We start from the raw sequence: 123,965 nt of genomic DNA, 5'->3' as shown, positions 1-123,965 counted from the left end.
CGCAACTGGAGGGGCCACAGCAGTGAGAGGCCCGCGTACCGCAAAAAAAAAAAAAAAAAAAATAGAGGTGGGTGGTGGTGATGGTTGAACAACACTGTGAAGGTACTTAATGCCACTGAGCTGTACACTTAAAAACGGTTAAAATGGTCCATTTTATGTACATTTTACCACAATTAAAAATGCACATATTTACTTCAATGCAGCTCACCATAGTATCTTAAAGGATGATAATTAACCTTAGTGATAGCAAAGTTATCCTTGTAAGTAGCTGGAAAACCACCTCTCTGCTTGGAGAATTTGCCTTGGCTCTATGTTCATCTTTCCAAATTGCTTCCTTCCCGAGGAGTATAATCTCAAGTAGAAAATGGGGTGATATCTGTGAGTGTGGCTCCTGTCCGGGCCTCCTCGTGACCCTGACCCGACCCCACCCTCATACTCTCCCCTGCACGCATGAACTTCCAGGGTTGGGGAAGCTGAACAAAGGCCTCGGGTTCAAGGGGAGGGCAGGGTACAGAGCAGGGCGAAGAGGCAAGGGAGAAGCCCGCCAGTATCTCTGCTGTCTTTATATCTCTGGCTTCCCCTCACCTCTCCTCCCCCAGCCCGAGGCAAGAGTACAACTGTAGACTTTTAGATGGGAAAGAGACCCTAGGTCATCAAGTTCCACCTCCTTATTTTTATTCATTTTATTTTAATTTTTAATGAGACAAAGCACAGAGAGGTGAATCGGCTTCTCTAAGGTCACACAGCAGGTTGGAGGCTGCGCCAGGACTAAAGTTGAGGCCCTCTGGTGCCCATTGCTGTACTAGAACTGCGCCTCGAATGCAGTTCTCTCTCTCTGCTGCTCGGGAGCCCCTCTATCCCTTCTTCCTCCTCTACCTCGCCTTCCCGCCAAGGCTTTTTTTTTTTTTTTTTTTTTTTTGCAGTACGCGGGCCTCTGGCCTCTCCCGTTGCGGAGCACAGGCTCCGGACGCGCAGGCTCAGCGGCCATGGCTCACGGGCCCAGCCGCTCCGCGGCATGTGGGATCTTCCCGGACCGGGGCACGAACCCATGTCCCCTGCATCGGCAGGCGGACTCTCAACCACTGTGCCACCAGGGAAGCCCCCGCCAAGGATTTTTTTTTTTTTGCGGTACACGGGCCTCTCTCTGCTGTGGCCTCTCCCGTTGCAGAGCACAGGCTCCGGACGCGCAGGCTCAGCAGCCATGGCTCACGGGCCCAGCCGCTCCGCGGCATGTGGGATCCTCCCAGACCGGGGCACGAACCCGTGTCCCTTGCACCAGCAGGCAGACTCTCAACAACTGTGCCACCAGGGAAGCCCAAGGCATTTTTTAAATAACAATTTTATTGAGCTATAATTCACATATCAAAACATTTGCCCATTTAAAGTATAGAACGTTTTTGGTATACTGAGTTGTGCAGCTACAGCAATTTGAAAACAATTTCATCACCCCAAAAAGAAACCCTGTACCCAGTAGCAGCCATTCCCCATTTCCCCCCAATCCCCCAGCCCTAGGAAACCATCAGCCTAGATCTGCTTTTTCTGCATATTTCATATAAATGGAATCATACAATAGGTGGTCCTTTGTGACTGGCTTCTTTCACTTAGCATAATGTTTTCAAGGCCCATCCATGTTCTAGCCCTAGAGATCACTGAGCTGTTCTGGTCACAGTAGGTGGAAAAAAGAGGCAGAAGGAAGGATGGGAAAGAGAATTGGGAGGGTCACAGCACAGCAGCACAACGAAATGAAGGTGAGAATCCCTCCCATGTACCACACACCCAGGCAGGCTGCATCTACTCATTACTTCATCTCATTTTAGCCTGGGAGCATCACTATCCCCAGTTCAGATGTGAAAACTGAAGAGGATATCAGTAGCTTTTCCAAGGGAATGCAAGTCATAAGGGGCAGAACCAGACCATTGTCTTTCATTCCACCAGATTCCATCTGGAGCTGTCATATTCTGAAGGTGGGGATTTTATAACCATTGTGGTGGGTGGCTTCTGGCCAATCTTTAAAAGGTTGTGGTCACTTTCTAAAGTCATTTAAAAAGTGCTCTTGGGCTTCCCTGGTGGCGCAGTGGTTGAGAGTCTGCCTGCCGATGCAGGGGACACGGGTTCGTGCCCCGGTCTGGGAAGATCCCACATGCCGCGGAGCGGCTGGGCCCGTGAGCCATGGCTGCTGAACCTGCGCGTCCGGAGCCTGTGCTCCGCAACGGGAGAGGCCACAACAGGGGGAGGCCCGCGTACCGCAGAAAAAAAAAAAAAAAAAAAAAGTGCTCTTAAATCATTTCACTTCCTTATCCCCGAGCTTCCTCATTCAACACCCACACATTCCTCACTGCTGTGCTACCTGTAAGAGCAAAGGAAGAAAAAGACCTACATGTCCAGTAGAGGGGACTGGATAAAGTGTGGCACGTCGATGCCTTGGCTATGGCTGGAAAATAAACTATCACGGGATAATTTCAAGATACATGCAGTGAACAAAAACCATGTACAGGAGAGTGTGTATGCTATGCTACCATTTGTCTGAAAAGTAGGTGTGTGGGGAGGGAGTGGAGAATAAACACACACACACACACACACACACACACACACGTATTTGCCAGAAATCTCAAAAAATCATAAAACCTGGTTGCCTGTGTGGAGGGGAACTGCGTGACTGAGGCCAGTCGTGGGAAGAAACTTCCTTCTTCAGCTTTTTGAATCTTTTAACTTCTGAACCATGTAACCGTATTACCTATTCAAACACACATAAATATCTTAAAACCCACTCCTGCATTCAACAAGTATTAATGAGCCACTAGAGCATAGCACGTGGTAGTCTAGGTGCTGGAAATACAGCTATGAACAAGACCAAACAAAAAAATGGAAAAGGCTCTTGTAGATTCACACCCCCTTGTTTCTGAGTGTCTCAAGGACCAGTGCAAAGGCCAGCTTCTCTGACACCAGTCATAACTCCTTTGTGAGCAGGAATCTTCCTCTCCTCTGCTCTGATTATTTTCAGCATTTATAGTCTGCATCACACTTAACAATGAATTACCTGCCCCTTTGTTTTGCTTGCTGTTGCTTCAGGAGTGCTCAACGTAGATCACCCTAATTCAGTTGCTATCAACATTCACATAATTATCCAAGATAGTCCCGGAACCCGAGAAATATCCCACCTCTCCATTCCCATCACCCACTTGTTCCCACTGCCACTATCTGGGGGACAAGAGAAGAGCAACCCCACCTGTCTTAGCATGGTTAAGAAAATGAGCCTGGGTCTACCTCCTGCTGTTCTTTTTTTTTTTTTCCAGATTGGGCAAATCACTTAACCTGGGTGTGTACCTCAAATTTCTCATCTATAAAGTGGGGAAATGACAGGACTATGTCAAGGGCAGTTGTGATAATTAAATGAATTAGTATAGAAAGCACTTCTAACAGTGTTAGGCACATAGAAAGCTCTGCGTGAATTTTGTTAAATGTTGCTATTATCTTGAGTCATTCCTTCCCCACCTGCCATCCCCTGCCCCTCAGGTTCAGCCAAACTTAACTCCTTCATTTCTGGAATACGTCATATACTCGCAAGCATCTGTACCTTTATCCTCAGGCTGGTCTGAAGTACATGCTCTTGCCTTTCCTGCCTGCTTGGTAAGGCTGGGCTGTCCACATAACTCTCCTCTCCTCCCCAGGCTTAATACACTTCCAGCAAAACACTTTATTTACATAGCTGTCTCCCCTGGTAATCATGAGCTCTGCCAAGAGAGGGCCTATGTCACCTTCATTCTTTAACCCATCAGCCAGAGGGAGGGGGAGTCTGAAGGGGAAAGACAGGACCACCATTTAATTTATTTTTTTAATTAATTAATTAATTAATTAATTATATTTTGGCTCTGTTGGGTCTTTGTTGCTGCGCATGGGCTTTCTCTAGCTGTGGTGAGTGGGGGCTACCTTCGTTGCAGTGTGCGGGCTTCTCATTGCACGGGCTCTAGGCATGCAGGCTTCAGTAGTTGCAGCATGTGGGCTCAGTAGTTGTGGCTCACGGGCTCTAGAGTGCAGGCTCAGTTGTGGTGCAGGGGCTTAGTTGCTCCGAGGCATGTGGGATCTTCCTGGAACAGGGCTCATACCCATGTGCCCTGCATTGGTAGGCGGATTCTTAACCACTGCACCACCAGGGGAGTCGGGACCACCATTTTAGAACAAGCCTGCCATTCACAAATGACCTTGGACATACCTCCAAGTGCATTATCCCATTCTGACATATTTTTGTTTTAAAAAAAATAAATACTGGGGGCCTCAAAAAAATGGAAGTCTACAGCAGGGATCCACATACTTTTTTTTAAAAATTGAAGTATAGTTGCTTTATAATATTGTGTTAGTTTCAGATGTACAGTAAAGTGAGTCAGCTGTACATACATATATTTTTTCAGATTCTTTTCCACTAGAGTTTATCACAAGATATTATTTCCCTGTGCTATACAGAAAATCCTTGTGGTTTATTTTATATATAGTGGTGTGTATCTGTTAATCCCATACTCCTAATTTATTCCTCCTCCCCCCCTTCCCCTTTGGTAACCATAAGTTTGTTTTCTACATAGTTTTTAGGTAAAGGACCATATAGTAACTATTTTAGGCTGTGTGGGCCTTATGGCCTCTGTTGCAGCTCCTGAACTCTGCCCTTGTATCTCCAATGCAGCTACAAACAGTGCATAAAGGACTGGTGTCTCCAGCCAAAGCGGCCAGGTAGGAATCAGGGGACTGTGAAGTCACAAACGGCGACCGAGCCAATTGTAGAAGATCAAACCCCTCGGGTTATTGCACTCAGTACACTCCGATTAATCACACACAATACTAAAGGGAAGAAAGGACTTCACGAACAGCTCCGAGGAGAGACGCAGGAAGGTAGGTGTCCTCCAGGCAGGCGGCAGGCACTGGTTCTGGACCTTGGATTCAGCAAGGATCGTGGGGCCGGCTCTCTCAGCAATCACATTCTGCTCTGCCAGCCCCCAGGGAAGCTTCCGACACCAGCAGAGTCTGGAGCACAGGGTGCGCTCCGAAGAGACCCCTCTCGAGCAAGTGCGCTCTGACCCCATCTCTGATGAGGTACAGTCCCTAGGGGGTAGCGGTTACACCCCAAGAACGTGCCTCACTGGCCAGGTGCACCGTCTGAATCCTAAGTCTTTCCACGGACCTTTCAAACCAACTTACCTACCTAATTTCACACTCAATATCTTAAATTACAGATTCCAAGTCTTACATCAGACATTTAGAAACAATCAAGATGGGCGCCACGTTGGCCACTGTGACTCCGTCTTGCCTTTCCTATTTCTAACAAATCATACGTTCTATTCTAAACTCTATGAGCACGAATCATAATATCACATCACAACAAGTGGGGGTAGATGTGCTCCAATAAAACTTCATTTATGGACACCGAAATTTGCATTTCATGAAAATTTCATATGTCACAAAAATTCTGCTTTTGACTTTTGATTCACTTTCAATCATGTAAAACCCATTCTTAGCTCACAGGCCATACAAAAACATATGGTCGGCTGAGTTTGACCTACAGGCCTGTAGCTGAAGGACTTCTGGTGCAAAGGGTTCCTCCTGCTTCTAAGAGGACTTGGGGAAATGGTGTTTCCAAGGACCCATAAAATTAGGGTAACCCTTTTTAGCAAGTAAAAGTACAAAACACCTAGTTAAATTTGAATTTCAGATAAACAAGGAATAATCTTTTTTTTTTTTTTTTTTTTTTTTTTTGCGGTACGCGGGCCTCTCACCGCTGTGGCCTCTCCCGCTGTGGAGCACAGGCTCTGGACGCGCAGGCTCAGCGGCCATGGCTCACGGGCCCAGCCGCTCCGCGGCACGTGGGATCCTCCCGGACCAGGACACGAACCCGTGTCCCCTGCATCGGCAGGCGGACTCCCAACCACTGTGCCACCAGGGAAGCCCAGGAATAATCTTTTTAAATGAATGTTCTATGTGTATTTTATCTGGCATTCCTACTTCAAAGAGCATAGTACAGTTGTCCCCGGGTATCCCCAGGGAACTGGTTCCAGGAGCCCCCGTGGATACCGACATCCCAGGATGCTCAAGTTCCTTACATAAAATGGTGCAGTCCAGTGAATACAGAGAGCCCTCCGAATACCTGGATGCCAAACCCACAGGTACAGGGGCCCGACTATACTTTCTAGGTGTAAGAATACCAATCTCACCCTCTACCCCCGCCCCCTCCAGCCTACGGAAGCCAGCCATAAGAGTACGCATATTCCCACCTGGCGATCCCTTTGAGCTCGCTGAATGCATGGGAGAGCGCAGACACTGCGTCAATCACTGAGGAAGGGGGCGGGTTTTCTGGGTAGGAAATGGGGCTTGAAAGGGGGAAGGGAGGACTCCTTGCCCGGCCCAGGGCCCCTCCCACCGGTGCAAAAGGTCAGGATGGCGCCAGTCACGTGGGGCAAAACTACTGGCTGGCCGGGAAGGGGAGGCGCTGCGTAAGGATGGCGTCTACGGTGGTGGGGCAAGCCTGTCTGTGGGATGGGTGGGCCCCAGGCAAGCGCCGTTCTCCCTGAGGTATCTAGGAAGAGCAATAGGTGATTACACTTTGTAAGCCAGGGCGTGTAGATTCGTGGCACTCTGATTATTTCCTTGTTAGTTTCCCCAGCTTTTATTAGTGTTTGTAAATAATAATAAAAATACCCCAGCCTTGTCTCATTAAGGTTCCTGGAGGCAAAGAAGGGCTTCGTATTCCTCCTGAGCCCATGAAAGCAGGAGGAACGCTTCCACTAAGGACAGTGTAGGGCAGCAAGCAATGATGGGGATGGAGGAAATGGGCACCCCAGGGATGAACATTTAAGGACAGAATCAAGGCTGCATTAGTGTCCCCATAATGAGACAGTTCCAGTCCCCCCTTGGGAGATTTAATTCTAGTTTGTATCAGTTTATCACCCCTTCGTGATTTGGTTCATTATTCTGAAAGCTTGCTTCTTCCAGGAAGCTTCCCTCCCCACTCTCTTCTAAACTCTTGATGTCACTTTTTTTTTTTTTTTTTGAAGTACGCGGGCCTCTCACTGTTGTGGCCTCTCCCGCTGCGGAGCACAGGCTCCGGACACGCAGGCTCAGCGGCCATGGCTCACGGGTCCAGCCGCTCCGCGGCACATGGGATCTTCCCGGACTGGGGCACGAACCCGCGTCCCCTGCATCGGCAGGTGGACTCTCAACCACTGCGCCACCAGGGAAGCCCAATCATTGCATCTTTACAACACTTCTCAGGTTATTTACAATTTCCAGATGAAGAAAGGGAGGCACAGAGAGGGTAAGTGACTTGCCCAGGGCACACAGCTGGTTAGTGACCAAGCTAGGACTCTATACAGGCAGCCTGACTGCAAGGCCTGCATTCCTTTATACCACACTTTCCAGGATTCTGACTGCCTTTGTGCGTCTGTGTGGATGTTGGTGGGAACTGGAATGCGTAGAGGAAGGCAGTCTTGTAATGAGGTTTCACTGCCGCAGCCTCAGGCACAGCCATCTTCCTGAACAACTAGGTCCCTGCCAGCATTATCTGCTTTCGGATTTCTCCCTCTCTGCGTATCCAAACTGTAGTTAGAATCAGCTACGAACAATGATCCAGTATTTTCTGTGTGGCAGGCCTGGTTCTAGGCCTCTTACAAACAGCTCTGATGCCTATGATATTGTCATCTCACAAAGACGGAAGGCTCAGAGACGTTAAGCAGCTTGTTCAAATCCCACAGTGAATGGCACGCCTGCCACTTTCATTCTTCCAACACCTCAAGGACAAAAGCCTCCATCGTTCTCCATTTGCCTGTAGGATAGAAGCCAAATTCCTCACTGGCAGGCAAGGTGCCATGCTATCTTTCCAACCTTATCTCCCACTGGGCTCCAGCTTGACTCCTCTGTTCCAGACAGGCATGTCTGTGCCCTCTCCCCCAACTCACAACCTCACTCCCTGTACCCCCGCCATCCATCCTTTGTTCCCACGACTTAGAATGTCTTATTTTCTCTTTGTGCCTACTCAAGTCCTGTTCGGTCTTCCCTCTCACTGAGGGTCCTCCTATCATGAAATGCTTCAGGCCCTACGAGTCTCACTTCTCCCTGATTCCTGCGGTTCAGACCAGCCCCCGGGGGCCCAGATCGTTCATTCAGGCCAGCTGACTCTTGGCTGCACACTTGGCAGGCACCTGAGCTAAATATTTTGACTCTATAGTGTCTCGCTTCGTATATATAGTTAGAAGCCCCATAGGGAATTTTCCCCGTGACCTGTTGTACCAAGAACTGGGGCAAAAACTGCTTTGCATGGACAAAATGCAAACTAGATGAAATTTTTTTTTTTTTTTTTTTTTTTTTTTTTTGCGGTAAGCAAGCCTCTCACTGTTGTGGCCTCTCCCGTTGCGGAGCACAGGCTCTGGACGCACAGGCTCAGTGGCCATGGCTCACGGGCCTAGCCGCTCCGCGGCATGTGGGATCTTCCCAGACCGGGGTACGAACCTGTGTCCCCTGCATCGGCAGGCGGACTCTCAACCACTGCACCACCAGGGAAGCCCAAGATGAAATTTATCATTAGTGTTTTCTAGTATAGGTTCCCCTCCCTGTAAGTTATTCTAGTAGGTGGAAGGTTATATGTATATGTACCCTGCTTTCTCACTACTCTTAAAATTCCAAATATGTAAATAATAAAAATGACATACATATTACTGTGTGCTAGATACTTTTCTAAGCACATCATGAGTATTAACTAAGTTAGTTTTCCTAACAATCCTTTGAGGTGGTTATTATTATTACCCTCCTTTTACAGATGAACTGAGTCACAGAGAGGTTAAGAAACTTGCCTAAGATCATGTGGCTGGCATTCAAAGCCAGGCATTTAATTATGGTGCTATACTGCCTCACCAAGAAAATAATGTATTATTTATTTCTGGTGACAGTAATGCCTAAGTGTTTTTAAAAACTCAGATAATAAAGTATATATGCACCACAGAGCTATGGTAACTGGAAAGCAAAATACATAATAATTTGTTGTGAAACCAGCTTGGGTTCCAATTCTAATGCTAAGAATGCTGGTGATCTGGGGTTGATCACAGGGCTGACACTGAGTCTGCTAGGCCCAAACTCAGATGTCATTTCTTACTACCCGGCTACAGGGGACGAAACAGGAGGGAGGACACCAGAACATGGGCCTGCTCCCAAACACACATACACACAAAGTATAAGGAGAAGGGCTTCCCTGGTGGCACAGTGGTTGAGAGTCCGCCTGCCGATGCAGAGGATGTGGGTTCGTGCCCCTGTCTGGGAAGATCCCACATGCCGCGGAGCAGCTGGGCCCGTGAGCCATGGCCGCTGAGCCTGCGCGTCCGGAGCCTGTGCTCCGCAACGGGAGAGGCCACAACAGTGAGAGGCCCGTGTACCACACACACACACACAAAAAGTATAAGGAGAAGATCACCCATAATCCTATAACTCATAGAGAATTAAATAACCTACTCAAGCAGATATTAATGCACATTAGTTCCTATTTCAGAAGTGGAACCACGTTGTACATCCTGAGTTTTTTTTCTCTTTTAGTTCAAAATTTCAAATAGCTTCATTGAGGTATAATATATAAACTATAAAATTCTCTTGTTTTAATCATACAAATAATTTTAGTAAATTTACAGAGTTTTGCAACCATTACCATGATCCAATTTTAGACCATTGCATCACCCCTCCCAAAGGTCCCTTAAACACATTTGTACTTACTCTGTATTCCCACCCCAACCCTGGCAACTGCTGTTTTCTCTCTATATTAATTTGCCTATTCTGAACATTTCATATAAATGGGAACATAGAAAAGAATCTGGCTTCTTTTACTTAGTATAATGTTTTCAAGTTTCATCCTTACTGTAGCATGTGTCAGTACATCATCCCTTTAATGACTGAATAATATTCCATTTTATGAATATACCATTTTTGTTTATTCATTCAACGATCGCTTGTGCTTTTGGTGTCATATCAAAGAAGTCTTTGCCTAACCTTGCTGTGTTCTAGAACTGAACTCCCTTCCTCCTCCCTTATCAGTATGCCCTGAACATCTTTCTACCTCAGTAAATACAGATCTGCATCATCATCCTTCATGGCTTTGTTTTGGAAAGAAGGGAGGGAAGAAAGGAGACAACAGAGCCAAACTACTCAAAATATCCGGGACCACTCTGTTCACCCTGGAGGTCTTCCCACTTTCCTTTTGGATTGTCTCGTGTCTGGTACTTCCTCTGTGGTTTGTGAATAAAAACTTGGTTAGGCTATTAACTTCATTACAACATTTTATGTTTTAATATCTTGGTCACACAGTTTCCTAGCCTCAAATTTTCTGTAGGCTTAAGTCCCTCCATCACAGATTCTAGTGAGGGGATGCTCATAAGAAACATGTGTTCCCCTGTAATTTGGGATTTGACAGCTGCTGCTTCTGGCATTGACTTCATTCTCTGAAACTGGACTTGGCTTTGGGAATGATGCAGATTTAGTTAATGTATTAAAATGTAAATATGGAAAAAGAAAAGTAAATAGTAGATAACAGCAATTGGTATGTGTGTTTTAATGAAAGTCTTATGGATATTCCTGAACAAAATAGTGGTTATCATTTAACAAGCTCCAGATTGAGATGAATCGTTGCATCCTGGCCTCTGTCCTAAGTAAAGCTTCGCTGGCTTGATGGGTAGGATATGAGGTACCGTGAAAAGCTAGAAGCTTCTTTAAGAAATAATTTTCAGACTGAGAACACTAATGGAGAAAATCCAGGCTGAGGGAAGAGCCTGTGAGAGGGGCCTCAGAATAAGAATGGGAGAGGCAGGTTAGAGGATTTTCAGTGCTGAAAATGCTAATCTGCTGAAAGAGAGGGTCAACGGGCAACCATTTTGTTGAGAAGCCGAGTGGGGTGGCCAGGATCCTTTGGGGATCTAACCCCTAGGATTGGGGCCAAGAATTTGGAACCAGAGTACACTGGGGAAAAGCAAGGAGAGTGAGGGAGAGATGTGAGGGCAGCCCCCTTGGCTGGACAATGGCCATTGCAAGGTTAGGGACGTGGCACCGAGCAAAGAGGTTATGTAAAAGGTCAACAAAGAGGTCCTCCAAGCTGGTAAGTAACTATATGAGGCTGAGAAATGCAGAGGGAGATCATTCAAAGTCCTTTTAAGATGCAGCCTCGGGTCTTTAACTTTTGTTTTTCACAACAAAAACAACATGGAATGGAAAGTATGTATGGAAAAGATACCATTCCACTGCAGGGGGCCAGCTGCTTTGTGCGTGGAATATGGAATATACTGGAAGACTAAGAGTCAGTGAGACCAGCTGGACGCTACTGCAGAGATTCAGATGTGAGAAGGGTTGGCCTTAGAGGCACACTTGGGTGTGTAGGAAGAAATGATCAGCAGGCCTTAGGGCTGGATTGGCCGTGCAAGTGCAAAGAGAGAAGACAAACATGGTTGGGGGTGGAGGTGCAGGGAAGGCTGTAAGAGGATTTGGGTTTTTGGAGGAATAATTAAAATGCACAGATCTGAAGTATGGAATGAATTCTGATAAATGTCTACATCCCACCCCCACCCCCACCCCCACCCGAGGTTTTTAGAAGACCGAGTTTCCAGTGCCTGCAGGTCCTAAGCGAAGTTGCCTCAAAGGCAAGAAGCCGCATGCCCCTGAAGTAAGAAGCAAGAAGGACTGGAACTCCAGATTTGAAAGTTATCTGGAGCCAGCGGGTGGAAATCTTGTGAGCAAACGAGCACAGGTGCAGGAAGAGGTAACTGGAGAACAGAAAGGCCCAGTGTGGGGCGCGCTTAACCCCGCACACTGAGGAGCTTATTTGCTGATATAAGCGCAGAGACTATTCTCAGGCCTTCCACCTCATACTTAATTCTCTTAAATGAGAAAGAAACCACTTTCTGGTGGGCTTCTTTCAAAGTCTGCCCTATCGAGCTTGGAAAATGGCGTCACTGGGGGGAAGGGAGCTGGAGGATCCCACAGGGTGGTCTGCCCCTCCTCCAAGCAGCCCTCACGACTACGATGCACAGCAACCTTCTTGAGCTGGGAAGCCCAGCTTCTTCCGTGCAGCGTGCTAGGGCGGCCCGGCCTGGACACCTCTGAGCGTACAGGGATCACACAATCCCCGAGCACCTCTGCTCCGGGTGTGCGCTTGCAGCGGCTCTGCAGCAGTGCCCTCGGTGTTTGCAGCCCGTGCAAGCTTGCACGCAGCGGGAGCTCGGTGCCTAGAATTGGGGGTTGGTGGGCGTGGCCGCGCTCCCTCGCGCCTTCTCCCGCCCAGGCAATCCCGGGAACTTTCTGAAAAGTATCCAAAAGTTCTGCGCCGCGCGCGCGCAAAAAGGGAAAGAAAAAAAAACGGGCACAACCCCCCACCACTCTGGGCGTTGCGAGTCCCGACCTCGCCACTCCAGCTGCACCTCCGGCTACAGCGCGTACGCCTCCTGCGCCTCCTGCTCGGGAGCCTTGCCGTCGGCTGGGTGCTCCCCTTGCAGCCACTAGAGAGTCCCTGCGCATCTCCTTGGGGCACCATGCCCAACAACGACGCACACAGCAAGCCTTCGCCACCGTCGGAGGCCCCGCACGCCCCTGGGGCACCACCGCAGGGCAAGACCGGGGGCTTCAGCAAAGTGGTCGGGGCGCTGCTCGGGACCGCGGGCGGCGGGGGCAGCGGCGGCTCAGGCTCGGGGGCGTCGGGCGTGGGCGCCGCCGCGAGCAATAAGTCCCCGCGGCTGCCCAAGTGCGCGCGGTGCAGGAACCACGGCTACGCGTCGCCGCTCAAGGGCCACAAACGCTTCTGCATGTGGCGGGACTGCGAGTGCAGGAAATGCAACCTGATCGCAGAGAGACAGCGCGTGATGGCCGCGCAGGTGAGTGCGGGCGCCCTGGAACCGGGGTTCAGCCCGAACTTTTTGGGTAAAGCCCCTCGGACCAGGCGGACGCCACGCGGGGCGCGGGTTCGGGAAGAAGGCGGGGGTGCTTCCCGACAGCCGCGGCGCGCTCGGGGCCCGGGCTCCCAGCCACGTGCGGACGCCGCTCTCGGAGGGCCGGACTCCTCTCCGATCCCGCAGATGGAGCAGGGAGGTGCGGGTTTACTCTGCTCCGGCGGCTCCGGATCCTTGACCCCTCCCTCCAGGAGGAGTTGTGGGGTTCGCCTCCTCGTGGGTCTCGGCGGTCCCGAGGGTCCCGAGGATCCTCAGGATGTCTGATTTCCCTTTAAGAGCTGAGAGTTGCGGGGTTCGCACTGCTGGGGAAGGCTCCCCGGGATCTTCGACCCCGCTTCTGGCAGAGAGTTTCGCGGTTTGCGCCTTCGGGGGTCCCCGGGATCTCTGACCTCGCTCTCTGATCAGAGTTGGGGGGGTTGCCCCCTCGTGGTTCAGTGGGATCCCTGACTCCGCCTCGAGCAGGGAGGTGCGCTTATATTAGGGAGGGTGCCCGCCCTGGCTACTGGTTAGGGCGAAGCGGAGACCCAGCTGGCTGCTGCTTATCCGCAAAACGCGTCGAGAGGCTTTGTTTTTCTGGAAAAGGCGCTGTAACGGACGCAAGCGTGGCGTGGTCCTCGTTGTGCTCTTGACGCACTTTTCGTATTCGCCCCGGTGGATCCAGGTTGAGTGTCTCAGCCATTTTGAGCACTACGGAAATTTCATTAGCCTTTTAAAATTTGCTGTCTCCACCGAAGTTATTAAAGTACAAATTACTTTGAGTGTGTTTTAAAACACACCTAAGAATTTTTAAAAATCTACGCAGAGGAGTAGATGCAAGAGTTTGAGGTTTTGTCTACCGTTCATGGAGTGTGTTAGTTTTTTAAAGCGTCCTAAGCTGGGCAGTAATTTAGCACCTTCACGGAAATAGTTAGCGTCGTTGGTATCCTAAAATGATTTTAAGAAGAGAATAATATACATTCTTCCCCGTTAAAGGTTGTTTCATCCTTTTAAAACAGGTTATTTAAAATGAAAAGTTACCAAAGAAATGTTTACTGGGTGCTACTTTCGGTTAGGAATGGGTAAATACCCCCCATTGAAAATGATTTAGGTAAGATCCTTGAACAGGAGTGCACAAATGCTTAGAGATTATACTTTTTATGTACATCCAATTTTGAAATGGTTTAAACTAGATATATTTTGGCGTCACAGATTGCGAGTGCACTCATGGAAATATAGGTTGTTTTACTGAGTTTCTTTATAGACTTTTATCTTAATCTGTAATGGATGAAAAGAATACACTGAGTGTAGCATTAAAATGCATCACAATGAGTTTACTGAAAAAAAACTTACGGACATTTAAATTGTATTTGTAGGTAGAAAAGTTTTCTGAACATTTAGCTGTTGGCTTTAATATTTAGTATGGAGAGTATGCTTGGGAGGGGAATTGTCCTCAAAATGTAATAAAAATATATATCCAAGTACGGCCATTAATTTTGAATAAGCTGTATTAGTAGGCATAGTAACTTGGAAGGAGGATGTTTGCTTTGTTAAAAACAAAAGCAACTCAAGATTACTTTTATAGTATGAAACTTCACTATTTTCCACACCAGAAGGCTTGTGCTGTGCTGAATGAAATCCTTTAACATTCATGTAACAGGCATTTTTAGTCATTCTAAAATAGTTTGAAATTGATCTTAGATCTGACTCTAAAACAATTGCATTTTAAATCAATTGCCCCACCTTCCCCATTTAAATAACATTTCCTAAGAACGCTTGAAAGGTCTTTGTAAAAGTGTTTTAAGTTTATGGACTATGTACTACCCTGTATGTTTTGTGCATGCATGGGATTCGTGTAAACCAGGGTATAAGTTTGCATTGACATACTTCACAAGTTCATGGGTATTCTTTTAAAAAATTTGTGGTCAAATCTTTAATATTCTGTTCCTAAACTTCTTGGTTAATAAGAGAAAATTCAAGAATTAAGCTTAATTATTTAATCTTAATTGATCATTCAAGGACATTTTTAAAGTTGAAGACTCCTCTTGTTATGAGTAAAATTACTTCCAAATTAATCATTTTTCTAAATTTGGACTACGGTATTCCTAAGACAATGTGTAAATTGTAGTTGTGTTTCTGGTTTACCATTTTGACGTCAACTTTTGGCTTGTATTTGGGCCTCTGAGGTACAGGTGCTTCCCTTTCTCATTTTATTATTACCAATGGTCAGTTTCAACAGAAAGTCTCCATTTTTGTTATTTGTAGTAAGCCACAATACAATTTATTTTCTTGACACCTCTTTTTTTCAACCTTAAACAATGTTATTTAAAAGAAGAGGGACCATGAGGAGTGTCTTAGGTATGCTGCGTCCTTTCCAGCCCCCACTTGCATCTCCTTCCCTCCTGCCTGAAATATGGTACGTGTCCTCTCCCTTTCTCTCCACCTCCAGCCTCTCTCTCCTGAGACTTCAGCGCCGTATTCCAGCCCCCTTTTCCCCATCACTTCTGTATGTGCTCCCTCCCCCACAGAGAACAGGATCCGTGTATGCCTGTCCTGTGGTGTTTACCACGTTTTGTCTTGAGTTGCAGTTGCATGTTTGCCTGTTTCCTGCTTCTCCTTTTAAGCAGTGAGTGCCTTGGGATCTAATCTAACCTTACTGTATCTTGCTGGTCGCTGTTCCCAGTACAGCAGCCTTGGACACATCTGTGGAAGGAAAGAGTGAGTGACCCCATTCTCCTTCCTTCCTAGTCTCTCAGTGCTGGCTTCTCCTCACGTTGAATGCCTCTGCTGACTCCGCAGCGTCTCCTCATCCAGCCTTTCCCACTGCTCTACATACTCACTTGTTTAAGGGACATTTTTGGAGTGCTTTTACTGTGGGCCAGGGACTCTGGATGGAAACCATTTCTCAGCTTTGGCTGCATCTCAGAGTTACCTGGGTAGCTTTAAAAAGCAAGGAGGGATTCTCAGGCCTCACCCTGGGGTGGGTGGGGCTTCTGTGGCTTTGGCAAAGCTGCACTGAGTGACTCTGGAGTGCTGGAGGGTGACCCACTGCCCTGTGCTTCCAGGTGGCCCTGAGACGGCAGCAGGCCCAGGAGGAGGAATTGGGCATCAGCTACCCCATCCCGCTGCCCAGAGCGGCCGAGCTGCTCGTCAAGAGGGAGAATGACGGCAGCACCCCATGCCTGATGACTGAGGGCAGCAGCCTCTCGCAGCCCCTGCCGGCCAGCACCCCGACCGCGACCGCGGCAGCGGCAGGTAAGCCTGTGGCTGGGATGGAGGGATGAAAGGCGTGGCCACAGAAACAGAGTCTCGGGAAGGTCCTGCGCCCCAGAGCACATTCAGAGCTTAGAGGTTTCTTAAAAGATCCTCCCTTCTGAAGGTCTGTTTTTGACGGCCTCACAAAGGAGGTGGGCCTGAATTCTAAAACCAGAAGTTTGACGGCTTCACTTTTGTGTTGGTTATTTGTCAAGGCTGAATCTGGGCAGAGTCAGAATCCCAGAATCCCAGAGAAGTGAGAGTCCAGATTTCATCTCAGTCAGCCCCTTCCATTTGTGGGTCCTCTTGGTGGGAACTAAAGATCCTTGTTTCCTAGAATGAAAGTCCATTTCTCTGGAAGGGACTGAAGTCCATTTGGGGAGAGTGTCTAAAAAAGCCAAATCCTATGTGTCACCTATCAGTGGATACTGGAATTGAGGCAAGGCGTGTCCACTGGCTTAAATTCTCTCCCAGGTACTAAGATTATACCAGGGGCTGCATGTATGCTGATTCATTTCATTTCATTCTTAGAAGAAGGAAGTACTAATCCTATTTTATACCATGGGAAAATTGAGGTATAAAAATTTTCAGTGACTGGCTACATCTGAAGAACTAGAAAGTATCTGAATTGGTTCATCTGTCTTCAAAACTCACTATGCTTACTGCACTGGGTCTCCAAATTACCTCAAGAATTATGGTATTCTAGAGCTGCACTTTCCAGTATGGAAATCCTCAGCCACATTTGGCTATTTAAGTTGATTACAGTGAAATAAAATTAAAATATTAATCGAAAGAAGATATACAAATGGTCAAAAGCCCAAGGAAAGATGCTTGATATCATTAGTCATTAGAGAAATGCAAATCAAAACTATAATGAGATATCACCTCACACCCATTAGGATGACTACTATCAAAAAAAACAGACAATAACAATATTGGTGAGGGTGTGGAGAAATTGGTGAGGGTGTGGAGAAATTGGAACTTTTGTGCATGGTTGGTGGGAATGTAAAATGGTACAGCTGCTATGGAAAACAGTATGGTGGTTTCTCAAAAATTGAAAATAGAATTATCACATGATCCAGCCATTCCACTTCTGAGTACATACCCCAAAGAATTGAAAACAGCGTCTTAAAGAGATATTTGTATATCCATGTTCATAGCAGCATTATTCACAATGGCTAAAATGTGGAAGCAACTCAAGTGTCCACTGACAGATGAATGGTAAGCAAAATGTGGTAAAAAATTACTTAGCCTTGAAAAGGAGGGAAATTTTGACACATGCTACAGTGTGGATGAACCATGAGGACATTATGCTAAGTGAAACAAGCCAGTCACAGAAACACAAATACTGTATGATTCCACTCATACTTAGAGTAGTCAAAATCAGAGAGACAGAAGGTAGAATGGTGATTGTCAGGGCCTGGGGGCAGGGGGGAATAGAGAGTTATTGTTTAATGAGTATAGGGTTTCAGTTTTACAAGAGGGAAAGTGCTATGGAGATGGATGGTGGTGATGGTTGCACAACATTACGAATGTAGTTCATGCCACTGAGCTGTGTACTTAAAGATGGTTAAGATGGTAAATTTCATGTTGTGTGTATTTTAAACACAATAAAACATAAAATTAAAAAATTTAGGGCTTCCCTGGTGGCTCAGTGGTTGAAAGTCCGCCTGCCGATGCAGGAGACACGGGTTCGTGCCCCGGTCCGGGAAGATCCCACATGCCGCGGAGCAGCTGGGCCCGTGAGCCGTGGCCGCTGAGCCTGCGCGTCCGGAGCCTGTGCTCCACAACGGGAGAGGCCACAGCGGTGAAAGGCCCGTGTACCGAAAAAAAAAATTTAAACATTTAATTCCTCAGTTGCACTAACCGTATTTCAGGTGCTCAACAGGCACATATATAGCTAAGGCCTGTGCGCATTTTCATTTCTCACAAAGTTCTATTTAACGGCACTGGTCTAGAATGCAGGGGCTCTAAGAAATCCACCAGACAAAGATCTGTGACATCCTGTTGGCAAATGAAGACATATATTTCATATTAAACACATGTGCCGAGGTTCACAGAATCTTTTGAGCCTTCTAAGCCTCCATGAAATGGAGCCTTGCAGTGCGGTTCCTCTTAAGTAAGCTTTTCATGAGTTACTCAGTTTGCTGGGCTTAACCACCAGGCTAAAGTTGTCAGCTGCCTAGCTGTCATTTAACTAGCTGTGCAACTTTAGACAAGTCACTTTAGCTCTCTGGTCCTGTTGTTTCCTCTTCTCAAAAATGAGGGATAAGGTCTTTGAGGCTTTTGAAGATTCTAGGAGCCTTGACCATTATAAAGAAGAAGGTTAGCGGGCACCAAAGAAGGCAGGTGAGAGATAGGCTTGTAATCTCTGCTGCAGGTCGGTGTGTCTGTGTATCTGTCCCTGTGTGTGTTACTGGGGCTACAGATTCTGTAGCTAACAAAGGGAATGGTATTATTTTCTTTTTTTTTTTTAGCTCAGTTGCTCATAATATATATTTACAGCAGTTTCTAAACTTTCCTTTTCTTAAGAAGGAAGGAGTATATCTGTCAGAAGCTGTGTGTAAGGTTAATTACCAAATACTACCAGGTCAGGGCAGACCTGGTGGATTCAGCTGGAGGGACTGATAGGGGATGTTCCAGAGGAGTAAAGAGGGGAGTAACTCATTTGATGTTCACACACATCTTATAAAGTAGGAATTATTATTCCTGTTTACAGATAAGGAAGCCAGTGGTAAGGAAACTGCCCCAGAATAAAGCTGAATTAAGCTGGGATTCAGCCTAGGTCTGTCTGGTCCCAAAGCCCATGAATTTCTTCACCTGCCTGTGAAGTGAGGCTGTGGGAATAGTTGCCGTGTTTCCTTGGAAAATGGACAGTTACAATTAGAGGTTATGGTTTAATCCTCAGAAGGGATTTAGGGCTGATGGGCAAATAGGAACACTGTTAGGGGCAGCGCCATTCTTGGCTGGCATGGAAGGTTGCAGCCACTGGTCTTCACGGGGAGAAATGCAGGGACAGGCCCGTGATGGATAAATGTCAATGCTGGTCATTTGGTAGGGAACCGCAGGTGAACTTGGTGTAGCCTGCTGTCCCGCATTGCACCTCAGTGGAAGGGGTGTCAGAGTTTGATAGCAGACCCCAAGATAGCGAAGCCTTAGAGAAGGATATCAGGCTAGATGGAGTTAAGAATGACAAAGAAGTTCTCACAGGGCATTTCGGAGTGGTGATAGGGAAAGTTACAAAGGGAAGCATGATAGAAAGTTCAGGGTCAAGGAGGATGTGACCAGATTCCCTTCTTTGCTTCTGGAGCTGATAGACCTTGGAGTCATTTTGGAGTCTTGAACCAACACTCCAAGGGAGCGGAGTGTGGAAGCCAGCAGTATGTGTCGCTCCTGTGCTCACGTATGGGCGGGGAGGCTACACCTGCCCAAGAAAGATGGGCCAGCTCATCTTGGTGGGGCAGGAGCCTCATCCATCATCATTACTCAGGACTTCCACCAAAGCTCTTGAGTTGGGATCATTAACTTCCGGAGTGGGCTGGGACTTGAACACGAGAAAAACAGAAATGCCAGTAGAATTAAACTGTGTAATGTAAAGAGGGAGAAAAACAGAAAGGGCAGTGAAAGGGAGGGAGGGAGGGGGGAAGAGAAGGGGAGAGAGAGAGAAGCAGTGACAAGACAGATTGACTAAGGAGTGTTCCTCAGGGGCTTCCCAGGTGGCTCAGTGGTTGAGAGTCCGCCTGCCGATGCAGGGGACACGGGTTCGTGCCCCGGTCCGGGAAGATCCCATGTGCCGCGGAGCGGCTGGACCCGTGAGCCATGGCCGCCGCGCCTGCGCGTCTGGAGCCGCCCGTGAGCCATGGCCGCCGCGCCTGCGCGTCCGGAGCCGCCCGTGAGCCATGGCCGCCGCGCCTGCGCGTCCGGAGCCGCCCGTGAGCCATGGCCGCTGCGCCTGCGCGTCCGGAGCCGCCCGTGAGCCATGACCGCTGCGCCTGCGCGTCCGGAGCCTGTGCGCCACAACAGTGAGAGGCCCGTGTACCGCAAAAAAAAAAAAAAAAAAAAAAAGAGTATTGCTCACATTTTATGCAGCACAGTGGACCCAACTTCCTGCATAGTATGCTGCTAACAAATATGTAGCTTGTATTAAATTTCCAGAGATAAGGATTTCTTTAAAATAAAATTGAACTTTATGCAGGTAAACGGTAAACATTTATAGAGTACAAAACATATTCAACGAATATATTCCAATCCCAACCTGTAGGGTCTTCTCTTTGTTATCCCAGGATTGATTACAAGCTGCATGTGCAAGCTTGTGTGTCTGTTCTATCGTTTTCATACGTGTGTCTGTGTATATATAATTTATATATTTAACATAATGGGAGTGTATTATTCCCACTCGTGTGTAGTTTTTAATTTTTTCATTTAAAACTGAAATTTTTTAATGGCCTAGTGTTCCATTATATCGATATGGAAGGCTTGGATTTGCAGTTACCTCGTGAGAGGTGAACGTTGTAGCAGTTGTCATGGGATCGTGCAGCCCACCCACCTGGCTTCCACGGGGGGCGGGTTGCTCACCTTCTCTTTCACATACCTGATGTGGAGTGTCTGCAAGGGCAGTGGTTTAGTGAAATCCAGCAGATGTTTATGGCCTTGAGGCTTCTTCGTTATCTCCTTTTGGCTCCTGAAAGTGCCAGAAGTGAGAGTGAGAAATGCCTGGGAATTATTGCTGAGCTCACTGGCTGAGTTCTAAGGCCACTGTGAAGGAACTTAGGTTTACCAAGCTGTTGTCTGATCTCTTGGAGAGCTGGTCCCTCTGAGTAGGATAACACCTTAGAAGAAAGTCTCTACGATCCTTAGCCAAAGATTGGCCAAGATGGATCGAAACACTGCCTGACGATTCCTCCCACCATGGGTATAAAATATTTTTGTTGTTATTTTCATCTCGGATTGAGGGTGTTACTGTGAAGGAACAACCTTTTGAAGAAATGCCCTATTCATTGCTGTCTCTTATACTGGCAGGATCAGATATGCTAACAGGTGCTCTATCGATTAGCAAATGGTTTCTTCCCAGCCATTTTGGGTCACCTCGAAAAAAGGGTGAGCACTTTCGGTTATAAATGACAGTGAATTAATAGCAACTTCAGCATTACTTCTGTGGTTTTACTTTTTAAATTTTAGCTTCCTAGATATATATTTTTTATTTTGAAAGTTATCAACTGACTTAAAAAATCTCACAGGCATTCCTCTTTGAAATTTGGGCTCCTCGTTTTATTTTTATATTCTGCTTTTCCTTCAGCCTCCTATGCAGCAAGTAGAATGCCATTTTATCCAGTGCTTGCGCTGAGATCCGCATAGTTCTCTGCCTCTCCTTTTCTGTGCAGGGCTGTCAGATGAAGGGCTGCATTGTAGAGAATTCGGTTCTGCATACGTGTCCTTTGTAAGTAAGGACCTGAATGTTCTCCTGGGGCCTCCCTTCTGGAGCACCCTGGGCTTCCACACACAGTCACGTTCTCACTCCTCCACATCAAGCCGCCTCCTGCCATCTCAGGCCTCCCCCCAGCGCCCACGGCCTGCTTTCACTCACCTTTCCCCCGTTGGAAGGGTCAGCCAGGTCTGCATCTGATAATGGCGGGACCCCCTCCTTCACTTCTCTTCTTTAGCAGTAATTCCACTTCAGCACAGAGAGAGAGCTCATGCCGGTAGGGCACACACGCCGTCCTGGTTATATGCCTTCGAAGGGCTTAAGTGCTTTACAAACATGCAGTGTGGTAGTTTGAAAATGGAATAATGTCCCCATGCAGTTTTTACCAGTAAGAAATGTGACTGAGGAGCTAACAATTGAATATGTTGAATTAAGTTTCTTAAAAATAAACTTTATTCATTGGAGAAGTTACAGATTTACAGCAAAATTGAGAGGAAGGTATGGAGATTTCCCATATACCCCTGCTCGCACACATGCACACCTCCCCCATTATCAGCATCCCCCACCAGAGGTACATTTGTTACAATTGATGACCCACATGGACACAGCGTAATCACCCAGAGTCCATAGTTTACATTAGGGTTCACTGTTAGCGTTGTACATTCTGTGAGTTTAGAGAAATTAATGATGACGTGTGTCCATCATTATAGTAGCACACAGAGTAGTTTTGCTGCCCTAGCATCTTCTGTGGAGTTATTTAAATTTGAAATATTTCAATTTTTATCTTTTCAGTTTTCCATGTTATACAGAAAGAAACGTTTTAAATGAAACACCAAAACATTTTATCCAGGTTAGTTTGAGAATTGATATTTGGAGGATTCTGGCTACTTACATGAGATGAGCTCCATTTGATTTTAGACAGAGCTCTCAATTTCAAGTAGAATAGAGGATGTGGAGATTAGGTTTAAAAAGGCCTTCAGATAAAAACATTCCCCAATTTTACGTTCAGAGTCAAAGAAATTTCCAGGATGTTTAACAAAACAAATCTCCTTAAACTGAAGCAAGAGTTGGAGGCTTGAATGAAAGGAAACGCTTAAGATTAATAGTACTGACCATTTTGATAGCTTAGTGTTTTAAATAGTGTCTCAGTCAATTTTATTTATTCCAAGGGAAGTCTCTGCTTATGTTTCAAATATAGCAGTTAACCGACCTGATAGAAATTCTCTGTAGACAGTATTTCTGTAAAGAAGTTAAAATGACAAAGTACATAGGAAGTAGCCTACTGGTCTACCTTGGCTAGAAAGGAAATTTGGAAAACATCCAGAGCCACCAAAAAAGGTAAATACAGGGTTTAAAGTCACAAATTAGTTTTTTTAAATTGAAGTATAGTTGACTTACAATATATGTATGTATGTATGTATGTATTTTGGCTGCTTTGGGCCTTCGTTGCTGTGCATGGGCTTTCTCTACTTGTGGCGAGCAGGGGCTACTCTTCGTTGTGGTGCGCGGGCTTCTCATTGCAGTGGCTTCTCTTGTTGTGGAGCACGGGCTCTAGGCGCATGGGCTTCAGTAGTTGTGGCTCACAGGCTCCATAGCACAGGCTCAGTAGTTGTGGCGCATGGGCCCAGTTGCTCCGCGGCATGTGGGATCTTCCAGACCAGGACTTGAACCTGTGTCCCCTGCATTGGCAGGCGGTTTCCTAAGCACTGCACCACCAGGGAAGCCCTTGGCTTACAATATTATTAATTTCAGGTGTACAACATGTTTTTATAGATTATACTCCATATAAAGTTATTACAAAATAATGGCTATATTTTCCTGTGCTGTACAATAACAAGTTAGTTTTATAACAGCATATGTAAAAGACAAAGAAACATTTGATTGGTTTACACTGCTGTCTGCTTTGTGAAAGTGTAATCTTAAGGGCAGGGTTTGCATTTTTTATTCATCATGTACTCATGTGCATAGTACAGTACCTGGCTTTGTAGCATGTGGTCAGTAAACCTTTGCTGAATAAATGAATAGTGATGGTTAAATTTGAAGTTGTGTTTTAAAACACTTGTTAGTGATCATGAACCCACTTGCAGATATCAGAGTAAAATCATTGATGTTCAATATGCATTTTTTGTGATATTTTTTAAAATGTATCTGAATTTTTTAAATGACTAAAAATTCAAACGTAGTTTAACAGCCTAGGCTGAAATTCATATACTATACACTTCATCTACTTAAAGTGTGCAATTCAGTGTTTTCTGGTAAATTCACAGAGCTGTGCCACCGTCCCTGGAATCTAGTTGTGGAACATTTTTATCTCCTCCTAAAAGAAACTCTGTATCATTAGTAGTCACCCTCCATCTGCTCCCACACTGGGGTCATAGGCGACCTCTTTAACTTAGCCTCAGGTTTGCAAGGTTTACCCCTGTTGTAGTATGTATTTATTATTCCTTTCTTAAAACTAAATAATATTCCATTATATGGATAAATGATATTTTGGTTTTTTTCAGATGATGGACTTTTGGGTTACTTATGCTTTTTGGCTATTATGAGTAATGCTTCCATCACATTTTTGTACCAGTTTTTATATCAATATATGTTTTATTCTCTTGGGTATATATTAAAGAGTGGAATTGCTGAGTCATACAGTAACACTATGTTTAACCCTTTGAGGAACTGTCACAGTATTTTCCAAAGAGGCTGCGCTATTTTACTACATTCCCACCAGCAGTGTGTGAGGGCTCCAGAAGATTCCTACTGAAATTTTTTAGAATTGAAAGGTAAGGTGCCTTCATGCTGTGAAGTTTTTTAAAATTGAACAATAAGATGCCTTCATCCTGGCAAACACTAAAGATATAAAACCCAATCAGTGTCTCTTTGATGACCAGAAGTTTAGATCATGGAGGATTTTCTAGGTTTGCATTTTATTATCACTAGAAATATGATAATATTCAGTCTTTTAAAAATTTCCTCTTTTCCCTCATTATCACCTATACTTTGTAGTGAAAGGAATAGTGTTTGAGGAATTAAACCATAGAGGGACCTGGTGACAGATTTTCTTTGTTGTGTTTTTGGCCCATAGAAACATTGGTTTGTTTCTCAAGGGCTTAAGCAACTTTTTAGACCTTGGGTGACAAGCATTTCCTCAGAACAAGGGAGAAAGAATTCTCTTGCCCTAGAAACTTGGCAAGAATAATTTTTATCTTTGGATTTCTGAAAATGGAAAACTGCCGTCACTCCCGTGGAAAGTAGAAGAGAACACCCGCGAGCTGATGAGAATAGACAGCTGTTCTTCACGTTGCCAGTTGGAAGAGGGTAGTTCATAGACTGTCTCAGAATTTACTGCCATAGTTATTCATAGCATTGGAAAACTTTTTTTTTTTTTTTTTTTTTTTTTTTGCAGTACGCGGGCCTCTCACTGTTGTGGCCTCTCCTGTTGCGGAGCACAGGCTCCGGATGCGCAGGCTCAGAGGCCATGGCTCACGGGCCCAGCCGCTCTGTGGCATGTGGGATCTTCCTGGACCGAGGCACGAACCCATGTCCCCCGCATCGGCAGGTGGACTCTCAACCACTGCGCCACCAGGGAAGCCCTGGAAAACTTTTATAGGTGGTGGGTGACACTAGGTGTCATTGTAGTGCTGTACAGCCTTGTGTTTGCTGCCGCTGGAGACTTTTGCAATGTCAGAAGGCTCATGTGTGTCACCAGTTTCTCTTGCCTGCTGCACTGTGTGCCCCTGGAGTCCTTGACCCTTGGGTTCCTGGTTATCTGCTGGTTCAGGGATCCTGTCCATCGACGACCCCCTCAGCCACCCACTACTCTTTGAATCTCGTGGATGCCCTTCTGTCCTATCTGTTGTTTTATTAACTATCTTATTTTTAAAAGATTTTATTGTGGTAAAATATACCTAACATCAAATGGACCATTTTCACCGTTTTTCAGTGTACAGCTCAGTGGCATTAAGTACCTTCACAGTGTTGTGCAGCCATCACCACCATCCATCTCCGGGACTTGTTTCATCTTCCCAAACTGAAACACTGAACCCACTGAGTGAGAACTCCCCACTCTCTCCCTCTCATTAACTTTTGGCTAAGGACAGCCTCTTCTGCTAACCCGCCTTTCTTGGCCTTCGGAATCACCTGTAGACTCACACGAGATGATTCCTTTTACCTCGTCAACATCTGTTTTTTTCCTCTTACTTCTTCCCCCAGGCCCGCAATTTTTGCTTCATTGCTGACTTCTCTCTTTGTTCTATAGGCTAGTCGAATGTGTGCCTCTAGGGTAATGAGGACTCTGAAGTTGCTTAAAGGGCTGAGGTTAGTAGGGAAGGGGGCCCAGGGTAAGGCCAGCTGCCACCTGATGTGGGATACTGTGAATTCTGTACCTCTGCCAGGTGACCTGGACTCCGAGCCTAGGAGTGCTCTGTGTTGTGCCGTGAAGCCAAGGGAGCGGCTTGAGGGTACCTCTGGGCCCCCTGGGGCTCTGGCTGCTGTCTCACTGGTTCTTGACTTGTCAGCGTTCTTTTTGTTTATGCCTTGGTCACAAGCCACTCTGTAAGTGCAGGTCTGAATTTCTGTCTCAGCCTCAAGGTGTCTTACTCTTCAACTTATAAAAAAACTCCCCTAAGAAAATTCACATAAATATTGTGCCCTGTTGCTGAACCAGATTACATTGCAAACCCAGTTTCCTCTGGTCTCTTATGTCTGTTCGTAGACTTCACAATCACTAACCCAGTCTTAGCGTACGGTACCACTGAGCATGCATTTCAGAAAAAATGCACAAGAAACTCTTAAAGTAGACTATAAACAGCTGGTTTGTAGTCAGAAGAAGGTACTGATTCAGTATTCTAGTAATAGCACATTTTCTGATGTTTATTGCCAGTGAGAGTTCTCGGGTATTGCTTCAGCCACCCAGTGTCAGCTCCGTCCAGTGTATACTAACAGCTGAGTCTTCGGTATTGATCTCAGCACTTATAAAACTACTCCCTATTTTTACATCACCCTTTATCTCTGATCCTGAGGTTGGGGAGTTTATCTGAAATACAGTATATACATTAATTCAGGGAAGCAGATTGGATTCATCAAACACTAATAACTGTTTGCTGAACTGAGTTGAATTCATCTTTGCTGGTGAGTCTGCTGTCTGGGCCAGAGTCCCTCCCTCCCTTTTTCCCTTTCTTCTATCTGTGTTTCTATTTTATTTTTCATGTATTCAACAAATATTCGTTGTGTGACTGCATTGGGTCAGACCCTTTTCCAGGCATGAGGTGTACAGCAGTGCCTAAAACATCTGTCTCGTGGATCTTACATGTCCAACAGGGGAGGCAGTGGATAATCAGGTACACCAGTGAGTGAGCAAGATGCTTTCAGAAAGTGATGAGCACTGTGGAGACAGAATGATAAGATACATGTTCTGGAGGGGTCGCAGCTGTTGACATGGTGGTTAGGGAAAGAGGGCCTCTCTAAGGAGATTAAATCCGAGCTAGTTCCAAGGGACAATGAACCATTTTAGTCAAGGTCTGGGGGAAGAGCCTTCCAGGCAGGAGGTGCAGCAAGGTGAGACAGTGCTTAGAGCAGGAAGCAGACCAGTGTGATCGGTGCTGTGAGCAAGGGTGACATCACTGGGGGCTGCGACTTGCTGCCTTGCAGGCCAGGGAAGGAGTTGGAATTTTATGGTGAGGGCGACGGGAAGTCATTGGAGTGTTGAAGCAGTGAATACTGTGATCTGATTTACTCTCTTCCAATGTCTCTGCTGCTGTGTGGAGTGTAGTTTCAAGGGGGAGCAAAGCAAAGACCATGCAGTTGCCCAGGCAGAGGGGTGCTGCTTGCACTGGGGTGGTGACAGTAGAGACGGAAAGAAATGGTAGGACAGGAGGTCTATTTTAAGGTAATTTTGGTAGATGGTGTCCACGGCACTTCCTTCAGAGAGCTGCTGCCAGGGCATTGCCAGTGCTAGGTTACCATGGGGGCTTTACCAGTCTGAAAGGTAAAGCGCTGTACGTGGGTGCGGTCAGCAGAACAATGGCCCCCAGAGAGGGCTACACCCTGGCTCCTGGGGCCTGTGAAGGTGTTACCTTCGTGGCAAAAGGGACTTTGCAGATGTGATGAAGTCAGGGATCTGGAGGTGGGGAGGTGATCCTGGATTCCATGTGGGCCCATTCTAATGACCTGAATCCTTGGACATGGAGAACCTTCCCCAGAGATGTCACAACAGAAGATGCTGGGAAGTTTCAAAGCTGGAAAAAGACTTGAGCGCTGTTGCTGGCTTCGAAGATGGAGGAAGGGGGTGCTGAGGCAAAGATTTCAGGAGTTCTCTAGAAGCTTGGAACAGCCCTCTGCCCAGTTAGCACCTTGATTTTAGCCTGGAGAGACCTGGGTCAGACGATGGGCCAACAAAACTGTAAGATAATAAATTTGCATTGTTTCAAGCTGCTAGATTTATGGCAGTTTGTCATACAGCAATAGAAAACAAATATGGTTGATACAGTTTGTAATCCCCTTTTCCTTTGTTAGTGAGACAGAAATCTTTTAATACGTTAAAGGACCATTTATGTTTTTTCTGTGAGCCATCTGTGTGTGTCCTTTGCTCATTTTTTTTATTGAATCCCCTCCCCCTATCTTGAAGTCCCTTATTTACTGTGGAGATTGGCCCTTTGTGATATGATCTGCAGTTTCCCCCCACTATTTGGTATTTCAAGCCAGGAGTCTAGCTGAGACTAGCTGGGGACAGACTGCAGAGGCCAGGAGCCCGAGGACTGGCCCTGGTCACTGTCCTCTGTGGACAGGCGGAGGAGCCTGTGGCTTGTCTGGTCCCCCATCAGCAGACCAGAGCCAAGTGGACCTGACATGTTCTTCACACTCTTCCAACCTCTGTCCTCATTCCAGTATAACCGTGGGCAGAGCTCAGGTTAAGCTAATGGCCTCAGTGATTGAACCATTTCACACTCATGTCTGGTGCTGTGGTCTAGAGGTTCCAGTATTACTGTTTGGTGTATGATAAGCCAGCTGAGGAATGGGATACACTCTCCATTCAGATATTCTGGTTACCAGAGACTAACCTTATTCTCACCAGTGTTACATGAAATTATCGATAGAATGCACGTTACCCGTCAACCCTTTCACAATGATTTTACTGCTTCTTTGGTTGATGTTGAACACGTTTGGGGTTGTGCTTCCGCCAGGGTGAGGGTTAGTTGTTAGCGATTTCCAGATTGGTGCCAGATTAGCTAACAGATCAGCCAGTCTTATTAGTGCCAAATTTCCCCCTGAGAGAATGGTATGTGACAGTAGAAGCTTGATCAAAGGTCTTGAAGATCGAAGACACCTGGAAACAGTTTTTCTTTTATCTGGTTAACTTCGTGCCCGGGGAGGAAGCTCCATGTCACTGAAAGAACCTAAGATCTAGAGTCCAAAGACCTGCCTGTTACTCATCACCTCTCCGATTTTGAGCAGTTCACTTAATTTCTGTGTGTCTGTTTCCTCATTTGTGAAATGGATAAAATAATATTGCCTGCTCAGTTTATCTTACAGAATCAGTGTGGTGCTCAACTAAGATTTTAACGTGAAAATTCTTTGTAAACCATGACGAAGTACAGAAACGTGCCATCAAACTCAAGTGTCAGATACTAAAATGAGGAACAGAGGAATGAGTCTGGATATGATCTACCCTATAGCCATAAACTAGGTTTTTTTTGTTTCTTTCCTTTTTTTTTTTTTTCACCTCAAAAATCAAGCTACCTGACATAAGAATTGTGTCTCTGGGTAAGGAGTACATAACCCATCACAGTTCCCCTACCCCAGGCCACACTCCAGCAGCCAGGAATCTCCAAGACGCATCTTAACACTCACACATCAGAGTATGAGTAAGCTTTCCCCTTCTTTTCTTGGCCTTGCTTTTCTTTTTGCTTTATTAATTGTACTGACATGTGTCTTTAGTGTTAGCCATCTCTTATCCTTTCTAAAGGGAGTAAGGAGTGTTGGATAACCACACAGATACCCAGGACTCCGAGATGAGGAAGTTACCTTCAGCAAAACAGGTAACACACTGTCTGTATCTTGTTGCCCCTCACAGTTCGGACAGAAGGCACACGATTTAGAGACCTTGGGCCCGGCGTGTTGGATGAAGAAGCAGGCGCGTCAGCCCAGACCTGGTCCGGGAGGGGAGGTGAGTCACAAGGACACAGTTCGAATACCTTCATATCGAATGCAGTGGATGGGGAAGGAATTAACGAGCAGGAGCAATGTGCATGGTGCAGAATTCCTCATTAGCGAGTTGGAGCGTGTCAGTGGCTGTCCCATGTCATCCTACCCCAGAAGCTGCTGCCTCGTGGAGCCCCGGCCTCCACTGGGAGAGGCTGGTGGTCACCTCCCTTATCCCTCTCTCCCTCGGTTTTATCTGAGAGATGGAATTATTGAGTTACAGGGGAAGAGGAGGAAGAAGCAACATCAAAGAATTTCCTGGTGGCTTTTGAATAAGGGGCCTTATTGGCTTAGGGCTGTTAGCTTTGGGTGTGGTGTTTTCATCATGAAGCACCTGGGGTTTGTTCTTCTCCAAAAGACGTAGATAAACTAGAGAGAATCTAGGGGAAGGGCAACAAAAATGATGTATGGCCTGGAGAGAAGGAGAATAACAGTCTATAAATATGTGAAAGGTAATATACAAAGAGGGAGAGAGATTATTTACAGCAATGGAGCAGAGTTTGACAGGGAACAAAAGCTTGCATCTAGGAGCAGGGAGAATTGGGAAGAATTGAAGAAACAGAGCATATAGTAAGGGTGATGAAGCAAAGAAATGTAATTCTCACATTAGTTGGCGTTGCCAGGAGCTAGTGTGGCAGGAATAAGGGGTGCTTCTCAAACTGAGGATCCATGCACGATTGTGAATAATGTTCTCTAATTCCCGTGTGTGAAGGGAGAGAGTGGGCAGTGCTTTCTCCTTTGCCATCTGTGTGTGTAGTTTGTTTAATTCCCAGTTCGTTGGCATTCTGTTTTCTCATTTACTGAGCGTCTGCCTCATGCCAGGTATTGCCTTAGCTGTTTTGTTATTTATATTCTCATTTAATCTCTACAACAACTCTGTAAAATAGGAACTATTTTCCCACTTATAAGGAAGCAGGTTTAATAACATGCTTAAGATCACACGTATTTTAAGTGGCAGAGTTGGGATTCCAACCCGAGTCTGTGACTCACAGCCCACGCTCATGCCCTGTATTGGGCTCCATTACTCTGGTCATGATAGTAAGTTGGGACCCACTAGGTAGCCAGGTTACTAAGCTAGGTGAGCAGTTTGTATCCAGTTACAGAGGTAAGTAAAATAGTTGATGTCCAGAGTTCCTCTTTTGTTTCTTTCCTTGAGATAGATTTTCTCAGTATCAGTAAGTGCTATGTTATTGATATACTACATTTTGTCATTCTGTATTTTCAGTTATACCGTAGGCTTTAACCACCTTCACAGTTACATAGTGATCTGTTGAATCTCTTGTAAGAAAGAAAATTTGGTAAGTCAGGCATTACCCTTGATCTTAAATGCTAGTTGTAGCGGGGTTTCCTTGGCAGGGTTGTGCCCTTCCCTTGGCCTTCTGACTCTGATATTTTATAGCATCCAATGTATTGATGATGACTAAAAAACAAAACAAAATACACAGAATTAGCTACTCAGAGTCTAGGTGAAGAACTAGGTGTCTGGGTTCTTCCTGTCATTGCAAGAAGACACCAGACGTGGACTGAGAAGACCTGGGTTTACTCGGGACTCCAGCTCCTACCGTGTTCCTCTGTGTTCAGGGCACCTTTCTAAGCCACAGCCAGCTCCCCCTTCTGGGTCTCAGCCTCGTAGAGTTATTATTGGTAGCCACTGAAAAGTCTATGTAAACTGCAGAATAAATGAGATATTACAGTGAAAAGTGAGCATCATTTGCAGTCACAGCTCTTTTCTTGGCTCCACTCCCCTTGGTTAAAATCTGGGACAGTTAGTGACAGTTAGGACTTTTCAGGAGGTTGACCTTATGCAAAGGGGGCAGTCTCAGATTGTTTTGGAGGGTGAAACAGAAAGTGTCAAGTGAGTTTCTACTAATTCCACAACTGTTGCCTCTCCCTTTTGCCCACGGTGCCATGGAATGGAGACCACACTGAGGTTCCTAGCCAGAGGTGGACAGTGTGGGATCCAAAATGTGGCTCAAGCCACTAGCATGTTTCGTTTGCACTCTTTGCCTCACCCATCCTAGTCCTTGTTCTCTGCAGCAAGCACCTTCCCTCCAGAGTTGTGTGCCTTCTGGAAATAAAGAGCTTTTTGCTCTCTGTGCCCGTGCTGTTCTCCCAGGAGTGGTCCCTAGTGAATTTCTCTCTGGAGTCATCCCTAGATTACTTTCACTGTAAACTGTAATGATTTTACCCTGGTCATATTTCTCTCAAGGTCTCCTATCTCGCTTACTTGTAAGGCTACTCCTCCCCTCTCTTGTTCTCTTTGATCTTTTATAATTGGCTTAAAACTCTCCATATTTAATCTGCAGTGACTTTGTTTCTCCTCCCTATTTTTGTGTTTTCAGTCCCTGAGAATTTAATAATCTGTTGCTTATTATTTTCTTAGTTTTTCTTAGGGTGTCATATTTCCAGTTGCACCATTTAATTGTCTTTTCCCCGTGTCTACATATTTGTTTGATTTTAGCTAGTAATGCAAGTCTGCATGCTGTCTGTATGTTGACTTGCAGTAAATAAAGTCCTACACATTCTGGGGCGTTGGTTGGCTTCCTAGTTTCCGACTCAGCTAAACCTGAAGGCACCTCTGTATGGTAATGTCATGAAAAAATGACTGTTCCTACCTTGGAATTAAACAGTTGAGCACCCAGTTAATATAGAATGAATGAATGAATGAATGAACATGTCGAGTTTTTGAGAGCTTTCCCTCACAAGTTGGCCTCCTAGGACAAATGGCTGTGACTGCTCAGCACGTATGAAAGAACAGCTCTGTCGCCTGCTCCGTGGTTGACTCTTTGGTGAGTCCTTCCTGTGAGAGCATCCGCAGTTCTCTTTCCAGTAAGCTCGGTTCTTCAGCTCTGAAATCCGTTTCGTCACAGCACTGTAGTCTCTGCTCAGAAGGTCAACTTTACTACCACTTCTGGGCTGGGTCTAGTCCGGAGATGGCAGAGGACCCCCAGGTGAGTCTCCAGGCTCTGCCTATGTTGTTGTTTCCTTTCTGCGTGTGCGGAGTGGGGACAGACAACTTCATCTTAAAACTTGTGCGTTCGTGGGAGTGTATGCTTTTTTGTTGGTGGTGTTCCGATAATTACTCTTTTTTTTTTTTCTTTTTTTTTGTGGTACGCGGGCCTCTCACTGTTGTGGCCTCTCCCGTTGTGGAGCACAGGCTCCGGACGCGCAGGCTCAGCGGCCATGGCTCACGGGCCCAGCCGCTCTGCGGCATGTGGGATCTGCGCCACCAGGGAAGCCCCCAGATAATTACTCTTGCTTTATTGTTGATTTAAAAAAAAATCTTTATTCCCTGACTTGTCAGTCCAGTATTGTTTCTGTGATGGAAGAAACCTAGAGAAGCACGGGTGAGGCTGGCGGTTGATGCAGCCACAGATGATACCCAGTGCTGCCCACAGAGTTGGCCGGCTCCTTTGTCACAGATACAGGCCCCGTGTTTTAGAGTTTATGTAGTCCCCCCTCTGTGCCACAGGCTGTACCCACGCAGGAATTTCCTAGGTTCTGTGTTTACTTGGAGAATTGCCAAACAGTTCTTAATACCGGTGACCTTTCTGTGAAATGGAGTTTCTGAGAGCATGTTAGATTTCCAGAGACCCGATGGACAAAATCTTCATGACACAGGCCACTGGATGAGGAAAATAAAGATGCACACAATGCAGCTGTGATTGTAGTTGTAAGAAGTTGGCCACTCATATAGCTTCTGTCATGCTGTTTCTTAGTCACCATGATAACATTTTGGTCGACAGGCCCAGACTGACTCTTGGTAATCATTTCTTTCAGTTAAGATACAGCTTTCTTTGTGGTTAGGGTGTTGATTGATATGTAGATACAGATATATCTGTGTGTGTGTGTATGTATGTATATGCATGTGCGTCTTCATGTACATGTGTGTATCCCAAGTTGTCAGAGCCTTCAGGGCCTTGCACCTGTTGCTTCTGCCACTATCAAAAGCCACAGGTTTCTTGGGACTTCCCTGGTGGTCCAGTGGGTAAGACTCTGCACATCCAGTGCAGGGGGCCTGGGTTCGATCCCTGGTCAGGGAACTAGATCCTGCAAGCATGCCACAACTAAGAAGAAGTCTGCATGCTGCAACCAAAAGATCCCATATGCTGCAACGAAGATCCTGTGTGCTGCAACTAAGACCCGGCGCAGCCAAAATAAATAAATAATCAATCAATCAATCCATCCATCCATCTTTTTTTTTAAAAAGCCACAGGTTTCTGGCTCTAGCCCCCACCAGAAAGAAAGGGCATTGTTGCAGTTGAAGTCTAACTTGGGAGACCTTATGGGCAGCACTTTTTTCACATGCCTAGGCCTTGACTGCACAGAGGCTGGGAATTCGGGTTCTGGCCCTACATTGGGAGGCAGGAATCACCACAAGTGTGACATTTTTTGCTCTGCCTTCCTGTCCCTGCGGTTAGTGACATGTTTGGTGGAGCAGTTAGCTGTGAAGAGAAAACCAAGCTTGGAGGCGATCACCTCACCTGGTATGTAGTGAGTTGTGTACACACTTTGAGAACAGCACAACACGGTTGTTTTGGCAGCAGCTGGCAACGAGGCCACAGTTGCAGAGCTAAACCAGGACCCAGGGTTGGAGCGAGCTGCTTCAAGGATGAGTCAGAAGAGCCACAAGTTAGGGGCTGTGGGACAGTATGGTGTGCCTTTGGACCAAATCACAACTCACAGCCCCTGCCCTGCCTGACATCTCCCAATGGAAATGTCATCTCCTGTTCTGGTCTCTGTCGTTGGAGTCTGAGAACTGTCTTGACCTTGGTGTTTGATTCATCTCCACGCCAGCATGTGCATAGTTAGTAGTCATTTATATTCTTCTCCAGGAAATCATCAGTAGGAACAGATGTCTTTTAACTTAAGCTGTTCATTGGCCACATTTAAGCAGCTTCCTTTACCCTTAATGACACAGCTTGGTGGTGAAATATGAGGTCTCAGACGGGGTTCTGCTGCCAGTTGCACACACATCCTTAGATTTACCACCTGAACTTCTCCAGGTATCGAAACAAGGGATAACATTACTTCCTAGGCCTTCCCTGTTGTCGGATTTGGTGAAAACTGCTAGGTTTAATTCTCTGTCATTTCCCCTACCTGACTTTGGTAAAAATGATGATTGAAAGGTTGGACAAGTGATTATTTTTAGAATCGCCTTCTTTTCATTTCAGAGGAGCTTTACTCAGAAGGAAGGAAGGCAGAAGGGAAATCCAGATGGCACACGTGAAGGGTGTTACCCATTGAGGAGATTCTGGTGGGCGGTCTTGGGTGCAGTGGTAGTTAGTGACTACACAAAAGTGGGTTGGTTTCATTCCCAGCTTTTTGTGTGTGGACATTATAACAGCTTCGAGGCACATCTCCCACTCTCACACCTGGGTGGTGCAGCAGAGAAGACACAGAAATGCCAGAGGATGGCTAAGCATTTCGGCAATCTGTGTGTATAGCTAGCAATCCTCGGCCCCTCTCCTCTTTCCCTGCTAATGTTGAAAAGTGAGGTAAATGTAAGGGGACACTTTGGCCTATGTCACTCAATGTCAGTTCTAGAATTAGTACTTCCAATGCACCTGGAATCCCGAAATCTCATCTTAATAACTGATTTGAACACAGTTCCTCCTCCCACTCAAAAAACACTAAAAGTGGGAGCATATATATTGAATTTAAAACTTTTAAATTTTTGTAAGTTTTACTCTTTCTCTCTCTTCCCTCTCCTATCTCCACCTTCTCCCAGTAGCAGTCTTTAAAAAGCATGATGTAGTTAAACAGCCAGATCCAAGAAAAGGGAGGATAAAGGGCTCCAGATAATTCCCAGTTTGGGTTATCAGCCCTCACATAATGGAGAGTTGATTGTGCTTTATTTTCTTGTTATTTGAGGGGAGGGAAAACTCCATAGAGATGGGAAAGGTACATCTGGAGGAGATCTGAAATATTCCAGATTCGAGATAAGTTTGCCTGTAAACCGTTCCAATGTCGGCTTTGGAATATACCGTGCAAAGTACTAAAGGTCAGTAAAGCTTCCATCACAGATTTGGTAAGAGGGGGCAGTTAGCTGTAACAGTGTGCAGCCCTGGAGATCATAGACCAAGCTAGGAGAAATAATTATGCATGGTAATGGGCAATTACAGATAATGGCCTTTTGGGGGTGGCAGAAAATACATAGCCCCACAGTCTTGCCTGGAATGAACACTGAAGAACACATTAACTTTATAGCGAGCTAAAAGTGCAGCCCTGGAACTGCAGCACTCCCCCCGCCCCATATAAATAAAATCCCTGTCTCACTTAAGGGAAGCACTGTAGTAGCTACACTTATCAAAAGCCGAATTGAATACACGAGGAGGCGGGGATTTGCGGTTGGAAAGGAAGGTCAGCCCTTTTCCACCTGCTGGTTTTGTCTCACAAGTAGAGATGGCTCAGGGCTCAAGGCAGGTACACAAGCGAAGGGGTTGTTTGCTTTCCTGGCGCCAGGTTTGTGTTTGACGTTTAAAATAGCCTGTCACGATTGCCTTGTGGGAGAAACAGATTGTTCCCGCATTTCCTGATTATGACTGTGGGGAGTGATACCACACCGACTGCATTCAAGGCTACTGTCTGACCTCAGAGAAGGCCAGGAGCGGAGGATTCTGCTCCTTTCCAAGTTCAGTTGTACTCAGGAAGCCCTGCCAGGTGCAGCCCAGGCCTCCTGCGGTCCCTCAAAGATGAGCATTGGGAGCAAGGATACCTTTTTTTGGGCAGATAATTTGGTGGCTCTCTTGCTTGATGGCAGAGAACGCTCTCACTGTGTTGTGACTGTGATGACAACAACGGCTAACATTTATCGAACACTGACACCGTCAGAGCCTTTTTCGCCCTCTGTGGTGTAAGTAGCAGTATTAACCCCATGTCATATATAGACTCTGGGGCAACGGAGACTTAAGTATTAACGGATCCAAGGTCCCAGGGCTGTAGATTCCAGATCTGATCAAGAATTTGACCTGGGAGCCTGGGTTGGTGCTCTCAACCCGAGGCTCTGCTGCCTGGCCGCATTGTGTAGTGGTGAATGCCTGTTTTACTGAAAGAAATGTCCCTGGCTTAGGGGTAAACCAGGAGGCGTCCCGTTGGGCCTTTCCTGCTGACTGCTAACTAAGCAGCTCAGTGTGCCAGCTCAGGATGAGACACTGACTCCAATCGCTCTGAAATCCATCCTCCTGGAAAGAGAAGAGCCTGCGATACGGAGGTTCTCAAATTTCTGACACTCTTAAAAAAAATTCTTGAGGACCTCAAAGAGCTTTTGTTTATGTGAATTACATATCAGTATTTATTGAATTAGAAACTAAAACTGAGAAATTAAGAATACATTTGTTGGGACTTCCCTGGCGGTCCAGTGGTTAAAACTCCATGCTCCCAATGCGGGGGCACGGGTTCCATCCCTGGTCAGGGAACTAAGATCCCACATGCCGCGCGGTGCGGCCAAAAAAAAAAAGAATACATTTGTTAATTCCTTGAAAATAGTAAATCTATTATTTGTTAACCTAAGTAACATATTTTAATGAAAAATAACGATACTTTCCAAAACAAATTAGTGAGGGAGGGTGGCATTGTTTCACATTTTTACAAATATCTTTTATATGTCTGGCTTATTAATAGAACACAGCTGAGTTCCCATATGTACTTCATTCAGTCTGTTTTTTTTTTTAAGTCTTTATTGAATCTGTTACAATATTGCTTCTGTTCTGTGTTTTGTTTTTTTTGTCATGAGGCATGTGGGATCCTTCTTAGCGCCCCGAACAGGGATCGAACCTGCACCCCCTGCATTGGAAGGCAGAGTCTTAACCACGGGACCGCCAGGGAAGTCCCCAGTCTGTTGTTCTGATTGAAATACATGAAAGACAGTTCAGCTTCACATAGATAAATAGTTGGAAAAGGAAGAGAAATGCTTGAAGAGTCTTTTGAGATCACTGTGACTATTCTTTGATACTAGACCAAAACTTGACAAGTGATAATTTCTTAAAGATTAGTTGCAGTGTGGATCTGAAGCCATGCTAATGAGTTTTTGGTACTCAGTTAAATTAAAATCCATCTTGCACTTTAAATGGATCTGTCAACCATGCATTATTTTGTAATGTCATGCATTGGTCATTTGGAAAATATTTGTTCACTGAATTGTGCAGATTTTCCAAATGTTGACATTTCATTATGAAATATCAGAGAATCCCACTCCTTAATGTCACTGCTGATATTGTCAGAATGCTCTTTGAGTTTGGAAAGCTGTCAAGGTCATGATGGTGGATGTAAGTTTTCCAGAATTCTGGGTTTTACTCTAAAGCTCAACGTTTTGGCAATAAATACTTTCAGTTGTTTTCCTTGAAGTGATAGGCTCACTTTTTTCATTTTAAAGAAAATGTCTGCCAAATACCCAAGTCTCAGTAACTGTAGTTTGTCATCAGTCATTCTTTCAAGTAAATGGTGTTCCATTTAAAAAAAAAAAAAAAGCAATGAGCCTGGCTCTTCATTCAAACATTTACACAAGCGCCTCCTCCAAGGAAAACACCAGCACAAAGCAGCAGAAGTGCTTTGTGAGTCCTTCCCACTTGGACACCATGATAATAAAATGCAGTCAAAGGTAGAGATTTAATCAATTTTTTTCCTGCTTTATCAAGGGCATCTTAAGCAAAATTGACATAAAAATTTAAAACTATTTTACTTCATAGCAGTAGGGAATACAGTGACTCTCAGTGCAGTTTGGTTGGACTGCCTTGATTCCTGCTAAGGAACCACGTTTTCCCCACCATTGCTTCTGCATCATCAGTGCAAGTGTCAACACAGAGAGAAAGGCCAATAGCAGCTTTACGTTATTGTGGAAATACTTTTGACCTCATGGACCCTTGAAGAGGCGGTGTGGGCATGGGGCCTCAACCACATTTTCGGAGCTGCTGCCATAGGGTATAGGAGTGGGAGTTCCTGGTGCTAAAACACCAACCTCTGGTGGGTTTAAAGCAGTTGTCGCCCTGCTGGTGGAGTCACCCTGGCGGCTCTGAAGACTTCTGATGCCTGGGTCCCCAGCCAGAGGCTCTAATGTAAAGGGTCTGGGGGGTGGCCTGGTCCTGAGGGATTTTACCCTCCACGCTACCCCGTGCAGCCCAGGGTGAGAGCTGCTGTTTTGGAGGCAGGTTCTGTTCCTGGGGGACCCAGTCCTTCTCAGCAGTTGGTTAAGGTACTGTTCTTAATGACTTGAAACATTTTATAGGACAAATACCCAACTGAAAACCAGGGGTATTAAATTGATCTGGGTATATAATCTTGGGTTGAACAAAAGCCATGTGAAATAATACCAGACATAATGTGGCTTTTTATCTCTTCACATTTACTTAACGGTCTAGTCCTTCTCTGCAGATCACCATTGGGGACATGCAGAAGCAAAGACAAACATCGACAATCTTATTTTTCTTTTCTTCTCTTTTATTTATTTATTTATTTATTTATTTATTTATTTATTTATTTATTTATTTATTTAAACATCTTTATTGGAGTATAATTGCTTTACAATGGTGTTAGTTTCTGCTTTATAACAAAGTGAATCAGTTATACATATACATATATCCCCGTATCCCCTCCCTCTTGCGTCTCCCTCCCTCCCTCCCTATCCCACCCCTCTAGGTGGTCACAAAGCACTGAGCTGATCTTCCTGTGCTATGTGGCTGCTTCCCACTAGCTATCTATTTTACGTTTGGTAGTGTATATATGTCCATGCCTCTCTCACGCTTTGTCACAGCTTACCATTCCCCGGCCCGTGTCCTCTAGTCCATTCTCTACGTGTCTGCATCTTTATTCCTGTCCTGCCCCTAGGTTCTTCAGAACAATTTTTTTTTTTTAGATTCCATATATATGTGTTAGCATATGGTATTTGTTTTTCTCTTTCGGACTTACTTCACTTTGTAGGACAGGCTCTAGGTCCATCCACCTCACTACAAATAACTCAATTTCATTTCTTTTTATGGCTGAGTAATATTCCATTGTATGTATGTGCCATATCTTCTTTATCCATTCATCTGTTGATGGACACTTAGGTTGCTTCCATGTCCTGGCTATTGTAAATAGAACTGCAGTGAACATTGTGGTACATGACTCTTTTTGAACTATGGTTTTCTCAGGGTATATGCCCAGTAGTGGAATTGCTGGGTCATATGGTAGTTCTATTTTTAGTTTTTTAAGGCTGTATCAGTTTTACATTCCCACCAACAGTGCAACAGGGTTCCTTTTTCTCCACACCCTCTCCAGCATTTATTGTTTGTAGATTAAAAAAAAATGTTTTAACATGTTTATTGGAGTATAATTTCTTTACAATGTGTTTGTAGATGTTTTGATGATGGCCATTCGAATTGGTGTGAGATGATATCTCATTGTAGTTTTGATTTGCATGTCTCTAATGATTAATGATGCTGAGCATTCTTGCATGTGTTTGTTGGTAATCTGTGTATCTTCTTTGGAGAAATGTCTATTTAGGTTTTCTGCCCATTTTTGGATTGGGTTGTTTGTTTTTTTTGATATTGAGCTGAATGAGCTGCTTGTAAGTTTTGGAGATTAATCCTTTGTCAGTTGCTTCATTTGCAAACATTTTCTCCCATTCTGAGGGTTGTCTTTTTGTCTTGTTTATGGTTTCCTTTTCTTTGCTAAAGCTTTTAAGTTTCATTAGGTCCCATTTGTTTATTTTTGCTTTGATTTCCATTTCTCTAAGAGGTGGGTCAAAAAGGATCTTGCTGTGATTAATGTCATAGAGTGTTCTGCCTATGTTTCCTTCTAAGAGTTTGATAGTGTCTGGCCTTACAGTAGGGTCTTTAATCCATTTGGAGTTTATTTTTGTATATGGTCTTAGGGAGTGTTTTAATTTCATTCTTTTACATGTAGCTGTCCAGTTTTCCCAGCACCACTTATTGAAGAGGCTGTCTTTTCTCCACTGTATATTCTTGCCTCCTTTATCAAAGATAAGGTGACCATATGTACGTGGGTTTATCTCTGGGCTTCCTATCCTGTTCCATTTATCTATATTTCTGTTTTTGTGCCAGTACTATACTGTCTTTGATTACTATAGCTTTGTAGTATAGTCTGAACTCAGGGAGCCTGATTCCTCCAGCTCCTTTTTTCTTTCTCAAGATTGCTTTGGCTATTCGGGGTCTTTTGTGTTTCCATACAAATTGTGAAATTTTTTGTCCTAGTTCTGTGAAAAATGCCAGTGGTAGTTTGATAGGGATTGCATTGAATCTGTAGATTGCTTTGGGTAGTAGAGTAATTTTCACAATGTTGATTCTTCCAATCCAAGAACATGGTATTATCTCTCCATCTATTTGTATCATCTTTAATTTCTTTCATCAGTGTCTTATAATTTTCTGCATACAGGTCTTTTGTCTCCTTAGATAGTTTTATTCCTAGATATTTTATTCTTTTGTTGCAGTGGTAAATGGGAGTGTTTTCTTAATTTCACTTTCAGATTTTTCATCATTAGTGTATACGAATGCAAGAGATTTCTGTGCATTAATTTGATATCCTGCTACTTTACCAAATTCATTGATTAGCTCTAGTAGTTTTCTGGTAGCATCTTTAGGATTCTCTATGTATAGTAGTATCATGTCATCTGTAAACAGTGACAGCTTTACTTCTTCTTTTCCAAATTGGATTCCTTTTATTTCTTTTTATTCTCTGATTGCTGTGGCTAAAACTTCCAAAACTAGGTTGAATAATAGTGGTGAGAGTGGGCAACCTTGTCTTATTCCTGATCTTAGTGGAAATGGTTTCAGTTTTTCACCATTGAGAACAATGTTGGCTGGGGGTTTGTCATATATGACCTGTATTATGTTGAGGAAAGTTCCCTCTATGCCTACTTTCTGGAGGTTTTTTATCATAAATGGGTGTTGAATTTTGTTGAAAGCTTTCTCTGCATCTATTGAGATGATCATATGGTTTTTCTCCTTCAATTTGTTAATATGGTGTGTCACATTGATTGATTTGCATATATTGAAGAATCCTTGCATTCCTGGGCTAAAGCCCACTTGATCATGGTGTATGATCCTTTTAATGTGCTGTTGGATTCTGTTTGCTAGTATTTTGTGGAGGATTTTTGCATCTATGTTCATCAGTGATATTGGCCTGCAGTTTTCTTTGTGACATCTTTGTCTGGTTTTGATATCTGGGTGATGGTGGCCTCATAGAATGAGTTTGGGAGTGTTCCTCCCTCTGCTATATTTTGGAAGAGTTTGAGAAGCATAGGTGTTAGCACTTCTCTAAATGTTTGATAGAATTTGCCTGTGGGGCTTCCCTGGTGGCGCAGTGGTTGAGAGTCCACCTGCCAATGCAGGGTACACGGGCTCGTGCCCCAGTCCGGGAAGATCCCACATGCCGCGGAGCTCCTGGGCCCCTGAGCCATGGCCGCTGAGCCCGCGCGTCCGGAGCCTGCTCCGCAACGAGAGAGGCCACAACAGTGAGAGGCCTGCGTACCACGAAAAAAAAAAAAAAGAATTTGCCTGTGAAGCCATCTGGTCCTGGGCTTTTGTTTGCTGGAAGATTTTTAATCACAGTTTCAATTTCAGTGCTTGTGATTGGTCTGTTCATATTTTCTATTCCTTCCTGGGTCAGTCTCGGAAGGTTGTGCATTTTTAAGGATTTGTTCATTTCTTTCAAGTTGTCCATTTTTATTGGCATATAGTTGCTTGTAATAATCTCTCATGATCCTTTGTATTTCTGCAGTGTCAGTTGTTACTCCTCCTTTTTCATTTCTAATTCTATTGATTTGAGTCTTCTCCCTTTTTTTCTTGATGAGTCTGGCTAATGGTTTATCAATTTTGTTTATCTTCTCAAAGAACCAGCTTTTAGTTTTATTGATCTTTGCTATCGTTTCCTTCATTTCTTTTTCATTTATTTCTGATCTGATCTTTATGATTTCTTTCCTTCTAACTTTGGGATTTTTTTGTTCTTCATTCTCTAATTGCTTTGGGTGTAAATTTAGGTTGTTTATTTGAGATATTTCTTGTTTCTTAAGGTAGGATTGTATTGCTATAAACTTCCCTCTTAGAACTGCTTTTGCTGCATCCCATAGGTTTTGGGTCATCATGTTTTCATTGTCATTTGTTTCTAGGTACTTTTTGATTTCCTCTGTGATTTCTTCAGTGACCTCTTGGTTATTAAGTAGTGTATTGTTTAGCTTCCATGCGTTTGTATTTTTTACAGATTTTTTCCTGTAATTGATATCTAGTCTCATAGCGTTGTGGTCAGAAAAGATACTTGATACGATTTCAGTTTTCTTAAATTTACCAAGGCTTGATTTGTGACCCAAGATACGATCTATCCTGGAGAATGTTGCGTGAGCACTTGAGGAGAATGTGTATTCTGTTTTTTTTTTGGATGGAATGTCCTATAAATATCAATTAAGTCCATCTTGTTTAATGTATCATTTAAAGCTTGTGTTTCCTTATTTATTTTCCTTTTGGATGATCTGTCCATTGGTGAGAGTGGGGTGTTAAAGTCCCCTACTGCGATTGTATTACTTTCGATTTCCCCTTTTATGGCTGTTGGTATTTGCCTTATGTATTGAGGTGCTCCTGTGTTGCATAAATATTTACAATTGTTGTATCTTCTTCTTGGATTGATCCCTTGATCATTAAGTAATGTCCTTCTTTGTCTCTTGTAATAGTCTTTGTTTTAAAGTCTATTTTGTCAGATATGAGAATTGCCACTCCAGCTTTGTCTTTTTTTTTTTTTTTTTGTGGTACGTGGGCCTCTCACTGTTGTGGCCTCTCCCGTTGTGGAGCACAGGCTCCAGACGCGCAGGCTCAGCGGCCATGGCTCACGGGCCCAGCCACTCCGCAGCATGTGGGATCTTCCCAGACCGGGGCACGAACCCGCATTCCTGCATCGGAAGGCGGACTCTCAACCACTGCGCCACCGGGGAAGCCCTTTCTCCTCCTTTGTTTAAAAGTCTTCTACCAGGAAAACCTTCTCTGATCCCTTAAATTCTCCCTTGCTCTTCATCAACACAGAGAGAAAGCTCCTTTAGGGCAGGGTTAGGCTTTTGCTTATATTCTGGGCATTCCCTGCCCAGCACTTTGGGAGCTGCTGCACACAATAGATGTGCTTGTTACTCACTGAGCTTCTCAGTGGCCGCGGGGCAGCATGTTTCAAATCTCGGCAGCTCCTTTGGGAGGCCTGAATTGCTTTATTTTCTCCATCGTCCTCCATATCTCTTGCTTGTTTTCTTTGATCTGGTCATGCTCATCTCTCTCTCTTTCTCTCTGTTTCTCTCCCTCCCTCCCCCCACCTTTTGGTCTCCCCCAGATCTCTTTGCATCCCACACTGACTTTCACACACCTTTGAAACAAGCCACTCTGGGTTTTAAAGGCCAACCTCAGGTTCACTTTGTTATGCAAAGCCTTCACCCTACAAAGAAAAGTGACCTTGACGCATTCCTCCAGGATCAAATTACATTAAAAAAAATTCCTTGGGAAAGAGGAGAAATGGGCTGTAACATATTCTCTGCCTTGTGGTTGAGAGTGGAGAGTGATGTTAATGAGCCAGCATCAGCAGAACTTGTGCTTTGAAGGCTGGACTTAATTTCGCCCTCCTGGCCACACAATTTTTGTGTTTTCCCATAGCCTTAGTCAGTCTCTCCTTCTGTGTGTGTGTTTCAGAATCCCCCCTTACTGCTGGGCCTTGCAGCGTCAAGGAGTAGGTCTTTGTCCCCCACAGTGCGGCAGGTTGCCTCGCACACATAGGCGCTCAGTAAGTTTAGTGCTCAGTGCTCTGAACATGAGTTGTTTCTCCGGAATCAGGGGAAGGTGGCAGCTGTGATGATGCCCCTCGTCCACCATCACGGTCGACACTTAGTGGTGTGAACAGTAGGCACGCTGTTGCCTCAGTCATCAGGCCTCTCCTGCGCTAGCTCTGTTTTAGCTCGGAAAACCCACCCAATCCCTTGGTCAGGATGGTGAGCTTTTCTTCTTGGAGTTGGACGAGTGCTCCAAGGGGCCAGCATCAGCTCACAGACCGACTTTTCTCCCCATGTATCAGCGTCTCCCTTTGGGTTCTTTCCCTTGTAGGGGAAGAGTCCTGAGGCTGATTGCTCAGTTTTCCCTAAATCTAGGAAATATCAGGAGCTGATTAGTCTGGACATAGGGTTGCCCTGCAGTGAAGACTGCTTAAAAGCAGGGAGCTGAGGGCTTCCCTGGTGGCGCAGTGGTTGAGAGTCCGCCTGCCAATGCAGGGGACAAGCGTTCGTGCCCTGGTCCGGGAAGATCCCGCATGCCGCGGAGCGGCTGGGCCCGTGAGCCGTGGCCGCTGAGCCTGCGCGTCCGGAGCCTGTGCTCCACAACGGGAGAGGCCACAACAGTGAGAGGCCCGCGTACCGCAAAAAAAAAACAAAAAAACAGGTAGCTGAGGAAGCCACCTTGTTCCAACTTGTTCCAGCGAGCAGCACCCCACTGTCTCCTCCAGATTCCATGACATGTCATCAAACAACATTGTCTTTTCTTAAGTCCTTAATTTTCCTTAAAAAAAAAAAAGAATGGGGACAATGACTTGTACTTTTGCTGTACCTTCCTACCACTCAGCAAAACATGTTAGTAGCTGGTGGGTAATTTTGAGATCTTGGACGTAGCAGTGCACAATTCTGCCTGCTTAACACTTAAAACTAGAAGCTAAGTAGGACAGGCACCATGCAAGGGATGGGGTTATGAAGAAAAATAAAACCCAGTACACATAAATCTACCACTTACTTGAGATCTCTGTGAATCATAAATTTTGGTTTCCTATGTGATCTTTCATATAGAAAACTGGGGGGTTTGGTTTTGTCGTTGAAAAGGGAGTATGGCTTCAGGTTTGCACATAAAGGACACAAAGTGCAACAACTCTGGGGATCTTGACACCAGACAAGAGTGGGAGAAAAAACCTTCGCATACCTTAAAATGAATGACTGGTTAACCACTATTAATATGCCATGGGCCCAGAGACCAGCATATAACACTGCAGGATCAATAAGGGTATTTATCATGTGTGGGTATTGATCTCTCAGGAAGGAGTGAATCATATTTCACGCTGCATATGTTAGTGCAAAAAAAAAAGTAGCAGAGGGATTGGGAAGCCTTATCAAAGAATGGGACGTGTTGAAGGTAAATAAATGTACAGAGCCGCAAATCAGACCATTGCAATAAGAAGACATCGATTCTATAGGCAACGTCTCTGCAAACGTCTCTGTTGGATGATTGCTGCTGGTCATTTTTCCAGATAACATACTTCTCTGGGCACTGCTTCCTTTCTTAGCTGTTGAATCCAAACCTGCTGATCTTTCTTCCTTACAGCAGACATTAGGACTATTCCAGTCATAAGTAACAACACTTAAAACAGCTGGCTTCGTGCTTTCATTTGCATCTTGGCAGAGGACTTAGGGGTTGATAATTCCTGTTAAGGAGCAACCCCATTTTCCTGGAACAGTGCCACTGTACTTTCTCTTATTATAAATATCATTGTTAAGTCACCTTGACCAGTTTTTATTCTAGAAAAATAAAGAGTGAGACCCAGCTTAAGAATTTTCAGCAGACTCATTAAGGTGTTTGCTTTTCAGTATACTGCTCTGGTCTTTGTAGTTAGTCATACTGGCCTTGTGGTTTAAAGTACACACACACACACACACATCCTATTTCAAATTTTGTATGCTTTATATATTTTGTGGCTTGTGAGTTGGAAATCTTTCAGGTTTATAGTCAGTTTATAGTGACACTTAGCGTGACTTACAAGCTCAGTGGTGAAGAGACTGTCTCCAGTTACTCTTTGGGGAATTCTGCTGTAGCAGAGGTTAGAGAGATGGCACATCCTGCTTGTATTCTTACTCTGGGTGAGAGCTACATGTTCCTTCTCAAACTGGAGTGAGTAAAGCATGATCACTCAGCAGTGGAGCAAGGCCCTGAAAGGGGAGCTGGGCGGCCTCCCTGGTCCCTGGATGACAGGTGTTAGTAGTGTAACGTGGTTGTTTGAAGGGGGATTCCCAGAAAACCAGGCATGCCAGTAATTTTCATGCCGTTCCTTTTTTCCCTTTACTGCAGGCTCCCTGTGCGAGCTTATAGTTACCTCTTCTGGCCTGGAGAATTTAAAGAGCCTCTCCATTCTAGTCTATAGACCACGTACATATCTAGAAGAGACTGTTCTAGCCTAGTCTGTTCTTCTGCATCCTTATTCTAGATCCTTCTTTTGTGCTTGCATCAGACTGATTTTCCTAAAACATTTTTATGTTACTCCCTTGCTTTGAAAACTCATCGACTCCCTAGAGCTTGAGGGGCAACCAGAAGCCCTTGGCTGGGATTCACATGCAAGGCCTTGCACAGTTTGTCCCAAAAGTAAGTTTCCAGTCTCAGCATCTGCTGTCCCCTGACGTGACCTCTACACTCCAGCCAGGCTCATCTGGTCACTGTCCCTGGAACACATCTTGTCCTTTTCCTCCTGCATTATCCTGTTGATATTATTCTCCTCTCTCGATTGCCTCGCCACCCTCCTGACCATCTCTGAATCACCTCCATCCTGACTCACGTCTCCACTGCCTTTGCTGATGGTGACATCTGCCTATACTGTCATCGTGGCCATTGGATCATTACTTGTAGGAGTCTCGGTCTACACCTAATTTTCCCAAATAGATGGGACCCTCTTAAGAAGAAATGAAACATTTTGAATATTTCTTTCTGCCTTTTACAATGTCTAGAGCAAAGCTTTGGACAGTTGTTATATGATAAATAATGAAGTAATCAAATATAAGTACCAAAATACACCTTAAGGGGATTTCCCTGGCGGTCCAGGCCTTCCAATGCAGGGGGTGCGGGTTCGATCCCTGGTTGGGGAGCTAAGATCCCACATGCCTCGAGGCCAAAAAAAACCAAAACATTTAAAACAGGAGCAATACTGTAACAAATTCAATAAAGACTTAAAAAAAATGGTCCACATAAACAAAAAATTTTTTCTTAAATCGGCCACACTAAACAAAAAAAACACCTTATGATCAAGAGTAAATGATTTCTGCATTACCTGCTCCTCTTGATAGTCCAGAAGCCTTATGAGGAATAGTATAGTTTGTCACTATACTAGCACTTGAAAGGGTGAATTAAGCTTTTGTGGTTAGAATAAATGAAGAAAGCCTGGGTGTGAGCCATGAAAATCAGAACCATCTGGCAGCAGTATACACACAGTACCCACAGCTTGTGATCCAAGCTCTGCAGAGATTTCTGTAGAAGCCCAACGTCTTTATTCAGTGGAATTCATTTGTATGCTCTTACTTGGTAGCCAGTCAGGGCTGTCACAATAATGCAGTCAGGAGTCACATATTTTTAGGGATAATTTATAGAGCAGTTGCTTTGAATCTTTAAACTAGTGGTTCTCCATCTTTTGAGCACATCAGAACCTACTGAAGGCTTTGTTGTAACTCAGGTTGCTGGGCCAGCCCTCAGAGTTTCTGATTCAGTGGGTCTGGGGTGGGTCCGAGAATATCCATTTCTACAAATTCCCAGGTGATGCCAATGCCACTGATTCAAGGACCACACTCTGAGCACCACTGGATTAGACACATAATTTGATGGATGTTTATTTCAGCCTTGGGAAATTTCCACTTACTGGTAGCACGCACATAAAGGCTGGGAGGCATAAAGATGTTTTGAACATTGACCAGGAATTTTAATTTGGAGCTTTAAAATACGGTTTGGTGGTTTATAAAATAAGCATTTGGTAGTTCCACATGTCCCTGGAATGGGTGCCCTCTCCTAGTGCTTTTTAAAATGTCACTTTTTGAGAGTGCTTAAACATTTAAAGAGTCTAAAATATTTAGGCATTTACTCATAAAGCTCAAATGATTTTTATTGTTTATTTAAATGCTAGTATGAATCGAAACTTTTCCAACATATATCTTAATTTATTCTTAAAGGTCATTATAATTTGAAAGAGGGAATAAAATATGGGTAAGTAGAAAAGTGATCGCATTTTAATTAATTACAGTCATCTGTAGCAAAACAAATCCTTGCTTTGACCTGATGTAGCATTTTATTTGAGGTTTACTCTGAAATTTATTGAAGCCATGCTCTTGGTACTTTGAGGATTCTGACTGACAACATTTTGTTTCTGGGTAAACTGAGGCCTGATTAATGGTCCTGACTAAAGTTATGATGTAGAAATTCATGAACCTGTGTCCTGATCTGAGAATGCTCGTGTCTTTGGGTTTCTGTTTCATTCTTTGCCTCCTACTGTATTTTGTTTTCTTTATCAAGAAGCTTGCTTTTGAAGGGCAGGCCCTAGGGCTATCCAGTGTTTTTCAACTGCAGGGATGGGGATGAACGTCTACAATGCCTTCCTAAATGCCTATGAGATTGTATACGGATGTCCCACTAATGCTTATGACTGGGTGGTAAGAGTATGTCACTCATTCCTTTTCTGATTTAAATAACTATATAACTTATTATTTTTTGTGAAACTTGTATTGCTTTTGTAATCAGGTTAACATAAAGACATGACATTGAAAACAAAAGAGTTAGATACAGAAAACCATCTATTTTGCCACTACCTTGGTGTTTAAAATAAGAGATAGACCAGTGGGAAAGTTCAGGAGGAAAGAATTGCAGGTGCCTTCTCCTGACACAGGTAGAGGGATGGAATTGGAACTTTTCATCTTGTTAGCTGGGAAGAGGAGGAGAGAAGAAAGGAAAGAGATGTATAAAGAGAGTGGCCCTGACAGTGCATCGCCAGGAGCCTGAGGTGGACGGACTTGCTACCCCGTCAGAGAAAAGAGACTTCAGTGCAGACTATAAAATGAGGCTGTAGAAACACATTTTGTTGTAGATCTCTCCCAAACCTTCCAGAGCATGCACGTGTAGTCATGCCTTCCCCACATTCAGTCAGAGGACACTTTCTGAGCACCTGCTCTGGGCCACGTGTTGCTAGTCCTGGGAATTTCTCTCCACAGGCTTCTCCCTGCCTATGTGTGTTCAGCCCTTCTCTGTGTTTTAAAAATGAAATAACAATATCTTATTACTCCCTGGAGCTTCTAGTTTTTCCTCGTATTTATTTTGATGACAGGCTACTTGAAAAAACACTGTTCATTGATCCCTTCTGCAAATATTTACCCCCAGGTGTCCCGCAGTGTGCTCAGCACGGGGGATGCACGGCAGCGCTGCTCACTGGGTCGTCCCTTCCGACCAGACAGAAGGCTGTTCACCATCAGAGAGAAGGCTCCTCACCGTATTCATCTGCTTCCTCATTGCTCACTTGCTCCTTTTTCTCTCGAAGGCTTCTGCTTCTCCAACACTGTGCTAAAACCACAGGGCCCTAAAGACCCAGCCCTCTATGGGTCTTTTCCAGAACTAATTTTGCTTGATCTCTTAGCCGGGTCGACACTTCAGCCTGCCCCTCTGCCTTCCCTGTCGAATTTGTCCTCTGTGGCCTTGCGTTCTCTCCTCCATTCTCCAGGGTTCTGGCCTTGGCGCTCTTTTCTCCTTTCAGAACATACGCTTCCGTAACAGCTCCCTCCTCTTCCCGGATGCAGCCAGCATCTCCCGGTGGTGACTCCTGGATCTCAGCTTCTAACCTCAGCCTCTCTCATGAGCGCAGGTTTCGAGTTTCTCGGCCTGGCTCCTCTCCCCCATGTCCGTGCCCCTCTGGCCCCTTGGCATGATGAAGCAGACTTACCACCTGCATCTCTGCTGCCACCCCAGGCCTCCTGCTCTTCCTCTTTGGCTTTTCCTGCGTCTCGCGTCCTGATGCCCCTCAGTCCTGCAGTTCTCTTGAGCTCATCTCCCCCCCGTGTCTGGTATTTGCAGTCTGCTGAGTCTCTCCCTGACTGCTTCAGTGGCTGCCTGGTGGCTCTCCCTGCCTCTGGGTTCTCTTCCCTTTGCTTGTCTTAAGAATTGCCATCAGTTGAACCACTCCAAAGCACAGCTCTGATCCTCTGTGCTCCTTGCTCAGATATCCTCAGTGGTTCCCACCACAGCCTGGAAAGAGTTCAGAGAGCTGGCCTGAGGCTTCCCCTCGCCTGGCTGCAGCCCGCCTGTCAGACTGGCCCTCTTTTGCCCTTTTCACAATTCTTAACGCGACAGCCCTGTCCATCACTCCCAAGTTCCCCTCCCACTTTCCTGCTTCCATCCCTTTGTCTTTGCTGCCCTGTTCTCAGTACTCTCTTTTTCTCATTTTCACCTATTTCCTGCTCCTCTTTTAAAGTACAACGCAGGTGCAGTTTTTTTCTATGACGGTCTCTGTAATTCCTTTCTAGGTTGCATGTCATCTTTCCAGCCTTTGAGTTTCCATAAAAGTTTATGGGTATTCCTGTATGAGCGTCCTTGTTATAATTTGTAATCCCGTCGTCCATCCTATACTGTAGACTCCCAGTGGGCAGGGGCAACCTGATACCTTGCAGCCATTTTAGGCACTTGGCCAACTCTTAGAACATTGTTTAATAAATGTCTATTGGAGAGATGACTTAGGAGTCCATTCAGTTGTTTATTGGAATTGACAGCTTAACATCTAGACCCTGGGTCGGCAAACTTCAGCCTGCGGATCACTTTGGCCCACTGCCTGTGTTTGTGAATAAAGTTTTATTGCAACACAACCACGCAGCAGCCTGTACATTCTGCAGAGGAATGGCCACAAAGCCTAAAATAGTTACTAACTGACCTTTTACAGAAGTTTGTCTCCCAGGGTCTATACCATTGTCCAGACTTCAGGATTCAGTATCAACGGTTAGAAGGAAGTGAAGGAAGCAGTGTTTTCTTAAACTCTTAGCCTCTTGCTTTGGCTCTCGGATATATCTGTGTGGACATACACATAGAAAGGGCACTAGGATTTTTTATTACTTTATTTAAAGTGAAATACAGTTAATTTTGTTGTAAGACTGTTGCAGACAGCCAAGTTAACTAGATTTGATCTCTAATTTCTTGACATTAGGATAGGAATGTCTAGGTAGAAGTTAGACCTGGTCAGGCTTTATGTGATTAAAATGACCCCTGCCTAAAATGTTTTTGGTATTCTCAGTAAAAATAATCACCAAGGGTCTGCCAGCTGTGCCGCCAGAGTTACGCCAGCCTTAGGAACCCTGCTGTATTCCGATCGCAGGAGCTGCAGCATGCCCAGGTGCCTTGGTCTAAAGCTCTGCGGATCTTGAGGAGGAAGGCCATACGTTGGCAAGGTTTAGAGGTGAAGTTCTGTAGGCCCCCATATTAATACCATGTTGTTTTTTTCTTTCTTTCTGTTTTTTCTTAGTAGAGGGCCGGGTGGTCATCCAGGATATTCCTGCTGTCACCAGCAGAGGGCATGTGGAGAACACACCTGACTTCGTTTCCGACTCCACCTACTACAGCAGCTTCTACCAGCCGTCTCTGTTCCCTTACTACAACAACCTGTACAACTACCCGCAGTACTCCATGGCCTTAGCCGCTGACTCCCCCTCCGGGGACATGGGAAACCCTCTCGGGGGCTCCCTTGTGAAGAACAGCCTTCGGAGCCTCCCAGCCCCTTATATGCCCGGTCAGACAGGAAACCAGTGGCAGGTAAGATGTTAGCAGGGAGTGAACTGGGTATGTGAAAACCACACACGTAAGCACACATGCACAGACGCGCACGCCCAACTCAGCACACATGGGTGCCATTATGCAAAACGTGTAGAAAGTTTTCACTCTACCCATAACATCATTTAACCCCAGAGGTTGACTGCAAGGAGTTGTAAAGAAATATGGCTGTATTTGTTTCTGTTTTCAAATTTTACCTTTCTCATCCTTCGATGTCATTTTGCATAAATACCCAGTTGGCCAGAATCAGCTTCACAAGTGGCTTATGTAAGAGGCCCCGTTTCCTCTAGCCTTATCCCCACTCTTTAGAGCAGCTTAGAAAATGCTAGTTGTGGCCTTCTGGGTGGCAGTAATCCCAGTGATGAATTTTGACCCTGGAAGGGAGATGTGTTCTGATCTGTATGTTTGCATGGAAGGAAGGTGAGAGAAGAACTAGGTCACTGCTGTGCTGGGCCAACTTGAGAGCATTTTCAGCTAGGAATGGAGGTCAGTCTTTCATGTGCTAAGTATGTGCTTCTGAAATAGTGTGCCATCAAGAGCTTTTAATATTTGGGATAAAACAAAGCATTTTGCATTATCAGGGAATGTTTATTCAGCACTGTTCTGCTTCCTCAGTTTTCACCATTTCTATCATGCCAATGTATCAGCAGCAGATTCAAGGCCTGGAAAGCATTCACAGGCTGGATTACCATGTTGTGGGAATGTGCATGCATGAGCACTTAGACTCTGCTCCTCCAAGCCCCCCTCCAACTGTAAGATACCAATTTTGAGAGAACTGTTCTCATTTTGGATGCATTTACTGTGCTTGGGCTTTCCCAGCTAGGCTTTGATTCCAGCACAATGCAATGCATGTATGTGGGAGTTTAGGGTAATTGACCTTCTTATACTCACTTTTAAAAAATGTGCATTGACGTTTTCCTCAGAGCAGTTCTATTCCATTTTGCATTTGTAGATGTGGGGAAGTTGTTGATATTCACATCACCCCATTTTTGGGGCTCTCACACTAGCCTTAGGGATCTGACCTCCTAGGCATGTTAATGTGTCAGCTTTAATTCCCCGAGCTAATCATCTTCATAAGTTTTCTATGCATTTTAATTTTAGAATCAGACTTTTTAAAAAGGCGTTGGAACTGAGAGGTGATATGAGTGTAAAGGAAATGCGATGATTTATGGATCTTCCAGCTGGACCCCTACAGACCTTTCAGAGTGCCAGTTGGATTTTATGATTTGGGGCAGGTTTTAGGTTGATTTCTGTTAGAGACTCTCCTCTAAGAAAGGAGAAAGAAGTATCTTATGGTTCTTAAAAACCAGCTCATCCTACAGACTCCCATGAGCCAGGGACTACTACTGGAGCATCCTGGTTTTCTGGCTACTTCCAGCCTTTAAGGAGAAATTAGGGAAGGTCTCTGAACCTGTTGGCTTATGAGGAAAAGGATGAGAAAGAAAATTCTTAAGTGTCTTATGAAAGAAAGAGAGCTCACGATCAGCTGCATCAGAAATCTTCTAAGTTAATTTACCCTCCCACTCTGTCAGGATCTTTCCAATGGTGTAAGATGGCTGACACACTAATGTTTGTTCTTAACTCCACCTGGAAGACCTGGGGAGGGTGTAGCAGAAGACTTGGATTTCCTTGGAGGTCTCTTGCCAAGGTCCACCCTCTGGGGGACCAGGGACAGCCAAGAGGAGACATTCTCTTGGGCAGCAGCGTTGCCTGGTTTTGGAGCGCTGCCTCAGCCGCTGTGTACAAGGAGAGATGCCCCTAAGGGCAAGTTCTTATACCCCTGCTGCCAAGGGTGAGAGGAAAAATGTTACCCAAACTTTCTTAGTCATGTGGGGGGCCTGCAGTTTTGATGCTGTTGGTGCCTTCTCTAGAACCACCGCTTACTAGACTGGAGAAAGGGGCCCCTGGTTAGAGGCCCAGGAGAGAAGCCGAGGCCTCATTTAACATAAGAGTTTGTTTTCAAGGAGGTCTGGGCTCAATCTATTTCCTAGCCAGTTTTCACCACTGGTAATATATGCCCATCTAACGGATTATTTTGCAGAAGTAGGTCCTTCTCTGCTACTGTGGTTGATGCCTGTTCCTCTTCGTCAGTAATAACACCCACCCTGATAGTTACCATTTGTGGAGCAGTGAATCCTCCCCACAGCCCTGGGAGGCAGATGGTATTGTCCCCTTTTTACAGGTGAGGACATGGAGACTCAGAGGGCCACCACAGTCACACAGTCACCAAATGGAGAGCTGGAGTTTGAATCTATAGCTGTCTGGCTCCAAAGCGTGTTTCCCAGCACTGTCTGGTTAACACTGGGTCTGCAACAGACTCAGAGCTACAGAGATGGCCATCAGTTAAGTACGAATACTGACACCCTCTTTAGCTCTTTAGGGCTTGGAATTGCTACCTGTGTCCTTTGCTTTTTATTGGGGGTCTTCTTGGATCCCTCTTCTGATTGTCTCTCTTCACTTGTGGAGGTTAGAAAATAAGCACAAAGTTCTAGAACAGTGCTGAGGTATGGTCACTTCAGATAGTAGAGAACAGAGCCCCTGACACTTCCCTGAAATTCTCAGTCTTGGCCATTAGTGTTTAAAATATGCTGAATTCCTTGCAGTTTGGAAGTTGCTTTTGGAATCTGCGTACGGATTTTCTTCTTCTCTCTTTTTTTTTAATTTATTTTTTATTTAATTTATTTTTGGCTGCGTTGGGTCTTCGTTGCTGCGCACGGACTTTCTCTAGTTGCGGCGGGTGGGGGCTACTCTTCATTGCGGTGTGCGGGCTTCTCATTGTGGTGTGCGGGCTTCTCATTGTGTGCGCAGGCTTGTCTTTGTTGTGGAGCACAGGCTCTAGGCACGTGGGCTTAGTAGTTGTGGCAGGTGGGCTCAGTAGTTGTGGCTCGCAGGCTCTAGAGCGCAGGCTCAGTAGTTGTGGCGCGTGGGCTTAGTTGCTCCGCGGCATGTGGGATCTTCCCGGACCAGGGCTTGAACCCGTGTCTCCCACATTGGCAGTCGGATTCTTAACGCCTGTGCCACCAGGGAAGCCCCCAGATTTTCTTTGAATGTGATTTCATAAAGCATATGTAGGCACCCCTGCACTGTGTGTGTAACATGAAAGGTGATCCAAACAATTGAGATAAGGCGGCTTGACCACATGGCCACTCCATCCCTTCTAAGTCTGACTCAATATATTTCCTAGCCAGTTTCACCATTGGTAATATATTCCCATCTAACAGATTATTTTGCAGACATTTTACGAGTCTGTGGATTAATCTTGTAACCAAACCTGGTACCGATCTTGATTTACAACCTTATAGTCACACCCACAAAAATTATTTCTCTTGGAAATAAACTCTAACGTTAAAAATAGAAGAGCCAACATCCATATAAGCCATCATTTTGCAAAAGGACTGGTGAAAGTCAGTCCAGTGATGGTCAGTCAGTCCAGTGATGGTCAGAACCGAAATGGATCTTACAGAGGTCCCTTTCACCCCCATCCTGCTGCAGGGAAGACTGAGATCTGGAGCTGGGGGATCTGCTCAGCACCCACAGCACCCACAGCTAGTTGATGACAGAGCCTTGTCCAGAAACCAGGCCTGTAGATTTAGGGAAACAGTACTGTGTGTTTTGAGACACATGGAGTCTGGTGCTTGGAGTTCTATATTCAATTCTAACTTGTGATTTAACTGTTGTGTAGCCTTGAGGAAAATACTTAACCCTCTGAAACTCAGTTGTTTTGTCTGTCAAGTGGGCATAGTACCACCTTCACAGAACTGTTGCATGAATATATAAGGCAGCATAATGACTGAAGTGTATGTGGAAGTTTCTGTGTGTACCAACAAATGCTATACTGATATTAACTTCTTGTGAATTTATTTCATTAACCATTATTTTCTCTTGGCCCTACCCTTTTCTGAAATCTATTTAATTTTCAGCCTTTTGTTCATAGGTATTTTAGTTAGCTACCTCCGATCCGGTGGGGTATACATAATGCACATTTTTGTTATTGTTGAAAGACCATGACGTGTGAATATGGACAGAGTATGAATGTATACAGAATAATTTTTATCAGGGATGGGGAAGAATTTGATCTACTTAGGAAATTGAAAACTGGAAGCATAGACAAAGATTATGGCGTAAAATATGTTTATTAAGATGTGTGTTATAAAGAAGTATTAAATAGAAAACACCTACAAATAATACCTACAGCCAATGTTTAAGGGATAGGAACTGTGCAGCTCACTTTTTCACCAAGTCACTATGGCAGAGGTATAGGGAACAGTGATCTGGGGCAGGGCCTCCCCCTGACCTTGCTATTCCTGTTGTTTCAGGAGGGCGCCCTGGCTCTGCTCTTCAGACAGTACCTTGCCCCCTTCTGGTGGAAGCCTCCTGGGGAGGGCAGGGGAGGGATCCTCTCTTGGTTGTAGCCATGCTTTCCTGTCTCCTTTTGGAAGGTGCCCCATAGCTGCACCTGGAGGGCACTGAGCTGGTCTCTCTCACTGGACCTTCCCCCTAACCCGGTCTGACCCCAGCTCTACCTGAAGGGCCTGAATCTTAGGTAACATCTCCTCCATCTACTGTCTTGACTCTGTTGCTAGGACCTGACTTCCCTTCTAACTCTTCACCAGAGCGATAACTTTCATGTTATCCTCCTTCCCTTGCTGCTTTGGGTAACAGCATGTTTGGGGGGAGCAGCATGAAAAGTTTTCAGAACAAATAGCTCCTTTGTGATTCCTAGAAAAAATAGACTCTCGGGGCTTCCCTGGTGGCACAGTGGTTGAGAGTCCGCCTGCCGATGCAGGGGACACGGGTTTGTGCCCCCGTCCGGGAGGATCCCACATGCTGTGGAGCGGCTGGGCCCGTGAGCCATGGCTGCTGAGCCTGCGCGTCCGGAGCCTGTGCTCCGCAATGGTAGAGGCCACAACAGTGAGAGGCCCGCATACCGCAAAAAAAAAAAAAAAAAAAAAAAGAAAGAAAGAAAAAAAAAAGAAAATCGACTCTAGTGGAGATTGTCATAATTTTTTAAAGCCAGACTTCTTAGAGATTAATGGGGAGGGTACTGAATTATTTACAAAAAGAAATCATTTATTGCAGAGTTGAGATTTCCTGTAAGTCTCCCTATAAAGTCATGCAAGCCACAGATAATTATTGAGCACCTACTAAGTACAAAACCTAGTTAAAAAAAATAAAAAGCTAGAGCAGTCAACTGGGCCAGCATCCCAGAATCCCAAGGCTCTTTCGTGTTGATGCCCTGCATGCATGCTGAGAGCTGCTTTAATTGCTTTGGGTCTGTCTCCAGCCTCTGGAGATTTGTGGCCCAATCATAGATTCCTGTCATGTTGTGAAACAGGAATAACATTTGTGACACTGGAACAAACTCACGATGAATGGCTGGTTCCACTGACCAGCAGCTCAATTTCACTTCTGCATTTAATTGCCTGCAAAAGCTGTTTATTGCCTGGTACACTCCTTCAAGGCAACATTACCTCTTAAATAAACATGTTGTACCAGGTTGACAAGGGAGAGGTACATATCAAGTGAGCAGAAATAAATATGGAAGGACTCTGAGCTGTATCTGGGATCTCCTTTCAGTCCCCCTGGTGGGCACCCCCTTGACTGGCTTTTCTGAAGCTTGTGCCACCAGAGGTGGAGACAACCCGTTCCAGCCACAGTTGGGGTGTGGTCACATGGCAGCAGAGGTGATTCCTTCCTTCTGGTCATTCTTTGGGGCTCAATCTGAAGTGTCTCAAGATATGGTGGCCCATTTATGATTATGCACCTCACTGGAATGCATTCGATTATTAAATAAACATGCATCCAGGTCCCACCAGGGGCTAGGGATCTACCACTGAACCAAGTGGACAAAAATGCAAAAAGTAGTTCTTGGGGGAAGGCTGTTATCACCTGGTACATGAGAAGGAGGTTGGGGATCATCTAAGTGCCCTGGCTTTGAAACTGAGACACAGGCAGGCAAGAAGTAAGAATCTGACCTAGGCCTTGGAGCACAGAGAACGGGCGCCCCTTGTGGGCATTACTGGGATGCGGCCCGTCAGGGCACTTGTAAACGCCGCCCCTCTTGACTGTGCTGCCTGCCCCCTGTTGTTCTCCATCCTGTAGGAGCGGCCTGTGGGGGCCCTGGTTTTCACACTGCCTCCTCTTTTTTTTTTTTTTTTTTTTTTGTGATACGCGGGCCTCTCCCGTTGCGGAGCACAGGCTCCGGACGCGCAGGCTCAGCGGCCATGGCTCACGGGCCCAGCTGCTCCGTGGCATGTGGGATCTTCCCGGACCGGGGCACGAACCTGTGTCCCCTGCATCGGCAGGCAGACTCTCAACCACTGCGCCACCAGGGAAGCCCAACACTGGCTCCTCTTTTTATGAGCATGGTTCAGTCGAGCCTGTTGGCTCGAAGAGCTAAGAAGTGACTTCTGGCGCGTGTGCAGTGTGGGCACAGCTGCAGCGCCTCCACGTCTGTGCCCTAGGGTCTCCCAGGAGGGTCCAGAGGTGGGGTGGGGGGATAGGAAGCCAAGGCGTAAACCGCACTCCCACTCCCAGGGACACAAATATAGTAGCCAACCATTAATTAGTTAAACCATTAATTTTTAGTATTTCTAAATTTTAAAAAAACAGTATGTCAGGGAGAAGGTAGTAGAATGCAAAATCCACATCAATTTTCATGACGAAGTAGGGGACTTCAGATAAATTTTGTGCTCACCTCAGGCCAGTAAGCTGCACCACCAGGCCCCCGGGGTAATGTGCATCTGGTCACCTCAGACTACTGGGTGATGCTGGCTGAGAAAGAGCAAGTGACTCCCTGAGGACCTGGGGCCTTTTTTCTCTGGGTGAGGTGCTCTCTCTACAAACACTCAGGTGATCCACTAGGCTGCCCCTCCAATCCCATCGCCCTCTTTGTCGGCTGAATAAACTAGCCCTGGTTTCCCTTCTTAGAGCAAACTGGTTATTGGCCACTATTTGTTGGTGAGCAGACACTGACAGGCTTTTTCCTCTGGAAAGAAAAAGTTTTCAAGCATGTAGAAGAGGAATTTTTAAGGCTGCGTTCAGTTTAAAGCATGTAAAGGAATCTCTTTCCTCAGGAAAAGGAAATTAAATTAGATGTGGTATTTGCCTTGGGCTATTAAGGCTAACCGCCCCCCCCCAATTTGTTTTTTAAAAGGGAATTACAGAGACATACATTTCTGTTGATGTTGCTATAATGTGGTGCATTTATTTTGTATCCGTCTACTTTTGTGAACTCTGTTAATGCTAATAATTTTATAGGCGCTTATTTTAGGGTTTCTAGATTAGATAGTCATTTCATAGAAAAATATTGATACTGACATTTTTCTTCCCCCTAAATACCTCCAAGTTCTAATTTATGTTCTTAGTGAATTATTCAGTTTAGATACCAGTGGTAGACAGCTGGTGTCATCTTGTTCCTTATTTTACTGGGAATGTGTTTTGCACTTCACTGTCCTGAATGCAGGCTGTTACCTGTGCTGGTTTACAGAGAAATGAGGAAAAAAAGGACAAGGGTTTTTTTCTTACAGCTAAATTATTCAATTCAAAAAATTGTTTTTATCGGGCCCGTCCCTTTCCAACACTTTTTTAATGAAACGAGGATTTTTTTTTCATAAATGCCCTTACTTGGCAATATAAAAAGTTGGCGACTCTGTTCCTGTCTCCTCTGCCTCCTTTTTAAAAAGTTATACTAGTCCGAAGACCAGAGAGAGTCTGCAAACCAAGGCACTGGCATTGTGTCACCATGACCACAGCGGGATTCTTTGGGGTCTTCAGTGTGCTGTCTTTAGCAGCTGTCTCAACCTCACTCTTTGCAGACAGGGTGTTGTGGTCTTTTCCTGTCTTTTAATCTCAGCCCTGTTAACGCTTTTATGCTAGTTCAGCATTTTGTGGGGCTCCCTCACATGCACCCCACGTAGGTCCTGCTTTCTGAGACAGTGAGGACACAGGGATTGGGCTTCCCAGCTCAAAAGACCAGTCTTGGAGAATCTTCCATTTAAATGTAAAAGTCATTACAGACCACAGGAAGTTTAAAGCCAGTGAAGTGAAGGTGTCAGGCTTCCCAAAGTTTGGGGTGGCATTGCCTCTACTATAAACTTTCCCTTAAATCGCCTGTCAAGTCTTAGCCACATCTGCAATCTTCTCTTCTGAAACATAATTCCTCATTAGGTTCTTCTCATTTAAGAAGAAATAATAAACCCAGTTCTCTTGGGCCTTTACATCATATTCTTACACCTGCAGGAGACAAGCTTTGTTGGCCAGGCACCGGTGGGGCAGCAGTGGGCCTGGGCATCCTGGGAAGCCCCCGGAGCTTTGCAGCACAGGAATGCAGTCCTCTCTTTCTGTTTCTAAACGACCTCCTTGTTGACACGCACTGTCACAGAGGAATTGCTATTTTGTCACATTCTAGATGAGTACCAGCCATGGGCACCATAGGCATCATCTGGTTTTTATTACACCTTTCCTGGAAGGAATGGTTGTTTTCTTGCACAGATTATGAAAGTTGAACGATTTGCATGCTTTGATCCTGCAAGAGGGCTGTTGTTTGCAAGAACTGGTGCCAGCGATAACAATATTCTTGGTGACTCTTGGTCTGGAACCAAAACTAAGGGAGGTAGTGGGTATTTTAGAAGCTGAACACAGATGGTGAGAGGTGGGGCTGAGGAATGCTCCTTCACTACAGCAGTGCACACAAGAGTCATTTTTGCAGAGTATTTTGGTTAAAATGTGGATTACAGAAGAAAATGGAACTGGCCTCTGGAAACCTGGGCACTGGCAGAGGCAGCTCTGACTCAGAGAGGATCTCGGGGAGAGGGTGGGCCCTGGCCCTCCTAAGGGATTCTCAGCCCAACTGAAGCAGTCCAGTAGCATCCCAGGAAATCCAGATGGAGGGTAACCTCGGGTCTTAGCACCCTTTGGGAGCCTCCAGTGATTCCTGGGCCGTCCTGCAGGGTCATTTCTATTCTTACATGAGTTCGGTTTAATCTGGACTGAGTTGGGAAACCCTGGAAAGGGCTGGTCTACTCCAGGGACTACTCCATGATGCAGCTGAAGGCAGAAGGAAAGACATTATCAGTCTCTTGTGAGGTCGTTACACAATCCGATCTCTGACACAGTAGCACCAGGTTAGTAAATGATACAGTCCTTTGGGGATTCTGTAATCTGCTTGAAAATTAGATAATTAGGTCACAGTTTTTAAAAGCTTTCAGATTTGATTTAGTTAGGCTGCTGGCCAAAATCTTATCTATTTCCATTTGCCTTTTTAGTTTACTTTTTTTCCTAAGTAGATGTGAATATGATATAAAATTAGTTGCTTTTCAGAATGCTTATGTGTGTGCATGAGTGAGTCTCAGATTTCTTGCGAGTCCATATTTGTGTGGCCTGGTAAGTGGCCCTCATTAGTTGGATAAAGACCAAAATCAAGGGAATGCATAATAGAGGCTGATTTGCCCTATATTTGGAGATATAGTAGGAATATGGTAGTAGAAGAACAAAAAGAGTAGGGTTATGAAAAATGTCCATATTACAGAGTGTGCATAAGAAACCCCTTCCTGTATTTATCATTCATACCTCGAGTGCCAGCTCTGTGCCTAGCCCTGTGCTAGACTGTCCCCTCCAGTGCCAGCTCACAGTGGGTGGGTGAGAGAAAGGACACATGTAATTCTCTGATCGCTCCTGTGGTCAGAGTCTGGAGGTTCCCAGGGAGCTGTGGTGCTTGTGGAAGGTGAGCCCTGTGCAGTGCTGTGCCCAGGGACGAGGCGAGGCGGGGTGAGGACAAGTATTTTATCATTACTGTCGTTTAGCACTGCCGCTGCCTGGTGATAATTAGAAGCAGGTTGACTTCGTGAGGTTTATGATTTTAAAAAGTTCTCTAGCTTTCCGGGTAAGATGGCGGAAGAGTAAGACGCGGAGATCACCGTCCTCCCCACGGATACACCAGAAATACACCTACACGTGGAACAACTCCTACAGAACACCTAGTGAATGCTGGCAGAAGACCCCAGACCTCCCAAAAGGCAAGAAACTCCCCACATACCTGGGTAGGGCAAAGCGGAGAGATTCCCGCACAGAGGATCGGTGCCGAGCGGCACTCACCAGCCCGAGAGGCTTGTCTGCTCGCCCCGGCGGCGCTGGAAGCTGAGGCTCGGGCTTCGGTCAGAGCGCAGGGAGAGGACTGGGGCTGGCGGCGAGAACTCAGCCGGAAGGGGGCTAATGAGCCACAGCTAGCCGGCAGGGAGTCCGGGAAAACTCTGGAGCTGCCGAAGAGGCAAGAGACTTTTTCTTCCCTCTTGGTTTCCTGGTGCGCGAGGAGAGGGGATTAAGAGCGCTGCTTAAAGGGGCTCCACAGACGGGCGCGAGTCACGACTGAAAGTGCGGAGCCCAGTGACGGGCGTGGGACGCTGGGGCTGCTGCTGCCGCCGCCAAGAAGCCTGTGTGCGAGCGCAGGTCACTGTCCACACCGCCCTTCCGGGAGCCTGTGCAGCCCGCCACTGCCGGGGTCCCGGGATCCAGGGGCGGCTTCCCTGGGAGAACGCACGGCGCGCCTCGGGCTGGTGCAACGTCACGCCGACCTCTGCCGCTGCAGGCTCGCCCCGCACTCCGTGCCCCTCCCTCCCGCCCGGCCTGAGTGAGCCAGAGTCCCCGAAGAGGCTGCTCCTTTAACCCTGTCCTGTCTGAGCGAAGAACAGACGCCCTCCGGCGACCTACACGCAGAGGCGGGGCCAAATCCAAAGCTGAGACCCAGGAGCTGTGAGAACAAAGAAGAGAAAGGGAAACCTCTCCCAGCAGCCTCAGAAGCAGCGGATTAATGCTCCACAATCAACTTGATGTACCCTGCATCTGTGGAATACATGAATGGACAACAAATCATCCCAAATTGAGGAGCCAGGAGTCAGTGCTGTGCCTCTGAGGTGGGAGAGCCAACTTCAGGACACTGGTCCACAAGAGACCTCCCAGCTCCACATAATATCAAACGGCGAAAATCTTCCAGAGATCTCCATCTCAACACCAGCACCCAGCTTCACTCAACGACCAGCAAGCTACAGTGCTGGACACCCTATGCCAAACAACTAGCAAGACAGGAACACAACGCCACCCATTAGGAGAGAGGCTGCCTAAAATCATAAAAAGTCCGCAGACACCCCAAAACACACCACCAGACGTGGACCTGCCCACCAGAAAGACAAGATCCAGCCTCACCCACCAGAACACAGGCACTAGTCCCCTCCACCAGGAAGCCTACACAACCCACTAAACCAACCTTAGCCACTGGGGACAGACACCAAAAACAACGGGAACTACGAACCTGCAGCCTGCAAAAAGGAGACCCCAAACACAGTAACATAAGCAAAATGAGAAGACAGAAAAACACACAGCAGGAGAAGGAGCAAGATAAAAACCCACCAGACCTAACAAATGAAGAGGTAATAGGCAGTCTACCTGAAAAAGAATTCAGAATAATGATGGTAAAGATGATCCAAGATTCTATTTCCAAGATCCAAAATCTTGGAAATAGAATAGACAAAATGCAAGAAACAGTTAACAAGGACCTAGAAGAACTAAAGATGAATCAAGCATCGATTAAAAACACAATAAATGAAATAAAAAATACTCTAGATGGGATCAATAGCAGAATAACTGAGGCAGAAGAACAGATAAGTGAGGTGGAAGATAAAATAGTGGAAATAACTGCTGCAGAGCAAAATAAAGAAAAAAGAATGAAAAGAACAGGGGACAGTCTCAGAGACCTCTGGGACAACATTAAACGCACCAACATTCGAATTATAGGGGTTCCAGAAGAAGAAGAGAAAAAGAAAGGGACTGAGAAAATATTTGAAGAGATTATAGTTGAAAACTTCCCTAATATGGGAAAGGAAATAGTTAATCAAGTCCAGGAGGCACAGAGTCCCATACAGAATAAATCCAAGGAGAAATACGCCAAGACACATATTAATCAAACTGTCAAAAATTAAACACAAAGAAATCATATTAAAAGCAGCAAGGCAAAAACAACAAATAACACACAAGGGAATCCCCATCAGGATAACAGCTGATCTCTCAGCAGAAACTCTACAAGCCAGAAGGGAGTGGCAGGACATAATTAAAGTGATGAAGGAGAAAAACCTGCAACCAAGATTACTCTACCCAGCAAGGATCTCATTCAGACTTGATGGAGAAATTAAAACATTTACACACAAGCAAAAGCTGAGAGAGTTCAGCACCACCAAACCAGCTTTACAACAAATGCTAAAGGAACTTCTCTAGGCAAGAAACACAACAGAAGGAAAAGACCTACAATAACGAACCCAAAACAATTAAGAAAATGGGAATAGGAACATACATATCGATAATTACCTTAAATGTAAATGGACTAAATGCTCCCACCAAAAGACACAGATTGGCTGAATGGATACAAAAACAAGACCCATATATATGCTGTCTACAAGAGACCCACTTCAGACCTAGAGACACATACAGACTGAAAGTAAGGGGATGGAAAAAGATATTCCATGCAAATGGAAACCAAAAGAAAGCTGGAGTAGCAATTCTCATAACAGACAAAATAGACTTTAAAATAAAGACTACTAGGAGAGACAAAGAAGGACACTACATAATGATCAAGGGATCGATCCAAGAAGAAGATATAACAATTGTAAATATTTATGCACCCAACATAGGAGCACCTCAATACATAAGGCAAATACTAACAGCCATAAAAGGAGAAATCGACAGTAATACAATCATAGTAGGGGACTTAAACACCCCACTTTCACCAATGGACAGATCATCCAAAATGAAAATAAATAAGGAAACACAAGCTTTAAATGATACATTAAACAAGATGGACTTAATTGATATTTATAGGACATTCCATCCAAAATCAACAGAATACACATTTTTCTCAAGTGCTCATGGAACATTCTCCAGGATAGATCATATCTTGGGTCACAAATCAAGCCTTGGTAAATTTAAGAAAATTGATATTGTATCAAGTATCTTTTCCGACCACAATGCTATGAGACTAGATATCAATTACAGGAAAGGAGCTGTAAAAAATACAAACACATGGAGGCTAAACAATACACTACTTAATAACAAAGTGATCACTGAAGCAATCAAAGGGGAAATTAAAAAATACCTAGAAACAAATGACAATGGAGACACGATGACCCAAAACCTATGGGACGCAGCAAAAGCAGTTCTAAGGGGGAAGTTTATAGCAATACAATCCCACCTTAAGAAACAGGAAACATCTTGAATAAACAACCTAACCTTGCACCTAAAGCAATTAGAGAAAGAAGAACAAAAACATCCCAAAGTTAGCAGAAGGAAAGAAATCATAAAAATCAGATCAGAAATAAATGAAAAAGAAATGAAGGAAACGATAGCAAAGATCAATAAAACTAAAAGCTGGTTCTTTGAGAAGATAAACAAAATTGATAAACCATTAGCCAGACTCATCAAGAAAAAAAGGGAGAAGACTCAAATCAATAGAATTAGAAATGAAAAAGGAGGAGTAACAACTGACACTGCAGAAATACAAAAGATCATGAGAGATTACTACAAGCAACTCTATGCCAATAAAATGGACAACCTGGAAGAAATGGACAAATTCTTAGAAATGCACAACCTGCCAAGATGAATCAGGAAGAAATAGAAAATATGAACAGACCAATCACAAGCACTGAAATTGAAACTGTGATAAAAAATCTTCCAACAAACAAAAGCCCAGGACCAGATGGCTTCACAGGTGAATTCTATCAAGCATTTAGAGAAGAGCTAACACCTATCCTTCTCAAACTCTTCCAAAATATAGCAGAGGGGGGAACACTCCCAAATTCATTCTATGAGGCCACCATCACCTTGATACCAAAACCAGACAAGGATGTGACAAAGAAAACTACAGGCCAATATCACTGATGAACATAGATGCAAAAATCCTCAACAAAATACTAGCAAACAGAATCCAACAGCACATTAAAAGGATCATACACCATGATCAAGTGGGGTTTATTCCAGGAATGCAAGGATTCTTCAATATACGCAAATCAATCAACGTGATACACCATATTAACAAATTGAAGGAGAAAAACCATATAATCATCTCAATAGATGCAGAGAAAGCTTTCGACAAAATTCAACACCCATTTATGATAAAAACCCTGCAGAAAGTAGGCATAGAGGGAACTTTCCTCAACATAATAAAGGCCATATATGACAAACCCACAGCCAGCATCGTCCTCAATGGTGAAAAACTGAAACCATTTCCACTAAGATCAGGAACAAGACAAGGTTGCCCACTCTCACCACTCTTATTCAACCTAGTTTTGGAAGTTTTAGCCACAGCAATCAGAGAAGAAAAGGAAATAAAAGGAATCCAAATCGGAAACGAAGAAGTAAAGCTGTCACTGTTTGCAGATGACATGATACTATACATAGAGAATCCTAAAGATGCTACCAGAAAACTAATAGAGCTAATCAATGAATTTGGTAAAGTTGCAGGATACAAAATTAATGCACAGAAATCTCTTGCATTCCTATATACTAATGATGAAAAATCTGAAAGTGAAATCAAGAAAACACTCCCATTTACCATTGCAACAAAAAGAATAAAACATCTAGGAATAAACCTACCTAAGGAGACAAAAGACCTGTATGCAGAAAATTATAAGACACTGATGAAAGAAATTAAAGATGATACAAATAGATGGAGAGATGTACCATGTTCTTGGATTGGAAGAATCAACATTGTGAAAATGACTCTACTACCCAAAGCAATCTACAGATTCAATGCAATCCCTATCAAACTACCACTGGCATTTTTCACAGAACTAGAGCAAAAAATTTCACAATTTGTATGGAAACACAAAAGACCTCGAATAGCCAAAGCAATCTTGAGAACGAAAAATGGAGCTGGAGGAATCAGGCTCCCTGAGTTCAGACTATACTACAAAGCTATAGTAATCAAGACAGTATGGTACTGGCACAAAAACAGAAAGATAGATCAATGGAACAGGATAGAAAGCCCAGAGTTAAACGCACGGACATATGGTCACCTTATGTTTGATAAAGGAGGCAGGAATGTACAGTGGAGAAAGGACAGTCTCTTCAATAAGTGGTGCTGGGAAAACTGGATAGGGACATGTAAAAGTATGAGATTAGATCACTCCCTAACACCATACACAAAAATAAGCTCAAAATGGATTAAAGACCTAAATGTAAGGCCAGACACTATCAAACTCTTAGAGGAAAACATAGGCAGAACACTCTATGACATAAATCACAGCAAGATCCTTTTTGACCCACCTCCTAGAGAAATGGAAATAAAGACAAAAATAAACACATGGGACCTAATGAAACTTAAAAGCTTTTGCACAGCAAAGGAAACCATAAACAAGACCAAAAGACAACCCTCAGAATGGGAGAAAATATTTGCAAATGAAGCAACTGACAAAGGATTAATCTCCAAAATTTATAAGCAGCTCATGCAGCTCAATAGCAAAAAAACAAACAACCCAATCCAAAAATGGGCAGAAGACCTAAATAGACATTTCTCCACAGAAGATATACAGACTGCCAACAAACACATGAAAGGATGCTCAACATCTTTGCTCATTAGAGAAATGCAAATCAAAACTACAATGAGATATCATCTCACACCAGTCAGAATGGCCATCATCAAAAAATCTAGAAACAATAAATGCTGGAGAGGGTGTGGAAAAAAAGGAACACTCTTGCACTGCTGGTGGGAATGTGAATTGGTACAGCCACTATGGAGAACAGTATGGAGGTTCCTTAAAAAACTACAAATAGAACTACCATATGACCCAGCAATCCCACTACTGGGCATATACCCTGAGAAAACCATAATTCAAAAAGAGACATGTACCAAAATGTTCATAGCAGCCCTATTTACAATAGCCCGGAGATGGAAACAACCTAAGTGTCCATCATCAGAAGAATGGGTAAAGAAGATGCGGCACATATATACAATGGAATATTACTCAGCCATAAAAAGAAATGAAATTGAGCTATTTGTAATGAGGTGGATGGACCTAGAGTCTGTCATACAGAGTGAAGTAAGTCAGAAAGAGAAAGACAAATACTGTATGCTGACACATATATATGGAATTTAAGAAAAAAAAATGTCATGAAGAACATAGGGGTAAGACAGGAATAAAGACACAGACCTACTAGAGAATGGACTTGAGGATATGGGGAGGGGGAAGGGTAAGCTGTGACAAAGTGAAAGAGCGGCATGGACATATATACACTACCAAACGTAAGGTAGATAGCTAGTGGGAAGCAGCCGCATAGCATAGGGAGATCAGCTCGGTGCTTTGTGACCGCCTGGAGGGGTGGGATAGGGAGGGTGGGAGGGAGACGCAAAAGGGAGGGGATATGGGAACATATGTATATGTATAACTGATTAAATTTGTTATAAAGCAAAAAATAAAAAAAATAAAAATAATAAAAACAAAACAAAAAAAAAAAGAGAAAAAAAAAAAAAGTTCTCTACTCCCTTACGGCCTGCACCCAGGACAGGTTGCTGTCAGCGCCTCTTCTTGGGAGACCCCTGATCCCGAGGGCATCTCCTTGAGATGTACAACCTCCTGGTGGGGGGAGTTGGTAAGAAGATTGAAGGACAGGGAAAAGGGGATGATTTCCTCGTTTCATTTTTCATTCCTTTTCACAAACACTCTTTTTGGCAGTTCTTAGCCAATACTGAGAGAAGGAGGGCAGACATAAAAATTCTATGTATTGGGTAGTGGTATGCAACCAAAAAGGGGAAGGAGCGTTTTCTCTGTCGCTGTCTCTGTCTGTCTCTGTTTGATGGTGTCAGTGTAGTTTCTTGAGTTGGTTTGTCAACTTATTTAAATGTGAAAAGTAGAAACAATTCAGACAATGGATTTTTCTTTCAAATATCAAACATTTATATACTTAAAATAATTTTTGAAGTATATAATGGACAGATTTTTCTGTCTCCCTCTCTATTACTAGGTCCCTGACATACCTGTAAAAGGGCTCAGAGTCATGTGGTAACAAACCCAAAAGAGGGGTCCTTGGGTGTGACCACCGCCCTTCACTGAGGCCCACACAGCGGGAGACCCATAGGGGAGGGAGAAGTGCGACAGGACAGTTACTGGACAGCCTGGTGCTGGACCCTTCATACCTGCTACTCCACTCAGCCCTGAAACACGGCCGTGTTGGGGATTGGTATCCACTTCTGCGGGTGAGGAGACTGAGGCTCAGGGAGGTGAAGTAACCTGCCATATCACAGGCTGGCAAGTGGGGGGCTGGAGCTGGAACCCAGGTTTGCCTGGCTGACTACAGAGGGGGCACGTTTGCCCCCGTCTCTCTGCCCTTCTCGTGGGGCAGCACACATTTCTTGGTTTTCCTGGTATGAAGCCCTGAGAGGTGTTACATAATGTTTTCTTACATCTTATGATATAAGATATTGTAAGATATGACATCTTACAAAATGTTTTCAGAGACTTGACATATTAGATAGGAGGAGAGTCCTAGTCCTGATAGTATTAACCACATTTAAGTCACACACCCATGCACTTCTGTGTGCTTTAAGGCAACAGATTTTTGGTCATTCTTGTGTCATTTGGTTACTTTTTTTCTTTTTGCGGTACACGGGCCTCTCACTATTGTGGCCTCTCCCACTGCGGAGCACAGGCTCCAGACGCACAGGCTCAGCGGCCATGGCTCACGGGCCCAGCCGCTCCGTGGCATGTGGGATCTTCCCGGACCGGGGCACGAACCTGTATCCCCTGCATCGGCAGGCGGACTCTCAACCACTGCGCCACCAGGGAAGCCCCCATTTGGTTACTTTGAGGTGGGCTCTCCATCATGGTTTTGGAGTGGGAAGCACCTTTCCATGCTACTAACACACCGTGAATTGAGTGTGATGTGCCCGTCAACGGTCACCAGCCTGCATTCCAGTTTTTGATGCCAGTTTGGGTAAAGTACATGTGCGCATGTGCTTACACTTAGGAGGTGGCCCCAGACAGGCTCACCTTGCCCTCCAAGCTGTCTGTCATGTTCAGTACTCATAAGATACCCTTCACACTGCTGATTTATGCTAAAAGTATCCTAATATTTCTGGCAGCTCATGTGTGACATGAATATAATCCATATTTCTTCAAGCGGCTAATCCAAGTGGCTTATTTCCTGATACTGCTGATAGGGCTATATCTCTTGGTGTCTCCGCCATTGAGATTCTGATGGTAACATATTGTTTGTGGGTCACTAGTTTTGTCTAAAACAGTAGGTTGGAACAGAGTAGCAAAGGTTAATTAAATTTGTCCATCAAGATGGGAACAAAAGTGGATGCCTCTGATACTTCTGGTTCTAAAATCAAAGTTCCTGAATGTGTGGTTGCAGGCATCTTTTCTTCTCATTTTCAGACCCCCAATTTGATCTTGGAACAGTGAAAACGTGAGGAGTTGTTAAAATCCAAAAGCAATGACTAGGTCTTTATAATAGGCAGGTGCCTTAATTTAAAATGGGAAAGGTGGCCTGGTTTAGTAGAGAGAAGCTTCTGAGGCTGACTTGCCTTGCATCCTGCCTTCTCTGCCTAATCCCTTGTGAGCTGAACCAGGGGTTTTGATGTCTTGGAGCAGGTTTTTCCTATGTTCATGATGATTACATTATGAGGACTCAAGTATCTACAGTTTCCTGTCCACCTCCCGCCTCCCCACCCCCCTTAGATGTGAGATGTGCAAGGTACATTTTCTCTGGAAAGTTACATTAAGAATGTCACCATTCCTGGGCTTCCCTGGTGGCGCAGTGGTTGAGAGTCCGTGTGCCGATGCAGGGGACACGGGTTCGTGCCCCGGTCCGGGAAGATCCCACGTGCTGCAGAGCGGCTGGGCCCGTGAGCCATGGCCGCTGAGCCTGCGCGTCCGGAGCCTGTGCTCCGCAATGGGAGAGGCCGCAACAGTGAGAGGCCCGCGTACAGTAAAAAAAAAAAAAAAAAAAAGTCACCATTCCCAAAGCTCCCTTCACCTTTCTGCAGAGGTGTAATGTCATGCTGTTAGAGACTTGCGCGCTGGAGTGGAGGGTACTATGTCTTGATAGTTATTAACCCAATTTTAAAAATACAAACCGGCTCTTTTCACCGAAGCTGTTTCCTGTTGGCTTTTACGTGAACGATGCTTGCATTTCTGCCTGGCTCTGTGTGACTTCTTGGGAAGTCAGTCACACAGTTGGGTTTGTGTTTCAGATTTGTGAGTGAGACAAATAGAAGTTTCTAACCTAGGAGCTAGAAAATCCTGTGTAAGTTTGTGGTTTGGGAAAAATAAGGAAGGCACTGGGCTAGTCCCAGAGGCTCTTTCCACATGAACTGCCCCCCTCTCTTTTGTGAACCCCGAAAATGCATAAAACCCTCCCAGGTTCCAGGAAAAGGAACCATTTTCAGAGTTTGGCTTTTTCTTACTGTGTACCTATTTTTGAAGGTCCTTACTTCCCTTCACCTGATTCTTAGACCAATGTCTTTTAGACATTTTAGACCAAGACCCACAATAAGAAATATTTTATATTGTGATCCAGTATATTTTATACCTACACATAAACACAAAATTAAAGTTTCATAAAACAGCTCTTACCATATTGTATGCAGTGAATTCTCATATTTCTGTTTAACTCTCTTCAGTTTCATGTCCATACTGTTCTTAAAGATATATATATTTGCTGATTGCAGCCGCTGAATTACTTTGGGGACCACTAAAGGGTCACAGTGCTGCATATTGTAAAACACTGGCTAGAGGAGTAAGCTCTTCTGTCTGTGCCAGTGATGCCGATGGTGAGAACAACCAAGTGACAGAAGTTTTAGGAAGTTAGTTTGGGTTTTTTAAAATGTGGGGCTATTCGCATCTTTTTTTTTTTTTTTTTTTTTTTTTTTTTTTTTTTTTGCGGTACGTGGGCCTCTCACTGTTGTGGTCTCTCCCGTTGCGGAGCAGAGGCTCCGGACGCGCAGGCCCAGCGGCCATGGCTCATGGGCCCAGCCGCTCCGCGGCATGTGGGATCTTCCCGGACCGGGGCACGAACCCGTGTCCCCTGCGTCGGCAGGCGGACTCTCAACCACTGTGCCACCAGAGAAGCCCTCGCATCTTTTTTTTTTTTTTAACATTTTATTTATTTGTTTTTGGCTGCATTGGGTCTTAGTTGTGGCGCATGGGCTCTGTAGTTTGTGGCACACGGACTCTCTAGTTGAGGTGCATGGGCTCAGTAGTTGAGGTACGCGGGCTTGGTTGCCCAGTGGCATGTAGGATCTTAGTTCCCTGACCAGGGATGGAACCTGCATCCTCTGTCCTGGAAGGCAAATTCTTAACCACTGGACCACCAGGGAAGTCCCTATTTGCATCTTAATTGTTTTTTTACTAAGGACAAGTGAAATGGGCCACTAATAAATGCAAGTGCAATCCTGGTATCATATGCCGTTTCCATATTTTAAAGTTTATAAAGTGATGTGAATTCCTATATTATGCCTTCTCCAGGGTCTATGTTTTTTCCCATGGTTCATCTTACGGTGTATTTTATGTTTTAAAAATCTACTCTGGTATTAGTCCAGCCTGGAATTGAGCTGCTTTTGTTCTATCCTTTTTGAAAAGCTCACCCGCACAAGTTTTGTTTTGCTTTCACTTGTGTCACAGGCTCTGAAGCTCTGGGAAACATGGGGCTTACAATTTTAAACATCTTAGGTGTATCATTTCTTAAATTGTTTGTCCTCTCTGCCATACTGCATGCACATCTTCTTTCTGTCTCCTTTTTCCCCCTCCCACCTCCTCTCTGAGGAGGAAGAGCACCTCTTGCATTTCTGGACAAACAGCTCCTATGTTCTCCAGCATCTAAGTGCTGGCCCTCAAACACAGTTCTTTCCCCCATTGAAGGAGTCCCCTTGGCTCTTCAGGAATCCCTTCCAAGGGCCTGAGTCCTCACAGGCCAGTCTCCCTCTGTTTCCTTTTCTCTTCCTGGCTCTAGGGAAGGGAGTGGAAGGCATTCCATAATATAGCACCTAAGAGAAAGTAAGGTGGGCCCAGCGGAGGAAGCTAACTCCTAACGAAGTTAGGGGAGAGAAAATAACCTCCAGGGGAACAGAGGGACAGGGAAGGAAGAAGGGAGGAATGGATTGTAGCTGTAGGGAACCTGCTTGTGGCACATGGCTCAGCATTGGATCTGCTGATGTTTCAGTAATCTCTGAAACGTGTGTATAACAGCAGTCATTAAAAATAACTCCTTCCAGCTGCGATGTGTGGAATCCCAGAGGATGAATGTGCCTATTTAAGGAGGGGGATGGGCACTTGCCTTTCAGGGAAAGCACCTTGCCCAGGTCTAAGGTCCGTGGACTAGGAGCATTCTCAGTGTGCGATCAGGTGAGCGTGAGAACAGGCATTCCATTCAAATAGTTTGAAAAGAAACTTCTTTTAAAACTAAAGAAATTCTTTAATAAGGAGTTTAAAAAAGTCAGCCCTAACCTCCACTCTTAAGCTCACCAGAAGACCTAGAATTCCACAGCATGCGAAGAGCCCTGCTTTGTTTTATAAAAAGGTTTCTGTTCTTAAAACCAAAGGTTTATCCCACATGTGGCTTTTGCAATTAAAAGCCTGTAAGTCACATGTCAGTGCCAGTGGGATCTTCACGCTGTTTGTTTAAATATCAGAGTTTGCAATTAGGAATTTTAGCCTATACAGTCACTCTTCTTATGAAGACCATCCCCTTTCTTTGCCGACTCTTAATTCTGTGCAGCTGAGCCCCACTTGATATAAACGAGACCAGGACTTGGTTTTCAGGAATCTCTTTTAGCTGTTCCCCGGATGGAGTGTTCGGTTCAGTGTGAGACCAGACTCTTCCTATCTGAAGTGTTAATAGACCACCAGTGAGTAGTGTTTAGGAATTTTTCTTTAAAGGAAGTGGGGTCTAACATTTTTACATTCTGTTGGGATTTTATCGTTATTATAAAAAAGGGTGACTTGGTATATAAGAAGGAAACCTGTGGTTCAGATTCATTACGCTGTATGTTCTCAACAGTTTAATAAAATAAAACCCAAAGCTTGGGCTTCCCTGTTGGCGCAGTGGTTGAGAGTCCGCCTGCTGATGCAGGGGACACGGGTTCGTGCCCCGGTCCGGGAAGATCCCACATGCCGCGGAGTGGCTGGGCCTGTGAGCCATGGCCGCTGAGCCTGCGCGTCTGGAGCCTGTGCTCCGCAACGGGAGAGGCCACAGCGGTGAGAGGCCCATGTACCGCAAAAAAAAAAAAAAAAACCCCAAAGCTCTTAGGTTTTCCTCCAGGGTTAATACTGACACCGCGCACGTTCTCCGCCAGCCCAGTTCCCATCCGTAGGTCATACTCTGGTTCAGAGACTTGGGGTGGGTAATAAGGTATAAAACATGTCTCTTGCTTGCCAGCTACCACATGCTAATAATAATAGTAACCATAATGCACTGGAATCCTGGGCTTTTAGGTTTTACTTGGTTTGTTTAATTTAAAGGAATAAAAAATAAAATCTTGAGAAGAAGCAAGGCAGTATTGCATAAAGGAAAGAGAAGTTATATCCCTTCAGCAGAACTGAACAGTTCCTTCCATTTGTGAGCACCTTTTATCCTTCAGTAGAGCTTTGCTGTTTTAGCTGGAGGTGAGGAGCTGAGCACAAGGGGGTAGTTAGTATTCAGTTAGTTTAAAGCAGGTTTTCTCAAGCTTGGCGCCATCAGAATGTTGGGCTGGACAATTCTGTGTGGGGCTGCCCTGTGCATTGGAGGATGCTTAGCAGCGTCCCTGGTCTCTGCTCACCAGATGCCAGTAGCATCCCCCCCACACACCTAGTTGTGACAACTAAAAGTGTCTCCAGACCTTGCTAAGTGTCCCCAGGGGACAAATTACCCCAAGCTGAGTACTACTGGTTTAAAATATCATACAACAGGATATTTCAAAGGTTTCCTTATTTACCCGTTTTTGTCTCAGCCCAAAGTCGCAGGCTGTGATTTTTTTTTAAGTTAGAAGGGAGTAAGAAGTTATCTAGAGTTTTAAATCGCATTTTTCCACGCCTCTTTCTGGACTTTCTGGGTGTATCACTATTCAGTTTTTTGTGTGTTTTTTTGCGGTACGCGGGCCTCTCACTGTTGTGGCCTCTCCCGTTGCGGAGCACAGGCTCCGGACGCGCAGGCTCAGTGGCCATGGCTCACGGGCCCAGCCGCTCTGCGGCACGTGGGATCTTCCCGGACCGGGGCACGAACCCGTGTCCCCTGCATCGGCAGGCAGACTCTCAACCACTGCGCCACCAGGGAAGCCCACGATTCAGTTTTAACTTCATGTTTCAGAGGTTTACATGTGCACTTTGAAATGCATCAAACCGGCCTTCTTTCTTATTTCCAAGTTGTTGTGCGGATGGTTATTTGTAGATTATTCTTCCAGTTGGGAGCCGGTGAAGCGATTGGGGGCCTCATTAAATTCACATTTTAATAATCTCAGGTGGAGTCTGACCCTTTGTATCTTTTTCTTTTGCTGGAGGTCTTTTATAGTTCATTCATCTAAGGATTCATTAGAGAAATCGAAAGTCTGAGTTCAGTTAACTCAATATCTATTTCCAAATATTCCTTGTTATTTGATGCTTTCTGAAAACAGAAAAGGAATTAAGGAAAAACAAACATATACATAGATTTGAAATTGTGTTTATTTTCCGGTAAGCTTAAGTTGAAAGACAAAAAAGAACTCTACAGTTTATCTGAATCTCTTTTTAAATATTATATTGTACATATTGGGATTGGCAGCAGTTGACCAGTCTGTTTCTCAGACTTAACCTTTTGCATTTTTTAGTTGATACTGGGGATTTCATACTTCTCCGGGTATGGAAAATATGTAGGTAATCCTAGAACACTAGTTCTTAATCTTGGTGTCACACTGGAATTACCTGGGGAGCTTTGACAAAACCCAGGGCCCAGGCCACATCCCAGAGCAGTGAAGTCTGATGCTCTAGGGGTGGAGCCCAGGCATCAGTGCTGGGTCCCCACCTCCCCGTATTCTAGTGAGAGTGAAGGTTGAGGAGCAGGGTGCATTTTTATAAATAAAGTTTTATTGGAACATAGCCATGTCCATTCATTTACTGATTTGTCTAGAGACCCTGCGGCTTGTAAAGCCTAAGAAAATTATTCTTTGGCCATTTACCAAAACATGTTTGCCAATTCCTACTCTAGACTCACAGTGAAAACTTTTAAAAAGAGGTTTTACATAAAATTCATAGTAAAAGAAAAAAATCCAGTATTTTGCAGAGCCTTGCAGGGTCAATCCTGTCAGTTTTCTTGTATGTGGGAAAAACGGAAAAGCATTTTTCCTGAAGAACTGACTGGAAGATACTGTCAAGCTGAAAGGAGAAGGGCCCAACTCACCACCCAGAACGGGGAGGCCCCTTGGGTTACATCACGGTGCTTTGTACTTAAAAGTCGACACTTAGCCCCTAGTTCAGCATTCATTACTTAGACTGTGTGATTGACTTGACAGAGGTCTATAGAGGCAGAAATGGCTCTTGAATGCAAAGTGTGTCTGAGTTTGTTAGTCCTGCTGCAACCATGTTAGATGGCAGCAGACCCCTGAAGGAAATCCTTTAGCTCTGGGGAATCTCATATATAGAAAGAAAAAGAATGAAAAAAATTTTAATGTTTTTTACATCATTTCCACCTTCCCTCAGTTCCGGTGGAAAGTTGATGGTTGTAAAACAGTTGTTCAAAAGAGTTTTTTTCGAAGATCCTCCTTTGGTCATGGCCCTTAAAGGCTCCAAGTATGAGAGAAAGGATAATTTATTCTAGTCCCTTGAGCAGAATCAGCATCTCCTGATTGAGATGCTGATTGAGAGCATGTCACACTGTGAGGTCCCCACCCCAGACTTGCTGAATCAGAGTCTACTTTTTAACAGGATCCCCTGGCTATTTGAATACACATTAAGAGAGCCCTGGGAAGCACTGGGCTAATTGATAACTGGGTCTGTGCAGTAAACTGACCATTGATCCTCACTTTAAATGATTTCACGGCTCCTTAATGGCTTCTGACTTGGGCTCACTCATTAAAGGCAGATGGTTTTTCCCCTTTGGCTATTTCCAAGTACAGCTTGCCTGCCCTCTTATTTAGTAAAGATTTATATAATGGTAGAAAATGAAAGTGGGGTGATTGAGTTAGAAGAGATAGCACTTTATATGCATCAGAAAAACAAACTAGAAAGGATAAAGGGAACTTGCCAGATAAACTTAACTTGTAAGGAAATAATCAAGTGGAATGGAGTCTTCTTTGCTTCTGCAAGAAGAAATAATCCACCCATTAGAACAGACATCTGCGCTGGGGAGCAGTTGGGAGGGTCAAAAATGAATCCCTTGAGCTTCTTAGATTAGCACAGAGAAATCAGGGAGTTAGGCCTTTCCACCAAGCAAAGCCATATTACTTAGGCCTATATCCCTTGGGAAATTGTCCAGAATTTAGATGTTCATAGTAAATCTTGAGGAAGCCCAGTACCTACTTTTATCCTGCCAGGCTCTGTCAAGTTACTACTATTTTCTTTATCAAGTAGTATTCTAAAGATTTGATTGAAAAACGTGATTTTGAAATTATGCCTTAATTCTTAAACAGAATTGGTTTATCCTTGAACATTCCCTTATGTTGACTTTTTAAATAAAGTTAATACCACCTGAATTTAGTTTTTTAAAGGCAGTATACATACTTGAGGTCTAGCTGTTAGTTGAGCTGTTCTTGCTGTGAAGATCTATCTGATCATGTGTTCAGTGCTCACTGTCGTACCAGGGTCCGTGCAGGATTCAGAACAATTCAAATGTTCATGGAAGTGGCCAGGAAGAGCCAGGAAAGCAAGAGTGGGGACCCCTTTTAAGCCTGGAGTTTCCATCTCCTTAGCTTTGAACGAGAGGTCAGGAAGCTACGGGAACTGCTCCTTACCTAAAAGCTGCCTGATGGTCCCAAAGGCAGGGTCTGATTGCCAGAAAAAGGCATGACTGCCAAGTGTCAGCTGCCACTACTGTTGGAGAAGCAGCATCTGCCTCCCTTCTGCCTACCAGATCTCACTTTATGTCCTATTAGCAGAATCCAAATCACCTCCAGAAGCCTGGTGACAGGAGCATCTGGAAGAAGCAGATCCCAGACTTCCTTTCCTTGCTACAGGGAAAAGCATAGGAGGGGGTGGGAATGGGCTCTGAGTGACAGACATGGCCTCGTGCTGACGACAACAGCTGACCCTCACACAAGGCTTGCGTGTTTTTTTTTAAAATATTCTCTTGATGTGAACACTGTAAGGTAACCAAGGTAAGATGCTCGTTTTACCCAGGAGGAAACGTGAGGAAGTTAAATAACTTGCTCCTGGTCAAATGTGCTGGTCAGTGTTACAGGGGATTGTGTTGGCTCCTAAGCAGCGCTCTCTGGTCTTTACTGCCCTGTTCTCTTTTGTGCTTACTAGTCAAGCATCCTGCGACCAGATGGAATTAGAGGGGTACTTTAGAGGAGCCTCCAGCATCGAAAAGGCACCTCAGGCCGCACAGTTCTAGTATTTCGAGGGTCTGTGCACTGGAGGGGCATATTCATGGGTGAAGATACTTCCAACTTTAATAAGCTATTCCCTTAATTTAAAGAATTAGGTAATTCTTATAATAGGCAACTTCGGTTTCAACATATTCCTTCTTTTTTCTTAAGCAGATGAAAAACTCGGAGAGCTGCCACGCAGTGAGTTCCCAGTACAGGATGCATTCTTACTACCCGCCTCCCTCCTACCTGGGCCAGAGCATGTCCCAGATCTTCACCTCTGAGGACGGCCTCTCTTACTCAGAAACCAAAGCGAGTGGTAGGTACCTGGTTACGCGGCCTGGATTTGAAGTGGAGAGAGGCTACCTGCCCAGCACTGGGTCCCTGGTCCTCTCTAATAGCTTACCAAATAGCAGCTCTTGGAAAGGTTGTATAGTATCCTTTAAAGTATTCAGTTATGGAATGATTTTGCTTTGCTAGATTCTTAATATCATGTTTCTCTTTTCTGAACACCCGGAGTGATAAGAATAAGATAGAGACTACCATCAGAAGCCAAAAATGTATTTTCTGGAGGATCAACATGTAATATCAGGGCCCCTTTAAATGTGGTTCAAGTCCTGATATTTTTGGTGAAATGAATCTCTGTATATCGAAGAATCGTTTTCCAAAACTTTTCCAATTTAAAATTGAAGGTGTAGGGCTTCCCTGGTGGCGCAGTGGTTGAGAGTCCGCCTGCCGATGCAGGGGACGCGGGTTCGTGCCCCGGTCCGGGAAGATCCCACATGCCGCGGAGCTGCTAGGCCCGTGAGCCATGGCCGCTGAGCCTGCGTGTCCGGAGCCTGTGCTCTGCAATGGGAGAGGCCACAACAGTGAGAGGCCCGCATACCGCAAATAAATAAATAAATAAAATTGAAGGTGTATTCATCTTTTGCGGGAGGAAATAACATAATAAAACATTTTTGAATATAATAGATCTCAGAGTTTATGCAGTAGCAATGCAAATAACTCTGATATAATGGCTTTAAAATAAAAAATGACTGTTTAATGAACCAGAGCACTTTGGAATACACAATTCCACAACTTCAATTTTAACTTTCTCCCTAATGTTTACACTGTGATGATAGGCTGGTCTTTTATGGCTGCTGTGTTTCCAGGCCCTGTTTTTAAGTTCTTTGTATTTAAGCATCATCTTTTGATCTAGGAAAGTGAGAAGCATACACAGTTGAGGCAGTAAGTAGAAATCAGGGCAATAGTGAGTGAGTTGGTAGAGAAATCGACTACTAGAACTGACTCTACTATACAAAAGAAGCTGGTTTTCTCAATAATGTGATTCTCCATAAAGAACTGGCTTCCTGGTAAAACAAGTGCTTAGAGAGTGAGAATCAGAACCATGCTTTGATTTCCAAATTCAGAACAGTGAAGTCTAAAAAAGCTTTATTTACCATACTAAAATAAAATAAAGGATTTTGTTAATATGGAATACATAGGTCGAGGGAACCTGACCAGTTTGAACTATAGAGAGACTGAAGTACACATTATTGATTGCACTTTGACCCATTAATAATCACAGGAGTGGACAAACACAATTCTTTATGTAAATATTCATACCGTATAATGTTTGCCCATGTGGTCCTTCTTTCATACTGCCTTTGATTCTATATATTTATGTGAATTATAAGCTCCTTAAGGACAGAGAACACATTTTATGTACCTTTTTAGCTGCTATGATGCCTATTTGTTTTTCATCAGCTAAGTGAATGAATGAAGGAGTGAATGAACAAAGGAATAAATGAGTCAGGTATGATTTTTAAGTAAGCTTGGTCTATAAGAAAACGATCCCAAAAGGTCACAATCCTAACTCATCGTCTCATGGAGCCAGAGTTTAGGGATGGAACAGTTAAAAAAACATTTGCTCATACAGAAAATTAGGACTGAAACTTACTTTCAGGAAGAAATTGCCTGAGCTCCTTGCTCTAGGAATAGTGGAATATTTTTAGAAGCATTGGCATTCTTGAGACAGGTGTAAATTCAGAGCAAGGCAGTACCACAAAAAGATAAGAGGAAATTTACTAGAGCAGACAGGAAGGAGTTTGGAGAGGAGCAATAGGCATTTGAATTTATGGCAGAAAAGGAAAAGGCTCAGAAGGAGAGAGGTTACAGTCCAGGAAAAAAAAAGACCAGCTGCCCCAGTGTCCATGGTGAGAGACTGGGTGAATAACACCTAGGATTTCCTAAAACTGTTCAGGTGATATGTACGTTTGAAAGAGTGTGTTTGAAAGTGTGGTGTGAGGAGACCTCAGGCTCAACCTTCTGACACTTCTCTAACTCACTTCAGACATGAGGGAGTGAGCTAGGAAGAAATATAGTGGAATCTCAGTAATATCTACTTTGGAATTACCATGGAGAAGGAGAATATGGATTAATAGGAAATCCAAAACTTAGCTTATTTTTTAAAGAAATGCGGCTTTACGGCTTCCAAATATATGGTGTCTTGGGCTCCTACATTGCATGACATTTTTACAGAGCAGGTGGGAAGGGGTGGGGAAAGAGAAAGTTGGGGGTCAATAGGAACACCTCAGGATCATCTCCTGGGGCATTGGATCCTCATTTTTATTATCAACATCGACACAAGTGGGGGCCATTTAGACCCTCTGGTAAATGGGGCTGAGGCTAGTGGCAGGATGTGGGGATGGGGATGGGAGCATCAGTATAGTCATTTGTGAGAAGGTGGTAGAGGCTGGCTGATAACCAGTTACGTTTATCAGTTCTATCAAGTTTGAGTTGAGGTCCTTTGGTTGGTTGCATTAATAAATAAATTACAATTTGTAAATAGTATATCAGTTATTTTAGGTGGGGATTTGTAAGTAAGTTGAAAAACAGTTTTTTCAGTAGGTTTAATGTTTTTGTTAAAGTCTTATTTAAGTACAAATTTGTCTATTAAATTCATTTTTCTTCAGTTTCTTTAAAGATAAACCGTTCTTTACCATCCAAAGAAATGAGTCCAAGTTCAAGGTTTTCCTCTGGTTTTGCTGAAGATTGCAACATGAAAATAGAATGTAGAGGGAAAAAGAATTACAGGGAAAGTTTTCCTTTTGCTGTGTTGCTACTGTTTAATGTTTTTCTTTGTAAAAAGGCTAGGAGCCATTCTCTCACTTTTTTTTTTATGTCTTGAAAAGTGTTAGGACATAGATCAGAGATGATGGGGCCTGGTTGTGTAAGACTTTGTGAGCCACTGCAAGCACTTTGGCTCTTATCTCAAGTAGGTGGGAAGCCACTGGAGGGTTTCCAGCAAAGGGGTGACATGTCTGCTTGTGGTTTTTAAAGATCACTCTGGCTGCTGTTTAGGAATAGACTGTAGGGGTGCAAGGCGGAGGCAGGGAGACCAGTTAGGAGGCTGTGGCCATAATGCTTGCAAAAGATGGCAGTGGCTTAGTGAGGGTGGGAGTGATGACAGTGTGGGAGGGTTGAATTCTAGATAACATTTTGAAGATAGAACCAAAAAGATTTGGTGATGAATTTGGGATGGGATGGAAAGGGAGGAGTGAAGGATGACTCCATCATTTTTGATCTGATCAAGTAGAAACATGGAGTTTCCACTTATTCAGGTAAAGAAGACCATGAGAAAAACAGGTTTGCAGGAATTGGGAGTTTAATTTTGCATGTGTTAAGCGTGAGATGTACGTGAGCCATCCAGGTGGATCGTCAAGTAGGAATTGGATGTATGGAGTCTGAAGTTGAGGGGCGATTTCCCTGCTGGAAATAGAAACTTGAGCGTTCAGTGCGTAGATGTCATTTGAAGTTAATATGGTGTCATCACCTGGAGAGGTGAGTATACACGGAGAAGAATAAAGGACCAAGGATTGAGCACTGAGGCCTTCTAACGTTGAGAAGTTTGGTAGATGAGGAGGACCAGCAGGGGAGAGTCAGGTAGGTACCTTCTCCTACCCATGAGGTAGGAAGAAAACTAAGGAAGGCAAGTAAAGAAAGCATTTCAATGAACTGATCCAAATAATGCTGATAGGTCAGATGAGATGAGGACTGGAGTTAACCATGGGCTGTTGAAAGGTGGAAATGATCAGCGGCTTGATGAGTGGCCCTTGTCGGGGGGAGGTGGGGACCATACCCTGACTTCTCTCCATGTGGGAGAGAAGCACTGGGGCAGTGAGTGTAGACAGCTCTTGAAGGGGTCTTGCTGTAAGGGGAGTAACGAAGTGGAGCAGTACCTGGAGGAGGGGGTGAGTTCAAGGAAGCTCCTTTCCTCTTCTTTAAAGAAGGGGGTTATTATAACAGGTTATTATAAAGATTAGCTGATGTGCGAACATAATTGTGTGGGAACATAATTGTCAGGACGATAGCATGTCTCTGAGTAAGCGAGGTGGGGTGGGATCCCCTAGGGCACCCCTTGTAGGGCAGTGGTCCCCAGAGTGGGGCTGTGCATGCTTTGTTACTGGTCTAAGAGGAGGTAAGCAAAGGGATTAAGAGTAAACAGCAATCTGACAGAGCAATTCTATGTTGAATCAATAAAAAAAATTGAGGCTTGTAATTTTTGTCTTTCACTTTCCTAGTAATTCATTTTTATATTGAAGTAAAACCCACGTGACATAAAATTAACCATTAACTATTTTAAAGTGTACAATTCAGTGGCATTTTAGTAGGTCACAGTGTTGGGCAGCCATCACCTCTATCTAGTTCCAAGTCATTTCCATCACCCCACAAGGAAACCCCATACCCGTGAAGCAGTCACTTCCCATTCTCCCTTCCACCAGCCCCTGGTAACCACTAATCTGCTCTCTTGTTTCGATGGATTTGCCTATTGTAGATGTTTTGTGTAAATGGAATCATATAATATGTGGCCTTTTGGACTGTCTTCTTTCAGTTAGCATAATATTTTCAAGGTTCATACAAGTTGTAGCATGTAATCAGTACTTCATGCCTTATTATAGCCTAATACGGTTGCATGTGTGGATATACACTTTGTTTATCTGTTCATTAGTTGATGGACATTTGGGTTCTTCCACCCTCTTTTGACATTGTTAATTGTACTACTATGAACATTAATGTACTAGTCTTTGTTTCAATACCTGTTTTTAGTTCTTCTGGGGTATACTTAGGAGTGGAATTGCTGGATCATATGGTAATTCTGTGTTTAACTTTTTGAAGAGCCTCCAAACTGTTACTCACAGTGGCTGTACCATTTTACATTCCACTACAGTGTATGAGCGTTCCAGTTTCTCTAGCCAACACTTGTTATTTTCCATTTTTTGGATTATGATTCTAGTAATTCATTTTTATTGTATTTTATAAAAGCATCAGACTGTGGTGGACTGGAAACTGAAAAAAAATTTAAACAAAACAGGCCCTTCCTTGCAGATAGTTTGAGAAACACTGACCTAGTGCCCAAGTGGAAGGCTGGTTTATGTGTGAGTGTGGCCAGGTCATAGTAACAGTTGCAGATTTTTCAGGAAGTGGTGGTAGGAGCATTCTGGAAATGATGCTTCCTCAACTTGGGATAAGGAGGCAGATTGCACAGCAACACCTCTGTGTCAGTAGATGCACACATGTCTACAGGTAGGTGGCATTTCATATCTGTAAATAGGCATTTTCTCTACAGGTGAATTCTTGAATAAGTTCTCGGAGTATATGTAGCTGGACAACACTTGCAAAGAGGTTTAGATTTAAAATGGTAAAGGTGAACATGCTTAGATCTTTTTGTCTATTTATAATGTTTTGTGATCTCAGTTTGAAAGTTAGAAATGGTGCATCCTGTTTCTTCTGGATCTTTGGCCGCTTCCAGTTCCGATAAGTGGCAGGCTCCTGTGCAAACTCACCCTTCCTTTACATTCAAACTCTGCTTTTTTTAGGAGACAGAAACACACATTTGGATGCTTATTACCTATCACGAGCTGTTTACGCATTAGTCATCTGACACACGTAGGATGTGAGCAGCTCTGAGGCCAGGTGCAGGGCGTTTACATTTTACCCAGAGGTCAGATGGCAAGGTCAGCAGAAGGGTCTCCCTGAGTTGAAGCCCTCACGTTCCTCTGTGATGTCTGGGCAGCTTGTAGAGGCCTCTGTGTTCCCAAATAGGATTTTATGAATGCATTCAGCATTGGCAATTTTGTAGGCTGATGAATCTAGAAGTGCCTGATTTCACTGAGGGCATATGCTGCCTTCCCCACGGTTGTCATGCCTCAATGCAAAGTGGTTGAGCTTTCACCCACGGAATGGACTTGCTTAATGCTGGGCGTTAGAGTTGGATTTTAGCAAAAGATGATGAGGTCGAACCTCCCAGTTTTGCAGGTGAGAACAGTGAGGTTATGCTGCCTGTTGGAAGCACCCTCAGGTCTGCTCACTCATGGTCCAGGACCCCAAAGCTGCCTTTAATGTGAGGTGATGTGACAGCTGTCCTGAGCAGCTGCGGGGCTCTGTGCTCAGCACCCGAATGGGAGCCACCACTGAGCAGCTGTAGCCTTGAGGGTTTCAGGCTCTTCTCTGGGAGCCTGAGTCTGCTCACTTGTTAAAGAAGTGGGAGGAGCTGGGCCCTGTCGAGCCCACACAGGTGTTGTGAGGATGAGCTCGCGTCCCGGGTGTAAACAAGCTCTTTAAATCACACATGCAACAAGGGAGGAAGGGTGATCTTCTTCCTTCCGCCATTCCTTTCTGCAAGGGTTGTGTTGATGTTTCAGGCAGTTCTTCTTGTCAGGGAGAAAGCTCTTCTGGAAATGTTTTAGTCTTGCTCAGACAGGCGGGAGAGCAGGCCAAGGAATCTGAGGGCTGCTTCTGTGGTGTCTGTTCTGCTTTGAATTGTATGGCAAGCCTGTAGGAGAGAAGAACATTGACCCCTTGCTTTCCCTGCTTTTTAAAGAAAGGTGAATGGGTTTTTATGCAACAGTTAGAAAATGTTGAGTTCAAGCTTTGGCGCTTTAGGAAATGACTTATCTTTTGCTGAATTTCAAAGAAAAGAGCACTTGGCTGGTAAACCTTTTTTTTTTCTTTTTTTTTTTTCTTGCGGTACGCGGGCCTCTCACTGTTGCGGCCTCTCCCGTTGCGGAGCACAGGCTCCAGACGCACAGGCTCAGCGGCCATGGCTCACGGGCCCAGCCGCTCCGCGGCCTGTGGGATCTTCCCAGACCGGGGCACGAACCCACATCCCCTGCATTGGCTGGTGGACTCTTAACCACTGCGCCACCAGGGAAGCCCTATGTGACCTTTTTATTCTCAGCTTTAGCTTTGAACAGAGAGGTAAGTGCACCATTCATTGGCAGTGACTGTGGAGGCCCATGCTTGCAAAGGAATGGACCCCCGAGGAGGGAAGATCTGGCTCAGATCCCCAGCTCTGGGCTGGATTGTAAGATACTTGTTTAATCTCTTAGAGCTTTAGATCCCTCACCTGGAAGGTTGAAAAAGGTAATAAGAGCTTTATCTATTTTTGTATATGGCTCACAAAAAAATTATGTGAAAGCATGGCAGCAGCTATCAACTCCCTTAATCTCACGTGAAGACCCATCACCATGTCTTATATATCTTTTGATTTCACCAAGTGCCTGGCACTGGGCCGTACAAGTGAAAGTGATCACAGTCATCAAGGAGGCTGTGTTTTTAGCCCTACAGGGACCCTGCTTGAAATGAACCATATGTGTATTGTGATTCTTGAAATTGGCTAGACATGATGGTCTGCTGAGTGAGGAACATGAAGCACACTAAGTTTAAGCATATAATAAACATGGAGAAATGGCAGCTTTGAAGACTTATTTTTAATATATCACATATACAATATGTTTCAAGAGAAACAACCAGGGAAGAGGAATATATAAGGACACCAGCACACCTTTATACCTAAAGAATAGTATAGAAGGCAAGCTGAAATGCCGTTGGATGAGGACACACAGGCTTCTGTCTTCAAACTTTTTTTCTCCCTCCACGAAAAGAGAGAGAGCTGATGGGGCTCTAATATGTCCTCTGTGTAACATGCTGCCTTTTGACAAGGCCACCATCAGTCTAGAAATAGCAGGCACTTCCCAGGGCCTACCTGAAGGATGTCAGACTCACTCATGGAAGGAAGAAGTTCACTCACTGCAGCACTTCAGCAAGAATTACCAGGGTGTGTTCTCACACGTGAAGGGCGGGGATCTCATTCATTCGTCTCTGTCGTCTTCCAGGTGCCTAGCATGACACCATGTTCTCAGGGGACTCCTGGGATGTTTCATGGTTTCTTGTATGAATAAGAAACTGGCCTCTGGATTCTTTCTGCTGGTGCCTCCCTGGCCCAGAGTTAGGCATTCTGATAAAGCACTTGATGAAATAAATTGGTCATGGAAAAACGTGGGGTGCAAACCCCAGGCAGCAACGTATCCTGGATTTATATCATGTAGAATCTTCCCTTTGAAAAGCTCAAATTTTAAAGACTTAAATCTTTGCCTATGACAGGTTTTTTTGTTTGTTTGTTTTGCGGTACGCAGGCCTCTCACCATTGTGGCCTCTCCCATTGCGGAGCATAGGCTCCGGACGCGCAGGCTCAGTGGCCATGGCTCACGGGCCCAGCCGCTCCGTGGCATGTGGGATCTTCCTGGACCGGGGCACGAACCCGTGTCCCCTGCATCGGCAAGCGGACTCCCAACCACTGCGCCACCAGGGAAGCCCTATGATGGGTTTTTGATTGATAACACAGCCCTGCATGAGAAGTCAGGAGAAGCTTGATCACTGTTCTCGCTAAGAGAGCCTGGGTGGAGTTGCAGGCAGGATGCCGTGTCATCTCTGAGCCTGTTTCTAGAGTTGAGGAAGAGGAGCCAGTGTAGGAGCTCAGGTCTCTGAACTGCTTCCCTGGTGTTCCTTCTGCTGGTAAATCCTGTGGTTTCTTCTTCCCTCCCTTTCCTTTTCCTTTTCTCACAAACACGTACTTCGCACAGTGTGTAAGACAATGCCCTGTGCGTATTGTGGGGATAGCTCATTTAAGTCTTGTAATCATAGTATTATCTGCATTTTGCACATGAGGACACTGAGGCATGGAGACAATGCCTGTGAAGTAGGGAAGAGAAGGGGGTCCTCATTTCCACATGGCAGGTGGAAAAGCTGAGAACACAGTGATGACTTAGCTGGTCAAAAAACCCCAAAAGCAGCCTTAAAAAATCCACAGGGTATCAGGTGTGGTATTTACATTATACTATTCCCCAAGCTAAATGTAAACTTTAAAACACGTTTATGACTTGATTGACATGGTAAAGTCACTGTTTAATTTTGTGGTGATATCTGAATTTTCTTTTTATTTAACAGGAGGGAATAAAGTGCAAGTGTAATATTTGACAAAGGCAGACATTGCAAAATTAAATGACTAGTTATTAGCTTTGAAATTAAAAGTGCAAATCGAAATGAAACCACTTTTTAAAAGTTTTTTTTCCCCTCCATAGACATGGTTGTTATTTTAAAATTAGTGTCAATAAAAGGCCTGTTGAATTTCCCCAGATAATTTTTGAGAGAGACAGTATTTTACATTCTATCTAGTCTGTCAGTGGCTTATCATGAGGTTGCTTTTACATCTTTAACTTGTTCTTGAAAGACAGGGCACCTTTGCCGGCGTTTTCCTTTGGGCTAAAGATTGCAGTCAGGAGGGGACACGGAAAGGGCAGAGCTCTGGAAAGCACACTTTTAGGAACTCCCAAGTGTCCTGACACAACCAGGTTGAACACAGTGACTAGGCACTGCTGGCCCGTGTTTTCGGGGCTAATTTTATCTTTTTTTTTTTTTTTTTTTTTGCGGTACGCGGGCCTCTCACTGCTGTGGCCTCTCCCGTTGCGGAGCACAGGCTCCGGACACACAGGCTCCGCGGCCATGGCTCGCGGGCCCAGCCGCTCCGCGGCATGTGGGATCTTCCGGGATCGGGGCACGAACCCGTGTCCCCTGCATCGGCAGGCGGACTCTCAACCACTGCGCCACCAGGGAAGCCCCTAATTTTATCTTGATGGGATGCAGGTGTGACGTTAGGCCCCCCCTACCCACCTGCTCAGTGGAGGAAACCCCATCTATTGTGGACACATGATACACCATCAAGTTTGCTTATTTTGTTACTCATTCCGTGACCCCTTGTCTTTAAAAACCCTGAAGAGGCAGCAGCCACATGGGCATGAACTTGGATGGACAGCGGCCGCTCTGGGCAGAGCGTCCAACATGATCACGCGTGAGATTTCCTCGCTTGATTCTGACTTGAGCCCACAGGGCCTCGGCGGTTTTTCTCAGGCGCAGTGTAGAGTAACTCCGGAGTTTATGTTCCCTCCTTGGTTCCTCAGAGGCCCGGCCCAGGCCAAGTACAACTTGAATAACCTTCAGGAAAGCTGTGCTGTCCTTCCGTCTGCCGCTGTCTTTGAAAATTGCCTTCAGAGTTAGTGAGCGGGAACAGTTAAGATTTACAAACAAGGATGAAGCTTGTCATGCATCTTTCACCATCCATCATCCAGGTGCCGTGCCTGGGCGGTGAAGTGTTCTTCATAAAAACCAGCTCAGTGTGAAATACACCTCGCTGCAGTGTTTACTGCTCTGAAGCTCGTCAGCGGCCCTTTATAGTAAATCCAGATTGCGATGTGACATTACAGTATATCATTGCCCGGCGCAGCGGGGTTTACACTGAGAATGAGTGCAGTGCACACCAGATGAGGTGTCCAAACTGAGTTATGTCAGAATTTGGCTGTTATATGGGGATAGCTTTTGTTTTCCGAGCACTGAAAGTTAGCTTTATATGTATTTATATTTATATATAGGCCTATACTTCCCATCTTGCACATATACATGGGTATACAATATATGCTGGGGTCAGGTTCCAACTGGGCTTCTGTGTAAAGAATGGTGGCCAGCTTTTATGTCCCTTCCAACTGCTGTTCAGATGGAAAATTGGCATCAACGGAATCTTTTGGGGGAACTAGAGTAGGTGGTTATTTCATCATAGAAGTGGGTTTGATTTTGCTGTGTGTAAAGTGGTCATATTTACCATTCTTTCTTACAAAAAAAAGGGCCCCTCTTTCCTGGGATTACTGTGGTACTGGAATGATCCCTTGGCAGGAGGGCAAAGAGAAGAAACCCTACAGGCTGTCCTCACCTGCTCTCGAGCACCTGGCCTGTTGAGCTGAATACATGCACTTGGGGGGAGGGCTCAAAAGTCAGTTGCTTATTTATTATTTTTTTAGTGGGTGTCAAAAGCCTAGTGCTGCCTCTGTTATCTTGAAAGATGCTGCTTCTAAGAGAAGATTGATGGTGTTTTAGCTTAAATCGGCAAAAAAAAAGAATACACTGAGTTTATTGCATGATCAGGTTTATTTACATTCAGCCTAAAAGTGCCGATATTAAAAATGAGCTCCATTAAAAAAATAATACTCAGAGATAACAGCAGGCCCTGCAATCCCATGATCATCTTCTTAACACACATATTTTTAAATTCTCTTTTCAGTGTAGCAGGGTTGTTTGTGGTCTTCACACATTTGGCACTGCACAGAATCCAGGATCTGTCCCCCGTTTACACCAAGTCTAGGGTAGGGGTTCCCCCCACTTTAGATGCAGAGGTGAATATAGCCTTCCCGCCAGTGCCCTCTGCTCTTTTTCCTGGCTGTGTTTCCTCTTAGTCACAGCGTCTTCTTACTGGAGATTGACTAACCGTGCCACGTCTGAGCTTTCGGAAGTGGCACAGGACACTGTTGCAGGTGTGCGGTGCTGGCCTCGGGGGGTGGGACAGGGGCCAGAAGCCTCCCATTGGCCGTGGTGCCCGAGGAGGGAGAATAGCCGTTAGTCAGCCCAACGCGATCACTTCGTTAGTGTTGTAAGATCAACACAGGATGACCAGTTAAAGTTAAATGTCACATAAACCCACAAACGTTATTTTAATGTTTAATAATCATGTTCACGGTATTTTATTATATTAAAAATTATTTGTTTCTGAAATGTAAATTTAATTCAGCACCTTGTATTTTTATTTGCTAAATCTGGCAACCCCGGGCTTCATCCAAGTCCTCTCTGAACCACCATTTTCGGGCACTGGGGTAGAAGGCGGAAATGAACAGCGGATGGAGGAGAGCAATACTTTCACTAAGCATATTCGGCAGTTTAAGAGTTGCTTCATTTATATCTCTACAAACATAGTACAAGAGGCAGTGCTGATCTTGCTTGGAATGGTTTCCTGTTCTGGTTGAAGCTATTCATGGGTTTCTCTGTGAAAAATTTCTGGATTATAATTTCCCCTTGCACATGTTAACTGTATTGTGTCTTCCTCTGTTTAGGTAATTTGTAGGTGCAGACATTTCTTTTATCATATATTATAGGTTAGCTCCATTAATACAACAACATCTAAAAGTTAACCCACTGTTGCTCAGACTCTAAATGGAAACTTACAGTTTTCGTGCATTTGGTTCAGTTGTTCCATTGTAGCTTCACCAGGCTTTACAGTGACTCCTGAAGCTCTTGGGCAAGACCAGCTCCTCTGTCTCTTTCCTGAAGCCTCCCCACCCCCTACCAGGATAGGAACTGATGGCTCAGTCAATAAACAAGCAATAAATTCATTGGGTGCCAATTATGTGTCTGTGGCCCTAGCATTATGCCCAGGAGATGAAGCATGGCAGAGAACATGCTGCAGTGATCCCTGAATGTTAGCAGATCTTAGGGACACAAGCCCTTCCCTTCCTGCCACAGAAGAACAGCCTGGCCTCTAAGCCTCTGCAGGGTGTGTGAGGGAGTAGCCATGTGCCCCACTGTCTTGCTCGTATTCCAGCCTTGGTTGAAGTCTCCGCCATAAACCTAAGGGAGAGTTTCCATCTCCAGTTAGAGAAGTCAGGATCACAGCCAGAGTCTGGGAAGAGGTGTTCCAAATATGCAGCCCTTGTCAGACGTGTTTCCCCTTTGTTACTCTATGGCTATAGAGGTGGGATGGCCTTGGTTTGTTTGTTCATAACAACTTTATTGATATATAATTCACATACCATAAAGTTCACCACTTTTAAAGTATGCAGTGCAGTGGTCTTCAGTATGTGGACTAAGTTGTGCAACCATTATCACTGTCTAGTTCCAGAGTATTTCCATCATCCCCCAGTGAATCCCCATATGCAGTCATTCCTCATTTCCACCTCCCTCTCAGCCCCTGGAAACTACTATTCTACTTGCTGTCTCTATGGATTTGCCTGTTTCTGGACATTTCATATGAATGGAATCATATGATATGTAGCCTTTTTACATGTGACTTCTTTCACTTAGCATAATGTTTTCGAGGTTCATTCAAACTGAGGCTTGGAACAGGGCTTCATTCTTTTTTATGGCCAAATAAGATTTCATTATATGAAAAGGCTTGGTTTATTTTGAGTTCAGAAACTATCGCAGGGGCCAGCAAAACTATTAAGATTAAAACCCTAAGATTCTCAAGGGGAAATATGGATTTATCTCATTTTATTACGTCTTCAATACATGAATGTCTGTAACAAGTAGAACCTACTATATGAAATGAAATGACACCCATAGTTGTGGTGCCGAGGCTCCCCACATTCAGCAAGCCAGGGTGTGTGATTTTCCTGTTTTATGCTAATACTATTTACATTAGTTTGCCAGGGCTTCCATAACAACATAGCACAGGCTGGGAGGCTTAAGAAACAGAAATTCACAGTTCTGGGGTTTAGAAGTCTGAGATCAGGGTGTTGTCAGGTTTGGTTTCCAGTGAGACCCCTTTTTCTTTGGCCTTTCCTCTGTATGGTAAGAATACTAGTCCTACCAGGCTTGGACCCTACCCTTAAGACCTCATATAACCTCATTTATCTCCCTAAAGGCACTGTCTCTAAATACAGTCACATTGGAGGCTAGGGCTTCAACTTATTAATTAGGGGTGGGGCGGGGTATAACAGTTCAGTTCGTAACACTGTTGAAGAGTTTAGCGTCTCTGTATGTCTCCTCTTCTTGCTGAGGTTCTTGGGAAGTAGGAGAAGGATGCTGAGGTTGGTCGGGTGGGCCAGTGTGTATAGAATGAATGGAGTATCTTGCCTGGTCTTACTGCCAACTGTCTGGCGTTTGCTGCCCGTTCACTCACCTCCCAAGCTCTACGACGCTCCGAGCCCAGCCTGTGACAGGCCCTCATCTGCAGGCTGGGTCCCCAAAGCACGGAGGTTTTTAGAGATGGAAAACTCCGTGGTCAGGCGCACACCGCTCACCCGGACCACTTCTTTTCCAGATTGTTGCCTTTCTTTTTCTCATCCCCACTCCCCCCACCTCCCCCAAATTTGGATTCTTCTTTTTCTCTCTCTCAGTTTGGGGGAAGAATTTCCAATTTCTTGCCATCTTTGCCCTTGAAGTGCTCCATGTAACCATAAACAATTAAACCCCGATGTACTGCTACAAATTAGAATCTTTGCCACTTTTCCTGGCAAATAAAGCAGGTAAGAATTAGGGCCTTCCCCCACAGGGAAATGAATGAGAAAGCAGTGCGTTGTTTCCCAATGTTACTGTGAACTAATGCAAAGGTTACTTCACGATAGACTTATGGTTAGCCTTCATGAGCTAGCTCATGTCCCTTACAGATCAACCAAATAGGAAAAATAATCTCTTACTTTGAAGCACTTTGACATATGTCATCTTGTTTAATTCCAACAACAGTCTTATTAGGTAATGAGCCTTTTTCCTCCTGACACCAATTCTGACACCAACTGGGTGTCCTACAATTCAGTTTTAATACTGACTGTCCAAATTTAGCCCAGACCCCATGGGTTAAGGGCTCAGTCTCCCAAGACTGCCCGCATTTCAGATGCCAGCCATAAATGGGGTGATCAGGTTACCCACTTTTTTGCCTGGCCCATTACAAATTTGGGAGTTCCCACAACCTCTCCTCAGGTTTGATAATTCACTAGAATGACTCACAGAACTCAGGAAAGCACTTGACTTACTATTACTATTACGGGTTTATTATAAAGGAATAGCCCAATGGCAAGGGATGCATAAGGCAGGGTATGGTGAGAGGGTGGAGAGCTTCCAAGTCGTCTTCAGGGACCCCGCCCTCCTGGCACCTTGATGTGCTCACCAGCCCGGAAGCTCTGAGAACCCCAATTGCTAACGGGTTTTTAGGGAGGTTTCATTACCAGGTATGATTGATTAAATCATTGGCAGTTGGTGATTAGCTCACTCTCCAGCCCTTCCCTCTCCCTGGAGGTTGGGGCTAAGGCTGGAAGTTCCAAGCTTCTAATCAGGGCTGGGTCTTTCTGGTGCTCAGCCCCTACCCTGCGTCTGTGACTAGCCCCCATCCCGAAACCATCCAGCCCGCCAAGAGTCACCTGCTTAGAACAAAGAGGCTCCTGTCATCCTTCTCACTCAGGAAATTCTAAGGGTTTTAGGAGCTCTGTGCCAGGAACAGGGACAAAGTCCAGATATCTGTCTGTGATACCACAGGTTGGTAGAGCAGAAATCCCTGACCCTATTTGAGGGAAAAGGAAATCGCTGAATAGAGAGAACAGGTGGCAGCTGGGAGTGGAGCTGGACGGTCTTCTCTCTCTGGGATACTCTCCAACCTCAGACTGTCACACGGTATTGAAACCCTTGTCTTCAGCCTGCTGCCTTAGACCTGCACCATCTAGTACAGGAGCAACTGGGCACATAGGGCTATTCATGTTTAATTAAAATTAAAAATCCAGTTCCTCTGTTAAACTGGCCATTTCAAGCACTCAGTAGCCATGTGGGGCTGGTGACTACCATACTGGGTAGAGCAGAAGTAGAACATTTCCATCCTCAGGCAGTTCTGTTGGACAGCACTGTCTCGGACAGTTAGGTGAAGGCTATTTTGTTGTGGACGTTTCGAGTGATGGGGTGGGTAGCACAGTGTTTAAACCTGAGACATAGGAGTACCTCAAGCTCAACAGACACCACTTTAAAAGTCTTTTGTGGGTGCATCAGCCCTTCTTCAAATGGCCTGTCAGGCTGAGGAGGACTCACTGACTTGGACTGATTGAACACTGGCAAGTGTTAAGTCGATCTTTGGGTCTAACTGTGGTGCACACTTTTTTTTTTTTTTTTTTTTACTAGCAGATGGAAGTGAGTAAACTAGAACCTGGTTGGTCTCAGTCCAAGAATGATAGTACTTGCCCAGGGTGGAAAACTTGTCTTATGGTCATGGGGCAGCATGTCAGTCTTGGGCACTTGCTAATGACTGCTTACATCAAAACCAAGAGGGAAAAGTGGCATTGATCCCTCTTCAGATATAGGATTTGCAGATATTTTCCCCATTCTTTGGGTTGCGTTTTCACTCTGTGCCTCGTGTGCTCCGATGAACAAGTTTTTAATTGTGATGAAGTCCAGTTAGTATATTTTTTCTTCTGTCATCTGTGCTTTTGGTGTCATATCTAAGAAATCATTGCCAAATCCAGTGTCATGAAGTTTTTTCCCTGTATTTTCTTCTAAGAGTTTTATAGTTTTCCCTCTAACATTGAAGGCTTTGATCTGCTTTGAGTTAATTTTTATATGTGGTGTAAGGTAAGGGTCCAACTTCGTTCTTTTGCATGTGGATATCCAGTTTTCCCAACACCATGTATTGAAAAGGCTGCCCTTTCCCCATTGAATAGTCTTGGCACCAGAAGGGGAAAATGGTGGAAGAGTCAAAGTTTGACACTTGCCTGTGGCTTTTTTCTGTGATCATCAGAGAACACTAGACATTGAATATTGAATCTGTAGCACAAGCCTACAGTTGGCAGTTGATCCACCTGGATCTCTGTGGTGAGTAGATTTCCTAGGGTTGTTTCTTACTTTGTTTACTTGTCTCTCCCTCCTATTTCAGCTGTATCTTTTTCTACTCCTTACAGTTCTGAGATAAAGGAGAATAGGATAACAAGGGAAGGGAATCCTTCCACAGTCCAGATCATAGTAGGTAGAGCTGTGAGGGCAGAAGTGCACATAAAAGACTGGCTGATTTTCCATTTTTCTGATTGGAAGTACTAGAGTTTTTCTAATAGAAAGGGACAAATGTTAATTTTTAAAATACTCCGTTTTTAAGGGTCCTCTGAAGCTGCTTATCCATGAGAGATGGCAGAACCTCTTTGGGTGAGCCCCAGTGGCAAAGCCATGAAATACTTCCGTGTCCTGTAGGAATATTCCTAACGCAACATGTCTAGAGCTGAGAGCAGACAAGCAGAGACGGTGGATAAGGATGCCTGGCTGGCTGGCTGCAACCCAAAGTTGTCAATCACCCCTTAATGTTTACAGAAGCGAAAAGTCAATGTGTAGTTGTTTTAATTTGACACACTCTTGGGTTGAGAGAGTGTAATCGCTGGAGGGGACAGTTAAGTGGCTGTGCTCCTTGTCAGCTCGTCTGGGTCTGACTCCTGTGCTGAGCCCTTTTCTGATGAGTAATGAATTGGGTTAAATACCGGCGTAATTGCTTGCTTCCGCATACCGGTCCGGTGATGCCTTGTACTACATTTCTCTTGGCACTTGCCTGAGGCTGTTAGGGTTTATGCTGCAGAGGGTCCGTACGTTCATTTTCATGAATCAGTGTCGGTTTTTGAAAAGCAGTTGTTACAGCGCTAAGTGGACTGTAATAAATTGCACCCCCTCCAGACCCACTGGAGTAAATCAGAACTGCTTATATCCATGCAAGTGGTCTTTTGAGTGTAAATGACTTTTTGTTGACTTATCAAACTGAATGTTTGTCTCCAAGAAATGGAGGCAAATGATTTGCTCATTTTTTTAATCCTGTGAATTACACTTTGCTTCTGTTAAACCAGAGAGGAAACTCTGTGTATAGTTAGGTAGGAAAAGTGTCTCTCCACACAGTAAGTGACATTCCAAAGTCATTTTCAGGGCTGGAGACACTTTATTGCAGGAAGTAAACCAACTCTGGGTGTCAACCTTGTCTCCAACCGCTACTTAAAATGTGCCAGAAATGCACTGAGCTCTGAAAAGAGCATGGTTTCTTGCCCAAGAAGTTTCCAAGCAAAGAAACTAACTTTGGGGACGTGTATTTCTCTCTTACGTACTTCGGCTGCTGAGAGGACACTGTGGACATGGCTGTATTCATTCCTTTTGTGAGTTAAAGTGACCAGAGGTCTGAGCCTCCATGGTTGGGAGGCAGACGTTACAGAGTGTGACTGTGGTGGCTCTATTATTGTGAAATCTGTTTCACATTTAGTGCTAGTTGGAAGAAATATCTCATGATTTTCTTTTTTTTTTTTCCTTTGGTTGGGCCATTGTCTTCTTCCACTTACTTTCCCATGGGGCTTGCCAGGGCACCTTAATGATGTCTCAGTAACACACTAATAGCCTTTTATTTGTATTATACTTTTTCTTTATGCTTAACACATACAAAACTTGCCACTTTAACCACTCCTAAGTGTAGGATTCAGTGGCAGTAATGACATTTACAGTGCCGTGCAGCCACCTGAGGTTTCTCTAGGGTTGAAGGCAGTCACTGGTCTAGGAGATGGTGGGGTGGCAGGGTTGCCAAGCCCAGGGTGCCCTTCTAACCCGCCCACCCCTTCACTCACCATTGCCTCACCCACAGCATTCTAGGGCTACCTCCAAGGTACCAGTGACACCCCATTCATCCCTTATGTATCTTCTCCCCAAAGAATCCTCTTTGTTTACATGATGCCTGGATCCTGACCTCACCCCTGCCCATCTTCTGTGTGACCTGGATAGTTCAGCGTCTTCCTTTCCAAAGTGACCCTGGTGCCCAGTCCTCTCTGCTCCAGGGACCACTCACCAGGCCACTGAGGACCTCTTTTTAACTGTCTGCCCGTTCTCTTGAGCTTACTCCCAAGTGGAACAATATTCCAGAAATAATCTTAACTCCCTGCCTGGTCCCCACAATGTCCCTCATTCATCAAGTCCTCTTCTTTAATCAGCCAGCTCTAAACTCCTTTATCACCATGTTTTCCAAAATAAATGGCAAGAACAGGGTGATTTTTCCCTGGTGCTGCTATTTTGAAATTTGAATCTTCTCCACAAATACTGAGAAGAGTTACTTCTATTTTCTGTTGCATATTCTTTCTCCTCATTCATTCTCTGACCTTTACTTTTTTCTTTACTGGCACTCAGAGGACACCACAACTGCCTGAAGAGGGCTTTGCATTATGCTCTGTGTAACTCCTAGTTCAGTGCTTCATACAGGGTTATTGTTATTATTTTTACAAAAAAAAAATAAGCTCATTGGGGAAAAATCAAATAAGATAGAAATATATTAAAACCAGAAGTTTCATAGTAAAGTTTTATAATTTCTTTCATATAGATATTACACATTTTGTATTCCTTCCCTCCCCAGTGTATGTTATGCTGATATACATTAATACCTACAAGAATGGTTATTACATTTCTGTCAAATGCCTCTTTTGGCATCTATCAAAATAACCATGTGTTTTTCTCTTTTTAATGTAGTAAGTCACATTAATGGATTTCCTAATGTCAAACCATCCTTATATCCCTGGAATAAATCTTACTTGGTCATGAGGCATTATCTTTTTAATACATTTCAGGATTCAGTTTACCTGTATTTATTTAGGACTTTTGTATTTATACTCATAAGTGAGTTTGGCCTTTTTTCCTATTTTGTGGTATCTTTATCATGTTTTTTGTCTCATGGTTATAAGCTCATAGGATGAAACAGAAGTTGTTCATCTTTATTCTCTGAAAAAGTTTAAATGACATAGGAATAATTATATCTTTGTGTTTGAATGAAATTACTCATAAAACCATCTAGGCCTGGGTCTTTTTCAAAATGGGGAATGTCTTGATTAACTCTTCTCTTTCTTTTATGGTAATCTATTGGTATCTAATGAACTCTTTTCCTCACTTAATGTTGGCAGTTTTCTTTCTTTGGAGAGAACTATACATTTCACTTTTATTTTCAAACAGTGATATAAAATTGCTATAACTGTGGTTGGCACACTATACCTGTGGTTATATCCACTTTCTCATGTTTAATGCTTTTCTCTCTGTATGCTTATTTTCTGTGTTCATCGTTAGATTTTCCCAAAGGTTGGTTTGTTTTATTGGTCATTTCATATCACCACCATATGAGTTTGTTTGTTCATGTATAGATTTTTTTTTTTTTTCTTTTTGCAGTACGTGGGCCTCTCACTGTTGTGGCCTCTCCTGTTGCGGAGCACAGGCTCTGAACGCGCAGGCTCAGCGACCATGGCTCACGGGCCCAGCCGCTCCGCAGCATGTGGGATCTTCCCGGACTGGGGCACGAACCCATGTCCCCTGCATCGGCAGGCGGACTCTCAACCACTGTGCCACCAGGGAAGCCCTGCACATGCCTCTTTTGAGAAAAAACAATTTGATAAATAACATGGTAAAATAATACTGATTTTATGTCTTAGTCCTCAGTATTTGAATTTTAAAAGGACATCAGTTTTTATTCTGAAGAAATGAATCTTTAATGGTGGAATTTCAGATATTTTGGTCCTTGGGTGGCAGGCATATTTTAGGGACAGGATCTCTTTTCCCCTGATTCTCAAATCACTCTTTTGTAAATAACCACCTCTTTTGTATACATGGAACCAAGTCTGCTTCAAGCACCTTGGTTGTTACTGAAGTGCTTTAAATTTGACTTTATTCCAAATACCATATTTGTGACCCTCTTATAATATCACACACTTATAATAACATGGTATGTGTCACAAAACGTTACTATTTTATAATGTTTCAAACATAGACATTATGGTATATTTTTATTCTAGTTGTCAGTTGTTTGCTTTGGAAGGTGTATGACTACTTATTAACAAGATAATTTAGTAAACTAGTGGCCTAATGTACACACCTGAAAATGACTAACTTAACCTAAGGAATTGTCCTCTGATAGATAAAGACCTGCTGTATTAAAACAAATTGGGAATAATAATGATACCCACTGCACATTTTATCAGTGAGTTAGATCTTTTGCAAAGTAGAATTTTCAAAAATCAAAATAGTTTAATTAGTTTATATGAACAATATAACTACTGTAGTTAATGTGTGTTTTTTCTTTCATTCTAGTTTGCAGTCAGCCATTTCATACTTCCATCAAGATGAAACTTGCTATACAGCTGTCTTTTGTACTTTGTTCATCTAAAAAGTACTCTTTAAGTCAGAGATTTAAAAGAGAGTGGACAAAAATAACTTTGGAAAACTGGTTTTTAAGAACATGATTCTGAATGTACAGTTAAAATAACTTCTTTTTCTTAACTGGATAGAACATTGCTGTTTTCGTTTTCTCTGTAATTCCTGACAAGGTTTATTTTTTGAACACACATGCATATTTTTCCACCAGTTGTAATCTTGCTGTGTGAACTGTGCTATGGCCTACTCTTCCCTTATCTCACTTATTTTAACAATTACATCAAGAACTAAACTCTTAATATATGTCATTTCAGACTTTTTGCTATGAGGATATGTGTTTTTGTAGAAATACATAGTTTGCTTGATTTTTTAGCGTAAAGGGGGTCATCATAGTGAACAGATTGTTGTTCAAATCTACTTTTTTCAATCAACAGTTGGTCTTAAAGACCTTTCATGTTGGTGCATTAGATCTACTTTATTCTTTTTAACTAGCACGTACTATTTCAAAGTTTGGAAGGATCATAGTTTATTGGTTAATTTCCTTCTTTATCGACAATCATGTTGTTTTAAATGCTGCAGTCTCCTTGTACACAGGTGCTGGTGTTTTTCTGGGGAGATGCTAGGAAGGGACATTTCAAAGAAGCCTGCGTTTTAGATTGTGTTAAATACTGCCAAATTACCCCCAAGACTGGCTGCACTGGTTTACGTTCCTGGCAGCAGTGCATGAAAGTACCACTTTCTCCCAAACCTCTGCTAGTGTGATATTTGAATATATACATTGTTGTCTATCTGGTGGGTGGACAGTGGAGTCCAGTGGGTCTTATTTCCATCAGGAAGCCAGAGTACCTCTTGAGAGGCCTTGCAGTAAGGGAGGTACCCTCAGCCAGCATCTGGACAGTGCCTGAGATGCCTAGTGGCTGGACCATTTCGTCCACCACTTCTCCCTCCTCTCCCCACAAACTGAGTACAAGAGCAGGTCACACGGGTTGCAAGACAAGCCCCTCCAGTGTAGTCCATCCTCCCTAACAGCTAACTTGTGCTGAATCCCAGTCAGTCAGTCTCCCTATAAAAACACCAGCTCATATGCACAAGCAGAAGTGCTTGGAAAGACTAGCAGTTTTCATCTCTTGTAGTTGAGTTCTCCTTACTAGAGGATCTAGTCTTGGAGAAAACAGACCAAAAAACAGGAGAAGGCAATTCTGCCTGCTTTCTTGTTGACACAGCGTGGGGGACAGTTATATTTCCACTGCTGTCTCCTTTGTAAGAAAAGTTGAAGATGTGTCCTCTCTCTGTAATAGGCGTATGTCCAGGTCATATTGGGCAATAGTTCCGATTCACACAAAAAAGCAGTGATTGACACTCTTCTAAGGACTGGATTCATAGACTGAGCCAATCGAGATATCAAATAAATTATAGTGTTAGGAAATTCATTGTGAAAAGTTAGCCAATGATCAGGTTTCAGCCAAGTCTCCCAACAAAGTCAGCGATTGATTGTGAGGCAGAGGCTGTCACATGGCACCGGAAGCTCCTCTTCTGTATCAGCACAGGGACGGAGGAGGTGAACCTCCTGTTCAGTGGCTGAATCCCAGTGACTGGGAAAATCTTAGTACATTATTGACAGAGAAAATGTTAATGTCTCCACTAGGGAAGAAAGGTCTCCATATCTTCAGGAGTAATCACTTGATACTGAACTAGTTCTGTTTTGTACTTGATTAATTCTGACTTTAAGTAGGCACTTAAGCCTTTAGAGCTTAAAAGAAATGGAGATTTCAGAAGTCGTTAACACAAAGAATTTTAGTTCTGAGAGAGCAGTTTGAAGCCCCTGAGCTCAACCCCCTCATTTTATAGATGTGGAAACTGAGGCCCCAAACATGACTCGCCCAAGGGACAGTATAGTCTTACAAATTCCGTAGAATCCAGGAGTGTATTTCTGTACTGCTAACCGTCCCGATGCTCCGGCTTTAGATTTGATCCTGAACTGGACTGTGTTAGCTTTGCTGATGGATAGGTTTTCCCGCTGGTGGCCCCGGTCAGGCCCTGTGGTGTTTCTGTTAGATGTGTCAGGAGCCCTTGATACTGCTGACCGGGAGGTGCTGGAGCTTGCTGGGGTGACTGGTTCATTTTTCACTGTCTCTATCCTGCCTTCATGGAAGGTCATAGGAGGTGGAATTGGGTAATTACTTATCTACTCTGAAAACTCTCCTGTATGGATCGGCCCAGAATTCAGCCCTCTTGTGCCCCTTTGTGCTTAGTGAACGGGAGGCCTATGGGACGGATCCACCTTGGAGCCCACCTACACCCTGCTGTCCTTCCTCCAGGTGTGCACTTTGCTGAGCTCGTCATCATTATCTTAAATCAGATGAAGGGAAAAGTAACACTTTTATATTAGTAGGGGTCTTCTGTGCCCCTTTCTTCTCCTCTCCTCAGGCCAATGTAACTTGGGAAAAATAAGACCCCCTTTCTTAAAAAACATTTATTTATTTATTTATTTATTTATTTATTTATTTATTTGGCCACGTCGGGTCTTAGTTGCAGCACATGGGATCTTCATTGTGACATTGGGATCTTTAGTTGCGGCATGTGGGATCTTTAGTTGTAGCATGCGGGATCTTGAGTTGCAGCATGAGGGATCTGGTTCTCTGACCAGGGACCGAACCTGGTCCCCCTGCCTTGGGAGCATGGAGTCTTAGCCACTGGACCACCAAGGAAGTCCCTAAGACCCCCCCTTTTTTTTTTTAAGAAGATGTTGGGAGTAGGAGTTTATTTATTAATTTAATTTATTTTTGCTGTGTTGGGTCTTCGTTTCTGTGCTAGGGCTTTCTCTAGTTGTGGCAAGCGGGGGCCACTCTTCATCGCAGTGCGCGGGCCTCTCACTATCGCGACCTCTCTTGCTGTGGAGCACAAGCTCCAGACGCGCAGGCTCAGTAGTTGTGGCTCACGGGCCTAGTTGCTCCGCGGCATGTGGGATCCTCCCAGACCAGGGCTTGAACCCGTGTCCCCTGCATTAGCAGGCAGATTCTCAACCACTGCGCCACTAGGGAAGCCCTCTAAAACCCCTTTTCTTGATATCACTCTTTTTGGTATCTGGGTATCTGGTTGCTCTCAAATTCCCAGATCCTATGGTTCTGTTTCCGACTCTCCTACCAGAGGCCTGGGGGTCTTGGTAGAAGTCAGCATCCCCCCACGGCCCCTCGCATCCTCCCTGCTGGCCCAGGAGGGAGGCCCTCCTCTGTGCTCTGCTGTTTCGGGGCTCAGAAGGCTCTGCAACAGGGGGTCGCCTTTGAAGAGGCTCCAGGGTTCTCCCAAGTGTCTCCTAGTTTACTTTCTGAAACACCTGATAGGCAGCAGATGGATACCTTTCCCCAGCCCTTCACTCCACCGAATTACATGTTGGGTCCCTGAAATCTCTTCTGCTTGGAAAGTAGATTGAAAAGATGTGGGAGTTGGGACCCCCTGGGTAGCTGCTTTCCTGGATTCATTTTGAAAAGGCAAACCTGCAGCTCAGGTGATGCTTGGGCTTCAAAGCTGTCTTTTTCAGCAAAATCATGGCTTTCTGGAGGGGAGCTTGGGCAGCAACTTTGTGAATATGAAGAAGAGGAGGGCTCATGGCAGAGGGCTCCCTGGGTCGTGTCAGCAGAGTAGGCTGCGTGAGAAATCAAACCGGCAAACCCATCGTAATGTACTGCGGCCTTGTGGTGGACAGTCCCAGGTTCAAGTCCAGAGTACAGCATCTGGCTCTGACTCTCAGCACTTGTGTGACCTTGGATGTTAATCACCCTCTCTGAGCCTCAAGTTTTTAAATCTGCCAAATGAGGATATTAATGCCCACCTCCCCAAAGGGTTTTTGTGGAGATGATAAGTACGATGCCTGGAACATGATCGGGGCTCAGTGAATGATAGCGATGATTATTAATAATTATGCTAATAAATAATGTGGGCTGAACCTCATTTCACAGGCCTGCTTACCTAAGTCAGCACTTAGCAGCTCCTGCTGGGGCCGATAGTCCATCCTTCCTAAGGAGTCCTGTTTCATTGCCCCAGGGTCTGCCAGCCTGTACTCAATAAAGAAAGCAGTTCACTCCTACAGTGCAGGAGCAGAGAGCCGTGCTCCCCGCGGTGGCCTGTTTTCTTTGATTTCCTTTTATCCTTGCTTTCTGTCTTTTATATCACTTTTTATTACTATGAAAACAATACATGTTTGTTAAAGCAAATTAAAACCTGTGATATCTGATTGTCTGTTTTTTCACAAAAGGTTCTAAGGACTTTTTAAATAAATGTATGACCTTGGTTTAGCACTATAAAAAATTTCCCCCTTAACTACCAACCACATTCATTAGCTAATGCTAATGTTTGTGTCTTTTCTTTTTCTCACAATCTTATCTGGTTCAGTGTTACAAATAGCAATATTTCCTAACGAAGATAATTAGAAGTTCATTTTATTCTGTGCTCTGACACATACAATCCTGGAGCCTCATGAAGCACTAGAAAACATGAGACTTATTGTTAGCCGAAAATAACTGCCTTATAATGTCAGTTCTTTAAATACCAGTCGTTTTCTGGTGAGCCACAGGACTACATTCTAATTAAGCTCCTGGAAAGCAAGTGGAGGGGAAGCTGATTATCAGCTTGAGATTCTTGTACTGGTAGATACTTTGAAAGGCTGTGACACCATTCTAGGGTGGGGATGCAGACCAGGCTGAGGCTGGAACCTTACTCAGCAAGCATGCGTCTTTTCCATAAATTATGGAAACCTGACATAGTAAAAGTAAAACTCTAGGATCCACCACTTAATAGCAGTATCTTCTGTATACTGAGTGATATAGGCAACACTTTAGAAATTTGCTCTAGGTGACATCTCTGCAATGTCTAGAAGCCACCACTTTGAAGTGAGGATACCAACAGGAGGTTAGAGCTCGAAGCCTGAGTTCACCTCCTGAGTGAAGTAGTTTAACCGGATGCCTTTCATCAAGAGTAAACTCTTGAGAGAGTAAGCAGTAAACTGAGAGAATAGAACTGTGTCTGGAGGGGTTGGGGGGAGGGGGGAGGTGTCATTTGGCAGAGAGGAGACCAGGGGAGAGGATCAGGGAGCACCGGATACCTAAGAGCAGAAAAGAAGTGCACAGAGGTGAGGGAGGCGCAAAGGGTCAGGTAAAAGGGTAACTGAGAAACAATTCACCTTCCTCCTGATTTTGCTTCAGATGGTGCCTGGTGTACCTGTGAAGTACTTACTGCTCCTTTATTATGGCAAGGGAAAAGCAGAGGAGGGAATAGTGTTGACTGAATATATTTTAGTTGTAATGACTACAGCCCTTAACATTATTGTTTTCCATTAACGAATGTCCAGAATTGAGGTTTATAGTGTTCAGTTATTGCCCACAGTCACAACACCAGTAAGAATCTGCTCCCAGGTGTCTCTGATTACAGGTGTCCCTGGTTTTTTCCTTATGAGAAGAGACTTGTTTTATTCATGGCTGTATTCTCTTCATCTACAATAGTGCTGGGCACAGAGCAGATGCTCAAGACATACTCCATGTATTAAGTAACCAATTAGCACCACACTGCCTTCTTTAATGCATAAGAAGAGTGTTAAGACATAAAGAGGGGGCTTCCCTGGTGGCGCAGTGGTTGAGAGTCCGCCTGCTGATTCAGGGGACGCGGGTTCGTGCCCCGGTCCGGGAAGCTCCCACATGCCGTGGAGCGGCTGGGCCCGTGAGCCATGGCTGCTGAGCCTGCGCGTCCGGAGCCTGTGCTCCGCAACGAGAGAGGCCACAACAGTGAGAGGCCCGCATACCGAAAAAAAAAAAGACATAAAGAGGACCAGCAGTAGTCATTGTGTTCCTGGGTATTCAGCTCCGTAAGAGGTCTCTTCCAACACCTTGAATATGAAATAAAGCATGTTCTGAAATTGATGCTTTAAAAATTACGGTGTAATCAAAAGGCCAGGCAGCACATAAACTTGACAGTTTATGTAATTTAAATAATGTTTCTGATCCCCAGGAAGCTTGCAGATAACTGTGGAAAGCATTTCCACATGTAAATTTGTCAGTTTTGAGATGAGCTCGTACCTTCTGAAATGATCAGGTTCCTTGAGCTTGAAGGAGCAGAGGTCGCCATTTGGTACTTGATTGCTCTTTGCTCTAAGCTTTGAGGGCGGCCAATAATGCTGCGAGTGCCGGGCTTTCGCTCTTGTTTTCAAATTAAAGATTTAATTACAGTCTTCACTGAAGATGAACCAAGTGTGAAAATACCTGATCTACTTGGAGTGTGGGATCGAGGAGGAGTGTGTGGGTTGGAATCAGTGCCTGAGCTCTTAACTACTTTCAACAGTAGCGCTCAGGGTGCAATCAATTATGTTGTGGCCAAATGCTGGCCTGTTGGTTAGTCAGAGTCAGTGAAATTTATATTCTCCTTTATCATGTTTTTAAAGCTGAAAGGTTTTTTTCTTAGTAGTTACTCTGAAAGACTGTACAGACTTAAATCTGCAAGACGTCAAAGGTTTGAAAGATACGCATCTTTGAAATTTGTGGAGACTTGGCTTTGTAGATCAGTACGTGGTCGTGTTGTATTAATGTTTCAGGTGTGCTTGAGAAGAACGTGGATTGGCTCACTGTTGGGGCCAGAGTTCTATGTCGGTCTCTGTAGAATCACCCTTATTTATCGTGTTGGCACATCTTCCGTCAGTCAGTCATCAACCAGTCAACAATAATGAAAGCAATCTATGCAAAATCTTCCCACTGACACCATATTACCTTTTTTTCTTTTTCTTTTTCTTTTTTTTTTTTTGCGGTACGCGGGCCTCTCACTGTTGTGGCCTCTCCCGCTGCGGAGCACAGGCTCCGGACGCGCAGGCTCAGCGGCCATGGCTCACGGGCCCAGCTGCTCCGCGGCACGTGGGGTCTTCCCGGACCGGGGCACGAACCCGCGTCCCCTGCATCGGCAGGCGGACTCTCAACCACTGCGCCACCAGGGAAGCCCTACCTATTTTTTTTTTAAGGTCGCAGTTTTTTTTTTGTTTTTGTTTTTGTTTTTTTTTTGCGGTACGCGGGCCTCTCACTGTTGTGGCCTCTCCCGCTGCGGAGCACAGGCTCCGGATGCGCAGGCCCAGCGGCCATGGCTCACGGGCCCAGCCGCTCCGCGGCATATGGGATCCTCCCAGACCGGGGCACGAACCCGTATCCCCTGCATCGGCAGGCGGACTCTCAACCACTGCGCCACCAGGGAGGCCCAAGGTCGCAGTTTTATAAGCTTCTTTTGTTCTGGAGGGAAAAAAATGTCTGTATACTGTTCAGTCTTCCAGCTTCTGTCCTTCTGGTATTTCTGTTAGTGTCCAGAGTGAAGTTACATCCATCCAAGGACTGGGTTTAAGGATAGATTCATGAGGTCACATTAACTTGCCATCACTGAACAATGATCTCTTTTTGCATAAATGAATTTTCCAAACAACTCATAATTTCTCCTGTGCTTGCCAAAGTTCTCTGCCTCCCAGTCTCTGATGACAGACATTTACAAAATGGATTCTCTTCTTTCTCGCCTTCAGGATGCTGAACCTTTCTTGAGGGTTCAGGTTCATTGTCACAGAGATCTATCTTTGTACTCTCAGCTCTTCAGAAGTCTCCATAGGTGTTTATTTAGAAAGAAACATCTTGTTAAGGACATGCTTCTGGAAGAATAACTAACTGGCCATACTGGGATAAATTAAGATGAAGTAGAAAAGACTGGACAGGGCAACCAGATGCTAGCAGATGAGGGTAACTGGAAGGGAGGGAGATGCAGGAGGGCTCTGTGCAGTTCAAGAGAGCGGGACAGAGCAGTGGCTTAGGTTGGGGGATGGGTCTGAGAGAGCCTGAGCTGCAGGTGATGTGGGCATGCTCAGGACCCAAGAGAGGAGAAGATGGTGGGTTCAGTTCTAAACAGGTGAGGTTCCATTGCAGGAAACTCATCCAGGTGGAGATGTTCAGCCAATATTTAATATACAGACGTGGTTCTCAGTCAGAAGTCGGGGCAAGAGATAGGAATTGTGAAGTCATTTGCAAGGAGGTGATGTTTAAAGCTTATGTGGATGGGAGGACCAAGTGGAATAGTTTGGAGAGTCTGTGTCTAGGGTTGGTGTTGGGGAAGGATGGTCCTGGAGGGCAGCTGAGGGGGATGCAGGGGAGAGGACATGTTAGGTGTCAGTGCTCCTGAGCAAAGAGGGAAAGGCTGCAACAGGCCATTGGCTTTGGGGACCAGCAGCCTATGGGTGACCTTGAGAAAGCTTTTCTGGGAGTGAAACAGCTACCAGTTTGCCAGGCATAACCCAGTGAGTAGTGGGCAGTGGGCCAGTTCTTCAGTTAAGTTTGGTGATGATAAAACAGAGACTGGGTGGTAGGTCAGGGTTGGGGAAGAGAGGATGCAGTGCAGGAAAGGATTAGTGTAAAAGGATCAAAAGACAAAATCCCACACTTCACACCCCTTAGGATGGCTATTATTAAAAAACAAACAAACAAAAACCCCAGAAAATAACCAGTGTTGCTGAAGATGTGGAGAATCAGAGCCCTTGTACATTGCTGGTGGGAATGCAAAATGGTGCCCCTGCTGTGGAGAACTGTATGGTGGTTCCTCAAAAACTTAAAAATAGAATTAACATATGATCCAGCAATTCCACTTCTGGGTATACACACAAAAAAAGTGAAAAGAGGGACTTGAACAGATATTTGAACACCAGTGTTTATGACCAGCATTATCCACAAGAGCCAAAAGGCAGACACATCCATATGTCCACTGATAAATGCCTGTGTAAACAAAATGTGGGCTGTACTTAGAATGAAATGTTATTCAGCCTGAAGAAGGAGGGAAATTTTGCCACATGCTGCAACATGGATGAACCTTGGAGTCATTATGCTAAGTGTAATAAACCAGTCACAGAAAGACAAATACTGTATGGTTCCACTTATATGAGGTACCTAGAGTAGTCAGATTCATAGAACCAGAAAGTAAAAGGGTGGTTACCAGGGGCCAGGCAGAGGGAATGGGGGGAGTTATTATTTAATAGGTGCAGAGTTTCAGTTTGGAAAGGTGACAAAGTTCCGGAGATGGTTGGGTAGTTACGGTTGCACAACATCATGAATATATTTAATACTGCTGAACTGTACACTTCAAAGTGGTTAAAATGGTAAATTTTACATTATGTGTATTTTAACACAATAAAAAAAATTTCCTTAAGCAGAAAACAAAATCCTGAAAGGAGACCAATTTTTTTTGACCATTGGGAGGGAGAATTAAATGAAAGTTGTCTTATACTTTGATAAGTACCTGCCAGCATTGGTTTCCTTCATTTAGTTCAGAGCTGAGCTTGGTTGACCAGCCCCAGCAGGTCCTGCCCAGAAGCTTCTCGCCCAAAGAGAACGTGGGTTGTTCTGAGAAGTCCCTGAAAAAAGGCTACAGTTAAGTTTAGTTTCAGACGGGATGTAGTTGGGGGGAAGAAGGAAAATCTTTTCTTGAAAGCAAACTAAAATACTTGTCAAGACGTGAGGTCTTCTCTCCTGAAACAATTAAAAAATATCATAAACCCCTGGAGGGGGGAGGGCACAATCACATTCCCTGAATGCCTTATATCACCCACAGATTAAACTTCTTTAGCGTTGAAGTCCTTTCTTGGGATCTAGTTGAACAAAAGGCATTTTAAACAAATAGAAAAATGTTTTCAGAAAGACATATATGATTTGTTTTTTTAGCAGTTGGGGTCTTATGCAAAGTGTGTAAATACTCTTTCGGCAAAACATAGTTTGTGCTACTTTCTTGTTTCTCTTCACCCTTAACATGGACCGTTCCAAAAGAACGTATTCTTGAGCCTGTAATCTGAACTATCTTACCCACCCATGATGGCTGTGTTGTAATTAGGAGGTAAAACAACCTGTGTGACTGAGTAAGCATGTATTCTCCTGTCTGGAAATGCCTGGAATTTTCTATCCTGATTGATTTCATCTGGTGTATGTTATTTAAATGTGTCCTGGTGTTTGCTTTCTTCTTCTGTACCCGAGAAAAATACTAATAATTACTCATTTTAAATTTCCTGTAACCCTAGTTAGAAAGAAAGAGAAGGAAAAGTTGGCATAGTATTAATAGCCAATACTGATGGAGTTTTGCGTTTTTTGTTTTTTTGAAGAAGAAGAAGAAGGCATCATCTCCTGACAGTAAAGATAAAAGAATTTACTGGACACAGTCTTCTACCCTGCTACTAACATATCATTTGGGGCACAGTATTTCTTTTCAAATTATAAGCTGCAACTTTTACACAAGTTCTACTTGTGAAATGGCTTGTGAACTTTCTCTTTTATTCATTTCATTGCAAAGTATCTGAATTTTTTTTAACATCTTTATCGGAGTATAACTGATTTACAGTGGTGTGTTAGTTTCTGCTTTATAACAAAGTGAATCAGCTGTACATATACATATGTCCCCATATCTCTTCCCTCTTGCGTCTCCTTCCCTCCCACCCTCCCTATCCCACCCCTCTAGGTGGTCACAAAGCACTGAGCTGATTTCCCTGTGCTATGCGGCTGCTTCCCACTAGCTATCTACCTTATGTTTGGTAGTGTATATATGTCCCTGCCACTCTCTCACTTTGTCCCAGCTTACCCTTCCCCCTCCCCATGTCCTCAAGTCCATGCTCTAGTAGGTCTGCCTCTTTATTCCTGTCCTGCCCCTAGGTTCTTCAGAACCATTTTTTTTTAAGATTCCATATATATGTGTTAGCATACGGTATTTGTTTTTCTCTTTCTGACTTACTTCACTCTGTAGGACAGACTCTAGGTCCATTCACCTCACTACCAATAACTCAATTTCGTTTCTTTTTATGGCTGAGTAATATTCCATTGTATATATGTGCCACATCTTCTTTATCCATTCATCCGTCGATGGACACTTAGGTTGCTTCCATGAAAGAGTTCCTCAAAGCCATACGGCTGAAGCTGCACATCTTACATATTTTGTTAAACAGCATGTTTTATCAGAGATGATGTAATTCCACAGTGAAAGGCTGACTGCAGTCTGGTGGATTAGCCGGAAACCGAGCTCATTTCGGGCCCCAGGTGAGAAAGCAGCTGCATTCCCTCTCCTCATGCCTGGCTCTCCTGGCAGTGGTGTTGACGCCAAAACTTTAATCTTTTTTCTTAGTCTTAACAAGAGTCCCATGAAGGTGGAGATTTTCATCATACATTACCCTTTAAGGTTGAAGCATCTGTGATTCTTTCCTCTCAGTGTGAAGGAAACTCTCAGCAAAGCTACTTTAAAAACGTCTCTTGTTGCAAAATATCTGGACAGAGCCAACCTAGTTTCTAGGCTGGCGAATGCCGCGGCCTGCTTTGCGGGTTTGATTTCTTTTGTATCTGAGAAAACCGCTTTCCCAGAATCAAATGGGAACTCTCTTCCAGAGGTGACTTGTGGAGCCTCTTGTTAGCCTGGTCTGCCTTGGTTTCTGAGATGATCACACACCTGTTTAAACTCTGTTTTCAAATGCAGTTGCACCTGTGACCACCCAGCCGTGGTACCATATGTCGTTTGCGTTGCAGAGTCCCCAAGGAACGTGGTCCTGCGGGCTCGTCCAGAGCCAGGCTCTGTGGCTGAGATCACGCCTCAGGGTGTGTTTGATGTGGCTTTTCTCCTTGTGTCGGTGCCCAGGGTCCTTCCAATAGATACAGACAAAATTAGACAAAGCCTTTGCACTTTAAAATCCTCTAAAGTGGTTTTAGACTTGAGACTCTCTTTGCCAGTATGTGGGTTAGCCCTGTTTTGTGGTGGCAGCATGTCCTGTGAAGACCACATTCCATGGTCTTTCTCACTCCCCTGTCCATGATTAAGCACCTGCTGGGTGCACGGCACTGCGCCAGGTAGTGTACAGTAGATGTTCTTGGCTGAATTTCAGCTTACCGGGTGTTAGTGTTTTATCTAATGGACTTTCTGTTTCTTTCTCGAGGAGGTTCCCCTTGCTCTGGTCCTGCTCCTGGTTCAGCCAAGCCCCTTCCCCTGTGGCCCGGCCTCAGGTAATGTCATGTGTACCTGAAGTCCCAGGAAGACACAATATAACAGGCTTGGGTTTCAGTTCAGAATTCATCTGTACTTTTAGCCTTCTGGCGTGTAAAGAAGCACAAATAAAGCAAAAGTCACCTTTCTCTGAACATTGAAATTGAAACTTGTCTGAAAACATTCAGGGAAGTTTGAGCTGTGTTGACACTAATTCTTTTTTTTTTTTTCTTTCCCAACCAGTGTTTAATAAAAGTCTTACTAATTTCTTGGTCCTGTCTTAGGCAGTGGAGGACAGAGGCTAAATCACACTCCTTCCTTAGGGAAGTGCACAGACTCAGGCCAGGGGAGAGGAGTCTTCACGTTTACAAATGGTTTTGTCATTTATCATCTCTTCCATCCTCTGAGCAACTTTATGAAATACATCATTATTACCTCCTTTTACAGTGAAAGAAATTGAGGCTCCACAGGTCACCTCTGGAAGAGAGTTCCCATTTGATTCTGGGAAAGCGGTTTTCTCAGATACAAAAGAAATGAAACACTCAGAGGTGTTTACTGAGGTGCCATGTCTGACGGCAGAGCTCATGGTCTTTCCACACTTGTTCTCAGGTGGCCACTGTTGGGAACTGGGCTCAGCCTGGCCTAACAGACACTCCAGAATGAGCGGAGCTGGGCCCAGGAGCAGACCCTCCAGAATGAGCAGAGCTGGGCCCGGGAGCAGGACCCCCTCAGCCTTCCTGCCCTTGTCAGTACACGTATGTGGTGGGAAAATGGTCTGCCTCTTCAGAGAGGAGAAGCTGGACCAGAGATGACAAGCACTCAAGAAAGACTAAGCAGGGCAGGATGGGTATAGGTGGGGGCAGCTGAGGGGAGTGATGCTAGGAATAGAGCTCAATTCGGACCACATCCAGTGCTGAGGTGCTGCGTCTGTGGGACACACATGTGGGTGACCAGATGGTACAGCTGTGTACAATGGTAGTGTGGGCTTTTCAGATGCATCGGGCTTAATGGGGCCCCAAAGCTTTGTGTAGAACCATCCTAAGTGCTGTACTGTGTCCCCATTGTACAGATGAGGAGATGGAGGCACGGAGAGGGTAAGGTACTTGCCCAAGGTCTTCGGATAGTAAGAGATGGTCTTCTGGCAAAACCCACACACCTCACCCTAGCCCTGCTTTGTTGCCTTGTGACTGAAGGTCAGCTTCTGGTACCCCAGCAAGCCTCATCCCATCAGGGCTCCAGGCACCCAAAAGTTGTCGATTAGGAGCAATGAGACCCCTACTTCTTTGGGGACATTGAAGCCTGTACCTAGTACTTCCCAGAGTTTTCAACTTTTAGGACAAACTCAGGCTCAAAAGGAAGATTCTTCCTGCTTTCAAATACTGCTGCCTGAAGGAATGGTTGGCTTGATCATTGGATAACAACACTATTTTGGGTCTAGTATGTCCAGAGGTATTCTGCTGCTTCATTTTGATTGGACACCCCTTCTCAAAAAATGAAAAAGGCAGAGCTTATGTAACGAGGGACCTGTTGTCCAAATGAGGACCAGGTCGTTTGCCTCCTGGATTTGACACTCTGGCTGTCATGTAGGCCCCAAGGGAAGTAAAATGTGTATCCCTGGTTCCTGGCTCTCTCAAGGCACATTATGTGTGGCCTGGAGGGAACAGATCTTGTACTAAATACTGACTGGATTCTGGCACCTTCAAAAGCAAGGATCTTCTAACGTGAAGACACGGAAATTGAAGACAAAGGAAGTAAGGAAACTACTATGTACTCAATGATTATCACAGTGACCTGTTGTTAGCCTCATTTTACAGAGGAGGAAACTGGTGTTTAAGTTCATTGCCCAGGTAGTTGAGGGGATTTCTTCAAAGTCGGTGTTGTGGTTATTTCAGTGATGAGGAAGATAGAGCAGAATTAGTCAGTGTGAGGATTTATCTCAGAATGTTGTCACGAAAGCGAAGAAAAGGCCACACTAGGTTTAGGTTTTGATGCTGAGTATATTTTGGTTAAAACACAGTGAATTAGAGGATCTTTGAATCTTTGCATTGTGTGTATCACCCAGTGCTGCCTTCATGGATGAGACACGTCAGCTGAGCCAGTCATAATGAATGACCCGTCACATACGCACTTGTTCATTTCAGAAGGAGTGCAAGAAGAAATATCAGTGAGAAAAGGCTCCACGACTCATGGTGCCACTTTGGGCATGAGGGAGCAGCCAGGAACATCACCACTGCCAGTGGACAAGAGGGTTCTGGGGAGGTGAGGATTGACGACATGCTCAGGGTGTGAGTCTCTGCCAGGGTAGGGCCTCTGGCACAGATACATCACTTATTCACGTGCTTGCTTTGAGACTCGAGTAGTTTTGGTGACCCGCCCCCACCGCCCATGGAATAAACAGGGAGTGTGGGATCCCAGCAGCTGCCCTGCCGTGGTCCAGAAGAATCTGTCATGGAGGGTGGGAGTGGGGGGAAGAGGAGGAATGCCTGCACCCCAGATAATCCTGCCTGCGTCCCAGGTGAGGTGGAAGGCTGAACAGGGTCCCTTCTCTTTTCCCTTTTTGTGTGCATTCTTCCCTTCGTGTATCCGTTGAACTCTGTAGGTGGGAAGGTGGTAGGTGGGGTGCACTTATCCCCTCGTTCCTTGAGCAGTAGGGTAGCCAGTCTGCAGTTCCAGCAGGGCCAGCCTGTGAGTCCCGGTCCTCACACTCTCTCCCAGGGGGCTGCCAAAGGAAGCTTGATAGGCTGCTGTTTGTTTTGAGAATTAAGAAGTTGAGTGTTATGTTGTGTTGTATCCGTGTTACACATGAAATTTAGAGAGAATGAGGCAGTGTTGATAGTGGTTAAACATGTGCTTTCTGTTATCAGTTCACCCTGTTTGTAAGCTGGCTTTTCCTAGAGCTTGCCAAGGCTGTAGCAGCAGCATCGAGGAGGAAGCACCGAACGTGCGCCCCATTCCATCCACAGGAGCTCTCCTTGATGATGGCTCGGCCACTTCTCCCTACGCTGTGCACGGGGCAGAGCTGGCCCCTCTCAAAACTGGTGTTAGATTTTAGACTGACAATTAAGATAATGTTTTCAGGGAAAGCATGATCCTAACCAGACTCTCTCTCTAGCCACTACTCTTTGATGACACACAGGTGGAAAAAAAACACATTTAATCGTTTCAAAGATTATTATATTTTTGGTAAATTTATAGTAAATGGGGGCGATTAATAAAGGGCTATTTTATTCTCAGCTTGTGGTTTCTAATTACATCAGTTACAGCTTAGCCTTCCTCTTCACTAGCGTGCAGGCATGGACTGGAAAAGAATGAGCTAATCCTTGATAGATCAGGTGGAATAAAGATCTCCATTCATATCTTTACCTTTTATCCCTTCTCCTGAGTGCCAAGAATGAATGCTGTTTGAAAGTACAAGCTGAACCTGCCAAGCTTCGGACAGCTAAGATAATCCTAGTTATTTTAAATGTTAGTGAGAAGGGTAGCAGTTCTACTCTGGAAAAGAGTCCTATTGTGAAACATCAAATATCTGCTAAGTGGTATTGATTGGACATGATTTTATTTCCAAACACTATGGTTATCCTGAAGCGGAAGAATTCATTGTTTAAGACATTTTCATCAGCTTTTCATCAGACTCCTAGGCTTGCAAACTGGAGGAAACCAAAGAGACCTGTCAGTGTCTAGGTGAAGAGTTGCTAACAGTTGAAGAATGCCACTTGCATTTTTTAGTTTTTTAAAATGGTTTCTTAGTGGCAGCTTAATAGTACTTAACATCTAGAGGAAGAACAATTTTTTTCTCAAGCATGAATATCCTGTTTCTCACATCACTAGAAGAGAATTGTTCGTTCCGGTCCACCGACTCCCAACAGATCATTCAAGTTAAAAGTCAGGGGTCTTTGCAGTGTCAAAAGATTTAGCAGTTAGATTGGGTTTTGTTTTGTTTTTTAGAGAGGTGGGTTTGGGGGGGGGTGCAGTCTGTAATATTTTCCAAAAAGAATATTGGTTGGTGGTTAGATGGCATCACTGAAATCATCTTTTTTTTTCCCCCGCAGCGTTGGTAAGAGTGATTATGTGTAAGGTTTTTTTGTTTGTTTTAAAATAATAATAAAAGAAAGACCATTTAGCTGCTGTAGACAAATAGGCTAGTAGAGAGAAAACAGATACAGGGTTTGCTGGTTCAAACCAGGGTCAGCCTCAGAGGTTTACCCACTTTTTCCTTTTTTTTTTTTTTTTTTTTTTCATTTTCTTACTCTTAAATCTCTACTTCGGTCTCCAGAAGTCATTTCTTCCATTTCTGTAAATGCTGGGAGCCTAGTGATGATTACAGGGTAGCATAATCCTGAATTGTCTGTTGCCTGTGAAAGCTTCCTGTCCCCCGTCCCCACACCCCACCCCCCAGCGCCGGAGCAAAGCACTCACGTCTTCGCTCATGCAAAGAGTGGTGTGTTGAGCATCGCCCGGCCAGTTATTCTTTCTTTCTTTGGGTTTACTCCCCAGGGTGGAATTACCAGGTCAGAGGGTATGAACAGTTTTACGGTTCTTATTACATGTCACTAGGCTGCTGTCCAGAAAGATTGAACCAATTTCGAGTGCTACCAACAGCATCTCTTTCCCCACAGTCCCGTGGACAGTAGGCATTAGCATTTTTACAAAATAATGAAGAGGAACCTTTTGAGTTGAAATTAGCCCTTCTGCAGGGCTCATTAGAATCAACACGCAAAAAAAGAGAATTTTGGCTTTTTAATTTTTAATTGGTATAAAATGATTTAAAATGATCGGCTGTTAATTCTTCCCCCCAGTTAAGTTTAATGAAACTGCATTTAAATGAAGAGGGTACCTTCATCTTTAAGGATGATAGTAAAATAAATTTTGGACATGAGTCACTAAGATAAACACTAAATCTTTGATGCAGATGACCTTTTATGAGGTGCTACACAAAATGAGTTAAACAGATACTGTCCCTAACTTCAACATTCAGAGACAATGCTAAGTCTTTAACAGAAGTGAAATGAACATGGATTTAAATTTTGAGTGGAGAAAAGCTTTGAAAAATACAGGTATTTTGCAAAACAGGTTGAGTTCATTTATTTGGATCTTCTCTGGAGTGCAGTCATGCATTAAGTATGCTGGGAGCCTCCCTAGTCTATGGAGGTGACACACTCTGCACATCTTCACACCCTCAGGTCAGAGGAATATTTTCCAAGAAAGTATCCACAAGGCAAGTGAGAGCAAAAGGGGGGCTCTCCCCAAATCCTTTCTTTTGCAGAATTCCCGCCCCTTCCTTTTTCAGTCACGAGTTGGGCCGAATGGGGGAGTCAGGGTGTTTGTGGCTGGGGTGGGAGCATCCCTAGGTCAGCTGTTAACTGTAGGCAGAAGCTCAGGACATTGTCTGGAGAACGCTTGCCTATTCCTTTATAGCCTCTGCATTAAGTTGACAAGGGTCAGTTATTTTACCTCCTCAAACTAACACAGAGATTAGGACGGTTCAGTGGCCAGTGACTAAATGTGACACCCAAGGGTGGGGATGGTGCAGGGGTGAGAACAAGCCAGGAGGTGGGGCTGACCAATGTTGCACTGCCCTTGGCAGCTTCCACAGGGCCTCCTTCGTAAAACGGGAGAATAATTCTCTCAGTGAATGGTTTGAGGGTTAAATTTACATACTCATTAAAGTAGGTGACATACAAGAAGTAGTCAGTAAATGTTCACTCCCTTCTCCATCTCTTCTGTACAGAGAACCTTCTGTCACTGGCTTGAGGTGGGGATGGGGGTGGGCCGATTAACTCACAGACTCTGGTTGGCCCTTAGTTGGCTCTCCAGATCCTTGTATAGTCACAAGATGTCAGAGCAAGGTCTGCTGTCTGCGTAGATACAACATCCTTGGGCATGTAACACAATTCATAAATTATCTTGGATTTGCAGGGAAATTTAAATCCATATAACAGTTCAAATTTAGTAAGAAGCCTTAATGAACAGTGAGAAAATGAAAGCTTCAGGTTTCCTAGGTTCAAATTAGTACTCTTTTTGTTTAACTTAGTAAATCTAAACAAATACTACCAATATCAAAAGTAAATTGTGGGCTTCCCTGGTGGCGCAGTGGTTGGGAGTCCGCCTGCCGATGCAGGAGACACGGGTTCGTGCCCCCGTCTGGGAAGATCCCACATGCCGCGGAGCGGCTGGGCCCGTGAGCCAGGGCCGCTGGGCCTGCGCGTCCGGAGCCTGCGCGTCCGGAGCCTGTGCTCCGCCACGGGAGAGGCCGCAACAGTGAGAGGCCCGCGTACCGCAAAAAAAAAAAAAAAAAAGTAAATTGCTTGTCGGGAAATTATCCACACTGTTTTTCAAATTTATTAACTTACTAAGTTTTCAGAACATTCCTTTCCTAACTGGATATTGAGGTAGCTATCCCAGACTTATCCATCTGTCTGTCTGTCTGTCTGTCTGTCCATATGTCACATTAGACGACGGGGCTTTCTCAGATAATTTGGTCCAGTGGAGTGGTTAAAGATCCGCTTCTTAAGTCCCGGCTCTGTTCTTTTATTTCTGTGTGGTTCCACTAGCTGCAGCAAACCTCGAAACCCATAACAAGCGTAAATAGTGTTCTCTTGTAAAAAGGTCTCTTTTCAGCATGGTAATATACCTTATTAAATTCCAAACATAATAAGTATTGATGGCAAACACATCAGGACCCAGTACAGCTTCTACTATGATTTAGTTCTCTACAAATGACTTCAGCACTCAGCTCCCAGTGCATTTTGCTAATTACATCATAGATTTCCCTATTGATGAACACAAGCTGAATTAACACAGGAGCACTAATGTACCCTTTCACCATTATTGTTGTACAAGAAGCCGTGGCAGATGCTGGCAGTTAGTTACACAAACATTAGTATTAACGATTGGCCATTTGGAATTGGTGACAAACTACTGCCCTGCGGAATCCTGAGGCTGAAACCAATCAGGAAGTTAATGAGGAGAGAAATTACCACTGCAGCTTCCCCTTAATTACATTCACACTAGGCAGGAAGGGAGTTCTAGGGGTGGATCTAAACTCAGCTAAGGTTAAGAAGGTCAGAGACCCTTTCGCTTAAATTTTGTATCTACTGTGGCTTGTAAGGTTGCAAAAATGGTTCAACACATTATTACTTTTGCATCCTTCATATTTAATGTCAGATTCCTAGTGGAGTTTCATGTTTATAGGTTTGCTGTTAAAACCTTTTCCTGACTTCTGTTTTAGTGTTGTATAATTCAGTTTCTTTTAATTTTTGGGTTTTTTAAAGTTTCCTTCCCATTTACTGCTCTTGACGTTTTAAAAGTTATGTATGCTTTTTAAAAGGTATGTACACCTTTCCCCAAGTGTTTGTTTCCCTCTGTCCAAGAGGACTAACAGGAAAGTTGATAAGCTATCGCTTTCATTTGCTAGCTACTGAGAAACTAGGGTTAAGTGTCAAATGGTGGAAATACCTGGGTGGGGTCTTGCTTGGGGTAATTTGTCAGATGGATCATTTGACAAGACTCATTCTATTAGCATCGTTTACATAAAGGGGAGGGGCTCAGTGAAGGGTGGAAATAGTGTCCCCAAAGAGGGGGGAGAAGACTGTTTTTTGTTTTTAATGAACATAAAATTGAAACTCTGCTACTTAACTTGCCTCTTCAATTAAATAGATAATACTGTGCAGAAATACTATTTTTTATTCTAAAGAAGCACTGGGGATTTTAATGAGTGTCTATGAAAACACTTTCAACTCCGAATAGAAATTGCAGAGCGCCTTTTTCTTTGTTGGAACCTAATTGCACGGTGAATGTAGAAAGACTAGGCACTTTTAACGCACTCTTCTCCCTCTGTCTCTCCCCACTTCCCAGTATTCTCGCCACCCAGCAGTCAAGATTCTGGCTTGGTTTCCCTCTCCAGCAGCTCTTCTGTTAGTAACGAGAGCTCAAAGAGAGTGCTCGAATGTGAATCTGCCTCGGAGCCCAGCAGTTTTGCGGTCACTCCCATCATCGAGGACGAGGACGGCGACGACGACAAATAGTCGGGCACCCCGATGCCTTTGGCCATTCACCTGGAGTGGCAGGTTTATTCCGTTTATACACAGGGTTTGTTGTTAACATTTTGCCTTGACTCACGCCAACTTAACTGTTGAGAAGATGTTTGGTTTATACTCCTTAGAGCTTAGCCCAGAGGCTAGAACACATTTGGAATAGTTTAGTATCTGTGTCTACCGTATGCACCAATTAAGTGCTTTGCTCACGGAGTTAAATATTAAATGGTAGTGTCCCTCATTTTTTTATGACACTGGTTTACATGTAGTTTTCAAGAAATACAATAATTCACTCAAGTAAAGCAGTACATTTGCACCTAAATGTGTCAACTACTTCCAGTTTTAAAATGAAATCTTAGGTGCCTTAGATATATTTTTGAATTTTAGTATTTTAATAAAAGTGCTAAACTATAAATCTAGCCACGTTCCTGACTGGTGAGAAGAAAATAATAGAGTTAGTGATTATTTTAGAAATCTGCAGAAGGTTAAATAGAAATAGTGTGTGTGTTTGTGTTGCTGTTAGAAAAGCCTAGCCCCGACCCCATCCCCTCAAATCCAAAATGTGACTGAAATAGTCAGAAGAAAAAATTAATGACTTTAAGAATTGCTACCTTTTCTAAAGGGTAGTTTGAAAACAATACAATTTAAAGTAACCCTAGTAATGCAGAGTTCCTGAGTGTTGTTTCTAGAAAAATATAAGAGTTTATGATGCACATTCTACTATTAAAAAAAATGGATGCAATCTAGATTATTTTGTAACCTTAGGTTGTAATCTGATTTGAAGATAAGTACATCTTTAAAAGCTACTATAGATTTCTGAGTTCATTTTTTTTGTTAAAAATTGCTAGTGGTGTACTCCTTATGTAACAGAAGCCATCCTGAAATGAAACTAGTCTAAGAAAAATTCATTGTTCTGTATAGTTGCGGCTGTACCTGAAATAAAAATGTTATTGATGACTGAATTTTCTTGTGTGTATATTTGATGAGCGGTATTAAACAGGAAAAAAGAAATTACTTGTATTTTCTTCGCTCTGTGCTTTGAAAACATCTATTTGATTTCACCCCCATCTGTTGTAATCAATAACCTGACCATCTTGTTTTTTATTAAATGCACTTACTCTTAATTTCATCCACCAGTGGTTTTAGAGAGAATAATGTGGAGTTACCTATATAGGTTTGACATTATAAATCACTTCTTGGGGCTGAATCGTATAGCGGTATCGATTGATCCTGATATATCACAGAAATTTACTGTCACTTCTGTTTTCAATTAAAGATACAATCAGTCAGATAATGACTTAATTGGATTTTACAGAAGATTGAGTTTTATTGCCCAGTGCTTTACGAGTTTAGTTAAGGAAGATCATTTTATCACACTTGTCAGGCTGCTGCTACTGCAGCCGTGTGCCCTTCGGGGCGGCTGTAGCTGTAGGTATTGTGATGGCGACGCCAGAGGCTGCCGGGCGCGCCGGAAAGGACTGGGCCGAAGACTCGCCACCTTCAAGGCGTTAATGGTGGCTTTTTGGAGATGAAGATTCCTTGCTCACCTGCGCACTCGCTTCCCACTGCCCAGGCCCCCTCCATTTCTTTGAATAATCCTGGCTTCTGCGGATCCAGGAGTCTTCTTCCAGTTCCTACTGTTCCAAGATGACCCCAACACACTAATTTTGCCGGGTGTGTTTTATGGAGAAGCTCGGCACGCCCCTTCAACGGGTGTGTGTGTGTGTGTGTGTGTGTGTGTGTGTGTGCGCGCGCCCTCTCCCAGCACAGCTCCCTTCAGTGCCCCTGCGTTTCTGGAAAGCCAGGCGGAGCCCGGAAAAGCGCGCGTGTGCGCTCTCCGAACCCTGACCGAGCACCCCCTGGGCCCCTGGTGCGCCCGGGCTCCAGTTTCGAAGGCCCTGCGCCTCCCGGCCTCCTACTGCGGCCCGGAGCTCCACTCTGGGCCGTCGGAGCCCTGGGAACCAGGCTTGTTTAGTGGGCCTCCTACGCCCCGAGGGTCCACTGCTTCTCCTGACGCCGAGTTTGGTTCTGAATTCGGGCGCCCGCTGCGCGGGGACTCTTATCGAAGATTCTGCCCAAGAAGGGCTACTCCCAGCGCGAGGACACAGACCCCAGGACCGCAACGGGCCCAGGCGGAGTTGAGGGAAGCTTCGGCTGCTTCTCTCTTCTCCGCCGAATGGCCCCGTAAAACAGGGACCTGCGGCCTTCCTCCCGCGCCTGGTGGGGTGGAGTGGCCCTGCGACACTCAAGTTTCCTCCTGGAGACTTATTCTTGAACGCTAGGGAGGAGAGCGCCAGGCAGGCCAGGCCCAACCGGACTGCGTAAGGAACTTAAAATTCTGAACACAAGGAAGAGCACAGACAGTAAGTCTTGTCTGCTGAATGTTAACACCCGCGTTTGAGGGGCTATCGGTTTCTCAGCTCTGCGCCTTTGAACGGACACCTGTAACAACAAGGCCGCGTCCCCCTGCGGGCGGCACCCGCAGTGTGTGCGATGTGGAGTGCGCACCACACGTGTGTGCAGGTGTGGGCGTGTCGGGCGCCCAGTGCTCGTCTCTTGCGGGCGCCATGGCTCCGGCGCCGAGAAACCGAGGCAGGCTCGCCGGGCCTTCTCCCGGACTCCGGGCAAGCTTCCGGCACCCGACGTGGAGCAGTGGGCAGACGAAGAGCGTGCCTTTCCCCAAGACCGCCTGCGACTCCCGCAGTGGCTGTAGGTGAGGGCGAGTTTTTCCCCCTTCCAGCGGACGCGGCTCCCGGGACCTGCGCCCACTCGGGTGTCCCCTTCACCCCACTAGTGTGCTGCAGACCCCGCGCTGCGTAACTAGGGTCTCGGGGAAAGCCGCTAGCGGGGCCCAGGGCGCTCTTGGTGACACTCGCTTCCCCCCCAGAGCTCACGCACGGAACCGCCATTCCGGGCAGGGGCGGGAGCCGGCACTGCAGTCTCCCGGGCACCTCGTGGAAATTAAACTCCCGCCCACGTGTAGAAATCGAGCTCCCCCCCCTCGCTTCACGGGAACCGCAGTGCTGAACTGGCTTCACGTGCACACATAGACTGCACCGCATCTGACGCTTGGCACCAAGTGGTAGTAAAAGCGCTTTACAGAACGCGCTTCGTGTCACAAAGAGATACAGAGGGCAGTCCGTGGAAGGCAGGGGATTTTCCTCGGCTCCCGGACTTGGCCCTGTCCGCCCCGCCGCTTGGGGTCGCCACTGCCTGCCTGCGCGCCGCCGCCGCCCCTTTGGGAGGTTTGCTTCGGCAACTTGCACGGGGCGTCGTCCTCCTTTCTCCCTCCGCGCATATGCACGCGGAGGAGGCCTGAGACCTGTGCTGCGCGCCGGTCGCCCGTAAGCTCAGTCGCCACTCTTGATTCTCGCCTTTAGAAAACGCCTTTCCCCCCTACCCCTCAAGGAAACCCGAACGGCCTTTAGTCAGCCAGTTGTTCGTTGAGTACCTTCCCCCACCCTCCGCAAAAGAGCCTGCAAACTTTTCAGCAGCTCTAAGCTGCGGCCCGGACAGCTGGGGAGGGTCCTGGGCGAAGGGGCGGGGCGAGCGGGGCTTGGGGGCGGGGCGTAGAGTGGGTGTGGCCTAGTGCTCCGGAAGTCGCCCCGCCCGGGAGGCTCTGGCTTGGGCGTAGTGAACTGAGTCTTGGCCTGGCTCCCCGGGGTGGGGTGCTTTAGAGTGCCCGCGCAGCGCCTCGGCGTTGCTGCGTCACTGTCCTGCCTGTCTGGTCTCGGTACGAGGAGTTCGCACTCAACTTTCCCTGGGGTGTGGGCAGCGCTGGCCGTTTCCCGCCTTCATTCCCGGGCCCGTCGAATCGAGAAGGGACTTCTTCCGTGGAAGTCCTCACCCCCGCCCACATTCTCCCCAGCAGAGCTTTTTTCCGGGACTGCAGGGGAGCGGGGAGGCGGAAGAGAGTTCCGGAAAGGGGGCTTGTCCTGGGGAACTGCGCCAGCGCCCCCAGAGCAAACACTTTGGGGAACAGAAACTGTCTTGTTTCTTGAATGTTTCTTGAATATTTCTCTAAATTACCTGAAATTATTTTCTCGGCCTTTTTTGGTTTTT

The 123,965-nt window shown here is 44.8% G+C and overlaps 1 protein-coding gene across 1 annotated transcript; it reads left to right on the top strand.

Moving 5' to 3' along the window:
• Window positions 1-12,530: 12,530 nt before the first annotated feature.
• DMRT1 (doublesex and mab-3 related transcription factor 1) lies at window positions 12,531-122,953 on the top strand (the record flags this gene model as incomplete). The annotated part of the gene is made up of 8 exons (XM_081237054.1): window positions 12,531-12,869; window positions 15,986-16,175; window positions 52,024-52,310; window positions 79,015-79,162; window positions 119,725-119,893; window positions 121,705-121,877; window positions 122,427-122,616; window positions 122,698-122,953. 8 exons carry the CDS (start codon window positions 12,531-12,533, stop codon window positions 122,951-122,953), a joined length of 1,752 nt encoding a protein of 583 aa, XP_081093180.1.
• Between the last annotated feature and the right edge of the window lie 1,012 nt (window positions 122,954-123,965).

Source organism: Mesoplodon bidens, assembly GCF_964165515.1.
Source record: "Mesoplodon bidens genome assembly, chromosome: 6".
Classification (NCBI taxonomy): Eukaryota; Metazoa; Chordata; class Mammalia; order Artiodactyla; family Ziphiidae; genus Mesoplodon; species Mesoplodon bidens.
Note: the sequence above shows the minus strand (reverse complement) of the source record. Positions and strands in the feature narration are given on the sequence as shown.